Consider the following 144,179-nt stretch of genomic DNA (forward strand, 5'->3'; position numbering starts at 1 on the left):
TCACACACCTCTAAACCACACCACACCCACTTACCCCAACCCCACAAATACATATACCCGACACGCCTGAGGACGGTGTGTACATGCAATTTCTACCCTAAACTCTGCAAGTCACGGTGTGAGTAATGCAACTCTCCATATACGGGTGGAACACCCCGACCATTAACATTTTAAGCTCCAGGACGCTTGTGGGTGGAATGGAATTCTAACGACTCCACTTACACAATAACCACCTACGCAGCAGTATTGTTCACAACTAGTGGGATACTAGATAATAATCTTCCCCCAAGAAGTCCTTTGTTGGAAAGGATTTAGCGCTGCCTGTTGTCCGTTAAAAAACATTGATCATGTTCTTAATGGAAACCGCATTCACTGGAAACAGGACGTGGAGGATGTCAAACAAAAAAGATTAATGTTAGCAAAGTTAGCTCCCCTTTTTAAACAATCGATCTTGTAGAACATTTTCGATGTGAGCTATTCATAGACTGATGTATTTTTCGTGTCTTGGTGTCGGGTCATGGTCAACGGTAATGGAGCGATAGTGCACCACAAGTCGTGAACAACATGCGCACTTGTCAATACCAAACAAAGGACTAGATTACAAACAAATACAGAATAATAAGTGGTTGTTGTTTAACGCCGCATTCAGCAATATCCCAAACTATACACTATATATGGCGACGGTCTGTACATAATTGATTCAGAGATCAGACAATCACAGACCAGCATCTACACAATACAGAGCCTGAGTCTTGAGTCTATATTACATGCATATGTTTGATCTGCATTCTGGAAGTTAGTGTGTAATTGCGCGTATTCATTGATATTAATTTCATGTTTATTGCATACAGCGACGTTTCTACTGGCTCAATCTCGCGATAATTAAGTATAAACACAAAGATAGAGATTTACGTACGGCTCATACACATAAACTAAATTTCAAACATGCATTTACACACATTAACGCTAAAATGAACACATTCACTAATGAACACACTACAAAGCCCGCGTACACACAAACACATGCAAGATAGGAACACACAAGAACACACACACACAGATATATAAAACATATGTAAATTCAGATCAGACAATCCAGTGAATGATGATCTAAGTGGCATGGATAAACACACTCCCCATTATCACAACCAGGAAGTCTATATAGACTATATAGAGGGGGAGAAGAAACTTCTCGAAAAGCCGCTGACCGTAGGCCTGTGTCTCGGGTCGTTACGTAACCAGTCTAGCCAATATGGTGGCAGCGTAGTATTTAAGATTGAGCCCGGTTTGTTATCAACAGCTGATTAAGTTCGCTAAGTGTTATAACAACTGAAATCCTACATGTAGAAGATAGGTTAACTATTTTGTCACTTCAGTCAAGTCAAATAATTGGTATTAGTGTCCGTATTATGACGGCAGATTTGTAGTAAAGTTTCAAATCGGTATGTTATAGCTCACTGGCTTCTATTCTCAATTCACCGCGAAGATAGACTACATTGTGCCGATAAAAACTTCTTCCATACATTCGTTTAATTTTTAGAAGGAAAACATGCCTTTAGTTGAAAGGTATTTGCAAGTAATAGTGACAGTTTTATGACTTCAAAAAATGTTAGGATGTAATTGGGGTGTGTGAAAAATATAACATTTCGCCGATCTGTTCTGATCCGCCATTGAAACGCTACAAGCAGTTTTTTGAGTGTTTCTAGTTATTACTTCAAACACACCTTTCACATACACCTTTAATTGTTTTGAGGGGAATATACTATGAGGTGAAATGTGTTTGCAAGTAATAGTGATAGTTTCATAATCTAAAACAAAATGTTAGGGTGTATTTGAGGTGTGTGAAAAATATGACATATTGCCCATCTGATCTGATTAACCATTGATGCTTGAGGGTTATAGTTCCATAACTTCTTTCTTTCTTGTTGATCTTATTATTTGACAAAACTGGAAAGGTGTTTTATAACGCTTTGTGAGAGTTTTACACTTTAATTTTTTAGGGCAGTGTGACAGTGTCAGTTAACATTTTGTTAATGTCCATTCCATTCCCCACATGCAATAAGATATCTGAATTAATTATTAATGTAAAAAAAATGTCTCAAAGTAGATTTCTTAAAAGCACAGCTGATGTTAACACGTGTTCTCGCGATACTGTTGCGTCCTTAACATGTTTTGTGGGCTGTTTTAGAGGCATTTTAGAAGTTGCTGAGCTGAAAGAGACGGAACAAATTTTATGGAAGATTAACTTCTTTATTTTCACAATAGCGACGTTTCGGTATGGATTCTTATGCTTGAAAACGGTATAACAATCCACACCGAAACATCGCTATTGTGAAAATAAAGAAGTTGATCATCCATAAAATTTGTTCCGTCACCCTTATGTTTTGTGGGGTAGGCCGCGGTGTATCATTTATTCTTTCATTCATTCACATATGTACTTCTTTATTCTTTTTATTTATTTTTCATTCATTCACATAATTCTTGCTCTTAATTTTTACTATAATTCACATTCATTCATTTAATCATTGTAAAATTCCGACTGATACAATAAACTGGGTGAAGTGCTGTTAAACCAGAGATAATCTACAACTTATATACTCTATATAGGCTCCCTGGTTAAAGACAGCTGAAGTTGCGCTGGGAACAAGCCAAGTCAATGTGTGCGTTGGAGCATGACGAGGCATATACCTTGATGGCAGTTTTTATCGTCACAAGCTCCTCTGTACTGTCACACATGCAACCACAGGCATTTGTGCACTTTTCCGTAATTCACAAACTTTAAGCGCCGCGTGTTTTATCTACGCTGGAGGGAGCTTGAACAGCTTTTATTTACTTCCGGTTTCCACACATGAGTAGAAAGGCCTAGAAAGCGGGAGATATTTGGAACGATCTCAAAGCTACAAACAACTCTTTGTGAAATGCACTTTACAGATCAAGAGAGCAGCGATTTGTAAAATAAAGAAGACATTCGATTTGAAAATGTCGAATCCAGGATCTTCTAAGGTAAAAGTTCTAAATTAAAAATGATTCATTTGACAGTCCTAGCATTGACATTTGTGCAAACCGCATTTGCAAACTATTATGGAAGTCTTGTCCAATTTAACTAGAAATAAGCAATTATCACTGGTACATTTTCCAACGATCACGCTTTAAATCTAATTATTTGTATGTTTGTATGCGTGTATGTTTGTTAGTACTGAGCTCTTGGGTTTCACAAACATGACAAAGCCGTGAAAGGCGTTTAAACCTTAACACCTGAAACATGGATCGCTTCGGCTTTCATTCTGCGTTCAAATGACCTGCCGTGAAATAATTTAACATGCGTAAATCAGCATGAATTAAATTTAGCAAGTCCACACCATTTTTAGATCAACGTTTCAGATTTTTAAAACTATTTTTCCAAGGTTTGTTGATACATCAGCATTGCAACAAACTTTACCTGATTAAATTCTGTCCATCCGTTCTTGATCAACAAGGTGATCAAGTCAACTACTGTCAACTCTGCGAAATATCCACATTTCCATTTTTGTGAAAAAAACGTCACACCTATTTATTTCAAGTACCAAACTATTTTAAGTAAATGTTGTTGAACCACAAATATATTAATAGTCTTTTCTATCAGCACAGTGCTTTACAGAGGAAAAATGTTTCATCTGGAATTATATGTCTTCTTTGAACATCCTAGAACTTCGAATCAACATATGTTTCAGGTCTGCAGAAGAAGAAAGAAACGGTTCATTAAACATCATGACTGATGTACAATGTCAATGTTGGCAAAATCAGTATCTTAACACTAAATTATTGAAACAGATTCAAGTTAGAGAGTCAAGATTATGAAGTGCTACCTTTGTTTTGCATCAATTAAGATGAACTTAAGATTGTAACATGTTTTCATATATTCTAATCTTAAACCTGTATCACCAGTGTTGAAGATTCAATTTAGACAGTGCTTTTAAAGACAGTGCTGATGATACCATGTTTCAAACCTGAAGCAAATCTGATGCTGAATTATATCAGTGTATGTTGCGCATATGTTGTGATGCTGTAATGTGCAAAAAATACTTAGTCTCTACTCAAATCTACATCATGTGTTTATGTAAGTGCTATGACATCCACAAATGAATAATGCTGAATTCTGCTTAAATTAAAAGATCAATAAAATATTGTCAGTTTTCAAATATTACTATTATTAGCCACAATTTTGTGTTCTGTGGCTGTCACTTCTGGATACAGACAGAAAATACATGTAAATCTGAAAATAACATACATATTGCACAAGGTATTTGAAACATAAATAATGCTTTCCTACCAGTTTAATAATCAAAGTACACACATTTGAACACTTTAAAACATATTAAGCATGTTAAATAAAATTACTCAATGAATGAGTTAATGACACGATCATTGTTAGCTGGATCCACACATGGAGTTGTCTGCCCCTGGCAATACACCCCTCCCTCACACAAATCTATCTGAAATGTGCATCCCTGGTTACATTAAGTTAAAATTTGTTTTATAATGGAGAGGATTGATGTGTGCTTATGATAAAAATAATCTAAAGTGTGCCATTGATTGATAAAACAAATTTCAATGTTCAGCAATATTTTAAAGGGTTGGAAAACTATGAAAGAACAGAGCAGACCAACCTTTTTCGCCAATGGCGCCAACTCGGGAATATCTTCTGAAGGGACCAGTCGTTGTTTTTCACCCAAATACATCGTGGAAAAAGCCAGAACGTGTAAAACAAGGACCCCCAAAATTGGACCAGGTTTTCATGAGTACTACAGAGTTACGTCCCTTGGCAACTCACTTAGTGTGGACTTGGTAATTAAATGGAATATGCATTGACAGTTCTGAACTTCAGTCGATGCATATTCCATTTAAATCATGCTGATGTTATTCTTCAGACTGAAGCTCTGTTAGTAAACCATGTTCAATTCTGAGTTGATTCACTCACCCAGCCTTGTTGCTTGAGAGTTTCTGCTTCAGGCACCACTGTGTTGGATTATCATATGACCAGACTTTTCTCTCGTGCACTTAATTGAAATATAGACAAAGGAGCCTAGATTGAGCTTATACTGGCGTGTATCCTATTCTCACGGTACTTACGGATATCGGTTGAAAAAATAATACAAACAGTTCTTTTCATATGTATGCTCTTTTTTTGTTAAATGATTCCTCCTCTAACATCTGCATCTATCAACTGCTTGATTCATCAGGTGTATTATCGCACTTGAGCTCGATGAAAAATATGGTCATCCGCCGCTGACTTTTCGAGGCTTCTCCTATTCTCGCGGCATAACGAGAAAGTAACGTTATTTGGTGTAAGGAAGGGAAATCTTATTGGAAAGGGCAGGGAAAAGTTACGATTTTTCTTAGTTGGTTAGAACTCATGAATATTCGTTACATTGCAAAACTATGATAATTCACATACGTGGTCCACTTCCTAGTTACCGGTCAATGATGCAAACAACTGATAAGTATCACGCATCGGCAATCTCGGCAGAAAATGTCTTTCCCGTGAGAATAGGAGATGGCCCCATACATCACTATTTAAGAGCTTTGTTCATAAGAAGAAAATCATGTTGCAGAAAGGTCTTGTTACTGAATAAGGAGAGCAGAGCCAATGGGATGTAACTATTCTTTGCAAACAATGCCACAAAGCAGTTGACACCTTGGGGCTTTAGTGAGTGAGCGAGTTAAGTTTTATGCTACACTCAGTAATATTCCAGCTATATGGCAGCGGTCTGTATGTAATCAAGTCAGTGAGCCCAACCCCTCGATCCAGTTAGCCGCCTCTTAGTAGTGTTATGATAAGCAATTGTCTTTTGTTTCAATAATGGTTTGCTGAAGACCTAATTTACCCCAGATCTCCATGCCTTCCTGCGGCTTTAACCAATGTTGACAAAAAGTTATTTACAGATGATCCTCTTTATTTACCATCATGTTTCTGAATTTGACTTGCATGTTTCAGTGGTTTTTATCAAGATCATGGCTCAGCCATGTATGTCAATGCGTATCTTCATATTTTCTTCAACTGATCAATGGTATTGTAGGAGGTTGTTCCCAAAGCTATGGGACCAGATGTCCGCTCTACCGCCGTGGTCAAGTACACCAGTGTGGCCACATCACCAACATTCTCCAGACTACAACTGAACACCAATCTTAATGTCCCACCCTCAAACTGGCTCAGAAGCAGTTCCGTCCTGGAACAGTTTTTCCGAGACTTTCCAAGAAAACGTGAGCATCCGGAGTTTTCAAGGTAAGTTGAGTATTCATGTTCTTCAGCTCTAAGTTTTGTCTGATCTAATAGTTATATATTATTCTGTGTTGAATTTTGAAGACACTCGATTCTGGCAGGTTAATCATTGGATTGACATGGCTTTTAATGAATAAATTATAGTTTCAAGAAAGAAAGAATTATGGGTATGAAAAAGCCATAAGAGTTGTATACTCCCCAGGGAACTGAGATTGATAATATGGTGTTTCCTTGAGACTGACATCCAATGATTGAGGAAAAAATACAGGCACCTTGAGCAGTGAGTTATAGTTTAGTTTTACGCCTCACTCCGCAATATTCCAGCCATATGGCGGTGCAGCTTGAGCCTGTACTGGTTGCATGAATATGTGCGTTATATAAATATCCTTTAACGGTATAACACGAATACTAGTAAAAGTGGCTGTAGAAATATCCATTAGTGGTATAACACAAATACTAGTGAAAGTGGAATTAAACTCATTTCACTCTCTCAGGCTCATGAATTTGTATGGAAAAAGTACAGGTAGTAATTACTGTTATATTGATATATAGAGGATATGTCATATATTGATATTATAGAGTATGTCAGGAGTTGTCTATGTCAAGACTTGAAACAATTTTCCAGTATGTTTTTCGTATTTTTTAAAGGTCATAATCTCATGTGTATGAATATTTTTGCAGTTTCAACATGGCTAACAACTTCCCTGACCTGACTGGAGAAGTTGATGTTGTCACTGATGCTGAGGTACAGAGTCACGTTTTTATTCTGTTTTTGTTGTCTTTGTTATTCCACTCTTCACTGTTTGATGGCAATCTGACAAAATTCTGAAGCAGCCCATCCAGTCTGAGAAAGACAATTAGTTGAGTCTGACTACCACACTGTAAGTTAGCGATTGCAGAGAGCAGTGTCTGGGACTATTACGTATCGACAATCTTAACTAGGAGGAGACAGTTACTGGTTGTAGAATGGGTATTAAAAGGGTACTGGTTGTAGAATGGGTACCAAGAGGGTACTGGTTGTAAAATGGGTACCAAGAGGGTACTGGTTTTATATAATGGGTACAAAGAGGGTACTGGCTGTATAGTTCCAAGATGGATTTGACTTTGCTCCTGGTAGGACTTTCCTCCTGGTAGTATTTATAGTATTGTACATTACAGTTACTGTGTGAATGTATCTGTTGGAACTTTTTAAAAAATCTTTATTTTAATATGATCACTTGTTTCATAGCGTCGCAGATTTACATCCTATTCATTATGACAAAATGTCTTGAATCATATTTTGGAAGTGAGCCACTGTTCCATCAGCTTAAACAGAGTATGATCCTTGTCCCTCTTTCACTTAAAGAAACATAAAAAATGCTTCTGTTCTTCCTGATGAAATATAGTATGAACCATGTCAGTGTTCTGGTATATGAATTATGTATGAACTGTGTGCTTGATCTTCTCGCTGAATGATTGTATGAACGACATCAAATTTCCGGTGTATGAATCATGTATGTACTGTGTGCTTGATCTCGCTGAATCATAGTATGAACCACACTAAATTCCTGGTGTATGAATCATGTATGAACTGTGTGCTTGATCTTGCTGAATGATAGTATAAACCACACTAAATTCCTGCTGTATGAATCATGTATGAACTGTGTGCTTGATCTCGCTGAATCATAGTATGTACCACATCAGTGTCCTGGTATATGATTATGAATCATGTATGTACAGTGTGCTTGATCATCTCGCTGAATGATAGTATGAACTGCACTAAATTCCTGGTGTATGAATCATGTATGAACTGTGAGCTTGATCTTCTCGCTGAATGATAGTATGAACCACACTAAATTCCTGGTGTATGAATCGTATGAACTGTGTGCTTGGTGATCTCGCTGAATGATAGTATGAACCACATCAAAGTCCTGGTGTATGAATCATGTATGAACTGTGTGCTTGATGATCTCGCTGAATGATAGTATGAACCACACTAAATTCCTCGTGTATGAATCATGTACGTATGAACTGTGAGCTTGATCTTCTCGCTGAATCATAGTATGAACCACATCAAAGTCCTGGTGTATGAATCATGTATGAACTGTGTGCTTGATGATCTCGCTGAATGATAGTATGGACCACACTAAATTCCTGGTGTATGAATCATGTATGAACTGTGTGCTTGATCTTCTCGCTGAATCATAGTATGAACCACATCAAAGTCCTGGTGTATGAATCATAGCATGAAAAGCATGGCTACAATGAATCTTGATATCAACCGTATCCCTGTTTTTCTCCTGGACAGAACATCAAGAAGCTTCTGAAGATCCCATTCTGCAAGTCATCCCACATTAGCATGATGGTACACCGCATCAGCAACACACTGCTCCTGGACGAGTTCGACATCCACAAACACTTGCTCAGGAAAGAACAGGTGAGACCCACTGGGCAGACTATGAAATGTTTTGGGATGTTTCAATCTAATCCAAGAGGGGTAGCCTAATGGTTAAAGTATCAGCTCGTCACACTGAAGACCTAGGTTTGATTCCCAACATAGGAACAATATGTGAAGCCCATTACTGGTGTCCCCTGCTGTAATATTGCTGGAATTTTGCTATAACAGAATAAAATTGCTTGCTCATTCAGTCATTCACTCACTCACTCACTCACTCACTCACTGACTAACAGAGTTTATTCTTAGTGAGATTATTCTTAGTGAGTTACCTTTGTGTCTCACCGGCGATAACCGACAAATTTCACTACCTATTTAAATGTTCATTATTTGACAACATAAGATCCCAATATATTCCTACTTACTAAAGTAAATGGTCGAATCTAGCAAAAATGAAACTACTGTTTACCATAGATGATTATTCACTTGTTAAGAATATTTCAACATTTATAAGAACTATCAATAACACCATAAAAGGGTAACACACTGATATATTCATTGTTACCAAGTGATCATAACAATTTCTCATTTATATGATGACTTTATTTGTACTGTTCCTATACTACGAATGGTGCTTGGTTGGAATAAATATTGAAATGAATTGAATTGCTACTCACAAGTGTTAACAGATGTTATATTCAGTCTCAGCTTGTATCAAAATTTAAGCACTGAGCACTGGGTTTGAATTACAGTCCCCAGGTGCATCTAATCAAAGAAGATTTTGACTTGCCCTAGCACAGTTCAGTAGCCCTGGGCTAGCAGACTAGCATGGATATACACGCCTTGCATAATCTGTGTAATAGTTTTGCTGAAGGGACTGTGGATCAGGATTGTTGTCATGCATGGACTGTGTAAATCTAATTGTAAGATACTGTAGTGTAAGAAAGGATATAGCATAACCAGTCATGGAAGTCAGAACACAGGCAAGTCCACAGCAGTTATCTCAGCCAGACTTACATAGAAAGTTTGACTTAAAAACAGTACCGATTAAGGAATATGATACTGGCTCATTAATAATGGTGAGAATCAATTCAAGAATGTTAGAATAGTGCCGACGTTATCTTGAAAATGTAGTCCAGATACTTTGTAGGGTTAGTACGATCAGACATACATGGATAATATCTTGTGCAAAGATAGTGACAGGAGCATGTTAATTGTTTCTTATGATGTTATTTGTTAATTTGCTTTACAGGAAGAATGGAGTTGGTTGCGCCATTTCTTTTATGAAAGTGTTGCGAAGGACATGGAGGGAAAGGTAAATAAGATTCGCAATTTTTCCATTATTAGTTTGATGGTGGGTGTGTTGATGCCATGGATGAAGTTGTTGGTGGTTTCATGGCGTTTGTATATAATACGTCTGGTTACATCTTCTGATCTATTTATACAGATGAAGTGTGTCCCAAGGAAAAGCAAAAGTCGCAACACTCTCCAAAACAGAAGCATGTATTCCAAGTTCCTGTACCACAGGTGAGGTTCCAGTGCTTGATTTAGTGCTTTGTTGCTTGCACTGGTGCAACCTAATATTACCAAGTGCAACCTACTTATAAGTCTAACTTAGTCACTCAACTTGCACAAATGCAAAACATTTTTGAGTAATAAATCAGCAATAAATCCAACATTATAAGCATAAATATGTCCGCTCATTTTTTTTCTAAACTTTGAATAGCTATGGCACCGAGACATTGCAATTCTTTGACTTACGACACTCTTGTAAACAGGGATCAGCTGCGTCTCTTTGTTGCTATGGTTTCATGGGTACTGCATTACAGAAGTGTGTTTATATGCCCCGAAACCTCTGACATTTTAACACACTGTGTTGCAAGTGGAATTTGGCAGGTGCAGCTAGGTCATTATCGTAGATAGCACCAAGTGCAAGTACGCTAACATCTCTAAATTCAGCTCTGAGTTGTAATATCACACAGAACTGTATAATACCTGTTATAGGTGTTTTCATTCAGATGTCGATCCAATAGTATTTAGCTGAAGGATTGTGGGTCATGGGTTCTTGGATGAAAAACTTGGATAAACGTATGATGTGGTGTCACTGAAGTGTTGAATGTCTGATGTCTGCACCACTGCCAGCTCTTCCCCACTTTAAGTAGTCTTTTCTATTTAATCAAACTGTTTACCTCACACTCAACAGTTTTCCAGCAATACTGTCGGTCTGTAAATAATCAAGTCTGGACCAGACAATCAAGTGATTGTCATCTGTGTACCTGGCATGTTATCAACCAAGTGAGCGAACTTGACCACCTGTTAGTCACAGGTTAATGAAGATCAGTTCTACCCGGATCTTCTTAGTTCAATTAATGCCTAATCCTTTGCTCACATGATTTTAAGGATGCATTATGAAACCCATTTCTGGTATCTTCAGCCATGATACATCCTCAGTATCTCCAGGGAATATGTTCTGATGAATCTCCACTATACCCTGGATGCATCTACGGCTAAGCCTGATAAATTTATTACCTCCCTTGGCTGCTGTTTTATCCAATCAGTTGTATATGCTGGGAAGTTGACTGAACCAGTCACAACTCACTTACACTTTTTTAAATTGTCCAGCTGATTAAACTTGACAACACAAACCATGCACAAGTTCTCAGAAAGAGGCAGAAGGAGTTCTTGCATGTATATGTATTTAGCTTTCGGACCTATCAATTTGTCTGTATGATTTCCCCCAAATCTGAGTGGAACTACAAACAACCTTCGCAGCTGCGACCGCTATCTTTGTTGACAGTGGCAAGTTCAGTTGTAATGATGACCTAACTGATTGGCTACTGTGAGAATGCGGAGCCAGCAAAGGGAGGTAATAAATTTATTGGGCTTAGGCATAGACGCATCCAGAGTATAGTGGAGACTTATTGGAATGTAAACCCAGGAGATATCGAGGATGGCCATGATATAGCTGGAATAATGCTAAAAGCTGCTTAAAGCCATGATCACTCAGTCCATCATATCGGCGAGCTTAAACATGCTGGTACTTTGGTTTCCTGCAACACTTATGTACTGTGAGGCAAAAACGTTCATACTCTTTGTTACCATGGTTACAGTTTGTCAGCCGGTGCCTGTGAAGATGATCCTGTGTCGGGCATGGCAGTCAATGAACTGATTCCACAGAATCAGAGTGTGTCAATACCAAATGCCAGCTCTGTCACCAAACAAACAGCACCCAGTACAGAACAACAGGCTGTCATACCAGATCCACTACCCAAGGTACATGCATAGACGAGTTTCTTTTTTGCCATGTTTTTCTGTATTTTTAGACTTCCACTAAAATAAAACTGTCTCACCAGTGTGATGATATGTGTACTTGTGTGTACATGTGTTCTCAGGTGTACCAAACTTTCTAAAGCACAAGCAAATGACTGCTTGTCACTTTTAAAGCTGCAAGCTGAATGAAATTCCAGTAAACGTATAAATAATGCCTTATTCCTGTTCCCTTATCACTTTTCCTTCTCACTTCCATTTTAAGTACTGTAAACAGCCAAATTTTTGTGACCGTTTAATTTTCGCGAACTTCGTGTCAGACTTCATGACGCAAGAATAAAAACACGTGATAATATAGATATGTCATACACTCTATTCAGGTTAGTGAACAACACAAAAACAATACAGGTGTCATTACTCAATCACGTGTCACTGCTAGGCTAATCTGGATTAACACGGTTCAATCACGTTCTATTTTCATTGTTTATTTTATAACAGCTCAATGGTCAAGCACCTGGGTGTCATGTAAAAACATTCAGAGACGCCCCTGTAACAAGAACACCTTGCGAAAATAAGAGGGAGCGAAAAAGTTTAGTGACCATCACTCGTAAAAATTTAAAGGCGCGGAAACAAGACAGTTTGCAGTACTTTGTTATCCTATTATGTGTAATAATGTTTGATCATAAATGCCAAATTTGAAAATGCATGTGGTTGCTAAGGTCCGCCATCACTGAATTTGAAAATGCTGATGTTATACTATGCATGTGATTTGCTATAAGTTCTGTAGATTTCATGTTCGGAATCCTTCATTAATTGTTGTCAGAAATAAAGAGAAGTAAATCTAACTGAATGTGATGATGTTTTTTATGACCATATTAAATAGTTTTCTGATTTACATTAAAAAAAGCAGTACTCTGAAAAGTCAGCCTTTTTTGTAAAAAATATGAACGCCTTATCAATGTTTAGACACATTTAGACCCTTGGTACTCTGTTTTTCAGCCTGAGGGGAGTGGATATCATCGGGAAGTATACTGGACATTCGAGGATATCCACATGCTAATTGGTACTGACCTGCCAATCTTTGGCGGCGGAACACATCCATGTGTCAGTCTCAAACTGAGGTGAGATCAGGAACGGAGGAAAGATCACATCAACAAAATTCACAATTTAATCATGTTATCTCATGATTTGGATCTAAAAAGTGTTCATTGTACATCTGGACTTCTGTTTATATTTACTTTAATTTATTTTGTTAAAATTGTTCAAAATTTTATAAGCTGTAGACATTTCACCACGACATTGTACTGGCAAATACAGATTTGGCTATTAACAGTTCACCACCAATTGTAAAGAATGATGGTCTTGCTGTTGATCTTTGTTACCACCAGGAGAAGGTTGCTTCTTGTGCCTGTTTGCCAACATGTGAAACTTGTTTTAAACTACCACTGATTAGCTACAAGATAATTTTATTTTTGATTGTTAAGCTACGGGACAACTCGCGGTGGCAAACCAGACAAGACGCTGACACTACGAGTATGCTTGTGTTAAATCATTCACTCGTCACACTGAAGACCCGGGTTTGATTCCCCACAAGGGTACATTGTGTGAAACCCATTTCTGGTGTCCCCTGCTGTGATATTACTGGAATATCGCTGTGAAAAACCATAGTGACTCACCCAACAACTGCATGTTAGAAATGTTACAGCATTCCGACAATAAGGCGTGTTACAGTATCTATCCTTATATTGTCTGTTTGTGACAAAGGTGTTTAGGCTTAACAATACTTTGAGTGTATTGTCGAGCCATATTCCCATAGTTCACCAACCGGGTGTCTCCAACGTTTCTACTTTTCTTTCCATGTTAATGAAGTTGTAATCTATGTCCAGGGACTCTGCCACGCCCATCAATGTGCTGACTGGGCTGGACTGCTGGCTGGACAACCTCATGTGTAATGTGCCGGAGGTTGCCATGTGCTTTCATCTCAATGGAATTGTTCAGGTAATTTGGCATACGAAATTGATCTGATACTGGAAGAAATATCAGTGTCTTTTCTTCAAAATCTGTCGTCTGCTCTGTGGCTTACTTAGAACATTTTCTTAAAACAATTTAATTTGAGGTTAAATGTTTGGGAGCAACATTATAAATTGCTACCCTTAGTCAAGCCAAGACCCTTCATTATGATGATGATGATGATGTATTTTTCTGCATGTAGAAATACGAGCTGATAAAAACAGAGGACATCCCTTTGCTGGAGGACTGCAAGTTTGACCCACTCTTGGTGACTGGTATTGCTAGGAACCTTCTGTCCTTCTTGAAATCTAACGCAACCAAAGAGGGTCACACTTACTGGCTGTATAAAAGTGAGTAGACAAGCATTGACATCCGCAATAATCCAGAGAATCTTATGTCCATTTTGAAAAAAATAATAGTGGAAATAATAAATATGATTTAGATTATTATTATTATTAATCAAGCCTTATATTTAGATTGAGGTTGATGATGGCTTGGAAAGTAATTCCCAAAAAATTGGGCCAAAAATGGAGAGGCTGATGACTAAACCAGATTTACAGTGCGTGTGTGTGGGGCAAGGGTGTGTTTTGTTGTGTAGCACGACACATTGTCGACAACAAAGTACAAAACCTATTCAGTCGAATGAGGCGGGACTGACACTGAGAAGTATGACCATAGGTTTGAAGCTTAATGCAATAGGGTTTGATATGCTACACCGCAATATAAGATTTTCAAGATAAGACTCATGTTGACAAACATTATTGATTGAACAGCATGTTCATCTTCCATCACCACTACCTTTGATGATATTTATGCCGTTTCAGGATGCTATGACTGCTGCTTTGTATGCTCTTCAGCTGTTCTCGGGCTTTTTTTGTTTCCATTTCAAGGAATTAGTTTTTCATTACAGAGCATTTGTTCCAGTTTTACAGGATAGTTTTGCTGTTTTGAAAGTTTGTTTTCCTATTTGGGCAGTTTTTGTTCTGTTTTGGTGTATATGAGTTCAGTTTTGATCATTTGTTCACCGTTTGTATGGTAGGCCTGCTTATCTGTTCGTGGTGAACACAGCTTAGTCCTAGGCCAAATGCTACAAAAGTGCCTATCTTTTAGGATCTCTCAGCAGCAGTAAACGTGTTATTCAGTAATTAGTATGACACCTCCCACCCGCCAAAAATTCTTGTTGATGTGGAACTAGCAACAGGAGGTATCAGGTTACTAAAAACTAACTGGGTTCAGTCCACTGTTGAAACAGTGTCCACATGTTCATAAACAAACTGCTTGAGAATTGATCACATTGTCTAATGTGTGGTGACAAGCACTGGTGTTCAACATGGTCACGATATGCAGTATGGGTGATAAGGCTGGGTGTATCAGATTACCTGATTTTGATGCTATCTCTACATTTGGCCTAGGAGTACACTGTATGTGTTACATTTTGGGAAAGTGACAGATGAGCAGGATAAAATGAGAGTATTGGTTTGACAGATTAGGATGATAGTGATGTTGAGATGATGCAAGATGAGATCTAGCCTGTTTCACTGAGTGTATTGCCTTGACAGATGTGGATGATGACGTAGTTAAGTTGTATGACCTAACCGTGCTGTGTGGAGACGAGATCAAGGAAGACAGCAACCCTTTTGTTGTCCCAGTTGGCATCTTGCTGTACCGAGTTGCCCGCAACCTGCGACAAACTGGCGGAAAGATGAAAACTGCCACCATCCGAACTCTCCTGGAAAACTGTCTGCAGCTACTGAATGAAGAGAAACATTCACAGGTGAGAAAGATCAGATGGACAAAACAGGCATCCTCATTTTGTCACTGGGTGGTGCAGGAGGTCAAAAATCCCATCACCCGAAGCCCAGGACAAGTCGGTTTTCATTTCCAGCTATCAAACAGTGGTATCTTACTTGTCAGTGGACTGCTAGATAATTTCTAGTTATGGTTTCAAACTGCAAATAATCTTGGATTTAATTTCATATCTGCTCATGTTCACAATACTAATAAAGTAGAGCTGGTAGAGAGTGAAATTATCATGCTTCGATAAATAGTCCAGTAAACATTAACATCACATATTGTGTCATAAAATCAGAGCTAGTGGACAATTAGTCAAGACAAGTTACTTTCTTGAAGTCACTTGCCCTGTGGCAAGTGGCTTTTCAAAATATTTTTGAACCCTTGTGGTGTTGCATCCAGACTTAGTTGGCTACCCAAGACAATCAAGGTTAGAACTGGTCTTCAGCAACCCATGCTTGTCGTAAGAGGCGACTAATAGGATCTGATGTGGTTGTCAAATATCCCCATATCCTAAGTGCTTAGATTGATGCTAATAATGTTGATCACTGGATTGTTTGGTCCAGACTCGATTATTAACATAATGCCAATGCATCATTGAAATATTTCTGTTTGGGGTGTTAAACAACAAACAAACAAGAAACACAAAAACGTTGATGCATGCCATGTAAACCTGAAGTGTGCTTCTCGCCGTGTATTAAACATAGCTTCTTTTCCTGGAATAACCACATTTGAGGTTTTTGTTTGCTCCCAGGTTTTACTTTTTGTAAGTAAGACCTCTTCCCAGGTTTTAGTTTATCCTAACTGTATATCAACATCAACATTCAAATTCAGATGATCTCTGGGTGTTTGAAGTCAGTGGAAAAATATTGTCAAAGGTAAAGTTTAAGCGCAAATATTTTCCCTAGCAGAAATTGAACTGCATCTGTCAGGTTAATAAACGGACGTTCTATCTCACAGCCACAGAGCTGAGTTGAATTATCTATTTATAGTTAGGCCTATTGATTTTTCTAGTGGTTCAGTTACTGTTATGTAGCTTCATTGCATAATTATGGAATTATCCTTCACTGACAGTTTATAAACAAACACAGTTAGTGTTTCCTCCAGAGCGTTTTAGAAGGGCGCTGCGCCCTTCCCTTTTCTTCTGGTGCCTTGCCCCTTTTTACTGTGCCCTGCCCAGTACTTGCTAGTTGTGACGGAGCACAGGAACAGACTGAAAGTCAGCAACTGTAACAAGCATCTTATGATCAGCCTAAATACTGACAGCCACAATGACACCTACTTGGAAACTGTTGTGAAAAACTTCCTGAGAAAAAAGCAAAGGGGACTGTAGGTAAATAATACATGCAGCTCAATCTGATCATTTTGTTTTGGTTTTATTGTGGTTTGTGCCCTTTTCAAACTAGGGTGCCCTTTTCTGTAGAAACTTCACCCTGCCCTTTTTGTGGTCTGGAGGAAACACTAACAGTTTTACAAACACAAAAATGTTAATGTTTGCAGTGTTCATTACATCACTGGGCTTAGACACAATTATTTACAGACTAATATCTTAAATATTTATAAGTAAGGCATTCATGAATTACACAGTTAGGTATGTGTGCATAGAATTTGACAATATCATTTGATTTCTAGACATTTTGGAAAAGGTGTTAAAAGGTTAATGAATTTTTGGACTGCATTAAGGAATACCAAACCAAAAAGCAGGTGGGCGTGGAGGGCAAGCTGGTTAAAGCACCAGGGTAGTGATCCAGCGAGATTGAGGAGATGGGATCGAGCCCACCTGTGACTGGGTGTAAAAACCTTAGAGTCAACATTGTGTGCAGACTCTTTCATTGTTGTCACAACCCCTAGTGTACAGTACACAACCCTGTGCACTTGAAAGATCCCACGAATCCGTTGGTATATGGCGAAATGGTGGCCACATGAATATGTGCAAACACCTAGTTGCGGGTACGGCAAAGTGCAGTAAACTTGGACAAAGTACTGTTACTGTGTGTCCCAGTTCACCCATCTGTGAATTGGGTACCTCATTAGGATGAGAGTGCCACAGCAAAACTTGGTGCACCTAGTGGCAGCAAGAGTTGTATACTCTCCAGGGAGTTGAGACTGATAATACGATGTGACGTTGAGACTGACATCCGATGATGTCAATGAGCAAGCACTAGATCCATGGATATGTGTGCTATGTAAATATTCTCTAATAATAAATAATAAAATTACAGCAGTTCTACTATCACTGCTGTATAACATTTCACCCTTACAAATAAATATCAGACACATGTACCACAAAATCTTGTGTCAATGATAAGTTTGTTTAACAGGCGTCTTGGTGTTTTGGTTTTTACTCAGAGAATGATTGTTTTTTTATGTGATGATCAAATGTTCTGGTGATTCAATCAAATATTGGAATATCCATGTTTGACACAGGTCTGTACATCAGCCAACTACCTGCTGTCCGACCTGTTTGTCCCGGACAGCTCTATTGGCGATGTGTGGTGTCACGAGGAGAGCAATGATTCCGACGAGGACACCGAGGAGTCCACACTGGTAAGTGAACAGTCCTTGTTAAAATCCACAGATGTTCAGGACAGATTTAGACCTAATCCTAGTCTGATATTTAGTGGGTATTTTCATCGTTAAAGTCCCAGACAATTGGGGATGGATTTGGACGTCATCAAAATCTGATATTTAGTGTATATTTTCATTGTTAAAATCTTTGGACAATTGGGGATGGATTTGGACGTCATCAAAGTCTGATATTTAGTGAATATTTTCATTGTTAAAATCTCTGGACAATCGGGGATGGATCTGGACGCCATCAAAATCTGATATTTAGTGAATATTTTCATTGTTAAAATCTCTGGACAATCGGGGATGGATTTTAAGTCTGATATTCAGTGGATATTTTCATTGTTTTGATCAACATAAGGATTAGTCAGAATGATCAGAGAATGATATTGATTTAATAGTTATATTTTTAAAATCACCTAAAATCTCTGGATTGATTAGGATGTTGTTCAGCTCCTAATCAACAGCAATACTCACAAAATATTCTTAACCTGGGACTAAATACTTCCAAATTCATCCCAAGAGGGTCCCGAGTCACGAAATGGCTTTGGAGATTTTTGTAGATGGTCTCATAGGACTATGACAAGGAAAAGGCCTTAATACTCATTTGAATCCAATAATCATCCTATCAATAATCAATAATCTGCCTATCAATGGCACAAAGTTTGGGATTGTAGATAAATCCCTCAAGTCATATTTATTAACATTATAATATATGTGATCGTCGTGGAAGTAAAGTCATCATGTTTCATATTTTGAATTTAATATTGATGATAAAAAAGGGAACTTTTCAGAATGGTTCAATTGGATCAGTGTTCTTCTGATTAAAAAACAAGTGTTGAATGTCAGATATTTGGTAACATGGAAGCAAAACACTAGTCACCATGGTCTGATTCTTTTGTGTATTGTGTTCAAGATGGTCCAGTAAATCAAAGGGAAGTAACTCTTAATGTGGAATCATTTTTAGTTTTCTTATAAGCATTTTTCATTTTTATTTTTGTAAGGAAAATTACTAGCTATTCCATTGAAATCAACAAACATACTGCCAGGTTGAAATATGGTAGATGAATCTGGTTCAAGTTGAACCTGGCCTTGAAATAGGTTGAAAATCTGTGATATTTTATGAGAGCTTCGTTAGCTATGATTTTATTATATAATTCCAATTCAATGTTTCACTCTACCATTTTCTCACATCTATCCTCCTGGCATGTATCCTGTGTTCCAAATCTATTTTTGAAGGATTGATAATAAGATTTCTTAAAATATTTCATTTAATGCCAGGACATTTGATATTTGTTTTAATTACTCTTTTTGAAGATTTTGGTTAAAACGTGATTTTCAAGTGAATTAGAATCATACATGTGTAAGTAGTGTTTCACAAGTTTTCTAAATATCTTTCTAAGAAGTTAGGTAAAAGTGTCAAAGTCTCACGAATTATTTGTTAGAAAAAGGTCAGTCTTCAAACAGGTAATTGTGAGGTGTTTTACATGTAGATCCCACATAGTTCTGGTCAGAAGGGTAATATGCCTTACGTAACAAGGTAAACTGGGTGGCATATCTCATGCAAGCACATGAAGTCCCATTCATCATATGTAATGAACTACGAAGGATCAAAGATTCCATGTGGTTTCTCTCTATGTTGTTAATTCCTGCTTAGACTCATTGACACTATGTCTCGTTTGCATGTTTGCATTATTTCTATCAAATTAATTATATCTGTGACCATTTAACTACCACTCTTTTTCATAATCTGTAATAAAGTGTAAAGATATTTGTGGTTTAATTCTGAATTTGTTTCCTTAGATATTTTATTAATTTTTTTTTTAAAGTCATGATGAGCCTTTCTAGGTCAGACTGACCCACATTTTTTACCTCATTATTTTTTATTGAATCAATATTTGTTTGCTCCAATTATGGATTTGTTAGAGATTAGTAGAGCACTTTTCTTCTCACTGGCTTTTATTGTGAAAAGTCCTGATTTGCTGTTGGAGAAATTAGTAAAAAACATATTTATATTTATGCCATATTGTTTTCTGTGCAGACTTCAGATGAGGAAAATGAGGTGAAGACGGAAATATCCCTAGGTCTGAAAGACCTATGTCGGATGGACCGCACCATGCGCCGTGCCTGGCAGGTTCCTCGTAGACATGCTATAGCAGGCACAGTAGAGGAGAGGTGTCGTGATGCACTCAGCTACATAAGAAGGGTGAGTGAGTGAGTTTAGGTTTAGCACTTTTATGCCTCACTCAGCAATATTACAGCTACATGGCTGTGGTCTGTAAATTGTCAAGCCTGGACCAGTGAGTCTAGTGATCAACGATATGAGCATCAACCTGTGCTCTTGGGATACAACGACATGTGTCAACCAAGTCAGAGAGCCTGACCTCCCCATCCTGTTAGTTGTCCCTTTTGACAAACACGGGCTGCTGAATATAATTCTAACCTGAATCTTCACAAGTGACATGAGATTAAATATGATATGTACTGATGGAAAATAATAATGAACACAGCATGACTAGTGTAAGTTTATCCTAATCAAATTCTCAAAACACGTTTGCTGATTAGTATATAATACCTGTATATTGGGTTTTTTTTAGCAAACAATTTGAAATAAGTCAATATTTTTCAGTAAGCCTTCAATGTGTACTGTCAACTTTTTTAATACATACCTAAGTTTCCCATGGCAAGTCAAGATTGTTTCTGTGTGAAATTAAATACTGTCCTGTGGTTGTTAAAGTTTTTATTGTATTTCATGGTCATTCATTTTCCAATAGGTTCAGTAGGACTAAAGGTGGTCTCAACCATATAGTAGCTTGTTATAGCTAGGCTCTATTTAGGCATTTTTTATCTCCACGGCATGTAATGCGGGGTCATATAGTCGACGCCTCATCTGTCCGTCTGTCCGTCCCCCGTCCGTCCGTAATCATTTTGTTTCCGGAGCTTAACTCAGAAACCATTCAGTATTTTTAGACCAAACTTGATAGATATAGTAATCTCAGCCTATGGTTGTGCCTTTTGCTATTTACAGATTTTTGGCATTTATATTTTTTTTTGTTTTTCCATGGAACATTTTGGTGTTAGTCTTATGGTGGGGTGGGCTTCATTTCCGGAGCAGAACTCAAAAACCGTTCAATATTTTTCTGTAAAACTTGGTAGATATATCATTCTGAACCTATAGTGGTCCCTTTTAGTATTTATAGGTTTTTGTGATTTATTATTTTCTTGGTTTCCATAGAAATGTTTCAGACATAGTCTCAAAAGTGAGAGGTGTGTTTCGTTTCCAGAGCAGAACTCAAATTTTCACTATTTTTCTGCAAAACTTGGTAGATATTTCAGTCAGAACCTGAAGTGGTGCCTTTTGCTATGTACAGGATCTTGTGATGTATTATTTTCTCGGTTTCCATGGAAGCGTTTCGTACTTAGTCTCAAAAGTGAGAGGTGTGTTTGGTTTCCGGAGCTAAACTTAAAAACTTCTTAATATCTGTCAGTGTTACTTTGTAGATATGTGTGGCAGGCCCCAAAGTGGTGCCTTTTGCTATTTACAGGTTTTTATGATGTATTATTTTCTCGGTTTCCATGAACACATTGCTGATTTCGTTTCCAGAGCACAACTCGAAAACCATTCCATATCTTTCAAAAGATCTTGGCAGATATACGAGACAGATCTTGAAATGGTGACTTTTTCTGATTACAGATATATGGCTTTTGTATTTTTCATGAATTCCACTGAAACAATTCTGACTTGGTCTAAAAACACAATAAGTAACTGTCGGATGATTTGTTCTTTCAGATATGTGGGGGCCGGGGGGATATGCCATCTTCTGATGACTCTTGTTTGCTGTATTTGGCAACGTTATAGTCATACAGAAATATTCAACTTAGCATTGAATGAATAGCAGATTCTTGTCTTGTGAAATCATTATACAAATTATGATAAATGTTCTAAGATTATTTTTAGGACATGTTTTAGTTTATGATTACACAATGCCATTTAGAAAGTGGTCAGAAGTAACATGTCATATTTTGGATTACACTTTCTTTGTTAAGTAAAGAGGGTGTGGGTTCGAATCCCGGATGGGACTCAACTAAAAAATAAGTACTAGAATTTGTACTTTACCAAAAAAGTATGATCCCAAATATGTCCTGTGACTTACTTTAGGACATGACTTTGACGTTAAAGGGACAGTGTCATGTTTTTTCGCCAATTTTTTGGTCTATTATATATAGAGTGGTGCACTTGCACTCACTTGGCTTCCTTTTGATACAATAAATGACTTACTATCCCGTACAACTTGTGTGAAATCGATAATTGAAACTTCATGGTGAACATCTTCCTAGCAGATAACACTCTCCATGTATGGAAAGCATCTAATTGCTTTGTACATTGAAACCCGGTGGCGTTTTTTGTCAAACTAGCCTCAATCACAAGTTGTATTACAGGATATTCGTAAAGAGCTTTCCAAGGGTCATAACTCTTTGGGGTTTGCTTGTAAAAAGTTTGGGCAGAAGAGGGAGTGAGGTTTGATTTAATACATCACAGCATTAATTCATTCAAACCTTTTTATTTCATATTGTAATCTTAATGTGTATTTGTTTCGGGTAAATTATTGGTTGCTTCATTGGGGGTAGATAATTTGTATGAATGAGAAAAATGCAATGTATATTTTTAGAGAAGTGTTGCATGAAAGTGAGCCTGTAAGGAGCATATTCAGCTCAAGTCCCGCACAAAATCTGTGGTCCACCCAATGGGCATGTATTCAGATACTGGAGGGTCATTTTATAAAGAAAACACAAAAATTGTTTATTCATATTTTTTATCAAGTGCATTCAAATAGCAGCATATGACTACCAGTGATCATAATCAGTTACGACATATGAGGACTGATCAAAAAGTTCTGAGCCTACATAATTTCTAGACTGGTGATTTGAGCTCAGATCTGCTGTTCATGTATGTATACCCCAGTATGCTTCAAGGATCTGTTGCTTTCGAACTAGTTGATCTATTTGAGTAAAATACCTGGAAATACTGATGAAGAGCACTGTCCAACAACATTCAAAAGATTCGATGGTGTCACCAGTCTAGAAATTATGGAGGCTTAGAACTTTTTGACCAGCCCTCATACATATGACTCTCTGTTGCAGGACAATCAAACTGTTAATCATTGCCTTTAGTTTGAAGTAATTTGAGGGCCTCTGTTCAATAGTCATTTTCTTCCCACAGAGGTTACTTGTCATATCTTACTACAAACCTCTCTTCTAATACGACCCTATTTGCTGGTTCTCATAAAATCCCTAGCGGCAAATAATCTCAACTTGAATTATCTCCCTTATGTCTATCCAATCAGATACCAGCTTGACTAACCTAAGCAAGTTGGCCACTTGTGTTGATGTGACACACAAGTTTAATGGCTAGCTTGTCTGTTGTCAACGAGGACGACCGAGACGCCATTGAATCGCCATTTCACAGATGTTCTGTGTCTAGAAGAAACATTTGCGCCTCGTGTTGGGGAAGAGGTTCTAGTTTTCCTAGTGCATACGGAAATTATCGAGGCCTTACAAAAGATTACTTTTGAAAGAATGTTGCTGATTGCACAACTAAATCAGATGACAACCAATCACGAATCTTGAACACTCGCACCATGAAAGAGCCGTATTAGAACAGATGTTTTCAGGAAGATATGACAAGTAACCTGTGTGGGAAGAGAATGTTCAATAGTCAGAATATCAAAGGATTTCTAAATGAATGTGTGTGACCAATCTTTTTTCTGACATGTTTTGAGGCTGGGATGTTCCTGACTGCATTTTTTTCCCTTTTTCGCTTATCCAGGGCCTGGACTGCCTCAGCAGGGACCTGTCCAATCTCAAAACCAAGGAACCACACAAGAGTTGCAGCATCGTGGAGGAACAGGCCACGTGTAATCAGAGTGAGGCCATTCCTCTCCATTACGAACCTCTAAGCAAAGGGGAAAACAGACAAGACAGTCTTCAGGTGACCATCGCCATGCCGACAGACATCAAGGCATCTTGGCACCAGCTTTCCAAATCTTTGCTGCTGAGGAAGGGTGCCATGGCCAATTATGCTCTAGCTAAAGAGCACTTGTCGGTCCAGAAGTACGGACATGCACTCAAGCATGTGAGATTTGCATTACACTGCCTGGGTAAGTTCTCATATTCTATTGTGGAAATTCCAGAATTTGCCCTGCTGCCTCTTGCTTGTTGCTGCCGAGAAAGATTTCTTGGATCTCCATGCTGTTGTTTGTGCTATTGACCACTTGTTTGGTTTTTTTGATACAATATAGATATTGATGATATTCACCCTCTCTGGGGATTCCTTTAACACTTCTCAAACATCTCTGAAAATACCACATGAGTTGTGCTGTGTAAAGGTTATCAACTTTTAAGTGGAAAACCTAGTTGTTGTTTTTTTAAGATACACTCATATATTGCCGTTTTGTCCCATACAGAATAGAATCAAGTTTAAAAATTATATTGACTTACCCACTCATTCTGCCTTTGTCATACAAAAATGTGTTCCATGTTAGATATCGCTTGTGTGAGATCAGATGATATCTCTTAGGAGATATCACTTTGACAGTAGGTTTTGCACAATGCCCTGACAGTGCTGTGATGTCATGAACTTGATGACATCACAATGCTATGACATCGTTGCACTGCAAATCTAATGCCAGTGCTGTGTTCAGAGATGTATATTTTTCATTGAAAACTAATGAAAAATGATTTTGGATGATAAATAGAATCTCACCCTCGTGTCTGTTGATATCAATCATATCAACACTCACTGATAAAGTAAAAGTATCCTTGGCCAACCTCGGATATTTGTAACTTATCAACCCATGTTGATATATTTCATATCAGTAGACACTTGGGGAAGATTCTCTATCTATCTCACTCAGTCAACCATTAAATCACTCACTCACCAAGCGACTCATTCATTCACTCTTATCTCTCTCACCACCCTTATTCCACACTCACTCATCCACTCACCCTCCCACTCGCTCACCCTACCTCCCTCCCACCCAACAACTTAACCTTTCACTCACCCACTCACTGACCCTCCCACTCACTCACTCACTCACCGTCCCACTCACTCACCCAGCCACCATCCCACTCACTCACCCTACCACCCTCCCACCAAACAGCTCAACCTTTCACTTACCCACTCACTCACTCACTCATTCACCCACTCACTGTCCCTCCCGCTCACTCACTCATTCACCCACTCACTGTCCCTCCCACTCACTCACTCATTCACCCACTCACTGTCCCTCCCACTCACTCACTCACTCATATTCCCACTCACTGTCCCTCCTACTCACTCACTCAATCACTCAATCACTCACTCAGTCACTCACTCACTCAGTCACTCACTCACTCACTCACTCTGTGTGTGCTACAGATGCTATGAGGAAGCTGGTGCCCAGCAAGGAAGGGGAGAACCTTGAGCTGCTGATGCTGATCCTAGAGCTGGCTGGGGACATCCACCTCCTCATCAGTCACATCAGTCGCGGCTTTGAGGAACACAAGAGAGACTATGGTGACATGTCGGAGGAGGAGGCGGTGGTGTTGGATGCTGCCCAGAGCGTTGTCCCTAATCCAGGTAGAGTCATATGGAGCAGAACCTTAGCTGATGATCCCATGTTTATATCCATCAACATGTCGCATCATGACATGACTGTGTGGGATTTATCATAATATCAGTCACTTATTTGTCTGGTCCAGATTTCATTATGCACACCTGACCACCATAGGGATCACTGATATCACAGATTATAGCTATAATGGATAGAATTATCATTCAAACACCTTCATGTTATTAGAAATGAGTGGGCCACTGTAACATGATAATGTCCAGAAAATGCTCGACGATGGGACATTTTGTTAGGTGATGTCATAAGTAGCTCAGCTGTTGAAGTTCAATCACCTACGGCTCGTTTGAACTTGGGTTTATTATTGAATATATATCTGGCTCACGTTCGTCAAATGTACCTCTGTCATCATGCACTTTCTTGCCTGTGCCAACCATAGCGATTGAACCATAAATTACCACATAGAGCAATGAAAATATCAACTTGGAAGTTTATCATGGTAGAGCACTGAAAACAATGGCGGCTGGTAGTATGGGCAAAGGTCAAGGTCGAATGTCGTCACTCTCAATAGTGACATCATCTGTGTTGTTCTATGACGTGTCTATATTTGTAAAAAGTGTGTCAGTGACCTCCATCATTTGTTGTTAGCAGTAAAGGTTTCTAAACTGATGTCGTTTTTATTCTTATTTTATTAAAAATTCTGTTCATTTTAGCTATAATAATGGTAACACTATTTTTCAGGGCATTATCATTTGCAGGAGCCCTCGTTCTTCTCAACTGCCCTCCTTCGCTGGACAGTTAATGAAAGACCTCAGGCTTCTGCGAATGATGATGTCCTGAAAAATATCATTACCGCTATGGTGAACAACACCTGGTCATTCTCATACCTTGTTTTGTCAATTTCTTTCTATTCAGTTTCTGTGGGTCCGAAAAGCCTTAGCTTAATTTCTTGTCAGTTTAGTGGTATAGCCATAGTGGGACCATCTCCAGTTACCCAATGTATTACGACTGTATTGTAATGTGATAAATACTGTGGACCTACTTGTCACCATAGTGATCTGTAGCCGCAGAAGTGACTGAAATCTCTAGAAACAGTAACTGAAGTAATCATGCAATGCTGATCATTTTTAAAGCATAATCTAGTATACCAATACACTGGCAAAACTCTACATCCTGACCATTAACTACATGCATTGCTTGCCATTATCTGTGATACAGAGTACTCGTGGGTGTACACATGGACGTTGAGCATGGAGCAGAACCTGGTACACAGTAGTCGGTGCTACGAGCTGGCCTACCAGATTGGGACCAAGATCAAGTGTAGCAAGGATACACGGGTCAGTCTGTCCAAACGTCACGGCAACTCCCTCAATGAGCTCGGTGTGTGGTACATGAACCAAGCCCAGGTGTTCTTGCAGTCAGGTAGGTGAATCAACGCCCCAAGTAGACAGGTTGACCAGCAGAGAGGCTTGATCACCAGACAGGCTTGACAAACATATAGGCTTGACTTTGAAATAGGCTTGACCAGTAAACACACTTGACAGACTTGACCAGTAGACAGGCTTGAACAGCAGACAGGCTTGACCAGTAGACTTACTTGGCTGGCTTGACCAGTAGACAGGCTTCACAAGCTGACCGGCTTGACCAGCACACAAGCTTGACCAGCAGATAAGCTTGACCAGCAGACATACTTGACAGGATTGCTCAGCAGACAGGCTTGACAAGCAGATGGACATGACTAGCAGATGCTCTTGACTAGGAGAAAGGCTTGACCAGCAGGCATACTCGACCAGCAGACATGCTTGCCAAACAGATAGGCTTGACCAGTTGACCAGACATACTTGACAGGCTTGACCAGTAAACAGGCTTGACAAGCGGACAGGCTTGGCCAACAGACAGACGTTACAAGCAGATTGGCTGGACAAGCACATAGACTTGACCAGTAGACATATTTAACAGGCTTGACAAGCAGACAGGTTTGACCAGCAGATAGGCTTGACTAGCAGATAGGCTAGACTAGCAGATAGGCTAGAAAAGCAGAAGTCTTGTGCGGCAGCTATATGCTGGACAACCAGACCTAGGTGATAAGCTTCACCTAGGGAAAGGCTTGAGTACCAGACAAGCTTGACCAGCAGACAGGTTTGACTAGCAGATTGGCTTGACAAGCAGATAAACTTGACCGGTAGTCATACTTGACGGGCTTGACCAATAGACATACTTGACAGGCTTGACCAGTAGACATGCTTGACAAGTAGACAGGCTTGACCAGCAGATAGGCTTGATCAATAGACATACCAGTAGACAGGCTTGACAAGCATACCTCTACCTGCAGACATGCTTGACTAGCACATAGGCTTGACTAGGAGACATGCTTGACAAGCAGTCTGCACCCTCAGACTGGCTTGACTAGCAGACAGGCTTTACCAATAGACAGGATTGAATAATAAACAGGCTTGACAAGTTAGTTAAAAATAGTCACATTTGTATCAAACATTGTTTTGGGGAACATGCTCAAGCCATGATTACTGTAATGAAGTGTGTTGTCATAACTACACAGGACTAGAGGTGCTACTTTTGGTCCACAGGTGCCATTGAACCATCCAGCAAGATGAAAGACTTGTGGGAGAAGAGTCAGCAGTGTTTCACGTCAGGGATCACAGCCTTCGCCAACATCCACGACAAGGCCAACCAAGCACTGCTGATGTCCAACAGCGGCCGACTGATGCGTCTGTGTGCCCAGTGCTACACCCAGCAGACGATGCAGCAGTCTCGCCCCGAGTTCAGTCTCCAGGAGAAACAATACTATTCCAAGGTAGCATTACTGAGACAGATCTTAGTAATCAGGAACCATGAAGATGTAGTTTAGGTGGTCTTAAGCAACAACTGCTTGCTTTGAGAAATGACTCAGACGGTCAGCTTCTTTCTTGATGCATGTCCTAATGTCCCAAGTGTGTATATGAATGCTCATGACATCAATCACGGGATTGTCTTGTCCAGATTCAATTATTTCGAGACTGCCATTGAAATAAAGATGGTTTGGTTTGTGGGAACAAGAGATATGTTTCAATGTGGCTTTTCAGCATTGAGCTTGTGAGTGTCTACATCTTGTACATGTGTATATTGCTGAGTACGGCATAAAAATAATCAGTAAAAAAACTGACAAAAAATTCTATGTTACATGTAGCTGACAAGTTGTTGACTAGGAAATAGCATAATCAGTTTCACACCAGATCAGATGGTGAAGTCTAAATGAATTACAGGTACAATCTGAGTGAGATGTAGATAACAGATGTTTTGGCAATTCAAAACAGTGTGTTCACAATTTTTTTTATTTCCAGGCCGTAGACTGCTATCAGAATGCTCTAACTGTCCTTGGCCCAGGGGAGAAAACTCCCAATGACCTGAGAGAAATCCGAGAAGCAGTGAAGTGGGACCTGTCCACCACCTACTTCAACATGGCAATGCTGCTACAAGACTACCCCCCTCACACTAGTCAGACTCAGGAGGAGGTAGGGGACCAGAACAATATTTTATATTTTAAATGTGACGAAACTCATGTATGTTAAAATAATGTTGGCAGTTCCATATAATGTCAGTCAGAAATACTGAAAAATACTTTCCTGTCTGTATTGTGTATTTGTATCTTCTAGGTTGAGAAGAGTGTAACAGAGCTAATGAACAAATCTCTCAAGTACTGTGTTCCTAATAACAAGTCGGACTCGAATCAGCTGGTGCAACAGTTCCGAGCTGCAACCATCAACCACCGACTGGCCTCACTGTACCATCACTCTTATATGTCCCAGGTACATCCAGCAATCTCATAACAGTCAGGGCACCATCCCACAAGTCATAGTGCTGCGATTGTTGTTTGTCAGGTTTAAAGGATGGGAGTTATGACCGTCATTGTCTTGTGGAACAGTGCACTGGTCTGATTCAATGCTTACAATTTGATAACCCCTGAAAGAAGGGCATTTTTCTATTTTGGAATGTGTTCTTGAACCAAACAGATGTAAGTTTTCTGATATCATTTAGATCATGATATCATCTTTTCCTGAATGTTAAAATTTCAACAAAAGACAACGCATACATGTGCCAAATATTCCTTTGTTCTCAAAATGACAGGGCATGCAAGATATTCAGTCAAACTGATGCTGCTGCTTTTAGCATGTACGTTCTGAGCTGTCTTTTTAAGTTCTTTTTTGATGTTCAGAAATCAATATTGTGTGATCTACAGGCAAAGAGGAATCATGGCGGAGGAGATTGATAGATTGATAATAATTCCATATTTCTACTCTTTTCTTGTTTTTGTTCTTACAGTAATTTTAGTTTCTACGTTTTAATTCTTGTGATTCCTGTACAGATAATCCTCTCAATCCTTGTTTTAAGAGTATGTTATGACCAGAGATATTTCTTTAATACACAGGGCACACATAAACATTTCATCCCAGAACATATTTCTTGGTATGAAACATGTAAATTAACACAAGACAGTGTTTAATACAGTACTGTGTAACACGATGTGTTCCCTGTACATCCAGTTGGATTACCAGTATTGACCTTCAACGCTCACCTTTTATTCTTCAGACAAATGACCAGAAGAAGCGCCACCTACGGCAGTTGGCAGACAACCACTACGACCGAGCATTCCGACTGTTCCATCAGGCAGAGTCACACACAGAACTGCTCCGCGTTCAGCTGGAGAGGGTCGCCATGTTGGAGACAGCACTGCAAGGTATTCATTGACCAAAATCTTTGGTCGATTCATGTTTTCCTGTTTGCTGAGTCAGGTGATCAGAGCCAGGCTCATCAGGTCAGATACATGCCAACAAGAGATGAAGAGAGATGGATCTACTATGGTAGTGGTTATCCACGGAAATCGGGCTAGCTGTGTCTGAAGGTTACTAGCCCACAAATTAATTCACTAGCTCAAAATATGAATGTTGATACTAAGCTAAAGATTACGCAAAGGTAGGATACTGTTATTTATCAGGCCATAATCTTGCGTGATTTAAAAGTGTATTATTACTTAACAAGTTGGAGAGTGATATAATTAAACACTGACCACAAAAATTCACTACAGTCAGCCAATGGAGATATACTGGCCTGACTGGATTTTCACTAGCCATGGGCAAACGAGCATTTGGCTATCACATTGGTCCTTGGCACTTCAGCATACATGGCCAGTGGTCTCCTATTACTTTGACCATGTGAAGAGCCATTGCTTGTAAGAGGCAACTAGCAGGATCGGGTGACCAGGCTTGCTGCCATGTCATTGTATCCTAGTTGCATGTTGATCACTGGACTGTCTTGTGCATACTTGATTATTTACAGACTGCCACCATAGAGCTGTAATATTGATAAATGTGGTTTTAAACAACAAACAAACAAATCCTATTACTCTGCTGTTTGATGTTAAATGTACAGTGTGCGTGCTACAATCCTGTTTGTTACAAGTCTGTGTCAGCCCTGTTTTTACTGATACAGAATATCCTTGTCTGACAAAGGGATGTAACTAGAAGGCACTAAAGATATTGTCATTCAATGTGCCTTAGGGAAGACAGTAATCTGTTAAGAGTTGCAGCCCTTAGTTGTGTCAAGATCTGTTGACCTTCAGAATACAGAATTCCCATAAGCCATGAGTCATGAATGTTGATAACTTACTCACTGCCAGGCACTAAGTGAGTGTTACTGTGCTGAATGTTTGCATGTTAAAACTGACTGTAGTTTATCTGTCCAAGTGAGCCACACTTTTGTGACAGAATAAAAGAAATCTGTAAATACTGTAAATCATTGAATTTTTGTGAGCATGATATTTTTGCGAAAATTGCGAATGACTTGAGCTCGCAAAAATATCATGACGCAATTTGCTGGTAGAATACAATGAATAATCAGCAAACAACCTGTCCTATCCTCGCTTTATTCTTCACCAGTTCATATAAATTAACATTAGATCTAGACAATACATATATTAAGCAATGACAACAATGCGAAGAATGGCTAATTACTAGCATTACTCGTACTCACATGTCACATGTCAAACAATGGATACCTGAACAAAAGTCACTCAATCAGTACATCTGATAGTCTAGACAGACGCCAACCATGCAACACACATTTCTTAGAGAATTTTTGAAAGGCCGAGACCATCCAGCGGGCGTGGATAGGTTTCATGACACTTATCTGGAGATCAACAGCTTCACTGACACTGACTAAACTGGTCCTTCATCAGTGCCAATTTATTAGAGTCATTCCATTTAATTTAATCCCTTTGAACTGTTTTAATCTTTTCTGGCCTATGCAGCAAGTGTTGTTTTTAGGAAAACATCACTGATTACATACATGCAGAAGTACTCCACTGAATGGTGTTCAAGATTAGTGGAAAACTTTAATATGTGATTGGATTTACTTCGGATAAAGCTTTCAGATGCAAGTAAGCTTTGAAACTGTCAAACTAAACTATGTTTTGAGAATTAGGCAAGTCGCAAAAATATTGTGACGTAAAAACGTTTGTTGGTCTCCACTCGCAAAAATGTCATGACACAAAAATTTCGTGATTTACAGTAATCGAGTCTTGCACAGACAATCCAGACAAACAGCATGAGCATTGATATATTTATATATACAATTCAGTCTAAGTAAACTTAGTCTCAGTGTTATTCGTTACACTCCACGGCCGAGTCTAACAAACCCTTGTAGAAGGTTGCGTCAGGTAACCTTTGAGTGACCTATGACTGCCTAATCAATAGCGAGATGGTTAAATATATTTAACCAATCAAACAACGGCTACTACTTAGGGATCGGACGCACATACAAAATATTCAGGCCACTGACACACAACTCTCCACAAACAAAATCTGCATATAATGCAGTTATTTGACCTGCAGTATATACGCTTTAGGGTTTCTGATGACATAGAGATGACATCCTTGAATATTGCCAAAACCACTATTTTCAGCGACTGGTTAATCCCTGTTGTCGTGGTTGTAACGTGTGCCACGTGCATCACCTGGAATCAATCGTACGCTAAATAGCATTCGGAATCGTTTGTTTACGAACCTTTTTGAGATAAAAAGTTCAAAAGGTATGGTTGAAGTGTGTTGAAGACCAATTCCCATCCAGATTTTTAAAATTGTTTTGGAGTAAACACTCAATGTAAGAAATTGCAACCAGTAGTTCTTGTCATCAGTATCTTGGCACTATCTGAAGGAAGATGTTCTCTTCTGATCTTTTACAAACATCTGGAATTCTTTGTATATGTGTGGGATTTACAAAGTTGTTTTTATGTTTCAGGTCTGTCAGTGGCCAAGACTAGGCTCCGCTCTCTCAATGCAATCACCGGTCTTCTGGTGTCATGTGCCCCCTCGGTCAGTGTGCTGGTCAGTCCCACCGAAGACACTCCAGACCAGGTTGAAAAGTCTGAGGAGGATAGTCTAAGCTTCATCTTGGAATCTCGCATACAGTTTGTTTTCCTACAGCTTGTCAAATGCTACAGCTCAGGTTTCAAGAGGTGAGGCTGTTTGAAGTAGTAAACGTACCAGGGTGCTGCTTCTCAAGGCAGTCTTTGTAAGTGAGCAAGTTTAGTTTTATGCCACATTCAATATTCCATCTGTGTTGCGGCGGTCTGTGAATAATCATGTCTGGACCAGACAATTCAGTGATCAACAGCATGAACATTGTGCTATGCAGTTCGGATACGATGACATTGTCAACACAGTCAGCGAGCCTAACCACCCGATCCCATAAGTCGCCTCTTACGATAGGCATATGTTATTGATGATCAGTATCAGCACAGAGGTTGTGTTTTCTCCAGAGCTTGACGTAGGCAAATGATTATCACTGTGTTAATCATTTGTGAAGGGTTCGCTGGACTCTGGAGCATTTGTTGTTCTTTACACTCTGTTATAATGATACATCACCACTGAGAAGGTGAAGTCACGAGATTTAGAGGGTGTTGGAGCTGTCTCAATTTTCTTGCATATTCCAATATAAGTTACCCATTTTCTTGTTCTGGTTTACCAGCTTTTTTCAAATTTATATTTGGACTTGGTCCCAACTTTGTCTGTATTGCAGAATTTTGTACCAAACTCTTATGTAACTTTACCCACACTTGCTGTAATTAACACCAGATGTTCAACCTACCTCCTGATCTGTTTATACCATGGCCCCCAGTATGGTGATCTACCTTCAGTTGTTGGTGATCAATAGCCCATTTTTACATGGTATTGTCTAACATAGTTTCTTGCTTTTAAATATACATTCTAGCTAGTTTTAACTCTTTTTGTGATACAGTCCATCAATGACAGTCTGTCGATGACTGAACTGTATTTATTATGTATTCACAACATTTCTTGTCACTATATGGCTGCAATGCTGCTGCTGTGACGTTAAATTTTAACTCCCTCACTCACTGATCTGTTTATACAAAGGAAAAGGTAATCTTACTGACAAATGTACTGCTGAGTAAACATGTACTAGGGAAATTCAAACAAAGCTGCAACATGCTACTTACTTTATCCCAAGCTGTGAATTAAGAAGCTTGTGGCAAGATTGGAGCTTGATAGTTGATTGCTCTATTCTATGGCTGGCTCACAAATTAAATACACAAGCTCTAATATGAGCTGGGATAATGTTAAATGTGATTTTACGTCCCAGTGACACCTGATTTGTTGATTTGTAGTTAAATGTCACTCTCATTAATGTTCCTCCAATGGCAGTGTTTTTTAAATAATCGAGTCTGGACCAGATAATCCAGCGACCATTCAAGACCAATTCAAGTACTTGCCCTTGGTATGAAAGCTAAATACATAATATTTGTTGCAGTAATGGGAAACATTAAATCTGTTTGTTCCACTTGATCTTATTGTCAGTGAAATAATCAACACAGCCTTGACATTATTTATTCCAGTAAACATAATTAGGAGGGTTCACAGCACTTATGCTTAGTCTCTGAATGACATATGTTTGACAAAAACAAACAATTGCTTACAAACTGAAAAGGAGCCCCATTGTGAGTGGAGACTGAATTTTCGACTTGATTCATTTACTGATTCAGCATTTGGGGCTGAGTATTGTGACACATTAGTCACAGTTTGTGATAAACCCTAGAAGTCTGTCTGATTTGTCCATTATTTGTTTTCAGCAAAGTAGACATGGTGAGCAGACTGAAGGCTGCCTATGCAAGGAGCCTTCAGAAAACAGACAAGCCAAAATGTCTTCGATCTCGGTGGGCCTGGATTAGAACTCTTCTGTCTGATCTGCAGAATCTTCATGATGGCATCACCAAAGATGCGACATGATCTACAACAGAGTACAACTTTTGCGTATTATTCAGTGTTGTGTGCAATCATCCTGATAGCCTTTTTACATTGTCAAAGTACAAAATGGCATTCAACAGAATAAAACTGGTTTGCAAACTTCTGTGTAGTCTGCTCTTTGTGATAGAATTGATACACTGCCAAAATACAAAGTCAAGATACAATATGCCATACAACATGATTACAACTAGATTATAAGCTTGAGTGATCAGTTGTCGTCATGATAGAACTGATACATTGTCAAAATACAAAGTCAAGCTACAATATGTATCCATATGTCTGTCTGTATGAAACAGGGAATGTACTCCACTTCACCTCAAAAAGGCTGTTTGGAATTCAATGAACTTTTACATGGGCTTGTTGGGGACTCTAATTGTGTGCATCTCATATTTTGTTTTTGTATTTTATTGTTTTTCTTGTAAGTTTAGAGACATCTGAACACAGGTACATTTCTGAATTTCTCTGTGATGATAGTGTAATAGGGGATGTACGTTATCCACTTCTCCTCAAAAACTGCTGTATGGAATTCATTTATAGATTACACAAGTGCTGTATTGGGACACTTAAGCCATGCATCTCATTTTTTGATGTTATAATTTGTTTATTTTTCCAATTTTAATGCCGTTTGAAGTAATCTTTTTCAATTTCTCTCTGAACATAATGTCATAGGGGATGAATTCTATCCGCTTCTCCACAAAAGCTGCTCAACAGATTTGATTGAGCTTCTATGAGTGTTTCATTGGGACTCTAAAGGTGTGCATCTTATACCTTGTTCATCCAGTATCTTGATTTTGTCACTTTTACAGATGTTAGTTAAATTTTGTATTTTTCATCCTGTTTGTTCCATACTGCTATTACAAGTTTAATATCCCCAGTTGTGCGGTTAGCACGAAACCGGGGCTATAGTATTAGGGTCCGTCCGGTTGTACGTATGTACAAATTGGAATATCTTAAGAACCATTCACTAGATTCTTTTCATATTTGGTACCTAGGTTCATCATAGTAAACTCAGGTGTCAGTCAGGTTTAGTGACCTTTAGCTTCATTTCATGGTCATAAGGGGACTTTATCCTTTTACCCTTGTCAGTGAGATATCTCAAGAACAATGTCCAGAATTTTCTTCATACTCAGCACCAAGCTTATTCTAGGGAAGGTGCAGGGCTCAGGAGATTTTGGTGACCATCACTTAATTTTCAAGGTCATGTCGACCCTTTGTAGATTTCAGTATGTTAAGCAGCATGTTAAGCTTGTCAGAGAGAAATCTCGAGAACCATTCACTGGATTTTCTTTAGATTCAACTCCAAGCCTGAGGTGCAGGGCTCAATAGATTTTGGTGATCTTCACGTAATTTTCAAGGTTATGGCAATACTTCGAAGATTTCAGCATGTTATGATGCATGTTAAGCTTGTCCATTCTCTGGATATTCTTCGAATTCAACTTCAAGCTTCATCTAGGGAAGATGCAGGGCCCAGTAGATTTTGGTGACCTTCACTTAATGTTCAAGGTCACAAAGACACTTTGATGATTTCAGCATGTTCACCTGCATGTTAAGCTTGTCATCATAATATCTCAAGAACTGGTCACTGGATTTTCTGATTCATAACCAAGCCTCATCTAGGGAAGGCACTTTTTACTTCATTTTAAAGTACTACCTTCATTTTCATTACTTTTTAAGTTTGATTTGACAATTTGCGGTGGTGGATTATGTCACCTTAGTGACAATGCTAGTTTACCCTTGTACTATGAACCTTCATGATGTAGGTTTAGTTGTACTGTGGTAGGTAAGTTCTTTGTGACATACATTTCCAAAGAAGTATTAGCCTTGGAAACTTCAAATATGTTTATTTTTTTATCAACCATGATATTTGTTTCATAAAAATTAATCACCAGAGCACACTCAGAGTAGAGAAATCTTCCTACAGCAGCAGGGGATCCGTGTCCCAGGACACAATTTTATCTCGTTCTTTTTACTTATTGATGTTGTATTGTTTTCTTTGTAAGGTCAAGGTTCCTTGTTTATTGTAAGGTCAAGGTGTCATGTTTCGTTCATGAGGTCAAGGTTTCATATTTTGTTATTTATATATAGTTTAAGTTATTTTATAGTTTTTTTTTTCAGATGTAAACTGTAGACATTCAACAAAACTGACCACGAGAATTCTTTTATGTTGACAGTTATAATGAAAACATAGGTTATCAAGTCCTTTCCTAGAAAGGTGTCGGATTCAGTGTCAAAATATCATTGACAGAGCTCTGAGTCATGAACCTGTTGTGTCAGTCTCCATAACAACAGACCACATACTAGTAGACTGAAATATTTGTGTGGTTCCTTTTTGCCATGAAAGTAACTGTAGGAATGGTCTAAATGGGGGAGTGTTGTATTAGTGAACAGAATATAAAGATTTGTATGCATCTCTCATTTTCAATTGTGTCAAGATTTGATGCCATGGTTTGGCTACGTACTGCTAAATATCTCATTTGTATTTTTGTACATTGGTGCAGATGTGCCATTTGTCATGTTTATCTTCATAATTATGATGATGATTTGGCACGGAGTGGAAATTTACTATTGGATTGATATGTTTATGTGGAAAAATGCTCAAAAGGTTCTACATTGTGGCTGTGATTGTGTTAATGTTTGTGATTTTGTTAATAAACATTTACAAAGCTGTTGCTGAATTTGTTATCTCTGTGCCAGTGAAGTGAAATCCTACACAGTGCTGACTCTCAAATGTGTTATTCACACAACCAGTGATGTGTAACCACCTCACACACAGCCAGTGATGTGTAACAATCATCCATGCAACCAGTGATGTGTAGCAATCATGCACACAACCAGTGATGACTAACGGTTGCCCACACAACCAGTGATGTGTAACCACCTTGCACACACAGCCAGTGATGTGTAGCTATCATCCATGCAACCAGTGATGTGTAACAATTACCCACACAGTGATGTGGAACCATCTCGCACATGACCAGTGATGTGTAACTATCATCCACATAAACAATGATGTGCAACAATTACCCACACATTCAATGAGGTGTAATAATTACCCACATTCAATGATGTGTAACAATTACCCACACAACCAGTGATGAGGAACAATTGCCTACACAACTAGCAATGTTTAACCATCTCACAACCAGTGATGTGTAACAATTACCCACACAACCAGTGATGAGGACCAATTACCTACACAACCAGCAATGTGTAACCATCTCGCACACAACCAGTGATGTGTAACCATCTCGAATACAACGTGTAAGAATTACCCACAAAACCAATGAGGTGTAACCATCTCGCAAACAACCAGTGATGTGTAACAATTACCCACACAACCAGTGATGTGTAACAATTACCCACACAACCAGTGATGTGTAACAATTACCCACACAACCAGTCATGAGGAACAATTACCTACACAACTAGCAATGTGTAACCATCTTGCAAACAACCAGTGATGTGTAACCATATCTCGAAAACAACCATGCAGTGATGTGTAACAATTACCCACACAACCAGTCATGAGGAACAATTACCTACACAACTAGCAATGTGTAACCATCTTACAAACAAACAGTGATGTGTAGCCATCTCGCAAACAAACAGCAATGTGTAACAATTACCCACACAACCAGTGATGTGTAACCTTCTCGCAAACAACCAGTGATGTGTAACCATCTCGCAAACAACCAGTGATGTGTAACAATTACCCACACAACCAGTGATGTGTAACTATCTCGCAAACAACCAGTGATGTGTAGCCATCTCGCAAACAAACAGCAATGTGTAACAATTACCCACACAACCAGTGATGTGTAACCTTCTCGCAAACAACCAGTGATATGTAACCATCTCGCAAACAACCAGTGATGTGTAACAATTACCCACACAACCAGTGATGAGGAACAATTGCCTACACAACTAGCAATGTGTAACCATCTCGCAAACAACCAGTGATGTCTAACCATCTCGCAAACAACCAGTGATGTCTAACAATTACCCACACAATCAGTGATGTGTAACCATCTCGCATACAAACAGTGATGTGTAACAATCTCGCAAACAATCAGTGATGTGTAACCATATCTCGAACACAACCAGTGATGTGTAACAATTACCCACAAAACCAGTGATGTGTAGCAATATCGCATACAACCAGTGATGTGTAACAATTACCCACAAAACCAGTGATGTGTAGCAATATCGCATACAACCAGTGATGTGTAACAATTACCCACACAACCAGTGATGTGTAGCAATATCGCATACAACCAGTGATGTGTAACAATTACCCACAAAACCAGTGATGTGTAGCAATATCGCATACAACCAGTGATGTGTAACAATTACCCACACAACCAGTGAAGTGTAGCAATATCGCATACAACCAGTGATGTGTAACAATTACCCACACAACCAGTGATGTGTAGCAATATCGCACACAACCAATGATGTGTAACAATTACTCACACAACCAGTGATGGGGTCGCGTACCGATCTGTCGAATATCAGATTTCAGAGTCTTCGACGGACTTAAGACCTGTCGGGGTTTAAGGGCTCTACAACGGATGAAGACTGTGATCTTAGCCATTAATTAGTTCTCAAACCACGGTATCATACAGGAAAGAGACGCAAGAGATGCCGTGTGGTTTTCTATGTATTTTTGAATCTGCATTCAATAAATTGAAACAGTTATTTCATTGACACACATTTTCAGTTTGTAGGACTGGTACACACGATCACCATATTCTGTGCAAGTGTTCATGCGCCTTCTGTCCACTGTGTCTTGGTTTCATTTAGTTTAGACCCGTGAAGGTCCGGGAAAGAATAGGCCTTCAGCAAGCCATGTTTGCCATAGAAGGCGACTTTGCTTGTCATAAGAGGCAACTAACGGGATCGGGTGGTCAGGCTCGCTGACTTGGTTGACACATGTCATCGGTTCCCAAATGCGCAGATCGACGCTCATGTTCTTGATCATTGGATTGTCTGGTCTAGACTCGATTATTTACAGACCGCTGCCATATAGCTGGAATATTGCTGAGTGCGGCGTGAAACTAAACTCACTCACTCAATTGATTTACTCTGTTTATTACAAAGGTCAACGAACAACATGAAAAATACATGTTTGGAGACTCATCTACATCTAGATGAAAAGAGGAATGTCTAGATGTCACATGTTCAGATATTTAGATGAAATTGTGTCTTTGTAATTTGTGCTGTTTGTTTGTATTATAGTGTTACAAATATAACATACATATTCTCAATTAGGTTATTTTAACGCTCCGAGTTGCGTTTATAATCTGTTATGTGGTCTCTGCTTGTATTTTATATAATATTTGGTTTCGTTGGGCAGAGTAGTTTGCTTGAAGTGCAGTATCAGCATTGTTTTGGCCTTATTTTCATTTGGAGTCGCAAACTGACGTTGGATGTATACAATAGTAACAGGATGTTGTTGTTTTTTTATTATTTTATTTTAATTTTTTTTCCAGAACATGTACGTATTGGTAATTTTGAAAACCATTTTGGCGTACCTGTTACCATGCAGTTCTTACTGTGCTCCGACAAGTAAAAAAAAACAGGATCAGTTAGATGATTGTGAGCAAGTATGGCGTATTATCGACGGTTGTGGACGAAGATTAATAATGCCAGATATTCCCATATCCCATAAAATTTTGAAAATTTGACAGGAATTTCGAAAACGGGAAGGAATGACGGACGTAGTTATCTTTCCTGCTGTGGGACACTGTTTCCGCAAGGTGTCGCAGGACATAAACAACGCCCTCTTGCGGCTTACTTGAAAATGTGGGGAAAACAAAAATGGCGGAAGACCAGGTGAGAGGATTGTCGTGTAGTAAAGCTTGTTTAACTCATCATCGGTCTGGAGTTGACTGTCAGAATTGGCCCACAAACAAACTGCTAATATGTTTCAAATACAGAGTAAACTGCCAAAGTGTTTGCATCGGAAATTATCTCGATAGCTACCCGTGACAGTTGGGCAATGTTGAAATTAGCGGGCATGTGACATCATTTTACACATTCTGCATTAACAAATAGGGCATAAGCATGGTCGTGTGCGTATTGACAGTTGAATTAGTGTGATTGTTTATTACATACTTGTGGGGCACGTTGTGCATATACATTTTATTAAGTGTTTTTGTGTAAATAAACTTCAAAAATCGCATAAGATTTGGAGAACTTCCAGGGGAAATAGCTGATGTCACCCATGCTTGTCATAAGCTTCTTTATCCCTTCTTGTGTCTTAAAGAAACCAGGAACTTGCTGCTTGCATTAGCTTATTTGAAACCATAGGTGTTTATCATGGAATTTTATGACTTTAGTTCCATTCCCATTCTGTGCGGTCAGTTTGAATCCTTAAGATCTTGACTACCTCAAATTGTCCTTCCTCAGAATACATTTTGCTTAATGAAAACGGTCCAAGAGACCCACTAATTGTTATCTTATCCACAGCTGTGCACATTTTACATTTTTATGGCAATGAATAGGTGGATAGGTTTTTTTAAACTATTTTTGGCATTGTGTGTCAATTTTATTTGTACCAACACCTTTCTTAACAATTGTCAGATCTATTTAAGGCATAGGGTCAGCATGATATATACTGAAGTTTCAGTTTAAATGAATGGTAAGATCATCTGAGATTATGATGTTTTCTTGAGGCGTACCAGCATCTGTGTTCCTTTTTGACAGGATTTTATCTTGAAATGTTGAAGTTTCTCAATTGCATCATCATTATTTTTATCAACCAATGCAGCCAGGAGATAATTTTCATAATAAATGTATAACAGATCCCTACTTCCAAATGGACTTGTAGCTTTAGTTTACAGCTGTTTACCCTATTAGTCAGAGTTAGAATTTAAGTTGAACAACAATAACTGCTCAGCGAAATGTTCAGGCTCCATGGCAGAATACCACATGGCATACAGGAAGCTCCCTTAATTTTAAACTCTGAATTGTGTGGACATGATTGTAAATTTCCATGGTGAGTTGACAAGATGGTATGAAGTTATGCTTGTACATACATAAATTGAGATGGATAATATCACTGTATTGTCAAAAGTAACAGGAAACCAATAATATTTTATTAATATTCAACAGTATTCATTTGCCTTAAAAAGATGTTGAATGTAATTGTTAGAGTCTTTTGAATATTACCATATTTACTGTAATGAATAGGCATTGCTTGGATTATGGAAGAAAGGGTGTGTACAGTGGCATGATATGAACCATTTTGTAAACCATACTCATGTGTGTATTCAGAGATCAAGCAGTTAACAACCAACTCAGTTCTAGCATCAAGGAAGCTACAAAAATTGCAATGCTAAAAACAGTAATATATCTTCTCTATGAAGACATTCAGAAATATTTACAAGAGTTTAGTTTGTAAAGTTGGCAAGGGTTATAAGAATTACAAAGTGGTCTAGAATTTGGTTGTTTGCTGATTTAAGTTGGGGCACATGTGAAGGTGAATGTGGCCGTGCATTTTCCAAGTAGTGAAAGTATTGTGATAATGTACACTGGTCCAGTATGTGTTTTGATGGAATATTGCAGAAGGCTGCCTGAACTTAAGTGATCACTATAATGCTATCCATATTTCTATGTTTCTCATGCCCAACCTCAACCAACAAGCAGTCGAGAAAAAGTATATTTAATTAAATGCTTTCACTAATCACTCTAATTTTGTAACATATTTTTATGAAATTGACAATGCAGGATCTCTTGGTACAAAGATTTAAATTTATCATGATGTAGGTTGAATAAATTTCATTTGGAAACAGTTTTTGTTGTTAAAAAATAATTGCAAAGAAAGATCAAACTGACCTTTTTTGCATGGATATGTAAATGAAGGAGTTTTATTTTATAATGAAGAGCACAACAGCAAGCAAAATTGAGGTAACAAAACTTAAATATATTTCACATCCCAGAGAAATTTAGCACAGGCTGTGGATGGAAAACAAAATTTCTTACTCACCTTACCATTAGTCTATGTATATAACCTCAAGCGTTGCTTAAAAGAGATCAACAAGCAAATATGATCAATTTTATGTGTTTTACATTGACCATTGTTTCAGGAATTAATACAGCTTGAAGAGCTATGCAAGCAGCTGTATGAGACTGCGGATGGCAATATTCGGTCTGAAGCAGAGAAGGCACTGGTTGCATTTGCCAACTCTCCAGATTGTCTCAACAAATGTCAGCTTCTGTTGGAAAGAGGAAATGTAAGTCATATTGGGATGCTCTGAAAATAGAGTACATGTTATTCTGAGCAGTCATTAACGTTTCTCTGTATTTTTGGCTTACTGGGACTGAAAGCCTTTTTTGTTTTTCGACCATTTTGTAAAGAATTTGGATTCAGCTGAAAATTGTTAGGGTGATTTTTACCATGTAGGTTCACAAGTATATTCATGGCATATAAAGTTAAATTCATGTATGACTTCAAAAGAGTCATCTTTGATTAAAACAAGATTTTGATAGACAAACAGTTTAAGACTATTCCTTTCATATCACATTTGTCCTATTGTCAAACTGCTTCACCTAAACATTAACTTGTATGTTTTTTTTGTTAGTTTCAAAAGTGTGTGTGCGTCCCATGGATCCGCAAGCGCACAACTTTTTTATTAGCACTCAGATACCGCTACCAATAACCATATTGCAAAAAGCAAAAGATCAGGAGTGGGTTATCTCAGTTTGACTCCTGAATCTTTACCCTTCATACAAACCACTGTTTAAAATGATCCTGGTTTTATGCAAGTGGCAAATAAATGTCTGGTTTGCAGGCCCAATTTTATGTTGAACTTCATTGCCTGCAGTGAATTTACATGTCAATTCATGCTGCATTTTTTAATAAATGTGGACCTGAAGCTTCAGGAGTACTAGTAGCAGCATGGCAGTTTGTTTTGTTTTAACGTCGTCTTTATTACATGTTTCTTTTCTTATTTTCCAGTCTGCCTATGCACAACTGCTTGCAGCAACAACCTTGACAAAACTGGTGACCAGACCCAACCTCACACTACCGTTAGAACAGCGCGTTGACATACGTAAGTCCTCCTGCTTCTTATGAGTGTAGTTGGTGGTCTGTAGTGGTGTCAAAATATGGCAGTTCTGTATTGTACCATACAAGGCTGTTGATACAGTAAATGAAAATAAGTAATTCTATGAATAATTTAGTAACAGAGGGGTTTGCAGTGTAGCCTAATGGTTGAAGTGTTCGCTGGTCACTACAAAGACCAGCATTCAGTTCCCCTCATGGGTACAGTGTGGGAAGCCCATTTTTGGTGTCCCCAGTGATAGTGCTTGAATACACATAACTTAATACACAAGTTAATCATGACCCACAGAAATGCCAGGTGTTATTTATTTGCAAAATGTGATTATTCAAAGTGTGATGTTAACTTTTCACTTTTCATGGTCTTTCTTTGTGTCATATGTACCAGACTGTGGTTTATTCTCTGTATATAGATTGGTTATTTCCTTGATGTTATCAACGTGTGATATATTTTCTGTATCTACATGCATGGTTTGTTTATGTCATAGGTACAAATACAGTTCTGATTGAATCTAAATAGTTAATTTCTTCATTTCATATGCACAAATATAGATGTACATGGCAAAATGATTATCTAACATGTACATACATTTTTGTAGAGTCAAGGAGAAAGTTTTGTGAGCTGCTGATCCTTGTCACATTACATATCAATATCAGTCATTTCCATGTCCCAAAGTGGGAAGCGGGGATACACGTTTACACTTCTTACTTCTTATATTTATGTAATAACATGATTACAAACAGGGGTGTCAGCAGGGCAACCTAGTGGCTGAAGTGTTCGCTTGTCATGCCGAAGACCATACTCATTCATTAATTAATAACATGGACTGTTTTCGAGAACCAGTTACGCATGTTCTCTACCATTTTCATGCTCTGCTTAATGTAGCCAAGTAGTTTAAACATTCTCTTGTCACACCGATGGTATGGGATTGAGTCCCAACAAAGGTACAGTGCGTGAAGCCTATTTCTGGGGTTGCCTGCTGTGATATTGCTGGAATGTTGCTAAAAGTGGTGTAAAGCTAAACTCACACACTCTCTTGGGTAGCCTTGAGGTTAATTTGTTCGCTGATTTACGCTGGCAACCCATATGGAGCTTTGAGGTAGCCTAATGGTGAAGGCCTCCGCTTGTCATCATGTCATGTGATGCTTATTTCTGGTGTCCCCACATTGATATGGCATAATCTTTACACTCATTCACTCACTAAAAGACCCATGTTCATTTTCCAAAAAGGGTACATCATGTAAAGCTTGTTTCTGGTGTTCCTGACCTGTGAAGATCCGTGGTAGAATAGGCTTTCAGCAATCCATGCTGGCCACAAAAGGCAACTGTGAATGAGGTGGCTAATGGCATCTGATGGTCAGGCTCACTGATTTTGTTGACACATGTCATTGGTTCGCAGTCATGCAGATTGATGCACATGCTGTTGATCACTGTATAGTCTGGTCCATTATATGCGGACCGCCGCCAAATCGCTGGAATATTGCAGAGTGTGGCATAAAACTAAACTGACTCACTCACTTTGGTGTCCCGCTTCATTCACTCATTCTTGGCACTTGGCATGGTATGTTTGTTGTTACGGTTAAAGATTTGCCATGACAAAATGTGTAAGAAATCCCCTCAGAACCGGCAAAATATAACACTGAGAAGTTTGAAATTTTCAATATTGTAATGAGCAAAACAAAGGCAAAAATATACAGATTCACAAGAAAGGTTTCATATACAATGCAAATGAGTCAGTTCTAAAATAATGCTTAGTGGGTCACAAAATATAATGTCAACTTGCCGAAGTCTTGAGAAACAGATATGCAGAATGTAACATGGCGAGTGGTCAGGCAGCAGTTATGTAGATCAGGCGTTGACAGATATTGGCAGATATACTCCAGTTATCTGTGTGTATTTCCATATATTTCCGTGTCCGACAACAGCAACTAGCCTTTATGTATACATTCAGTCATTTCCTGAAAGTTTGAGCACATACGACTATTGCCACTAACGTGGAATGATCTAGAAGTTTCCTGGAAGTATGCAAGTAATCAAACAAAGGTAAAGTGGAGGTAACTCTAAAACACTTCCTGAAAGCCTTCTGCCAAAATACTACTAATTACTGACCATTTATGATAAGGAATGTGACCCATAATAATTATTATTCAAAACAATAAACGTTATGACCCAATTATAATTAATATTTCATTAATAATACAATTTACAGAAAATACGTTCTCGTGACATTGTGGACTATAAAACTGGCATAGATCCAGACTAGTGCCGGCAGCCCCACATATGCACCACATCACTTTTAGAACTGTAATGCAAGGTTTACTTTATCTGACCATTTCTCATGTCCTGCATATTCACGGTAACAATATATTCATATTATATAATGGTAAATAATGTAACTGAAAAGGTACTGGTGAAATCTGCTTTTGTGATGTCTTACTTTAATTGCAGGAAACTACATATTGAACTACCTTGCTACTCGGCCGAAACTTGTTCATTATGTGTCACAAGCACTTGTTCAGGTAAGAAAGTGGCCATTTTGTCATCATGTTTCTTTCATTGTCACGATTGTCTGACAGTTCCAGTCAATAGTCAGTGTATTGGGTAAGCCAAGTGTTTAAAGTATGTGCTCATCATGCTGATGACCCAAGTTTGATTTAAAACATGGGCACAATGTGTGAAGCCCAGTTCCGGTGTCCACTGTCGTGATATTGCTGAAATATTGGTAACGGCAATATAAACCTAAACTCACGCATTGATTTTATGGAGTACAGCTTGCAAGAGTTCATGCGATGATATATTTTTTGTCTGTATTATTACAAGCCCGGGTACTTGTTCTTAAGTACTCATTTCATGACCCCTGTGTTATATCAGTTAAATATGACAAATTGAATTCTTATTAACCATTCAAGTTTACTGCAAGAAATATTTATTCGCAAATTTGATTGTGTCTACAGCTAACTTTTCCTTTAGGCCTTGCTCTGAAAAGTGAAATGTATCTCGGCAAGAGGTTTCCACTATTTGACTTGATTTTACGTATCTTGGTACATATTGTATCATGACTTAAGTATCATGGTATTGTGACTTTACTTAATAGTTTCATCTCTAATTTTAAGAATATTTTCAGTTATACACAAGATTCTTCATTGATTTGAATGTACCAGTAAACTACAAATAATTTTGAAAGAAAAACGTCTGCCTGTGTAGTAAAGATTAGCTCTTTATTTCCAGCACATAATTGAGAAAGAGTTGAGAATTGTATCCAATAGCTTAAATTGTTCCTCATAATCTTAATCACTGGATTGTGTGATCGAAATTTGACATTCGCAGTTTTATTTTGTTACTCTGTCATATAGTTTTAGTACTGCTGACTCGGTTAATGCTAATAGAGTTGAGGATTTTTCTCAGTGCAGTGTGAAGTTATTTGAAATGTGGAAGAAGAAAATCTCTTGAAAGGTGTTTTGCCAATATGAATTATTCAAAGAATGAAGGTTACTTTGTCTTTTTCAGCTGTTTGCTCGAATCACCAAACTTGGGTGGTTTGACATCAACAAGGATGACTATGTGTTCAGAGATGTGGTCACGGATGTTGGCAAGTTCATACAGGTAAAGTCCACATTGTGTAGCCTAAGTCCCTAAGCACTGTTTGTGTACAAAGTTGTGTCCCTTTGGCAGTCCAGAAACCTTTGATGATTGGTTTGTGACCTGATTATGGTTAGAGGTTTTTGTGCATCATGCCTCATGTGTTTTACCTCTTCAGATTATTATTGTTCCTTACATGCAGACTTGCTGTGGTATAACTGGGATAATAGCAGCATTAAACAGTGTTAAGTATGCTTCAGTTTGAAATTTTGGTAGACCTTCGGTTGCTTGATGTTTGATGCTGAGTGCTTGAATGTAGGGACATGACCCCTACAAACATTCAACACAGCAAACTGCCATGCCTCTGGATATAATGAAGAGAAACCCAGGTGTTATATCAAGGATACTAAATGACCTTCCGTGTAATACCATTTTTATTAAACAAGTTAATGAGTTACTTAATCTTCAACAAGTTTAATAAAAATGGTATTTCATGGAAGCGAGTTTGGTATTTTGTTTATTAGTATTACTCGCCAACATAAATTGACAGAAACTGCGGTGAAATTGCGACAATGACAGTAGCATTGTGATGTCATAACTTCAGTCTAAGTAAACTTATCCTCAGTACATTTCGTTACACTCCACTACTGAATCTAACAAAACTGTATGGGAGGTCGCATCAGGTAACCTTTGAGATTGACCAATCAGAACACAGCTTACCAAATCGCGAAAGTGCACATTCGCACATATCTTTTGAACTTTTTATTTCGAAAAGGTTCGTACTCGAATGATTCTGAATGCTATTTAGCGTATGCTCACTTCCGGGTGATGCACACAGCGTATATATAGCCATGACAACGGTGAGTAAACAATCGCTGAAAATAGTGTTTTTGGCAATATTCAAGGATGTTATCTTGCGGAAATATTTGCCAATGGTAACTATGTCAACAGTAACCCCAAAGCGTATATACTGCAGGTCAAATAACTGTGATATATGCAGATTTTTGTTTGTTGAGAGATCTGCGTCAGTGACCTGAATATTTTGAAAGTCCCTCCGATCCCTAAATAGTAACCGTTGTCTGATTGGTTAAATCTATTTAACCGTTTCACGTTTGATTGAACGGTTATTGGTCGCTCAAAGGTTACCTGACGCGACCTCCTACTAGGTTTTGTTAAGACTCAGTGGTGGAGTGTAACGAGTGTAACACTAAGTGTACTTAGAGTGGTCATGACTTTGAACCATTTTGACATTATACGTCAAGCGGTATTAGTATTACGCTTGTGTAATATTGCCGTGAAAATATTACACTGCAGTGTTTTCAACAGGCGAGTAATATGTGTGGTATATCTGCTCTGTTGCATTTTGTATTGCCTGAATTATTTATGAATTTCATCTTGTTCATAATTCCCCTGTGAAGGTCAGGGCAGAAAAGCAAGTGTTCAGCAACCCTTGTTTAGCACTAAAGGCAACCATGCTTGTCATAAGAGGCAACTATTTAGATCGGTTGGTGGAGCTCGCTGATTTGGTTGACATGTCATTGGTTCCCAATTGCACAAAAAAACAGTTTGTGCTGTGCGATTATTTACAGACCATGGCCATATTGCTGGAATATTGCTGCTTGTGGTGTAAAACTACACTCACTTGTTCAAAATTTTGATTGGACTTATGATTCCTGTAAATTTTGCATAATTGTAAAAAGCATGTTTACGACATATTATAATTCATGTTCTTTAGTACTTCTGATTGTGGTATACTTGTAACACCGTGCACCTCCACTACTTGTGTTGTTGCAGAGTGGGTCCACCCAGCATGTGATGATCGGTGTGCAGCTACTGTCTCAGCTGGTGTGTGAAATGAACCAGGTCAGTGAGGTAAGGGAAATGTACAACCTCGTCCATTACATGACTGCCATGTATTGCATACGACCTGTACATCTCCACCATTGCTGTTGTCTTTGTTCTGTGATGATCGCGCCTTGGTCTTTCTGGAGTTGCACAGCTTTGTCTTGTGTCCAGCTTGGGTAATGAAACTGTTGTAGTTTGGGATGGTCAGTGTTGATAGTTCTTTGCAGGTCTCTCTACTCTCTCACAATTCCTTCTTGTGCCTAGATGGGTGTTTAGGTTATTGCATTGTGGATTGGTCAGCGTTGATATGCTTTTACATGTCTTTCTGCTCTCTCAATTCCTTCTTGTGTCTGGCTAGAGTATTTAGATTGTTGCAATGTGGATTGCAACATTCCTTCTCTCAATTCCTTCTTGTGTCCAGCTAGGGTATTTGGATTGTTGCAGTGTGGATTGCAACATTCCTTCTCTCAATTCCTTCTTGTGTCCAGCTAGGGTATTTGGATTGTTGCAGTGTGGATTGCAACATTCCTTCTCTCAATTCCTTCTTGTGTCCAGCTAGGGTATTTGGATTGTTGCAGTGTGGATTGCAACATTCCTTCTCTCAATTCCTTCTTGTGTCCAGCTAGGGTATTTGGATTGTTGCAGTGTGGATTGGTCTGAGTTAGTCATGCCTTTACAGGTCTTTTTGCTCTCTCATTTCCTTCTTGTGGTGTTTAGTTTGTTTCTGTATGGATTGGTCTCTGTTGATATGTCTGTCTGCTCTCTGATGTGCCTTTAGATATCTTCAAAATTCTTTCTTATGGTAAATTTTACAATGTGGATAAGTTTGAATGGTTATAGGTGAAATAAATTGTCAATACTCACAATTCATGCTGCTTTGAACTGATGACAAGTTTTCCTCGAAGGACTTGTTCTTGAAATGGAGTGTTAAACACCACATCTCTAATGTTCAGTATTCAACATGGCCCAGTGTTAATGTCAGTTTGTGATGTTCAGTTGCCATGCAGTGTGATGTTGAATGATGGTTGTGGGCAACTGCTTAGTCTCTAGAAAAAATCATGGTAGTGGCTCATTGTGGTTTCCCAGTTTGTTTACAAGAAAAATGTTCATTCAAATGGTAACAGTGTCTGCTCCTCACATGGGTACGATGTGTGTAGCTCATTTTTGGTGTCCTCCACCATGATATCAGTGTTTGCGGTAGGTTTTGTACGAGTGCATGCAGAAACAACGTTCTAAATATGTAGTCCAAATCTTTTGTGTGTGGAATTGTCATTACAATCCTGAATGATTTCTAAATTTATTGGTTTATTTATGCTGTTTTAAGATACCTTTTTAGAATCAGGAACTTCAGAATCTATGTGTCCAAAATACAAATGCAAAATATAGTTTGCATATTTGTTGGGGTTTTTTTTTCACGAAAAATGCAGGTTTTGGCGTTAACACGAACATTGGATATTGCTGGAATATTGCTAGAAGCAACATAAAACCATACTCACTCACTCACTCACTCACTCACTCACTCACTCACTCACTCACTCACTCACTCAGAAGTCAGAGCCTAGTAAAAATGTGTTCATGTGTACATGGATACTAACAGTTTAATAATGATATGAAAATATATGAAGAAGTTTGCTCAAAGCCATGTTTGGGCTAGTAGGTATTTGGACCGAAGTGTACACGGAAACCCTTTCCTGCTGTTCAGGTTATGATATTGGTCAAAGCTTCTATATTCATTGTATTCATATTAATATATTCATATTTCAGTTTAATTTTTACAGTGTATCAGAGTTTTCGCTTGGTTTCAGTCTGAGGCCAGCAGATCTCTAACGAAACATCGGAAGATCGCATCTTCATTCCGAGACACCCAGCTGTTTGAGATCTTCCAGCTGGCGTGTTCACTTCTTCGATCTGCAGCTGGAAATCTGAAAAATCTGGACTTCAATGATGACAACCAGGTGAGATTATGACTGGCTGTCACAGTCCTTTGAATCAAACCATATCGCAAGTAAATACTATAGGCCTTGCAAACTAGTGGTTGTTATAATGAGTGGAAGTAAATGCCATAGGGGATTGATGACAATAAGCAAGGTCACCATTAGTGTTCAACATCTCCCTATTGTTGTCCTAGCCTTGTGGCTAAAGTGTCAGTCACTCACCCAGATCCACTCACTCACTCACTCACTCACTCACCCACCTACTCACTCACCGAAACCCACCCACTCACTCACCCAGATCCACTCACTCACTCACTCACTCACCCACCCACCCAGACCCACCCACTCACTCACCCAGACCCACCCACTCACTCACTCACCCAGACCTCGCTCACTCATCCAGACCTCACTCACCCAGACCCGCCCACTCACTCACTCATTCACCAAGACCCGCTCACTCACCCAGAAACACCCACCCACTCACTCACTCACTCACTCACTCACCCACTCACCCACCCAGACCCACTCACTTGCTCACCCAGATCCACATTCACTCGCCCAGATCCACTCACTCACTCATTCACCAAGACCCACTCACTCACTCACCCAGAACCACCCACCCACTCACTCACTCACTCACTCACTCACTCACTCACTCACTCACCCAGACCCACTCACTTGCTCACCCAGATCCACTCTCACCCAGACCCACTCACTCACTCACCCAGTCCCAGTCACTCACTCACTCACTCACTCACTCACTCACTCACCCACCCACTTGATCACTGGAAGTTAGGTAGGGGGCAAATTACCATGCATGACAGTTCACACACTGTTGTTTTTATGAGGGGTGATTTCATCATTATTCGCGCCAATCGTGCAATCGCGCATCCTAGAATAGACACTGCTTCCTCTGTACTTGGTTGATGTTTGTCAGTGAACCCAGTAGTGCAGATCGGTGTCACCTGTTTGTCTGTTCCCCAACCTTTGCACATAGTGTTCCTATTTGGCCCAGTAATTTTCTCGTGGATTTGTTTAAGGATATAATGATTTTATGAGCAAGTTTAAGACTGTTTCATGATGGGTGAATTTAGATAATGTGTAAACATTGTCTATTGATTCTGTTTCAGCGTGGCCTGTTATCCCATGCACTACGACTGGCACACAATTGTTTGACATTTGACTTCATCGGCACATCAACAGATGAGTCATCGGACGACCTGTGTACAGTACAGATTCCAACCAGCTGGAGAACAGGTAGGTGTTGTGAGGTTTGTGTATAACAGGAGACATCGTCAATCAGGAGTTGGTGTACTGTCGGCTGTCTTGGTTTCCAGTTTTCCTCTGCACTATGCTTACCCAAGAAGATTTGATCTTTAAAAACTCATGCTTGTTCTAAGAGCAACAAGCACGATCGGGTGGTCAGGTTTGCTTACTTGGTTGACACATGACATGGCGTCTCAGTTGCTTAGATTGATGTTCATGCTGTCGATCACTGGATTGTCCTGTCATGGCTTGATGATTTACAGACCTCTACCATAAATCGCTGAATTCTTTTTCAGAAGAAGTCCTCCTTGGGGTACATATATAGCATTAAAATGTCCATTTAAAAATGCCTACGACAGTTGTAACAATATTGAATAAATATTTTACAAAACAAAAAACTCGTTTTTGTCTTGTGAGACCACCCCTACAGGGCCCCCACTCGGGCCCCTTAACAGCCAAGAGCAGGTAACTCTCGCTGCGTACCTCATACCTCACTTTTCATGCTGTCGTCATTGAGGACAGTCGTCCATCAGCAAGCTCTCATACTTAGAGAACCTACGAATTGAAGAGAATGAGTGAGAAAGCTACGAAAACCGTATGTATGGTTCCTTTTTAACGCACGGGCGGTATTAGGAATGCATATTTCACTCTTTTTCATTCATGAAATGTTGTAACTTTCCGTGGCTACCGTGGTCTTCAGCCATGTGGCTGACAAGATGGCGGGCGGCACGTACCTGGTGGTTATTTCTTCTGCCTATTCTTTTAGGTGGTTTTAAATACAAACCGGATATTTGTATGGTTTTTTACCTTTCTTTTCCATGGTAAAAAAAAAAAAAAAAAAAAAATCCTTATATGCTATTGTATGTTTTCATAAATAGCTTTCTTATTATTTAACGGTTAAATATCGCCAGTGCGTATTATTGTTTCTGTTAAATACTCATGTGTTTGTTGGATTAACGGGCCTTGCTATTAATCATAGCACGGTTCGGTTTTTTCCAGTTCAAGGGGTGTGCTACTTGTAACGCAAGACTCCCCCCGAGGGATAAGCATATTCTGTGCCTGCGTTGCTTGGCGGAGGAAGCTCACGACGAGCAAGGATGCGCCGTATGTCAGGACTTTTCCCCCAGGGCTCAAAAATCCCGTCATGCAGACTTGATCTTTTATAGATCTTTGATCCAGGCGGGGGGGGATATTTGGGCTCAGGAGCCGCCTTCAAAAAAAGCTAAAAAAGATATTAAGAAGGCGTCTTCGGCTTCAGTCTCGGGGGGGGATACGGCAAAACCAGCGAAGGGTACTTCGGTTCCACCTCCAGCGGTGGCTTCTACCTCCGCAGCACCTCCCACTGAACCCTCGCAACCGTTAACATTTGATTTACTGTCGTCTTTGTTGCAGCAGCAAATGGCGTCGGTGCATACCCTGATTTCGGATGCGATGTCCGGTCTCCGTCAGGAGATCGGCGTTCGTCCGGAGTCGGGTGTGTATCCGGCTTCGGCTTCCGTGGGACTCCCCAGCCACGCCTCTGGCGCCGGTGTGGGGACTTCCATTAGGGGTGCGCAGGAACCGACTTTAGAGTCGGTTGCCAGCCACTCCGAGGTTGCCAGTGTTGGTCATGGGACCATGCCTATGTTGGGAGCGTTGCCGGCGATCCGCCACCCAGACTCAGTCTCGGGCGTCGGGTCTATGGCGTCGGGCCGCTCGGCTCTGCTCGGGCCTTTCTCTCTTTCGGATGTTCCCTCGACCGATCCCCCGGAGCTATCCTTAGATGACAGATCTGAGGTGTCACTCATGGGGGATCGCGCCGAGGAGATAATGGAGGAGGGGGAGGACCGGGGTGGGCCGAGTGAGTTTTCGTTTTCGCTCGGCGCCTCGCTGAGGCAGGTACGGGAGCGTATTGCTTCGGCGACACCTGACCCCGAGGAATTCCGACTGCCGGGTGAGGCTTTTGCCCCAGCCAAGGTGGTGGATTCTCGGTTGCGCATCCTCCCTTCTATATTGTCAGAAGTGATTAACCCTCTTTTAACGGGAGCGCGGTCACGCTTCGATTTGCCGGAGCTAGACCGACGTTACCTTATGGGTGATCTTGACTTGTATAACCCTCCAGTGGTCGACGACTGTATCTATGCGTCGGTCGCCCTGGGGGGTTCCTCTGGCAGCTCCTTAGCTTCGGCTAAGCAAGGACGCCGCCTGCCTCCGTTCACCTCTAACGTTACTGCCCTCAAATCGGCTTATAGGTCGTTTGAGGAGCAGTACCGAAATGCAGCTCAGTGCCTGAAAGTCACAATACACGCCGCATATACTTCGGTATTGCAGCGTCGGCTTGTTGACGGCGGCGGTGTTGAGGAGGAGTGTGTTTCCCCTACGCTCGCTCAACAGCTTACGGAGGTGCAGTCACATCTGGCGCGGGACTCGATCAGGTCCTCGGCGTGTCAGATGATGTCTGCAGTTATGGGCCTCCGTAGACTGTGGCTGTCCGTGGCACGGTATTCGCCGGCCACTCAGCAAGCGCTACTTTCACTGCCATTCCGGATGGGATCTACTCTCTTCCCGGGAGCGGCATCAGTAGTCCGGGAGGCCGCGGAGGCTGTGTCTACATTCAAGGAGTCTAAACCCTTGTTAGAACAGCCTCACACTTCTCGTGCGCGTCCCCCGGTGCTTTCCTCCGCTTATCCTTCGGCTCCGGCCAAGGACTCTGCTAAGTGGGCACAGCCCTTGCAGGCGCGGAAGGGTAAGGGTAAGGGTAGGGGCAAGGGCAAGGCTGCGGCGCCCCAGCATCCTTTTCCGAGGAAAGGGAAGTCGGCCCCGGCTTCCCAGTAAGTCATCCTCCGGAGCCCTTGCAAGTGAACCCGAATCAAGCAGTCGGAGCACTGCCGACGTCGGGCATTCATTGCCTTCTGCCAAACCTTCCTGTGGGTGGCCGCCTTTCCCACTTCCTGTCGGATTGGGAAAAGGTAACCTCCAACCCCTGGGTCCTATCCACACTCAGGGAAGGCCACTTACCACTATGGAAGAGAGACCCGCCTCCCTTTTCCGGAATTCGGCGCACTCCTGTGCCGGTAGTTCCGGAGAAAGCCGAGGTTCTCCGCGCCGAGGTTCAGTCTTTACTGGACAAGGCGGCCATCGAGGTGGTTCCAGGGGGCCAGGAACAAGAGGGATTTTACTCCACTTATTTCCTGGTCACCAAAAAGGACGGAGGGTTCAGACCGATTCTCAATCTCAAACGGCTGAACACTATGCTGCAGGTACCGTCATTCAAGATGGAGACACTACGGTCAGTGATCTCATCTGTAGAAAGAGGCGACTGGCTTACGTCCATCGACCTCAAGGATGCGTACCTGCATGTTCCGATGCATCCCGAGTTCAGGAAGTACCTGCGGTTCTCCTTCGACGGGGTATGCTATCAGTTTCGGGTGCTTCCCTTCGGCATCGCTACGGCTCCGAGGGTATTCACCAAGCTTATGTTAATCCCAGCGCAAGTGGCCAGGTCACAGGGCAGGTGTTGTCACCCGTACCTGGACGATTGGCTTATACGAGCACTTGCCGCTCACTTGAGTCGAGACGCAACATTCGCCATAATGTGTATTCTCACCAGGTTGGGCTGGATTATCAATCTCAAGAAGTCAGACCTAGTTCCTACACAGGATCTGATCTTCTTAGGCGCTCGGTTCGACACAGCGAGAGGCGTAGTCTCCCTCTCGCCGGATCGGATCTCCAAAGTTCAGAGAGTTGTTATGCAATTCCTCGAGTCCCCCTCGGCTTCGGCTCGGGTTTGGCTCCAGTTGCTAGGCAACATGGCAGCGACGGTGGACGTTGTTTGGAGGGCGCGGTTGAGGATGCGACCTATTCAGTACGCCTTGGCGCGAATGTGGTCCCACGGCAGGAGTTACGAGATGATTCTCCTCACTCCGGAGTGGCTCCTTCCTCATTTACGGTGGTGGACAGTGGTAGGGAATCTATCCAGGGGGTTACACCTGGACGCTCCCTCACCAACCCTTTCAATTCAGACGGACGCTTCCCTCACAGGGTGGGGTGGCGTGCTGGGCGCCCATTCAGTTTCGGGCCTATGGTTACGGCACGAAACGCGCCTGCACATCAATGTGCTCGAATTGAGAGCTGTCCGGCTAGTGTTCCAACACTTTCGGGAGACGGTTCGAGGCTGTGTGGTACGTCTAGAGATGGACAACCAGACGGCAATGACCTATATCCTGAAACAGGGCGGTACGGTTTCTCCGTCCCTCCTAGAGGAGGCGTGGCACTTTCTACAGTGGTGCGACCGGTTCAATGTTCGGGTGTGTCCCGTGTATCTCCCCGGGGTGGACAATGTTCGAGCAGACGCGCTCTCTCGACGTGTCCTAGCTCCTCACGAGTGGATGTTGCATCGGGAGATATTCGGGATTATCTCCCGGTTGTTCGGATCGTTCCAGGTGGATCTGTTTGCCTCTGGGGGGACGAACCAGATTCCGGTGTTTTGTTCTCGGATACCGGATCCGAGAGCCATCGCTCAGGACGCTTTCCAGCTCGATTGGACGGACAGGGTATTGTGGGCGTTCCCACCTCTGCCGCTGATTCCCAGGGTCCTCTCGCAGCTTGCCACCCAACCAGCTCGACTGTTAGTGCTTCTTGCTCCTCTTTGGTCGTCTCAAAGCTGGTTTCCGGTAATGATGAGGTTTCTGGCATTGCCTCCTGTCCTTTTACCCTTTCGACCGGACTTACTATCCCAGAACGGAGCGCCGCACCCGAATCCCAGGATTCAGTGGGTGGCCTGGCCACTGTCAGGAATCGCCTCCAAGCGAGCGGAATTTCTGCACCAGTTGCAGACACAATTCTGGCTTCGCGGAGGGATTCGACAAACGTTCAATATGAGGATAGATGGGCCTGTTATGCGCGCTGGTGTGTCAACAGGGGGATTCTTGATCCCTTTTCTTCAACTCTAGTTGAAGTACTGGAATTTTTGCAGTCCCGGTTAGAGTCAGGCCTAGCCGCCTCTACTATTCGGGGCTATTCCACGGCCATTTCGGCATTCCATATTCCTGTTGACGGTGCTCTCTTGGGGCAGCACCCTCTTGTTCAGCGTTTTTTAGCGGGTGTGGATAGGATCCGTCCGACTGTCCGGCGGATTAGTCCCCCGTGGGACTTGTCAGTCGTTCTTGACTGGTTGTCCGGTCCTCTTTTTCACGAGCTATCGTCTCTTTCTCTCCAGCTGTTAACGTGGAGGGCTGCCTTTCTTGTGGCGGTAACGTCTGGCAGGCGGGTAGGTGACATTCATGCAATGTCAGCGGATCCTGCTTTGACCGTCTTTCACAAAGACAGGGTCAGTATTAGACTGCCGGATTCTTACCGTCCTAAGATCGCAGGCGCTTTTCATGTTACAGCGCCTATCGAGCTCCCTAAGCTCATGCAGCCTCCCTCGCCCGGTACCTCTCTTCGACGTGCTCACGTCTTAGATGTCCGTAAGACCCTTAGGGCTTATATCAAACGAACTGCTGATATCCGAAAAGATAACCAGTTGTTTTGTTGTTATGGCGGGGGAAGAGCTGGTCTGCCGGCGAACAAGCAAACCATATCTAGGTGGCTTGTCTCTGCCATTTGTATGGCATATACTCATAAAGGGTTACCTATCCCTAATGGGTTAAAGGCTCATTCTGTTAGGGCAGTGGCTACGTCACAGGCTTATGCCGCGGCTCTGCCCATTGAGGAGATCTGCTCTGCGGCTATTTGGAGCCGACCGAGCACGTTTATCCGTCACTACCAACTGGACAAACATTCACGGGAACGTGCTCGGTTTGGCCATACAGTTCTCACCAGTGGGCAGAGTCGTGATTCCCCTAGCTGAATGAGCGTCGGAGATCTCGACTTTGTTTATCATGAGGTGGTGGGGTTTTCACGAAACATTTCTTGTTATATTGGTGACGGATATCCCCTGGTGGTGGTGTTTTTATATATATATATATATATATAAAAAAAAAAAAAACACACAAAGAGAAACTACCTATAGACGGTTTTTTCACTATTAGCGTCGACATACGCTCATATTTACTCTTGCACTGTTATTCCCGGCACTACTTCGCTGGTTTGGGGGAATAATTACAGTGAATGGCATGAGGTGTGGTCATATGTCAATCACCTTTGCTGGGTTATTATCGATTGGCTCTTTCGGCCTTATGTTGCCCCGCCCCCGCCTGATTGACATCAGCGGCTTGGTGATTGGGTAAGTGTATTTCTCTATCTCTCGCAGCTTCGGCAGTGTATGAGAGTGTGTGTAGGGTACACATCAGCAGACAGAATGCCGCTCCCGACTCACGTTCGTTGGGAGTCTGTCTTATGCTATATATGTACCCCAAGGAGGACTTCTTCTGAAAAAGAATTATACAAACCTGTAGAGGTTATGAATTCTTTGAAGAATGTCCTCCTTGGGGTACGGCCACCCGCCTCCCCACATTCTGTCTGACAATCTCAGCATGAAAAGTGAGGTATGAGGTACGCAGCGAGAGTTACCTGCTCTTGGCTGTTAAGGGGCCCGAGTGGGGGCCCTGTAGGGGTGGTCTCACAAGACAAAAACGAGTTTTTTGTTTTGTAAAATATTTATTCAATATTGTTACAACTGTCGTAGGCATTTTTAAATGGACATTTTAATGCTATATATGTACCCCAAGGAGGACATTCTTCAAAGAATTCATAACCTCTACAGGTTTGTATAAATATTGCTGATTGGGCCAAATGTGGATTCACTGATTTTTGTCTAAATCCTTGGAGAAAATATTTAGGTGGTTGAGGTCCTGCTTCAAGTACACACATCTGTCTGTTGGGCCATCATATTTCAGATTCTTTTTCATAGAGATCCTCCCTGGGGTACTTCCAAGCATTTAAATGTTCTTTAAATTCTTGCGACAGTTGTAACTATATTTTTTCAATAAAATATATACAAAACAAAAAAACATTGTTTTTGTCTTGTGAGACAACCCCTACAGGGCCCCTGGCCCTGTGACAGCCAAGAGCAGGTAACTCTTCAGACTATAGCCTCCAGCAAAACACTTCCTTTTCTGTCACCCGCCTATGCAGACGTGCTTCAGCGTTCAAAGAGATTCTTGCTTATCAAAGACAAAGACAAGTGCTAAGATGAGTACCACAGAGGCTCAAACTGTATGTATGGTTTCTTTATTAGACCCATGGGCACTTTAGGAATCATTTTTTACAGTTTACTTGTCAAAATGTTGTAACTTTTTGCTGTCCCTGTTAGTAGCCATGTGGCTAGCGTAATGGTGGAAGGCAACCCTTTTTTCCCGCCAAAACTTTAAGTTTTGAGGGATTTCTTTTTTAAAAAAAAAAAGAAGTAAGCTTTAGTTAGCTATACTTCTTATGTATTCATATTATTTCCATATTTACTACAAGTTGTATAAATTTGTTGTAAATTTTGGTGTAGTGGCACTTAAGTTTTACCTTGACTACGTGCGTAGTTTCAGTTACTTAGCTTTGCGCCCATGCGTGTTTTGTTTCATTTATTGTTTCATTACACAACACTAGGGGTTATTTGTTGTTTTACAGTTTAAATCCTGTTCAACATGCAAATCCTCTATTCCGGCCAAGAACCTTCACGACATTTGTCTAAGGTGCCTAGTTGAATGTCACCATGATGACCAGTCATGTGAGGTGTGTGCGGGTTTTACCCCCCAAACAAGAAAGTCAAGGCACGCCGACTTTTTGTTTTATTCCAACCTACTTAAGGCTTGGGGGGGATATTTGGGCTCAGGACCCTCCATCTAAGCGTTCCCACAAAAAGAAAGGCACAGCTTCCTCTTCGGAGGGGTCGGCTAAGAAGGCCAGGGTGTCTAGGGACGCTTCCCCTTCTCCTGCCACTGTATCCTCGGCACCTACCCCCACTTCGGGGAGGTGGTGAATCCTCTCCTTTCGGGTACCCGGTCGCGCTTTGATCTCCCCCGGAGATTAGCCGCCGGTATCAGTTGGATGAGGATTCGCTATTCGAACCGCTGGTGGTGGACGAGTGCGTATACGCCTCGGACACCCTGGGGGGTCCTCCTCCTCTTCCTTGGCCTCGGCCAGGCAGGGCCGGCGGCTGCCACCCTTCTCCACGGCCGCTCCAGCACTGAGGTCCGCCTATCGTTCCTTTGAGGAATTGTATAGGTGTGCGGCCCAGCAGCTGAGAGTATTCAGCTTATCTTTCTGCTTTGCAGGGGCAGCTGTTGGACCATGGGAGCGCTGCCGACGACTCTCTGTCGGCAGTGTTGGGCCGGCAGCTTACTGACGTGCACTCTTATCTGGCGCGGGACAGCATTAGGTGCTGTGCCAGCCAGATGATGGGGTTGCATCGGCTATGGTTGTCCGTAGCCAGGTACTCCCCCGCTACCCAGCAGGCACTTCTCGCTCTGCCCTACAGGTTGGGATCTTCCCTCTTCCCTGGGGCACTGCAGGTTGTGCGGGAGGCCGCGGAGGCTGTTAGCACTTTCAAGGACTCTAAGCCCTTGTTAGAGTAACCCTCCTCGTCTCGCCAACGGCCTCCCACTCTTGCTTCGGCTTACCCTTCGGCGCCGGCGAAGGAGGGTGCTAAGTGGACTGCTCCGCTGCAGCACAAACGAAGCAAGAGGGCGAAAGGCAAAGGCAAGGGGCCTGCGTTGCAGCAGACGCAGCAACAGCAGCCTTTTTGGGGCAAAGGGAAGCCTGCCCCGGCTTCCCGTTAAACTTTTGCCCAGAGCCTTTGGTGTCCCTCGCACAAGCAGGCGGAGAACTGCCGAATGTGGGGGTACATTGCCTTGCGCCAGAAGTCCCTGTAGGCGGCAGACTGTCACTATTCCTTTCGGAATGGGACCCATGAAGGTCCCAGGGTAGAATAGACCTTCAGCAACCCATGCTTGCCATAAAAGGCGACTCAGTTTGTCGTAAGAGGCGACTTACGGGATCGGGTGGTCAGGCTCGCTGACTTGGTTGACGCATGTCATCGGTTCCCAATTGCGCAGATCGATGCTCATGTTGTTGATCACTGGATTGTGTGGTCCAGACTCGATTATTTACAGACCGCTGCCATATAGCTGGAATATTGCTGAGTGCGGCGTAAAACTAAACTCACTCACTCACTTTCGGAATGGCAGGCAGCCACTTCAAATCCCTGGGTCCTGTCCACAGTCAGGGATGGCCATATGCCACAGTGGAAGCGAGACCCTCCATGCTTCTCAGGGATTCGGCACACACTGGTGCCGTTCTCCCGGGAAAAAGCAGAGGTCCTCCGTGCCGAGGTCCAGTCGTTACTGGACAAGGCTGCCATCGAGGTGGTTCCAGAAGGTCAACAAGAAGACGGGTTTTATTCCACGTACTTCCTTGTGACCAAGAAGGCTGGAGGGTTCAGACCTATCTTGAATCTCAAGGGGCTGAACAAGCTCATAGAGGTTCCGTCCTTCAGGATGGAGACACTGCGGTCAGTGATCTCTTCCGTGGAGACAGGGGATTGGGTCACGTCAATCGATCTCAAGGACGCTTACCTCCATCTTCCAATACACTCCGAGTTCAAGAAATACCTTCGGTTTTCGTTCGACAGGAAGTGTTATCAGTTTCGGGTTCTAACCTTCGGCATCTCCACAGCACCGAGTAGGGGTGTCACAATTCACTCACTCTTCGATTCGATTCGATTATCGATTATTAGAACTCGATTCGATTCTTTTCGATTCGATTCACATAAAGTTGATAAACAAGTAAAAAATGTTTTAGTTTGACTAGTTTCACTTTAATTTGAAAACTGTTAGTCAGTTGCAGAAAGTAAAATATAAATAACAGCAATGTAAACCAAGGAATGACTAGAGTCCAAAGTACAAAGTGTTTAACATACATGTAGTCAGTCCTAGTCACAGTCCTTCACTGACCTTCAGTAATATCACAATATGAGGATATTCAGCATAAGGCTTTCGCCATCAGCCTAGCCTACCAATGTCAAACAGTCAAGTTGAGTCAACAGTAACTCAAAATAAACAAATAAGAGATTCACTGTTACAGATTCACTGGTAAAGTACAAACCATCTGAGACGATCATGGTCTTTGCCACTGACCAGGAAGACTAAAAGTCAAAATACACCTATTCAGGATAAAATCAAAAGGTTTTGTCTACCAGCCTAGTATGAGCCTACCTGGCTGCTAATGTTAGCATTAACTCAAAACAACAAATATGTTAACATCCCACAAAGTCACTGTTACAGATTCACTGCAAATCATCTGGAATGATCATGTTTTTGGCCAGGAAGACTAGCTGGTCAACATTGTTACTGCTCAGACATGCCCTCTGAGCAGTAACAATATCCCCTGCTGTGGAAAACACCCTTTCACTTGCCACACTTGTTGCTGGTACACTTAAACAACACTTGGCATACTTGGCTAAGATGGGATACTTTCCCTCCCTCCCCCTCCACCACAGCAGTGGGTCCCCTTCAAGGACAAGGAACTCATCATTCCTGTAGGATTTCACTTCTGCATCCAGTCTGTCATATACACTCAGACCCTCCTCTACTTTGACAACAAACACATCACCAAAGAGGTCACTAAGAGTAGAATGAGCTTCTTCTCTGTTTTCTGTTTTCAGCACTGGTTCTGTTGCCTCGGCTTGTAACTCTTCATTTTCAAGATCTGTTGTAGGCATACTAGGCAGAGTGGGAATTGCTGGGCCAGACTGCTCTCCTGGTTCTGTCTTGATTCTTACAGCCTGCAAATTAGGATTTTCATTACTTCATTTTTCATTTGCAAATATATATGGTTACATTTCCCATTATTTTACAAACTAACATGATGAAAATTAAACCAATGAAGTTTGAAAACTATGATATTTCCTCTGCCATCCTCCCATGAACCTAAAAATATTTTTGATATGGTCATACTAGATTTTGAATAAACTATATAAAAAATTATGACACATTGGTTTTGTTGTAATTTCAAATTGGAATTCATAATGCCAAGTTATTTACCTCAACTTGGGACTGGTGGAACCGAATGGCTGCGTCTTGAAGTGCCTGGTAAACCTTGTGTCTTCCTGCTTCATCTAGATAAGGCATGCTTTTGAACCTTGTGTCCACAGCTGAGGCTGTTAGAAGGTAATCTAGTACAGTACCTGTATACCTGAAAATAAATTTTCACCAATTATTGTTTGTTGAAATTGTTGTTGTCTAATGTATTGTTGATAAATTTATTTTCCAACCAATCTTACAATGATGTATATAATGATGTTTGAATTATTGTAAACTTGTTGGCATATTATTTTTGTGAAATTAGTTGATTTATTATATGTTTTCATGATAACTTGATAACATGTTTATTGTTTATATACACTTGTTACAATTTTAGGAATAGTTAACATTTACAAGTGTTATGTATTTTATATTTATTTATTTTGCCATTCTTTTGTCATCAAATTAAAATTGAAAGTAAAATAAACTTGCCTGGATTCCAAGTCAGATCGAATGACCTTCTTCACATCAGCAACCAGGGTGTTGTCCTCAAAAGATTGCTTCAAGTGTTTCAGGAGCATCTCTTTGAATGGATGAATCATTGATACAGTTGGATGTGTTTGGCTGCACATCTTTGTAGTTACTGTTTTAATTGGCCTCAGAACTTGGAGAATGGTTTCAATGTTATGAATGTCATTATCAGACAAAGTGACCAGGTCTTTGATCTTTTTTTTTCAGTTCCAGCAGTATTGCAGCAAACACTGCAGCTTGCTGTTGCACATACCTCTCCAACATGTCATATGTTGAGTTCCAACGGGTTGAAACATCCATCACAAGTCTGTTTTTTGGCAGACCAAGTTTAGCATGCATGAGTGTAAGCGCACTTGTAGCCGAGGTACTTTTGTGAAAGAAACTCACCACTCGCCTCACCCTACCAAGTAATCTTTCCATCTGTGGCACTTTTAATCCACGCTGTGTAGCCAAGTTTAGAGTGTGAGCAAAGCAAGTTATGTGTGGCTCAAACCCAGTCTCTTTCACTGCCTTGACTATGTTGGCTGCATTGTCTGTTGTGACGGATGGCCCCTTCCCATTTCTCTCTAATTTCCATGTCTCAACAGTTTCCTTCAAACACTTGGCCAGATTTTCTGCTGTATGGGATTCAGGGAATTTGTGTGTTTCAAGAACAAAATTTTCAACTCTCCACTCTTCATTTACATAATGCGCTGTCACGGCTATGTAATTTTCTGTTGCCCTTGACGTCCATGAATCTGTTGTGATAGATACATTTTCTGCTTTTTCAATGGCCTTCATAACTCTATCCTTCACTTTGGTAAATAATCCAGGAATGACCGTTTGGCTAAAATGTGTTCGGCAAGGCAAGGAATATTTTGGTTCCAAAACCTGAATCATATTTTGAAACCCAAGTTTATCAATGGTTGAGTAGGGTCTCATATCATGAGCCAAATATCCACCTATTGCCTTTGTTATCGCAGTTTTGCGGTCATCCCCAATCTTTGACTTAGCCACTGATTGGAATAAGGTTTGCTGTCCACTGGTACCACTAGTAATTGAACGCTGTTTGGCATCCCCAGACGCTGATTTCCCACCTAAACCATTCACATCGACATTTTGTTTTCGCTTGAGATGATTGAATAAGTTCGTTGTGGAGCCAGTTTTGCATGTAATATCAGTGTAACATGATTTGCGAGTGGCAGTTTCCTTTGACTCACCCCTAAACCCAAAGTATTCCCAAACTTTAGATTTTAAATTCGCCGGGGCATTTCGTAGCGTAGCTTCGTCAGCCATTTTGTTGTCAGGGGACATGCAGTTGAAATCACGTTTTCGTACGGTATTAAAATTGTGTATTGGCTTATGTTTGAAGTGAATCGATTAACAGCGTGTCAAATAGTTGCATATAATTCCTTTTCTTTGTGGTGAGAGAATTATCGCCAACACTGCAAATATTTGGAAATGTCCAAATACAAAATCAGTAATTGTATGTACCTTTACACGAGTAAAGTAAAATCAACAGTGATTGGTTAATAGGGCAACGAGCTATCCAATCAGCTTACAAGTAACAGAACGTGAAGGAAAGCTGTCTGTTTTCTCGGAGGATGCTTGTAGAATGATGACTTGTTAGATAATTTGAATTAGATAAATTAGAAAAGCTGTAAAGTAAACTCTTCATGAATCGAATCGAAATTGAAAGATAACGAATCGAAATCGAATTGTAGTGCTACGAATCGAATCGAATCCTGACACCCCTAGCACCGAGGGTGTTCACCAAACTTATGTTGATTCCGGCTCAGCTAGCCAGGTCACAGGGCAGGTGTTGTCATCCGTACCTGGACGATTGGCTTTTGAGGGCCCTTGGGCTCCTGTTATCACACAATGCCACACAGCAAGTGATGGACATCCTGTTGAAGCTCGGCTGGATCATCAATCTCAAGAAATCAGACCTGACCCCCACGCAGGATCTGGTGTTCTTGGGGGCACGGTTCAATACGGCTCAGGGGATTGTTTCCCTAGCCCCAGACCGCATCGTCAAAGTTCAGAGAACTGTTTTTCAGTTTCTCGAGTTCCCCAGGGCCACAGCAAGAACTTGGCTTCATTTGCTGGGCACTATGGCGGCTACAGTAGACGTGGTCTGGCGTGCGAGGTTGAGGATGCGACCCATTCAACAGGCGTTAGCCCAGTTGTGGTCCCATTCGGAGAGCTAAGAGACTGTGCTCGAGACTCACGCTTGGTTGATTCCTCACCTGCGGTGGTGGACGGAAGTCGGAAATCTGTCCAGGGGGATCCCCTTAGAGACACCGACACCTTCCCTCTCGATTCAGACGGACGCATCCCTCACAGGCTGGGTTGGCGTCCTGGGTGAACTATCAGTCTCGGGCCGTTGGGCCGAGGACGAAGTTACCCTACACATCAATGTGTTGGAATTGAGAGCAGTCCGCCGGGTGTTCGAGAGCTTTGTGGAGTCAGTGCGGGGTCAAGTGGTTCGCCTAGAGATGGACAACCAGACCGCTATGACGTATATCCTTCAGGAGGCGTGGCAGTTACTGCTGTGGTGCGACCAGTTCGACATTCGGGTACTTCCCGTTTATCTCCCGGGCGTAGACAACGTCCGCGCGGATGCGCTATCGAGACGTATACTAGCCTCACACGAGTGGATGCTGCATCGGGGGATATTCGGGATTATTTCCCAGTTGTTCGGGTCGTTCCATGTAGATCTGTTTGCCTCTGGGGCGACGAATCAGATTCCTGTGTTTTGCTCAAGGATACCGGATCCGAGAGCGATAGCCAACGGCGCCTTTCTTCTTGATTGGACTACTTGTGCTTCTGGCACCGCTTTGGTCGGCTCAAAGCTGGTTTCCGGTAATTCTCAGGTTTCTGGCTCAGCCTCCTGTTCTATTACCCTTTCGACCGGACTTACTATCCCAGAACGGAGCGCCACACCCCAATCCCAGGATTCAGTGGGTGGCTTGGCCGCTGTCCGGAATCGCCTCCATGCGAGAGGAATTCCTCCACCAGTTGCAGACACAATTCTGGTTTCGCGGAGGGATTCGACGAACGTTCAATATGAGGATAGATGGGCCTGTTATGCGCGCTGGTGTGTCGACAGGGGGATTCTCGATCCCTTTTCTGCAGGTCTAGTATCTGTGTTGGAGTTTTTACAATCTAAACTGGAAGCCGGTCTGGCCGCTTCTACAGTTAGAGGTTACTCCATGGCAATCTCTGCCTTCCACATTCCTGTCAATGGTGCATTATTGGGGCAGCACCCTCTAGTTCAGCGCTTCCTTACAGGCGTGGACAGAATCCGTCCGTCTGTCCGGCGGATTAGTCCCCCGTGGGACTTGCCAGTCGTTCTTGATTGGCTGTCCGGTCCTCTTTTTCACAATCTGTCGGCTCTGTCCCTCCAGCTGTTGACATGGAAGACTGCTTTTCTTGTGGCGGTAACTTCTGGCAGGCGGGTAGGCGACATACATGCTATGTCTGCCAACCCTGAATTAACGGTGTTTCACAAAGAGTGAGCATTCGATTGCCAGATACTTACCGGCCTAAGAGAGATAGCACCTTTCATTTAACGGCGCCTATTGAGCTCCCTGCTTTCACGCAGCCTTCGCCGCTTGGTACCTCTCTTCGACGTGCTCACGTCTTAGATGTCCGTAAGACCCTTAAGGCTTATATCAAACGAACAAAAGACATTAGGAAGAATGATCAATTGTTCTGCTGTTATGGTGGCGTCTGCCTTGCCCATTGAGGAGATCTGCTCCGCGGCCATTTTGAGCCGACCGAGCACGTTCATCCGTCATTACCAGTTAGACAGACTGTCAAGCGAGTGTGCTCGGTTTGGCCAGTCAGTTCTCACCAGTGGGCAGGGCACGAGTGCCCTAGCCAATTGAGCTACCCTTGCATTTGACGAACGATCATTTGACATTGTAGCTGCAACAAGTAGACTGGTGGTGGTGTCTTACTGTATACTTTCCATCTTTTATCCGGGTTGTGGGCTCTATTATGGTGGTGGTATTTTTTGCTTTACCGGTCTAGACTGTCAGAGTCCTTCCCTAGCACCCTGACTGGTGTATGAGAATATGGACCTTGATATATCGGTCGCCTGTCTCGGCTCCCGTTTTTTGAGAAGAAAAAAAAAGGGGGGGGGGGGCAATTTTTTAGGCACCCTACGGCTTTCTCGTAGAATGGTAGGGTTAGACCGTGTAATAGCCTGGCCCTGGTCCTCACCCCCGCCGCAAGGCACAGAAGGTCACGTGACCAGGTAAGTTTGATTCCTTGTTACTTTCAGTTCGTAATAAAGGTTATCATCTTATGTCAGGTTTATGAGCAGACAGAATGCCTCTCCCTAAGATCAGTCTTTAGGAGTCTGTCTTATGCTTATAAGTACCCCAAGGAGGATCTCTATTAAAAAGAATCGAACAAACCTGTAGAGGTTGCAGATTCTTTGAATAGAGTCCTCCTTGGGGTACGGCCACCCACCTCCCCACATTCTGTCTGTATTGCTTACAGAACGGAAGTGTTTTGCTGGAGGCTATAGTCTGAAGAGTTACCTGCTCTTGGCCGTCACGGGGCCAGGGGCCCTGTAGGGGTGGTCTCACAAGACAAAAATGATGTTTTTTGTTTTGTATATATTTTATTGAAAAAATATAGTTACAACTGTCGCAAGAATTTAAAGAACATTTAAATGCTTATAAGTACCCCAAGGAGGACTCTATTCAAAGAATCTGCAACCTCTACAGGTTTGTTCGAATTTTACTGTAACTTCTTAGATTGTTTCGACCTCAGACCTGCAGCTGATTTTCACCTGAACTCACTTTTAACTGTTGCTGACCCTGCCTACTTGTTATCACAGTGAGCCAGTTATGATTTCACAGTCACAAATTTGCTGCTTGTAATTTTGGTTTACGCTGTATAACAGATCAAGTCAGGCCATTATTCATTTGTTCTGATGCTGGTATGTATTTTTGTGTCAGCCTTCCTCGACTTCAGCACACTCCAGCTGTTCTTCGACTTGTACTCCGGGCTACCGACATCCCTGTCACCAATGGTATGTTTCAAGGAAAAATTGGGGCTGGGGTGGTCTGGTGGTTAAAGCAGTTAAAGCATTCGCTTGTCACACTGATAACATCCGGAGTTTGATTCCCTGTATGGGATAAAGACTATAGTTAATAGCACTGAGTTGTTATGTGAATAATTTTATAATTTGAAGTTTACCCACATATATAACTGTCCTGTAGGATGAGTGGCAAACTTTGTTGTAATTGAACATGAAACTGACAGCTTTTTATGCTTTCCAAGGGCAAATAAATACCTGAATGTCATTTCTGATAATTTAGGTGTTTTTCTAGTCAGCTATTTTTGCCATAGCTTGGCAAAATTCCAGGTTTAAAACACTGCGGTTTACATTTTGGCCTTCAACCTGTGAATATGACATTATAAGTGTAAGTCAGTCTTTAAATTTTTTTTTTTTTTTTTGGCTAAAAGTGGTATATGTAGCAAATTTATTTTCTTTTTACAGGCCCTGTCCTGCCTTGTGCAGATTGCCTCTGTTAGGAGGTCATTGTTCAACAACACAGAAAGAGCCAAGTTTCTCAACAGCCTTGTCCGAGGTGTCAGGGGAATTCTAGATAATCCACAGGTAGCTGTTTTAGTAACTTTTGCAGCTGAATATCAACAAGAAGTTCTGTAATGGGAAACGAACCTGTAAGCTCCTGAAATATTTTTTGATGTGCAGCAAAAATTGTGGTTGACACCCTTAACTCTTGTAAGTTTGTTCATTAAATTGTCATCATATGAGAACATGGTGCAATATATTCTTTACTGTTTATTATGAAAAAAACAACTGACAGTGGAAAGATTACATCGTTAAAACATTATTTGGAACTGATTTGGAGCTCAGTAATCTAAAATTGTGTCATGTGAATTCTGTTCTGCCTTAGTGTTTTAAGGAATACTGGTTGTCAAAAATGCTGTGCCCTGTGCAGAGTTGCTTCCCCTTGTGAAAAGCAGAAACTTAAAGGCATAGGTTGATCTTATTGTGCCATTGGTCAGCACCCAACATGTTTATGTTGTAGGAGGCGACTGATTGGATTGAAAATGTTATCAATCACGGGGTGCGGTGGGCGACCTGGCTAAGGCGCCAGGCTAGTGATCCAGCGATGTTGAGGTGTCGGGATCGAGACCACCTGTGACCGGGTGTAAAAAGCTTTTGGTCAACATTGTGTGCAGACTCTTTCAAGTGTTGTCACAACCCCTAGTGTATAGTTCACAACCCTGTGCACTTGAACCCACGAATCAGTTGGTAGATGACCAGATGGTGGCCATATGAATACATGTAAACACCTAGTTGCGGGTACAGCAATGCACAGTAAACTTGGACAAAGTACTGTGACTATATGTCCCAGTCCACCCAGTTGTGAATGGGTACCTTGTTAGGATGAGAGAGCCTCAATAAACTCGGTACGCCAGGTGGCAGCAAGAGTTGTATGATCCCCAGGGAGTTGAGATTGAAATACGATGTGCTGTGGAAGTTGACATCCAGTGATCGAGGGAAAAATACCAGGGCCTTGAGCATGCAATAGTGCATGGATATGTGTGCTATATAAATATCATCATATATCATATCATATTATCATATCATTATCAGATCTCAGTTGCGTAGATCAATACTTTTGATGTTGATCACTGGATTGTCTGGTCCAGTTATTTGCAGAACAGTGCCATGCAGCATTAAACAACAAACATGTGTTTGTTCCACTAGGTTGGTAATCTGATGCGACATCACTTTTGACTTTTCTTCCATGTTCTGCTGACCTGAACATAATAACCAGTTGACATTTAACATGTCATCAGTGGTTGATGAGTTTGTTCCAGGTGTATCGATAGATTGTGTTAGTGTGAAAAAGTGTTAGAGAAAGAGCTGAGGTTTTATTAGGAAAACTCCATGAAATGTATGGAATTGGCTTTTGTTGTTTCCAGGGTTTGTCGGACCCCAGCAATTACCACGAGTTTTGCCGTCTCCTTGCCCGTCTGAAATCCAACTACCAGCTGGGTGAACTAGTCAAAGTTGATAACTACTCTGAAATCATCAAGCTTGTAGCGGAATTCACTGTGACCAGTTTGCAGGTGAGTCGCACTCCAACCAAAGGTACCCCAAAACTCACGTACCCAGGTGAGAGGTGTCTAGGGCCCATTTACTCTTGTGAGAGGTATTCAGTGTCTAGGTACCTTATAGAATGATGTCCAAAACCTCTGTAGCCAGATGAGGTCTGTCCAAAACCCAGGTGATAGGTATCTAAAACCCAGGTACCCAGGTGATACGTATCCAAAACTCGGGTACCTGGGTGAGAGGTATCCCAAACCCAGGTACCCAAGTGAGAGGTATCATTTAACCAGATACCTAGGTTAGAGATATCCAAAATCCAGGTAACCAGGTGTGAGGTATCCAAAACACAGGTGACATATCAAAAACCTAGGTGCCCAGGTCCAAGATATCCAAAACCCAGCTATGAGACCCCAAACCCTGGTACCTGAGCGAGAGGTATCCAAAACCCAGTTATCTGGGTGTTAGGTATCAAGTTACCAGGTATCCACGTGAGAAATATCCGAAACCCAGGTGCCAAGTGAGAGGTGTTTCCAGAACCAAGGTACCTATGTTAGAGGTAGCCAAAATTCAGGTACCCCAGTGCCCATGTGATGGGTATTTAAAACCCAGGTACATATGTGAGAATTATCCATTTTGTCCTTTGGCAATAACAAATCAACACCAGTTAACTTTGGACTTGCATTGTTTAGCCTGCAGCATTTTTGTCTTATATCTTTAAGTGTTCTACAGTGTACATATTTGTCATCTTGGCCTCATACATTCACTCACACGATGAAGGAGTAAGGATATACTCTGAAACGTTGTGGTCTTCAAATGAAGAAGTTGGCATCCATAAAAACTCTCTTCCTCATGTTATCAATGTTTTTTTGCTCAGATTTGCACTAGAAATGTTCAAACATGATTGGTCTTTAGATCATGGCAGCTGTTAAGATCGTTGGCTGATTGTATTTTATGATCTGGCAGATTGTGTCATTCTTGACAGATATATCCTTGAAGCCGTAATTATGGCTATATTATCACACACTCTTAGCTACAGCATTTCACTCAAGCTCTGCTTACTGGTTTTAGCCTATGCGATGATATTGGTTCAACATTCCTTAAAGTGACTTAAAACACACATAAAAATCCCAATGAAGATGCATTCCAAGTGCTGTGCCTTTTGTTTTATTAAACATTTCTCTGTCAGTTTTCAAATGAGATAGATCTTTTGTCTGAGTGTTGCTTTGTCTTGTACAGATGTGGCAGTTTGCTCCGAACAGTGTCCACTACCTGCTGAGTCTGTGGCAGAGGATGGTTGCGTCAGTCCCCTATGTCAAGGCTTCCGAGCCTCACCTACTGGAGACCTACACACCAGAGGTGACCAAGGCATACATCAGTTCGCGCCTCGAGTCTGTACATGTTGTCATAAGGTGAGAGTCTGTACTAGTGTTGTATTCTAAGTCCTTTGGTGTCGTCGTCAGAGAATGGGCTGTTCATGGAAATATGGCATCATGGACAGTCACTTACAGTGATTTGTTGCCTGAAATATTGTATTGAGATCTGTATGCAAATGTGGGGATCTTGGGGTGATGTCCTTTTTGAAAGTGAGTAAAATGTGGATTTGTTTGTTGCAGTTCATGTTGTCATGACATAGACCACAGTTGACCACTGTGGGATATTTCAGCTGTGAAGTTGCTGATCACATACTTCAATAAGATACGATATTCAAATGAATAGTTGTTACAGTTAAGATGCTGTAGACATTAATTGAAGGTTCATTAGGTACTAAAGTGAAATATTTGTTGCAGAGAGGGTTTAGAAGATCCGTTGGATGACCATGGGATGATTAGTCAGCAGTTAGAACAGGTGAGTAGTAAACCCTGGTTCAGTTCCACATGAGAATATAGTCACTTGGACTTAAACCCACTAACATTTGATGCAGATTATTTACAATGGGTGTATTTTGTCCCAAGTGTGTACAGTTTAAGTATATATTTACAACTGCTCTATGACTGTGTGTTTCAGTTGTCGACGATAGGTCGTTGCGAGTATGAGAAGACATGTGCGTTGCTGGTTCAGATGTTTGATGACTCAGCACAGAGATACCAGGACCTGGTAGCTGCTGGGAACACTGGCATGGAGTTAGCTGTGCAAGAGGGTCAGTAGCTCAGTAGCCTTGTGAAAGGCATAGTAGTCATGCAAGAGGGTCAGTAGGTCAAAAGCTCGGTAGCCATGCAAGAGGGTCAGACTCAGCCTTGCGAAAGTCAGTAGCTCAGTAGCTGTGCAAGAGGGTCAGTAGCTCGGTAGCCTTGCAAAAGGCATAGCCATGCCAGAGGGTCAGTAGCTGTGAAAGGGGGTCAGTAGCTCAGTAACCGTGCAAGAGGATCATTAGCCGTGCAAGAGAGTCAGTTTCTCTGTAACCATGCAAGAGGGTGAGTGGCTCAGTAACAGTGCAAGAATGTCAGTAGTGTTAGTGTTACCCTGGCTGCCATCATTACACAAACAAAACAAGAACTGGTCAGTGTCCGTAACGAGGAATTTGTGTTTGAACCTTTTGCTGCAGGATAGTGCCATGAAAATTCGAACAGTGCCACATGCATTCACTTCAATATTATTAATGGGGGCAGTGAGGCAACCTAGTGGTTTAACTGTTCACTTGTCATGCCGAAGACCCGGTTTCGATTCCCCAGTGTGTGAAGCCCCTTTTTGGTGTCCGTGCTAGAGACAGCGTAAAACCACCTCAGTCACTCACTTTACGTTAATGCAATAATTTTGAATACTGCATTTTGAAGTCTTTTAGCAGCATTTACAGAAGGTTCTGATACATGCATTTTTTGTTCCACAGGCCGCTTGACATGGCTGGTGTATATAATTGGCTCTGTGATAGGGGGGCGGGTATCGTTTGCAAGTACAGATGAACACGATGCGATGGATGGAGAGCTTGTGTGTAGGTGAGTAGTGTAGGTCAAAATATATGACAGTATATGGCAGTGCAGTTATCTGTATTGTGATATACTAGGAGCTGAGTCCAACACTGACTTACACTGATAGATAGTGCAGATCCTGTAACATGGATGCTGAAGTAAATGGCCATTTTGTTGTCATGGAGAAGGGGAGATAACAAGGTAGGAAAAATATGTTTCCTGGATTTTGACAATCATTTTAAAACAGAAACGTTGTTGTAAATGAATTTGTGTAGAGTTTTGATCAATGATACAAATAAAATCCATGATAACAAACCCTGATATGTTTTGTCCTTCGTGTATTGGAACCTGCGGTATTATTTGTAGAGCTTATTGCCATATACTTGTGATACTGTCAAGTCATATTCTGCTGTTTGCCACTCATCTGATAAAGGTGTTTCCTACCCTATTTTCTGACTACTAATATCTCATGTTTTAACAGTCATGAAGTAAAACTACAATAAACAATAGAGGAAAATGACTTTTGCTTGCCTCTGCTGTCTGTTAACACCATTTACACATAATATAACAGAGGTTTGCAGTTAGCTGTGCAGAGTTCTGTCCCTTAGATGGGAACGGATCCTGTCATTGTTTGAATTCCAGTGCACCTGATTTTTTAAGTTTGGCAGCCAATTTGATATTGGTCGGATGGAAGTCTGTAACCTGTCGACCCTAATGTCAGACTCTATATTTCACAGTGACTTTGACTGAAGTTGTCATATGTGACATGCCACACTTGTTTGCTGTTAATAAATTTTATGTATATTAGTAATTTCAAGACCAATCATGAGAAATGTTAAATCTGAAATGTGCGTTTGATTTTTTTTCTACGGGTTCCATGAATTTTCACTGGGTGAAATGGAAATCTAAAACTTACAGGACCCATGTCCTGTTAATTTGAAACGTCATTCATGAACACTGACACACTGGTGCTTAGTGGCTTTAAATGGACTTGCATCACTTCAGATGTTCCTCAAAGTTGACACGCTGTGATGAAACTGAAATACTGTTCAAAGTGTTATGAATGTTATATCCTTGTTAGTTGCTATTGTGTACTCATGGCTAGTACATGGCTATTTGTTTCAGGGTGCTTCAACTTATGAACCTGACAGACTCCAGGTTAACCCAGGGGGGCTGTGAGAAGTTGGACATAGCAATACTTAGTTTCTTTGAACAATTCAGGAAAATCTATGTCGGAGACCAAGTCCAGAAAACATCCAAGGTAGGTCAAGGTTGACATTAGGCTGTCAGTGTGTTTGGCACCATTGAAAGACATTGAACATGTATCTGCCTCAGATTTGAAAATTTGCTTTGAAAATGTCTTGGAAGACCAAGAATCTGCCTTGAAAAGGCCTTAATTTGAGTGAAAAACAGTTACAATTACAATTTCCCAGTTTTAGCTGAACTTTAGTTTTTTCTTTGTTCATAAATGATGCCTTGATATGTGTGATTTTTTTCTCCCAGTCAAGCATTATTCTTACATTTGGGGACCCGTGAAGGTCCGGGATAGAATAGGCCTTCAGCAACCCATGCTTGCCATAAAAGGCAGCTGTGCTTGTTGTAAGAGGCGACTGACGGGATTGGGTGGTCAGGCTTGCTGACTTGGTTGACACATGTCATTTGTTCCCAACTGCGCAGAACAGTGCTCATGTAATTGATCACTGGATTGTGTGGTTCAGATTCGATTATTTACAGACCACTGTCATATAGCTGGAATATTGCTGACAGCAGCATAAAACTAAACACTTTCACATTTTGGTTTCTTTTTCAGGTGTATCGAAGATTGTCGGAAGTTCTTGGTCTCAGTGATGAACCAATGGTGCTTAGTGTATTTATTGGCAAAATGTAAGTCAGGTAACATTTTATATAACTGCAAGTGCATTGTAGACTTTGAGTAATAGTATGTCAGTGTTTTGAGACCTGTGAAGGTCCTGGGGTAGAATAGGCCTTCAGCAACCCATGCTTGCCATAAAAGGCGACTAAGCTTGTCGTAAGAGGCGACTAACGGGATCGGGTGGTCAGGCTCGCTGACTTGGTTGACGCATGTCATCGGTTCCCAATTGTGCAGATCGATGCTCATGTTGTTGATCACTGGATTGTGTGGTCCAGACTCGATTATTTACAGACCGCCGCCATATAGCTGGAATATTGCTGAGTGCGGCGTAAAACTAACCTCACTCACTCACTCACTCAGAATTTTTAATTTGATTACCAAATTCTCCTGGGTTAGAACTGGATTGTGTGGCCCACCTTTAAGCGGCCTTCAAATGTCAAACTAAAGTTTGACAACACATGAAAATTTAAAACTTGTCAAAGTCACACGTCAAGCACGTTGTCAAACTTTCGTCATTTGAGCGCCATATCACATCATGTCACAGTTTCATTGACCTGATTGTTTTTTTAACACTTCACACATCAAAATCGAGTTTTGATAGAAAGGTTGGTGAGGATAGAGATCAATCCTATTTGTAGGCAACAGTTTGACAACTCTGAAATTGGAATTATCAAACATGAGTTAGCCGTTTGAAGGCCACTTTGCAGAGTATACAGAGCTGGACTATTGCTAAATGTTAATCATTTAAGGAACAATGTTCCAAAGTTGTGTGTGTTTGTTTCAGAATAACTAATTTGAAGTATTGGGGTCGAAGCGAGCAGATCATCTCCAAGACGCTGACGCTGCTGAGTGACCTGTCAGTGGGCTACAGCAGTGTGCGGAAGCTGGTGAAGCTGGAGGCGGTACAGTTCATGCTGAACAACCACACGGTCAGTGGCTTGTTTTATTGTTTGCTGATGTTTTAAAGTCACACTATGTGGCGGCAGTCGAGACGAGTCTGAACCAGACAATCTGGCTCCCTGACTTGGTTGACATGTCATTGAATCCCAATGAATCCCATTAAATTGATGTCCACACTTGATTATATACAGACCACCACGATATTGCATTAAATCAACCTTCATGCCCTCCACCAGAAAAACATTATTTGAAACAAACCCCATTGAGGTATGTCCCTAGGAGAGGAGAGGTGCTCTTTACGAATAATTTGTCATTGAAACCAGTTCAGCAATCAGCCACATCACCTCGTGCAAGTTTTCAATATAGTGAGCAAATTGTATGTTCTATATATGGCAAGTCTTCTCTGTTTGGAAGCTGTTCACATCAAAGTTTCACTTACTGATTCCAGGCAAGTCATAGGGGTAAATAAGTCTTTTATCACATCAATGGGAAGCTAAAGTGAACGTGTATGCCCTGATATGTATAGTACAGGGAAATATGTGACATTGTTCCTTTAAACAACAAAGAAGAACCCCCATAATGACAGTGTAAATTACTTGACTGATTTGTTCTGGCAGAGCGAGCACTTCCCGTTTCTGGGCATAACAGCTGGAAGTAGTCCAGTGGCAGACATGCGATGTCGGACAACATTCTACACTGCACTGGGACGTCTGTTGCTGGTGGACTTGGGAGAAGATGAGGAGAAGTTTGACCAATTCATGATGCCACTTACAGGTAATAGAGAACTGTCTGTCGTCTTGTATTTCCTTGCATGTCTTGTTCATATTTCACTGGCATGATTAGCAAAACCTTGCTTAAATTGGATTGGATGGGTAATGAGGGTCCAGACAACTTATGGTTGACTTCTGCCTAACTGGGCATTCAGTGGGATGCGTAAGATGATATCCAGAAATGCATGTTTAATTGTGAAAAATAGGAAAAATACAACTAGTTGCTGAAAACAATAGATCAGACTATAAATGGCAATTAGGTTGCTCATCCAGGTAGGACGACGAACCGTCAATTCACCTGGCATGAAATGCATGCGCTGCTTATGGGCACAAGGGGTCATCTCTAAGACATTTTGTGCTTTTTAATATGTGTGGAATATGTTTCATCTGTTGATTAACATCTTACATGTCTTTCTTTCATGAAGTTTATGTGAAGATATGTGAATGTCTCAAAAACATATAGGTGACAGGACCACCTGATGATTGGACATTGTTTTATATGAGTCGGACATGTCATGTACCTCCCTTCTTTAATTCCCCTATGGGATTATCATATCTGTATCCCCAGCCTGACCCCAACCATTGTCTGCTTCACGCGTCCATTTTTAGCTTTTGAGATGACCACTCCTACCTGTTTCTTCTTATAGTGATAGTGAGACTCCCTGATATTTACATCTTGAATAGTTTCAGCATGAAAGTTATTATTTTTAACAAATAAGACAGCTATGGTGTGTAATGAAATTAAGTCTCATTTCAAAATGGGCATTTAGGAAGTGCCGTTTGTAATACAATATTGTTGCACATTAATTTTCATAAAGCCATGATCTGTTCCAAATACGTCATTTTGGACTTTGAAAAATTCCACGTGCTCATTTCTGCTCTAATCTCTCCTCAGTAAAGTTCTTTTTTCATGTTTCCTATCTCCCTACCACTGGAACTGTAAACATGAAAAATCACTTCATTTTGGTTTCAGCTGCTTTTGATGCCGTGGGGAATCTGCTTTCTAATGGAACCTCAGCAATGGATGTGGAAGGTGCAAAGGTATGAGTTGTTTGAAACAGATGAGCATGAGTCAAAGGTTTTTAGATTAACGTCTTTTTTTGTAAACATGACACCTGAGGAAAGAAGTAACTCAAGAGACCATTAACAAAAGAATGGTGTTATAGATAATGTTGGAACCGAAATTAATGGGTATTTGTCTTTGTTTCTTGTTTGTGTCGATGGTCACTGCAAACATTTGCAGTTCAAATAGTGTTTCCATACTTCCACCTGAGAAACGTTTTGGGTTTGAGATTAACCCTAACTCCCATTCAAGGTTACCTTGGTGAATTTTTTATCACTTTGGTGCTTTTGAATGGAGGCACAGCGCACTAAAATGAAACTGGTGGTTATCTCTATCATCAAAGACCACCTTGTTTTCTGCATATATTTTAAATATGTTCAGTGGAATGAAATCTTTTACCTTTAATGACTAATATTAAGGGTGTGTGAATTTGTGTCTGCATTTTAGAATATTTTGAATTGTTTCTCTTTGCAGAGGTCTTTGATAGGTCTGGCAAGGGATTTGAGAGGAATAGCATTTGCATTCAACACAAAGACTAGCTACATGATGTTGTTTGATTGGATGTATCCTTGTTTCTCTGACCTTCATTAGTGATGCTGATGCCAGAACCCTGTGGGGACTCAACTGAGGGGGCCACCACCCAATTGGGTTAACCCTGTGGGGACTGCGCTGAGGAGGCACTAAGGGGGCCACCACCCCATTGGATGAACCGCATGGGGACTCAGCTGAGGGGGCACGTAAGGGGCCACCACCCCATTGTGTGAACCCTGTGAGAGGGCACTTAGGGGGCCACCACCCGATTGGGTGAACCCCCTGTCGCCGCAGCTGAGGTGGCACATACACACACAACCCCAGAAGATCCAAGTTAGAATTGATCATCAGCAACCAATGGTTGTAAGAGGCAACAAACAGGATTGAGTGATCAGGCTTGCAGACTTGGTAGACATACGTCATCCTATCCCAAATGAATAGACCAATGCATATGATGTTGACCACTGGCCCGTACTTGATTATTTATAATCTGCTCCCAAACAGGTGGAATATTGTGGCACATGGCATTTAACATCAACCCAGCCAGCCACACACATACCACCCAGTACAAAAGTAGTTTGAGTTATTGTTTGAAGCATGATGATGATTCAGTCACAGTTTAGTGTTGAAATGTATTGTGGTAGAGGAATAATCATTACTATAAATACATTCCTTAGCTGATTGTAGCTATCCAACATACACTCCAGTTTTGCAGCGAGCAGTTGAACTGTGGTTCCATGACCCTACAGTCACAACACCTGTGCTGAAACTAATGGCCGAACTAGCTCAAAACAGGTAATGCACCTTTGTAACAACTTGAAAAGTGTATGAACAGAATAAATCACCTTCTTACAAAGAAACATGACATACTAGCAAAGGACTATGTGTTATTACCCACTGTTGCTTTTACTAATTGATATCAGGCATCTGACATTGATGAAATTTATGTGTATTGAGCTCAATAGTTTCCTGGCTTATATATCTGATTGTGTCATGTTTTCAGATCTCAGAGGCTTCAGTTTGATGTGTCGTCACCCAATGGTATTCTGCTCGTCAGGGAAGTCAGTAAAATGATAGTTACTTATGGTAGGTGTACAGGTGGACGAACACAACAGCGTGTACAGCTGCTCCTTGCTAATGGCAAAACTGCATTCTCGGTCAAGCATCCATAGGAGATGGTGTAAGGTTTAAGATCGTATGCCCTGTAACTCTCTCTTGTGGTTGATGCCTTCCTTAATCATATGGAGACACTGTTGACTTGGCGAGTAGAAGGACACTGGCTTTGACCCTGTCCTTTTTATCAGAAAGAAATCATACATAGTGCCTCCATACTTGGAACAAACCCAGGACTAGTTGATCTGGAGCACGTGTCTTGTGTTTTGAGTAGAATATCCATGTTATGGTGGCATGACATCCATTTGTTCATTAAATAACAAAGATAAATGCAAACAGGAACACTTGCAATGAGTTGGCTAGAGAGACACAGACTTCACAATTTATGACAGTGTGATGAATTGTCAATAGTGTGTGATTCCCACAACTCCCTGGCACAAGTGTGCCGACATTTTATCTTGTCAGCTGTAGTAGTTAAGTTCAAAGACTAAGATATGCTGAAAACTCTCAATAATGTTACCATACATTATAATAAAATTGATGTAAATGAAACGGTTATTTGACTTCTTGTCTTTTTTCAGGGTCAAGAATACTCACAATAGGAGAAATAGCCAAAGATCAAATCTACCCATTAAAATATCCTTTGTGATTTTATCATTCTGACTTGATGCTTCATTTGTAAGTCATTCATGTGAGTGAGCACTATGAACTTTCTTAATGCTACATTTTCGGTGTGAAGATCTGACAACACATCATAGTCTCAGATCATCTCTCAAATGAGTCAGTAAACATTACGGATCTAAATTCACAATCTGTCTTGAAAAAGGATAGGTGTGAGGGTGTCAGATATATACAGCACAGATATTTTCTCACCCCAAATGGAAGTACCATTGATTTCTGCTTGTTTTCTAATTTGAAGATATGTTTTAATGATATTGATGAAAGTGATATTACTCACAGTTGGTATTTGTAGTGATTCATGTTGACTATTTGGCTTTATCTTAGACTCATTAACAGGATTTTGATGATGGCAATGTTTCTTGATGTTTCCTTAACCAGCTGCACACTGAAAGGTATCTCCATCTGTTTCTCAATGCTGAAGGCAGCACTCTGCGGGAATTATGTCAATTTTGGTGTCTTCCGTCTCTATGGCGACGATGCCCTTGACAACGCCTTAGGCATGTTTGTCAAGTTACTGTTGTCAATATCACAGAATGACTTGCTCGTAAGTATTCAGCTTTCATATCAGAGAACATGCTTTGTTTTTTTACAAATATTCAGTCGAATTCAATTGCAGCTTAAATTAATGATGAACATACTAGTCAAATGGTCATTTAGAAATATTTCGGGGTGCCGCAGTTTCAGGTTTCATTGTCAGTACTGCAGACCAGATTGGTTGATATGATGTTTCGTTACATGTGGGAATATTTATGTTGTCCCCTGTGTGATATCGTTGGAATATTGCTAGGAGTGGTGTAAAACCCAACTCACTCACTGTGTTTAGGATTACACTTTCTAGTACTTTTGTTAGGATTCGAACCCATAACCGGAAACTAGGCACCAAATCACCAGTCAATCATCTAACCCACTCGGCCACATCTGCAGTCACTAGTTCCTCAGCAACTTGTGCATCTTGTTGGAGGATATAAAGTGTATCGGGTGGTTAAAATGGGTTACAATGAGAGTGCATGTAGTGCTTTGAATCATGGAGGCAAATATTGGGAGTGCGACTTAATGTGAATTTACTGGTGTATTAATGTGATTATTTACAAGACGTGGACTGTTCAGTTAGATATCAATCCTGGTTTAATTAGCCAAGAGTGAACTTAAGTCTTTTTAATAATGCTGTGATATTGATAATTGTGGGGACAATTTAATGATTTCAAATCCCAGTTTGTTTTTGAATTTTTCATAATGGCTTATAATATTAATAATTTAACACTGAAACATGACTTCATAATTTTTGCTTGTAAATGTCATGTCTGGAGGATGTGTAAGTTCGGGTTGGCTATTGGTTGAGTTGTTGGCATGTCATGAAGACCATGGTTTTGTTACCTTTATTAGTACAGTATGAAGCTCTATTCCCCATTCCTGATGTCACAGAGTTGTTTGTGGAAGTAACTTACATCTGTCCACAAGTGTTTCGAAGGAGACAGGGTAAGACCGATGAGCCTAATGATATTTGCTTGTGTTGTAGGACTTCCCAAAGTTGAGTCAGAATTACTATGGTCTTCTAGAATGTCTTGCCCAGGATCACATGTCATTCATTAGCAACTTAGAACCTCAAGTCTTTCTCTACATTCTGTCCACAATCTCAGAGGGCCTCACTGCACTAGGTGAGTATAATAAATATTGTCCATGTGCCTTGTGCATGGTGTTTTGCCCCCATGTTGAATTCAGGTGAGAAGTGTGCAGGAATGGAGGTCATAAGGAGTGACCGAATGGGTCAAGTGTTCAAGCTCAATAACTTGCACCATTCTGTGTCTTAATGCCTTGGTAGTGTGAGTTCTTGATCATAATACTGATCATTTGATTTGCCTGGTCCAGACTTGAATATGTACAGTTGCTGTCAGCTGAGTGAAGTGTTACTATCAATCACTTGATTACTAAGCTAAGTCCTGTTGGTGTACAGCCATGTTGTACCAGAAATTCTGCTTTTGGAAAATATTTCAGTTTGAGTGGTCATCTTATCACATGTTTGTCATTAGATTGATGCTCATGCTGTTGATCACTAATGATCTGATCTAGACATGTATTCGCAGACCGCAGCCATACAGCTGGAATATTAAAGTGAGTAGTGCTAAACAACAAGCAAAGAGTTGACTGTTTATTCCTTTGTCCTGTCGTGATATGAGTGCATCTTCTTGCAGATACAATGGTGTGCACTGGCTGCTGTGCAACGCTCGACAACATCATCACCTATCTGTTTCGTCGTCTCACCATCAAGAAGAAAAAGACCAGAGCTGGCAGCGTTCCTGATAGCGAGTCATTCCTCCGAATACTTGAGCTTCATCCAGAAATATTACAACAGGTATGCGTTTTTTTAACATGTTGATGATATTACAACAAGGACAAAGTGATCTTGGGACTTTTGTTAAACATGTGGGAGTATGAGCTTAGTGTTAAGACAACTTTGTGCGACAGGTCCAGGTCATTGATTCAGAATAGTGGACTTGTCTCAAGACATGCAAACAGTAAAACCTCAGATCTATTTGTCCAGATAATTGACCTAAATGGTGTTTCATCACAAAATACAAGTTTTGAATGATTTGCATTAAAAGTGGTCATTGCATCTTTAATCAGCTTAAATTGGCATGTTCAGCTTGTATATGTACAGAATTATTTCCCGGTTCCTGTGAGTCCAGTTGACAGATAATTGTTGTGTAAATGCTGTTTCAGATGTTGTCAACGGTGTTAAACATCATCATGTTCGAAGACTGTCGCAACCAGTGGTCCATGTCACGACCTCTCCTTGGTCTCATTCTGCTCAATGAAGAGGTCAGTGGCATGTCATTGTCATGTCTGCAGGACATGAATCTTCAAAGGTTATGGATTCTGAGTCAGACTGGCACTGCTTGGATACCAAAACAGTTCAACCAGTTTAACTTTCAAATTGTGATGCATAGGAGAAAACACGCCTCCGTGGTTTTGGTAGAGAATGTAAAACGGGAGGGGGATGGAAAGCCCTGAGGGATTTCCCGACCCCGATGGTTTTACATTGTCTACCAAAACCGAGGAGAAGTGTTTTGTTTAACATATATACCATCAATGATGGGTGATTACAATGTAGGTGATCATTTAATGAAGCTACATAACAATAATTAAAGCGTGCGTAAAATCAATTTAAGGACAGTAACTATAAGTAGATAATTTATCCCCACCACCTTAGTCGGCCCGGTGGCCATGAGGAATAGCTTCTGCTTACGATTCTGAAGTCTGCGGTTCTAATCCTGCTTTGGAAAACATTTGCACTGTGAGTTTAATCTTGAATGATATTTTTCAGTTGATTTCAAACACTCAATATCATTTGAATGTTGATGTTCATATGAAGTTAGGAAAAGTAAAACCTGGGAAGCGGTCATACTGACGAAAAGTAAAACCTGGTAAGAAGTCTTTCTAGCGAAAAGCTGAACCTGTCCCTCCTAAACAAAAACCTCAAAAGCGGTTATTCTGAGAAAACAAGAGATGGACTGACATATAGTGAGAAGCACACTTTAGGTTTATATGTCTGAATGAAAATCTCTGTAAATCCATGGTAGACTTATAGGGCAGGGCCTGTATTTTCGAAGCTGTCTTACCACAAAGATAGCCGTAAATGTCATACATTAACATTGACTATCCTAATACTAAGAGAGCTCTGATCAATAAATGTTCATAAAGTAGCAATCAATTTTACAAGGCAGATTGCAGATTTGTATGCATTTTGCAAGGCAGCCAGGAGATTCGTATAAATTTTGCGAGGCAGCCAGGACATTTGTGTTGTTTTTGCTAGACATGCAGCAGAATTGTATGTAAGAATGAAGATTTTTATGGATATCAACTTCTTTATGAGAGAACACAACGTTTCAGAGTTAATGCTTACTCCTTCATCAGGTGATTGAGAAAGGGATACAGAGGTGTATTTATATGTACAGGTAAAACAATAACAAAGTAACAAGTGGAATGAGTTAACGAAAGCTAGTATAAACAAGCACTGATAGGAAGCCGATAGTTAAGATAACAATGATGGAAGCCAATGGTAATGCATTACAGTTGATTGGATATGTTTACATAACACAGATACGGGGTAAGGACGATGTACATGATTGGGGATGAGGATGGAAGCCAATGGTGATACATTACGCATGATAGGATGATGTACATAACACACGATAGGGGGTGAGCATGTTTACATGAGGGTTGATGATGTACAAACACAAGTAGGTAAGGATGTACTGGGGTAGATTGGCTATACATGAATAACATAGATAGAATGTACACAGGTAGATGAGATTAATTTATCAATAAGTCCCAGGCACTTGGTAGGTACACTCCTTGGTCGCGGTTGATGGCTGGTTTCTGTCTCCGGATCTCGATGGCCTCTTGCAGTTTCCTTTGGCGCCAGTTGTTGTTGTTGGTAGATAGTATCCTAGTGTCCTCCCATTGAATTGAGTGTTCAGGGTTCTTGAGAATGTGTTCAGAGATGGCCGATTTCTGGTCGAGTTTCCTGACTGAGGTCTGATGTTCCTTCATTCTGGTGTTGATTGGTCTCAGCGTTTCTCCAATGTATAGGTCACCACAGTTGCAAGGGATCTGGTAGATGCATCCTCTCGGGTTAGGGTGTTCACAGCTGGGTCCTTTACCGTTGGCTTTTAGGTAGGTCTTGATGGTCTTGCCACTGGAGAAGGTGACATCGATGCTGGCTTTGGTCTTGATGAGGCGTGATATTTGATGACTGATGGGGCCAAGGTAGGGTATGGTTACTCTGATGGGTGATGGAGAAGGTTTGGGGCGGGGTTCTCGGTCCTTAAGGGTCTTGTTGATGGTGGCTGTGACGAGCTGGGGAGGGTAACCGTTGAGTGTGGTGAATGTCTTTCTGAGGTGGTCCAGTTCATTGTTTAGGGCATCGGGGTGGCAGAGGGCTTTGGCATGTCTGGTAAGGGTGGCGATGATAGCTTGCTTGATCTGAGGATGGTGGCAGGAGTTGTAGTGGATGTACTGGTCGGTGTGCGTCGGCTTGCGGTAAACTGAGGTTCTAAGTCCATCGTCTGTGGTGTGGAGGGATACATCGAGGAAGGGCAGGTGTTGGTTGGTCTCAGTCTCCATGGTGAACTTGATTCAGCATCGATGTCACCTTCTCCAGTGGCAAGACCATCAAGACCTACCTAAAAGCCAACGGTAAAGGACCCAGCTGTGAACACCCTAACCCGAGAGGATGCATCTACCAGATCCCTTGCAACTGTGGTGACCTATACATTGGAGAAACGCTGAGACCAATCAACACCAGAATGAAGGAACATCAGACCTCAGTCAGGAAACTCGACCAGAAATCGGCCATCTCTGAACACATTCTCAAGAACCCTGAACACTCAATTCAATGGGAGGACACTAGGATACTATCTACCAACAACAACAACTGGCGCCAAAGGAAACTGCAAGAGGCCATCGAGATCCGGTGACAGAAACCAGCCATCAACCGCGACCAAGGAGTGTACCTACCAAGTGCCTGGGACTTATTGATAAATTAATCTCATCTACCTGTGTACATTCTATCTATGTTATTCATGTATAGCCAATCTACCCCAGTACATCCTTACCTACTTGTGTTTGTACATCATCAACCCTCATGTAAACATGCTCACCCCCTATCGTGTGTTATGTACATCATCCTATCATGCGTAATGTATCACCATTGGCTTCCATCCTCATCCCCAATCATGTACATCGTCCTTACCCTGTATCTGTGTTATGTAAACATATCCAATCAACTGTAATGCATTACCATTGGCTTCCATCATTGTTATCTTAACTATCGGCTTCCTATCAGTGCTTGTTTATACTAGCTTTCGTTAACTCATTCCACTTGTTACTTTGTTATTGTTTTACCTGTACATATAAATACACCTCTGTATCCCTTTCTCAATCACCTGATGAAGGAGTAAGCATTAACTCTGAAACGTTGTGTTCTCTCATAAAGAAGTTGATATCCATAAAAATCTTCATTCTTATGTATTTTTCACTTCTAAATGGCATTCAAAGACTAGAATTGTATGTGTTTTACAAGGCAGCCAACATACTTGTGTAGGTTATGATAGACAGCCAGCAGGCATGTAAATAGGTTTGCTTGGCAGTCAGCTGGTTTTAATATGTTTTGCGAGGCAGTCAGCAGTTTGTATATGTTTTGCGAGGCAGTAAGCAAAATTGAATGTTTTGTAGGGCCGTCAGCAGACTTGCATATGTTTGTTTGGCAGTCATCAGGACTGTATATGTTTTGCAAGGCAGCCAGCAGGATTACATATGTTTTGCAAGGACCTGTGAAGGTCTGAGGTAGAATAGGCCTTCAGCAACCCATGCTTGGCATAACAGGCAGCTATGCTTGTCATAAAAGGCAACTAATGGGATCTGTGGTCAGACTCACTGACTTGGTTGACACGTCATCAATTCACAGTTGAGCAGATCGATGCTGCTGCTGTTGATCACAAGATTGTCTGGTCCAGACATAATTATTTAGAGACCACCACCATATACCTGGAATGTTGCTGAGAGCGGCGTAAAACTAAACTCACTCACACTGTGGTTACAACTGTTGATTGTGACTGAAAGTTGTGAGATCTTTCGTTGACAGTATTTCAACAAGCTACGAGAGAGCATCATCTCTAGTCAGCCGGCAGAGAAACAAGCAACTATGGTGCAGTGCTTTGAGAATCTCATGGACGGCATTGAGAGGTCCCTCCTCACGAAAAACAGAGACAGGTATGTACAAACACAGCACGTACAAACACAGCACGTGCTGCATCTGTGCACTTTCAGGGGTGGAGCTTCAAGGCTGTAATAATTAAGATTCAGGATTTGATGAGTGCATCTATCAAACATGACATAAAATATGTGTAATGTGTGGCTAAAATTGCATGGCCCTCAGCTTGTTTTGATGAGTGGATTATAGATCAACTGTTAAGCCAAGGTTATATTGTTTATTTGACTTGATTGATTTCGTAAATTTCAACATTTCGTTATTTAGCCATCCCATAGTGAGTCCATGGGTATTTTTTAACCTGCAGGTTCACGCAGAATTTATCTGTTTTCCGACGAGATGTCAACGACTCATTGAAAGCTCTGAGCAACAGCCCTTCATCCTCCTCAACATCTCTCGACATGATGAACTATGGATAACAGCGAGCAAATGTGTGCATGTGCGTGTGTATGTGTGGATGGGATTTAGACAAAATTGTATATACAGATTGTGTGATCCTCGCGTGGCTGTGCTGTGTGCTTGGATGAATAAGGCTTGGTAATGCTTACAGTACAACTGACAATAACTACAGCTTGGACTGGAATACTGAATGGAATTGGTGCTTGAGGCTGCTGGTATTTCCAATCTGACTGGCACTGGAGGTATGAAAGGGTTTTGATATCTGTGAAAGTGCTAACTGTCACTAGACATGTCTGAACTGTTTGTATTTTAGCTTTGTGACGTGTATTACTGATGCAACCAATTGACATATTTTCTGCAATATCAAGTTGATATATGAAAACCACTAAAGATGTTACTGTCGTGCTAGCTGCTTTAAAAACATCGTCCTAGATGAGCAGTGCTTGCAATGTTGCCCTAAACTATGTGTGATGGTGTTGATGGACAGGGAATGGGAAGGGTTACATGGTTGGCATGTCCAGCAAAAGACCTGGGGCTCCTGTCACGGAGCACTATGGTGATTGTAAGTCACTAAGGTAACCTTAGTGCAGTGTTAAAGAATGGGAGTTAAGGTTAATCATAGTAACGGATGCTTCATGAAAGGAGCCCCTGATATGATTCCTTGGAGCCATGCGATTCCCCACAGAACTGGTAGAATAATGATGAAAATAATACAAAGTTACCCTTTCTTGGATCGACTTCATTGAGATCTCAGCAGTAACTGCAGCATCTGATTAACAAGTGTCTTATTGTTACGAGATCTCTCATGTTGTGCTGGCACTTTTGAATTAGTTATCTTTATTCAGTCTACAGACGAAATAACAGGAGATAATTAATTTTCCTCTGGGAGCCAAGTTACAGGCGCCATATGTGTGTTTGGTGGTTTCATCAAAATGGCAAATGTCAGAGAGACCTCTCTTTAGGTTTTCATCCCACATCAAACTGAGATACTGTAACATGACTGAAGCATTAATCAAGGTGGAATTCAACCCAACTCTGTCACTTTCTGTTTTATGTTGAGCTTGTGCTGAGTGTCTGCAGCTCACATTCTCAGCCCGAACCAACTTCAATACAAGAACAGTCAGTCATCTGTACACTGATTTCATTGGCTTCAAGACTTCATTGAAACCCCATCTATGAAGGTTCAGTGTCCTGAAGACTTCATTGAAGCCCTATCTGTGAAGGTTCAATGTCATGAGGATTTCATTGAATCCCATTTAAGAAGGTACAATAATTTACTTCAGTAAAGGTAGAATGTTCAGAAAACTTGTGTGATGCTCAATTGTTTTTGTTTTTGTCCTGTACACCAGCATGTGAACCCCCATCAGTAAATGTTAATTATCCAGAAGACTTTACGGTTCAGCAGTGTTAATCAGCAAGAGAGATTAACCACCTCTAGCCAATACACCAATTAAAGTTGTAAGGGTCCATATTTGTATTCTTTTTATATCTAGGTAGTCATGTTGACATGACTTTTTAAAGGGGTCAGGCTGGACAAGCTGCTGAAAGCAGTCATTTTTCAAGGCCTTCAAGCTCTTGTTTAATGTGGTGTAACAAGCTTCCGCAGAATTTTGAATGCAACTGGCGTTGATAAAAAAGAAGTGTCTTCTGCGAAGTATGTGTTTATCTCAACTCATCCTGTTTCATTAAGGTATGGGTCTCCTTTCATGAAGCGACCTTTATAAAGGTTTACCTTAGTAACATGATCACCTTAGTGCTTTGTGAAAGGAGGTTCATTGGGCCTTTGTACAAAACAGCATTAAGACTGTGTTAGGTCTATGTTAAGGTATGAGAGTTACTATCGCCTTAGCGCTAAGATTGTTTTGTACAATGGCACCCTTATCTTGTACTTTCAGTAACAGAGTATGGTTTCCTGATGACATCTTACCAGAAGGTCATAACACGTGAACACAAAACAGACTTTGGCAAATCTGATCGAATAAAAACTGTTGAAATGAATTTGCTTAATTTCTTTACCAACTCATAAAAAAGATTTGATATTTGTCTGTGCAAACCTTCCTGGAAATGGATGTTCAGTGTTACTTCATATTTGACATCAGTGCTGTGATGCCCAGAAACATGACGTGTAGGATATCCACACCAGATTTGTTCAGGTCTTGTTATTCACATCTGGAAGTTGCTGGTTGAGATCATTTTTAAGGTACAGATGAACTTGTTTGAATGCAATGCTCGCTTGTGCCAATTGTTAGTCCTTGTGATGCAAACTGCAGCTCATCATCCAGAGGTTCATTCTGCTGGAATAACGGATATGATATTCAGATTAGTGACATGATGAAACAGTACTTATATTTATCTACAGTGGGCTTAATTTTGGAGCCATTGATTGCAGTTGTGGTGTTTTGTCTTGTATTTGACTAGAGTGTCCCCTGCAAATCCCTAGGCAGTACAGATGTTGAATGAAATGTTATGTGAGGTTTTTGTGTGTAAGAGGATATATATTTGTGATGATTGTCATGGAGGAAATGTTGGGAGGATGTGTATTTGTGGTGACTGGCATGGAAGGAATTGTAGTTGAGAGAACTCTGATTTATTCTGATTAAGAGCTAATTCCATTCCTTCACTGTTATCTCTTCAGCAATGTAACTAAGGTTCAAATCACACTTTGGAATCACAGAAACTTTTTATTGGTGAAGTGGTTTTGTCAACAGCATCTTGCACATACACTGCTCATAAAGAGTTCAGGATTGCCCATTTCTTTCACATCACAAATAAAGCATCTGTCAAGTCAGGACGTTATGCTAGTAATGTAAGAAAAAGTTAATCGTGGCTTACTTTGAGAAGTGCTCACAAGTATCTCTCAGCACAGATTCTTTTCTAATTATAGCTAATATATTTGAAACCGTTAAAAAGTATGTTTGGCTGTGGGTATATTCTAGTTATTTCTAAATACATGAACATGTTTGTGGCCTTATAGACTGTGACCCAGCAACGTTCCTCATGTTTAATGTTGGTCATTTTCATGGATCATTCCCAAGTACTGGTCAGATAGGTTTATTATAGAAGCTTGTAAAGTATTCAGACCTCATATAATGAGTTTCAAGATTTGCTTATGTTACCATGCATTCCTGAAAACCAATTTCTTAAGTTACGAAGACAACAAATGTGTCCGCTCCTAGGAGTGCCTGGAGACACAAATGTGCCCTCTCTTTTGTGTGCTGGCAATGGCTGGAGACACATGTGCCCTCTCCTTTGTGTGCTAGCAATGGCTAGAGACACATGTGCCCCCTCCTTGGTGTGCTAGCAATGGCTGGAGACAAATGTGCCCTCTCCTTTGTGTGCTAGCAATAGCTGTTTTTTTGTTGGTAAATTGCATTTGACAAAAGCTACAGAAGTTCATCATACCAAAGACTTGGGTTCTATTTCTCACATGGCTACATTGTGTAAAGGCCATTTCTTATGCCACCCAAAGTTATATTGCTGGAATATTGCTAAAAGCAGCATAAAACGAAAGTCGTTGACTCCTTTAAGATGCACGGACAGGATTAGATTAGTTCATTCTCGCAGATGAAGCACTGCTGGTATATTTGCAAAACATGCCATTTAGCTTAATACCCCTGTCAACAGAATGGACCGGTCCAAAAGGTAACTGAAACCACGTTTCATTTTTTAAAAATTTTCTTTTCTTTCACGCATTTTTTTAATCATCACATTTCTAGGATAATGGTTTCAAGAGATCAGTATTTTGTGTACATACGTGACAACTGTACAGCTGAAGCGAGGTTTGTGGGATGTGAGACTGTTCATCAAGATGTGGACCGACCAGCAGGTGATGGTCAGCCATCTGTTTGCAGTGCTATCTCTATACAGAGGGTGCCTGAATGGAGTCTTTTGTAATCTGGGATCTGTCATTGATAAGATAGTGCCAGAGTCAGGGCAAGGATTTTGAAAAATGAAGATTGAAGGAACAGATAGTTTGCTAAGAATCTAGCTAACGGGTGATGTCCGAGAAATGAGCGTATGTACCCATACATCCTCTTCTGGGTCTTCCATTGACTTATGCCTCAGAGGAGATATGAAAATGGTCATATTACTCACTTTAGACTTTAATTCCTGTTTTATGGTTAAATCATAAAAGTTATGTGTACCACGTGAAAGTGTTGCTTTGTAAATTATGATTAAGCAGCTTAAGTGCATTTGAAAAACAACTTAGGTTTCAAATGTTTGGAGTGTCATCTTATGACACACTAAGGATGGAAATGTTCCCTCCTGAAACTATTATTGATGACATGTCCCAGACACCATTGGGAGTGAAAGGACGGAGACGTATACGAGGGCTTGCTAGGATATTTTTGTATATGATAAGTGCTATGTGCTGTCACTGTGACGTAGCGAGGCAGGTGTATATGATGCTGCAAGATACTTGTCCTAACTACAACCACAGTTCATCAAGTACTGCCGGTGTGTGTGTGACTACAAAAATTGGGGAAAAATAAATAGTTGAAAGATATGCTTTGCCTCTGTTTTGTCTTGTCAGTAGTGTTCGACCCCAGGCCGCGTCATACAAAGAGGCATAAAAACATGGTCCGTGCCTGGCGTTAATGGGAAGGACTGGTCGGCTCGGAGTCCCTATTATTTATCTGAGTGGTGCACTCGTGCGTGAGTGCGGCATGGTATGTTGTGACCAGCTCAAGTCAGGAATACTACAAGCAGTCACACATTCACACGCATTCAAGTCGTCTTAAGAGGAAAATATTGTTAAGTGCGACGGTATACCCCATTTTCAGCCCGTGAAACCCACATTTAAGAAAAATGAGAAGAAAAAAAATCGAACAATGGTGTGGCTCAATACAACGTGAAAACCCTATTCACCTCCCTTCTACTGTCAGTATTTTTGTTTCTAAAGTTATTGAAACCATCAGGAGTGCATTCCGTTAAACAAGAAAAAGGGGCTTTGTGTAGTAAGTTTAATTCTGAGCTCATCAGTATTCCAGATTTTGCGGCAGTCTGTAATTAATTTAGTCTGGACTGGACAATCCAGTGATCAATAACATGGCCATCGATCTGAGCAAATCCGATGACATGTATCAACCAAGCGAGCCTGCACACCCGATCCCGTTATTCGCCACTGTGACGAGCATGGCTTGCAGACGACCAATTCTAACTCGGATCTTCACGGACCAGAGGTACATTGAACAACAACCATTAGTCAATGTGTCTCTCAGCGACATAGATCGCTGTTCTTGTGACAACCGTTGATCCGTGTGAATACAACTTGAACATTAGCAAGTATATTACTGAACGCTGAATTCAGCTGCAGGCGCTGTAAGACAGTGATGCCCAAAGGATGACCAAGTCAAATTACACATAATTCCAACATTTTTTCGCCTCGACGTTGACTATCTTTCTTCCTGGAGTTGAAGGTCATCTGACCTCACGGATTGACTCAGACCTGACGCTAATTTCTCTCTCTTCCTGCATTTTGATGAGGCAGTTTAGTACTTCCTGTCTCTGATGAGGCCATTTAGATACTGTTATGATCTCTGTTATTAGTATCAGAGTGAATTTGCTATTGTCTTGTTAAATGTTCGCTTAGCCGATGTGGAAACCGCGATGGCTGAGTGGGTTAGATCGCTGACGCGTGCTGACGGTTGGGTGTCTGACTGAGTGCATAGGTCCGTATTTAACCTAATAAAAGTACAAGAATCTGTGCTTTGCTGAGAGAGTCTTATCCCAAGCATAACATACAGTTTAACTGATTACCTGTTACATTTCAACCTCATGAGGATTCCGGATTTGAACAGGGTGTTCAAGATCTTAACAGTAAGGTGATCGTAACTCCCATACCTTAAAATTGACGTATGACAGCCACAGCTTTGAGGTGATCGTAACATCCTCACCTTATCATAGACTCGGGGGTAAAAACGTAGCACCAATGCTGTTTTGTACCCTAGCAACCAAAGCTAAATGAATGGTCAGATCGCGAGATTAAATTTCGTATGTTTGTACACTACTACTGCCGGTTTTAAGACTAGCCAGTTAAAATACCATCTTGCAGTGTTGCCATAAATACCCACACAGTCTGACTCCGGGCCGACCCAGCCGACTAGCGAGCCGTTGTACAAAACGCACTCACCACTGAGGTGTCTCCCGTACCTTTACATAGACTCCGGTAGCCTCAGCACCATGGCTGCTTTGTAGAACAGCACCCAGGAATGGAATCCTCGGGTAGCCTTCTAACCACAATCTCATGGCAGTCCGTCAGTAATGAAACCCGATTCGGTTTCAACTCAAATAATGGCAAAGTACCCATGGCTCGTTTATGTTGCATAAATAATTTATTGTTAGTCCCGGAACTCGGTTCCCTGACTTCCTACAGTAACAAAGTCCTGGTAAATATGCTCGCAGGGTTATTACGTGATTCTTATCAAGAAATCAATTTCAGATGTCTGAATCTGTAATTTATTGTCGGTATCAGTCAATATTAAGCAAGGTCCTGTGCAGCTTGGCTAGGTGTATGGCTGCCATTACGTGGAGACTGGTTTGGTTGTGTCGGCTTCTTTTGCATGTTTGTTTTGTTTGTTTGCTTGTGTTTGCTTGTTTGTTTGTTGTGGGTTTTTTTTTTTTTTTGTTTTTTGTGTGTGTGTGTGTGTGTGTGTGTGTGTGTGCGTGTGTGTCACTGCACCAAGCAGTATACTCTGATAGTAGACTATAAAAAACCGAAACACACCAGACAATCCAGTGATTATCATAATGAGTGAGTGAGTTTAGTTTTACTCCACAGTCCAGCTATATGGCTACGGTATATGTAAATAATCATCTCTTGACCAGGCGATCCAGTGATTGACACCATTAGTATCTATCTACGCATTTGGGACGCGATGACATGTGCGAACATACCAGAACAAGCGGGTGTGACCACCCGATCCCGTTAGACGTCTCATGCGACAAGCATGGGTTTCTGAAGAAACCTGGGTCTTCACGAGCCATAATGAGCATCAGCCTTTGTAGTTGAAATGAGACAAGATCAACAAAGTTTCGTAACTTAACCACCCGATACCGTTGGTCGTCTCTGGCCTCAATTATGATTTGCCGAAGAATGTGTATCCACTCCGAGCCGTAAGAAAAGATGCTTGCCATAAGAGGAAACTATGCTTGTTCTAAGAGGCGACTTACGGGATCGGGTGGTCAGACTCGCTGACTTGGTTGACACAAGTCATCGGTTCCCAATTGCGCAGATCGATGCTCATGTTGTTGATCACTGGATTGTGTGGTCCAGACTCGACTATATACAGACCGCCGCCATATAGCTGGAATATTGCTGAGTGTGGCGTAAAACTAAACTCACTCACTCACTCACCGTAAGAAAAGACCAAATTTGAACACGTGTCTTCGTCCTGGCCCCATTCCATAACATCCTAGAAGATCGCTATTTGTCTTGTTTTGGAACAAGAAGAGTTTGTCACAACTGGAACTGAAAATTCCCCATTTGTTACGGCCATTGGCTTGGAGGATGGTCGTGTGGGCTGGAGAGCCAGAGAAGATGGTGTCGAAGCCTGCTTGGTGTTTTAGGAGTCTGCTGATTTGATGGTAATTCACATTTTGCTTGAAAACGATGTAAGAATCTACATCGAAACGTCGTTTAACGTAATGAACAAGAAGTTGTAATCCATGAAGCTGTATGTTTCATTTTGGACTCACCAACTTCTAGAATGCCCACTAGACAAGTACAGATTGAACTTTTCGTGATTCCCCAAAGTGTTACGAAGGTCCAAAGTTATGCAAACATCAAACGTTTATCACCGTAAGCGCTGGCAAAGACAACATGGGAATGAACCCACGATCGTAGCACCCGTGAAGGTCCCGGGGTAGAATAGGCTTTCAGCAACCCATGCTGGCCATAAAAGGCGACTGTGCTTGTCGTAAGAGACGACTAATGGGATCGGGTGGTCAGACTAGCTGACTTGGTTGACACATGTCATCGATTTCCAGTTGAGCAGATGGATGCTCATGTTGTTGATCACTGGATTGTGTGTACCAGACTCGATTATTTACAGACCGCCGCCATATAGCTGGAATTTTGCTGAGTGCACCGTAAACCTAAACTCAACCACTCACCCACAGTCTGTCGGTTTCACTTGCTAGGGCACTTTCTAAGGGCTAACTCTGAACCAACTGCCTCATGACTGGTATGTACATGATGGACAATCTGCTATTGTAAAGTTTTGTCGACAGGCTTCAGTTAGGGACAGGTGTCACTTCGGTGCCGTTCTAGGACTGGCTTGACTCACAACTTAGTTTCATCTGAGGGTGTTACTGAATGCCTTCAACATAAGGTGTTATCAACTGGGGTGTGTTCCACATGTCGTCGGATGGTTTGACTTGGCGGTGTCCACTTACTGGCGTAAACGACAGGTGTGATTCACTTACGGCCTTAGCGATAGGTATCATCCACTTACTGGCGTAAACGACAGGTGTGATTCACTTACGGCCTTAGCGATAGGTATCATCCACTTACTGACGTAAACGACAGGTGTGATTCACTTACGGCCTTAGCGATAGGTATCATCCACTTACTGGCGTAAACAACAGGTATCATCCACTTACTGCCGTAAACGGCAGGTATAATCCACCTACTGCCATAAACGACAGGCATCATCCACTTACTGTCGTAAACGACAGGTGTCATCCACTTACTGCCGTAAACGACAAGTATCATCCACTTACTGTCGTAAACGACAGGTGTCATCCACTTACTGCCGTAAACGACAGGTATCATCCACTTACTGCCATAAACGACAGGTGTCATCCACTTACTGTCGTAAACGACAGGTGTCATCTACTTACTGCCGTAAACGACAGGTATCATCCACCTACTGCCATAAACGACAGGTATCATCCACTTACTGCCGTAAACGACAGGTGTCATCCACTTACTGCCGTGACACGACAGGTATCATCCACTTACTGTCGTAAACAACAGGTGTCATCCACTTACTGCCGTAAACGACAGGTGTCATCCACTTACTGTCGTAAACGACAGGTGTCATCCACTTACTGTCGTGACACGACAGGTGTCATCCACTTACTGCCGTGACACGACAGGTGTCATCCACTTACTGCCGTGACACGACAGGTGTCATCCACTTACTGCCGTGACACGACAGGTGTCATCCACTTACTGCCGTAAACGACAGGTGTCATCCACTTACTGCCGTGACACGACAGGTGTCATCCACTTACTGCCGTAAACGGCAGGTGTCATCCACTTACTGCCGTGACACGACAGGTGTCATCCACTTACTGCCGTAAACGACAGGTATCATCCACTTACTGCCGTAAACGACAGGTGTCATCCACTTACTGCCGTAAACGACAGGTGTCATCCACTTCCTGCCGTGACACGACAGGTGTCATCCACTTACTGCCGTAAATGATGGGTGCCATTCACTAGTTGTTCATGGACTCAGCCACATGTCATCTATGAGGCTTGGTGAACATGGATAAGATGAAACTTGTAGTTTATGAAAATGGTGGCAAAATATCGGGCAAAGGAGAACTTTTAGAAATAACACCGTTCTATAGATATTTAGATGTTTATTTCACCAAAACCCTGTCATGTAATAGGCGTACTGAACAGGCAGCCACACAAACGCAGAAGGTTTTTATTTCTCTCTATAAGCAGTTACATGGTCTAGGAAATGTTGCATTTGAGCCGCATTTTAAAATATTTGATGTTAAAATAAGCCCAACACTACCGTATGGATCTGAGGTCTGGGGCTTACAATATTTCGATGTAAAAGAAAAATGTTCATTTAAATGTCAGTAAAAGATTCCTCAACGTCAAGACAAGTACATCTAGTGTTGTGGTGTACTGTGAATGTGGTAGATTCCCACTGTTCATATTTTCTCAAGTTATGGGTATCAAATACTGGTTACAACTGTTACACATGCCTGCACATAGATTCCCCCAAACGTGTTACAATGTGATGATACTTTATCACAATAATGGAAAAACTAATTGGGTAACGAATATCAAAACATGGCTGTTTAAAGCGGTGTTTGGTAACGCATTGTATGACCAAAACGTTAACTGCTACCCTTATTTTATGTAGTCACTGACTCAGAGACTTAAAGATATTTATGTACAAACATGGTTTGAGTCAATGACTCTATCAAAGAATTGTTTCTATTACAAGTTATTTAAAGCAGAAATTAGTTTGGAGTGGTACCTCTCTAAGATAACAGTAAAGAAGTTCCCAGATGCATTATCACGTTTTCGATGCTCGGCTCATGATTTATTTATAGAAACTGGATGCTATACTAATATCAATCGACAAGAGAGACTATGTCAACTATAAGATTTAAATAATGTCGAGGATGAGTAACACTTCCTTCTTGTTTGTCCGCTGTACTCCGATATCAGAGGGAAATATTTACCAAATCATTTTTACAGATATCCAAACGCCATTAAATTTATTTTGTTACTGACATGAGCAAACAGTTTAATGCTTATTTATATTCCATGCAACATTGCAAAGAAAGAAACGGAATAATATCTGAAAATGTAAACATTATCACTCGGGAGAACATATATGTATGAATGTTTTATTTACTATAGGCCTGTGGCGTCTTCAGTACGGAATACAGTTTGCATTGGTTTGACTCGTGCATGATATCCCGTATACCACACGGACTGGTTGGTAGCCTGGTTAACACGTTCGCTCGTCACGCCAAAGACCCGGGTTCGATTCCCAATTTTGTTGAATGTGTTAAGTCCACCTATATGGTCCCTCGCCATGATATTGATGGAATATTACTGAAACACACCATTACCATGCCATTGTGGTTTAAATTTTGTTTTCTATAGAGTTTTCTATTGTCTTGATTCCACCTTTCACAATCCTATAGGATCACCTTATCAAGAGACTATTATGTTATTAATAAAGTAAATGAATAATTTTATTTGTTAGGTTTTCAATGCTATCTTCATCTCAGAAACCAATATAGCCAGAGAAAAATCATCTGCATCTGGTTCGATAAAAAATCATATCCTCATCTAGAACACACAAACACTAACATTTGAAAAATATTACATCCGAAAGAAGGACTTTGGGGATTACCGAAGACACTATACCCGTCAATCCGCAAACCGTTCGCTGCTTTGTTTATTGTCCACATTTCTATGTTTGCTTTTTTAAAAATCTAAGCGATAAGTTTTGTTTTGTATTTAGATGTTTGGCGTTTGATATTAAGCGACATCAAGAAAATATTTTTCATTTGTGTTACTAAACGAGATCAATTGTAGCACTGGCACCAAATGTCGCATGCAGATATCAACAGTTATCCCTTGGGTTATCGGGTTATCCTATCACAACTGTTTCACGTGCCAACCCGAATCAATTTCGGTCGGATCTCTCTGTCAATTTCTCTTAATAATCATGATAATGTCCACTCAAATCTATAACAGAGTCGCCTACAAATGTTTGCAGCAAATAACCATCAGATTGCAATGCTCTGCCAGGATTATATTAGTAGTCGTTGGCATGGGATCGTGCACAGTAGCCTCCCCTTATCATTGAAACCGTTATAACGCTTATTTATGTAATACGTATTAATGGAAGTTATTTTTTCTAATATGAAAGATAAATCAATGAAGGTTGGTGATAATTACTAACACAATGTGATGTTTTAAATAATTTGGATATTTCTCCTACGAAACGGAATTCGCTCAATAACGAGAATGATCTCGTTCGTCGCAGAACTGTCAATATTTGTTCGCTTGTAATGGAGCACAGTGTTTAGTGGAAGCTATAGTATCGTCTATCACCAGTAGGACATTTGTGGCTTTTCCTAACGTGATTTCAAAATAACCAACGCGGAATTATATGGGCAAATTCAGTGCACTTTAATATGTCAAACATTCAAGGTAGGTAACTTTGAATATTTTCTGAAGAAATATCACTTAAATCGTCGACGAGTACACTACTTGAATGTTTCGCTTGATTTATATTATTTCTACAGCAAGATTAACTTTGTTTCGTAATCAAATCACAGTCAGTACATTACACAGGAATGTCTTAACAGCTTTTAGCAGCAAATTTAAGGAGAATCAGTAGGTTTCAACAATTTATGCCGTTTCTGCGACAAATGTACTTACAATACAATCAGTGCCACTTGAGACCTGTCGATATATTGATATGGTAGGACTATTCAATCATAAAGCGGATTGCCTCTCAAATATCTCGGCTTTTGCGAAGGAACTTGACTTAGACGTGTGTTTGTTACCATTTTGTACTATTTTGCACTTGCTGTCATGATAGGTTATATTCCCTTTGAAATGTTTACGTGTATTTTTTCGTCATCATTATTACTATTTATCATCATCATCACCACCACCACCACCACCACCACCATCATCATCATCATCATCATCATCATCATCAACATCGCCGTCGTCATCATCATTATTTAAAACTTGAAAATTGTCATGATAGAAAAAAATATGGCGACGGGTTTTGAAAATCGAAGCCATGGCCCGCCAACAACTTTTACATCCTGTTTCTGACACCTCGTTCACTCGTCATGAGAGGGTCGAATGCAATCCATGCACAGTGTTCTCTTGTTGGAATATTCAACAATGCTGAAAACAGTACAAAAGCAGTACAAAAAGGTTCACCCATGAAAGAATGTACACCAGAATAATGACATTGTGTGCTATTTGCATATCATTCGTCAGTATTTTTGTAGGGGCGTGAGCTGCAACATTTTTGTGATAATTGTTGGACAGCCATGGTAATAGGAACGCTAATCACCTTATGGAAAGGTTAAAGTTGAAAACCTTTGCAACTACAATCATACATTTACCAGAACTTCAGATTTCATCGCCATTTTATAGTCTTGCCAGTCGGTAATCGGTAATCGTCCCGTGATGACGAAAAACATGAAATAAAACTTGATATTGAATATACTAGATTTAACATGAGAATGTACAGTGATGCTAAGCATAGAATTATAACTCAACAACCTAAAACAGTCCTTCAGAAATCACAATCAAGTAAGCAAGCTAGCAAACATCGCAGAATTTGTTCGAATTGTCTCTAATCTCGTTTTTTTTTATTTCCTAAATATTCCCTGATGTTGGAAACAAAGCGAATCAAACAGAACGCGTCGATCCGGATTCATTCGCCTTATTTCCCTTGTCTGACATGGAGTAAAAATCTCGATGACTGTTTTTTCCAATAATGTTCGTGTATTAGCAAATATTACTCCAATAAATAGCAACATGTGGACACATAACTTGTACTTGTTATAGCACACTGCAGCAAATGTGGACTTAATCACTTATTACCATATTTCGACCTTTCTTACAATGCGTGTTCGGGCCAACATGTCAGTATTTAGCCTGTAATTGCACAACGCTTTCTCGTAAATACAACCGTACCAACCGTAACATCATGCTTATTTACTGTGCTATCTTTTATATTAGCCCCTGATGCGGCTGGGATTGTGCCGAGGGCTCAATTACTTAAAATAAGACGAAAAATAATATTTTGATGTTTTGATGTGAACGTCTTTAACGTAAGGAGCACAACGTCTCGGAGTATATTCTTACTTCTTCATAACGTGACTGAATCAGGACATTCTCCTAGACGTCGTGTTACTCATGGCAAAGAAGCTAACATCCATACATTCCTACCTTTATCAACACTCTTCTAATGCAATTCAAAGCGACTGATCGCACAGGGGGATCCAGGGGTGGAGTTGTTCAGGGGTTTCAAACTCACCCTCTTTTGAAAATTCCTGGATCCGCCCATGAATAGGATGGGATGCTCAAGCTCGCTGACATGGTTGACCCATGTCATCTTATCACAGTTGTGTAGATGATCATGTTATTCATCACTCGATTGTCTGGTTCAGACTCAATTATTTACAGACCGTCGCCATATAGCTGGAAGAGTTCGGCGTTAAACAACAAACCAATCAGCTAAACTGAGTGTTATTCAAAGACTTTCTGAACAAAATCCCAAAAACAGTATACCTATTTTTTTCAAATAATGTATTAGTATTGATGATTTGAAACACATTTTAATCAGATATTTTGTTTATACTAAAGGTCGCCTTGTAGCCATGATAATGAGAAGGATACCGAAGCAGGCCTAATTCCATAACATGAGGCGCCTTATCTCCAATGTCACACTGACATGGCGCAACAATCTTGATGACTAAATGCGTCCATATTGTTCCCGGATAAGCAAATATTACATTAACAGATTGCACCATGTGGACGCATAACTTGTAGTTGTGATATTATCGCGTGATAACTTTTATCATCAATGTTGTTTCTACGTTATAGGAAACAGACGCTGTATAACACAACTTACACAGAATCTCTAATCCGCGATGTTAATAAAACCGTGATATTGATGCCTATTAGTGGTTATATTTCATGCGTAAATTTTAAATGCGGTACTGTATTGACCAGCACAGTAATGCTTAACGATACTGGGCAATGCCTGAATAGTGACTTGTGCAGTATAATGTAACATATTTGCAATAATAGCCGCTGTCGTTTTTGTTGACGCTATGATGTAAGCCAGCTTGTAGGTCACTAGTCCCAGATCGCCATCTGTGCACGGTGTCGTTACACCCGATAGGCAGTCGTATTCCTGGGAAATGACCCAGATGGCTGGGTGTTGGTGTGCATTCACCTGTTCCAGGTCATCAACGTGAGCGTACACTGTAAATAAATGAACTATATTTTGACGCGGGCAGCATGTGGTCAGGTACAGCACGACGTCCTGTAATTAAGTGTGAACCATGCAAACCTTTGGACAGACTTGTATGCCGCGGTCCAGACAATTTGGGCACGAACAAACAGTCAGTCAGGTTACCGAACCTCGGTTAAGATTTTCGAAGCTCTCTTACCACTAAGATATCCGTACTTGCCATGCATTAACGTTAACTTACGACTATCTTAGCGCTAAGGCCCTTATTCTCGAAACGTTCGTAGCCGTAAGAAGTAACCTCGATCGTAGTCAGTGTATTGGGAATGGGCTTAAGACGTTCGTAGGGCTACGAACGTTTGGAGAATAGCTAGACAGGTCTTCTCTGACGACCAGCTACAAGTATAGTATGACCAGAAATTATCGGATTTCTAGTATAAACTACCTTGACCTTCAAGTGCTTGGTTTCATTCATGAGAGACAACTCCGTTAATCCTTTTTCATGAGTTTATGAAGAGTTATCTCCCTTCGTTCACTTGCTAGCAGAACACTGAACACATTTTCACGGATCCTCAGTATGGATGATTTAGAGAAGAAGTTGATTTTAGAGTATTACAACAAGGACATCAGATCAGTTAAAGTGATTTCAAGTAGAACAGGCATCCCTGTGTCCACTGTTTATTTTGTTTTGAAGAATATTTCAAGTGGATATGACACTGAGCACCGGCTTGTCGTGTGCCTGGCCTGGTTTCTGACCCAAAATATGACATTATTAGATTGGGCAAGCTATAGCCCTGACGTAAATCCAACAGGAAATGTTTTCGGACTTAAGAAGAAGAGTGTGAATAAGACAAATTTGACAAATATTGCTGAAATGAATAAAGAGGTGGTCCGACCATATGGACCACGACTTTTCTAACTTCTTTGATCAGAAGTATGCCGGCATTGCTGCCCATGGTGACTTGACAAAATACTAACTGTTCACCTGTATTTGAATCTGGAGTTTTGTTCTGCTAATATTTACATTTAATTTTTAAAAAAATACAATCTATAAATTCTCAATAATTCTGGTCATACTATACGTCTACTGGTTTCCCAACATAGCATTTAAACTTACACTTGTAGCAGCAGAGGTGTGACCGACCGGTTTAGTATTAGTTCCACCCACAAGGTCGCAACACTCCGAAACAACTTGTGTTGCTTATGCCTCCAGTGAGAATTAATGAACAGAAAAAAGTTTTAGTTTTCAAATATTGGTCCCAAGAAGGCAATTGAACCCCGTTCTTGAAAGGAAGAGCAAATGCTTCATTCAGTGGACTTCCAAGCCTCCCCGAGATTCATACATACCTGGAATGTTTGTGTGTTTAAATGTTTGACACCACGTCCAACAGACGTGCGTGTGGCTGCTTGTGCGATTTCGGAGGTATGACGGTTGCTCTTCGCTAGTACCCTGGGATACCGCGATACTCCACTAAAAACATTTTACTGACCCCAACGAGGTCAGGCAAGGCAATAAAAAGTACCTTTCATGTGTTTGACGACATCAGGCAGTCAAACCACCGACCCCCCACCAGTATATACCACCGACCCCCCACCATTATATACCATCAAGGGAGAGAAGGATCTGAGAGTGCGAGGATAGTTGTATGCCGCTTTTAGACATATTCCAGCAATATCATGAAGGGGGGCACCAGAATGGGCATAGGCTTCTTACGTTGTACCCATTCGGGGAATGGAACAGAAAGTTCTGATAGTATCCTGATGTCGAACGCATACAATTCTGACGGCTTACCAGCAACAAAGATCTATGCATTGATGCGTAGGCACACGATACATAGCTGTTTTCATACTTTTGTTTGAAAAGGCATATTGATATTTCGGAATCGAATGTAGTTATACAGCAAATTATAATATTATTTTGACCAATCACAGTTAAGCATTCTTCTGTGTCATGGTAGAATTCACCGCGAAGACAGTAAACAGTATGCATTTGTAGACTGTATTTGTGAAGCCTCAGTGTATGTGAAGGTCCCGGGGTAGAACAGACCTTCAGCAACCCATGCTTGCCATAAAAGGCGACTATGCTTGTCGTAAGAGGTGACTAACGGGATCGGGTGGTCAGACTCGCTGACTTGGTTGACACATGTCATCGGTTCCCAATTGTGCAGAACGATGCTCGTGTTGTTGGTCACTGGATTGTCTGGTCCAGACTCGATTATTTACAGACCGTCTCCATATAGCTGGAATATTGCTGAGTGCGGCGTACAACTAAACTCACGCACTCACCCCTCAGTGTATGCTGCATGGAAAACGGGTGAGTAAACGCACTGGTGGTATGCATGGTTCGAGGATGCGAATGTAGTTTTCCCTGTTTCCATATCCATATCGATTTCTGAAAGCTTAATATAACCAATGATGTGTTTAAGGTAGATATAGTTTATCGCAAATGCAAAATGAAATAAAAACAGGCAACAAAGATTACTCAAGAGGGGCAAACAATATGTTTAGTGAGATGTGTTTCACATCCAGTCAAACAACGCGATGAGACAATGTGATATGTACACTTACAATGGAAACAGATTGCCAAGTGTGCACTTCGGAATTGGAATTTGGAAGAAAAAACATCACAGACATCATGTCATTTATACTCTTAACGTAGTCACAGAACACTTCAAAGAATAAACCATAACCACGATACCTATAACAACTACATAATCTTTCTAAAGAGCAAGTCGTCCTCTGTCATCATTAGGCCTGTGTGCGTGTTTTCGTTTATCTGACTTTGTACCTTTCTTAAATCCAAAACGCTCCCCAACTCACTCATGATCATGGCGCCAATAGTTGCAATATTGCTGGTGTGGCGCTAAACGATATTCACTCACTCATTCATGATCGGTAATGAGCACCCCCACTCTAAACCCCAACCCCTTCTTTCTCCGCTATCTGAAATTATACTCCAGTATTTACTGTTTTTCTGCACGTTAGTTGCCTCTGGGCGCTGCATCATCAGACAGGTAATCCATACCTGGTTATATTTATATTTTCAAAAATCAATTTGATCAAAGACACCACGTATGGTATTATTAAACCTGAAATTCTGCCCGCCTTTAATGTTACTTAGTCTTTTGTTGCCAAGCGACGAGTTTTATCAATATTGAATGACGTCACTGTCAGTTACATGGAAATATCCATGACGCAAAACTGGCTTTGTCCTACCTCAGAGTTTGATGTGTTTTAATATAACCATGCGATCGAAACGAGCGAATATCGATATTACAATTAGTTTTCGCCTCTGAATCCACATCTGAGGAGGCACTTTCTTTTGATACAAACCAAACACCGAAATACCAAATACAATAAATACAGCAGGAGGATTGAACTATTAAATGAACATTTATCGTATGATATTTTGCAGCTGAAGTTTTGCACGAACTGAAAACAAAATGCCAACTAAAGCAGTGGAAACAAGAAAGCATTGATTACAATTGGAGCATGAAGCATTTTTGTAACATGATAGCAGATATTCGTAGATATGGTCACAAACATATTGGACAACATTCATATCCCATAGGACTTGCTGAATGAAAATGCTTAATTCACACCTATTATTGGATCAGCAAGAGGCATTCAACTGCACGTGATATATCGATTAACCAATCAAACTCACAACAGAATGTTGATTTACTGACTGATGTCTCTTTGCATTGTTTTGTCAATATCATACAAGTCACCCATGAGATATACATTTATATACCTTCTTGGTCGTAAAAAGTCGTATTGACAGTATGACAAGGTTATGGGGAAGTGTTATTTGTGGGATAGTTGGGATATCACCTTTGATTGAGATGGGCGTTATTGTAATGTGGTATGATTTCGTGGTCCAGGGATATTGACACTCTGTTGACACTTGACGATGTATGGCAATCAAAGTGGAGTGGTCTGGCATGTAAACATGACTTGTGAAATGAGTCGTAATCAGCTGATCGGTAAAATATGGTCAGTTGGAACTATAGCTTTAGTAAAAGCTTTCTCAAATGATTGTGCTTTCACGCCGCAAGTTTCAGCAAGCACATTTTTGTACTTTTGCAGCATATAAGAATGGAACATCGGCCAAAATATTTCGTACTTTTAACTTAAATGTATACAAAATGAGCAAAACACAATAGGTTAAAACTATACAAAAAGTCCATGGATCGGTACCGATATAAATGGAGAGAAATGCAGAGTATCTATTTATTACCATGGCGATCCTAACCTTCACTGATTAAAACCGACACGATTGTATAATAAGTTTTAAGTTGAAGAAGTAGAAATGCTTCAAGCTTTAGAAATACCACATGACTCACATGTATGCATTGTGGTCAGTTAGCTTCCATGGCATGATGGATAAAGCACATTGCATCGAAGATGGTAAGTGGGGACCTTGTGGGAACCCATTCCACTCGACCTCCCGTGCCTCTTCACTTACCGACAAAAGACATACAAGCAGCATAACGCAATTTCTAAACTTTTTAAACAATTTTATTTCAGCGCCCATGGCTGACGAGGAAGACATCCTTTTCATAGATTCCGAGGAAGAAGCATATCATATCACAGGCAATGTCCCGGCTCAATCGGCAGATTATGTTGTGAAGATCGGTAGCGCCCACTGTTGGCCGGCTCTAACGGTCTCTCCCAAAGACAAACATCAAAACGATCCACGGAGACTACCTCGACCAAAAGCCACGAAAGAGCACAGACAGTTAGCACACCTACAGGAACCCAGTGGTACAGAATCAACCGACAACCTGCTCGCAGAATTCAGAGAGTCTACTGAGCGACCACAATGTTGCGACAAAAAGGGAGACATCCCAAGGGGAGATAACTCCGTGAAATTCGATCATTCATCACCACCGGAAGACGTTCAAGAAACGTGCTTCTCTTGTGGTCCAAGTGGAGAAGGGGCTTCTGTGCTCGCGTCTGCTAGACAGGGCAATAAAGGAGATGATAATGCATCTCCAGGGAAGTACAGTGTCCTAAGAGAGGAGGGGACAGGACGGGAGGAGGAGCACAACTCCAGCACTGAGCTGTATGTTCCAGAGCGACGAATGACCCCTGCCAAATACCGGAGGGAATATCTATGCGGATTATTTCTCAAGTATTCTATATTTATCTTCAATTTTCTTTTCTGGGTGAGTTTGTGAATTGTACCAATGTGAGCATTGTAAAATATTTAATTTTGAGCATACTGATCATCTGATAATGTTTTATTAATTTTATTTCATCTGCAAAAGACATCCTTTGCTTTTATAAGCTGGAAGGAAATTTAATCCATTTTGTATATGATAAGTAGATGTAGATTCCTTTAGTTAGTTCTTGTGTAAGTCTTGAAGTTTTAATATGAGCTTTGCGTATGAGACAAGCTGATTAAAACCGACAAGACTGTATTTTAAGGTTTGCTCTGGATATGTAGAAATACTTGGAGTTTCAAAAATGTTCTTGTGAGCTTTTAAGAATATTCCAGCAATGTCGCTCCGCGCAAAATGATATATGAAAATGACTTGCAAGACCTTTCAGCTAACCTAAACCAAATTCCTTTCCCTGGCCCCAACGACGGCATGTAAAGTGCCTGCAGTTCAACATTTATCTTAATGATGTGTTTATGGTACCAATAAGGGCATTTGTAATGCGCTGAATTCCACACCAAGGAGGTTCAAACTCAAAGCGCTACAATCTCAGCATTATTACCCCGGATAACCCAAGCTGTCTGTGAGGCACAAGACGGTTAATAGTCACATGACATCCCACCGGGTACCCATTCACTGCTGGGTGAACAGAGGAAATTCTGAACAAACGTACTTGCCAAAGGTGAGACCACATGTTGTGGGACAGGACTGAAGTCCTACAGACATACAGGGTCAAGTTGCCAAACGTGGTCAGCCATCCGAGTACTGTCCGCGCCCTACATTGTTTAACTTCACCGGCCTGTGACCTGAGCACTATGCACAAGGCCACTCACTACCAAGTATTCAAATGATCCTATACTGATATGACTTAGTGTTTGCATCCGCACATAGATCCAATAGTGAGATCTGTGATAGAGGGATAGCTGTCATTTCAAACAGAGGCATCATTCTCAACATATCGGATTCTCATCATAACTAATAAATTTTAGCAATCTGTCTCCTAGTGTTATTGTTAATTCACATGAATACTGAGAGGTGGCATTTATAATGTGTTGTCTAATGCCTCTGCTTTGCTCTGTTGATGTAGATTAGAAATCAATACTAGACGTTAATATCCCGCACACTCTCTCTAACGAGAACCTCATAGTTATTTCATGAGGACTGCCAGTAATTAATACAGCGACAGGAGGTCTGATAATAGATGAGTTATCATCTGATTGACCTTGCTGTTCAATTAGTTGAACTAGATTCAGAGAACACATTCACGTATTTCAGTTCTATGCATTTTCATTACGACAATTTCATTTGTTGTGATAATGGCGTATATCGAAATTGTCAAACTGAAATAGACCCAAAATTCAACTGTAAATCTTCAACGTCTATAAGACGAACGTCATTTTTTATTTATCTTAGAAACTGTGATGATTTAGGGCAAAATGTATTGCGACAGAAACCCTTTCCGTTATTTTTAGAAACATTTGCCAAAAGTGCAGTCCATTGTACGAAATCAGCGTCTATGCAGTCTGATAATGACCACTTGTTAAGGCGAGATGAATTGTCTTGTTTCTTTTCTTTTTTTGTAACTCTCTAATATAAATACACCTGTATAATGGGAGCTAAAAATAGAACAGGCAGGTTGATGGATAGGGATTTAATACCATAGTTGTGCTTTTGACTTCATGGTTTCAGGTTTGCTGCTGCTATTTTCACCTTAACAGTGTTTTCATAAGTTATATATTTGATGGTCAGATTCAATTTTCATGTCTCTTCTGTCGAATACCAAATATTCCCCTGACATATGACATCGAAACCAAATTACGTCTAGATAGATGCTCATGATGTCAATCACTGGATTGTCGGGACTCGATTATATACAGACTGCCGTCATATAGGTGGAATATTGTATTCCCTTGTCTTATTATACCACTAGCAGTTTTACTACACACATACGCACACACGCGCACACACACACACACACACACACACACACACACACACACACACGGCACACATACAAAAGCATATCTCATTGTTACAACTGATCACTGGATTGTCTGTCTTGTGAATACGTTTGTTTCCTTACTATTTATATGACCTTCTTTGTGTCAAGACATTGAGTTACCACGTTGTACAGGTGGCCGGGGTGGTGTTGTTCGGGTTCGGATACTGGATCCTGTCGTCCAAGGGCCAGATATTCGCCGGGGGCGGCTACTTCTTTCTCGACCCCGCCATCATGCTATGCATCGTGGGCTGCACTATCTTCATCGTCGCTTTCTTCGGCTTTCTGGGCGCCCTCAGGGAAAACGTACGCCTGCTGAAAATTGTAAGTGTACAGTAGATGGGTTCGTACAGAAAACCGGGTTCGAATCCCTACATAATTACTTTTCATTGTTACAAACCGGTCAGTACAAATTCTTGCAACTAATTCAATTTGTATCCATTCCCTCACGCGTCATATATAGTACAATGAATAAAGTATAAGAACATCTAAATTCTTACCGTCATATGTAGTACGATGAATAAAGTATAAGAACACCTAAATTCTTACCGTCATATGTAGTACGATGAATAAAGTATAAGAACACCTAAATTCTTACCGTCATATGTAGTAGGATGAATAAAGTATAAGAACACCTAAATTCTTACCGTCATATGTAGTACGATGAATAAAGTATAAGAACACCTAAATTCTTACCGCCATATGTAGTACGATGAATAAAGTATAAGAACACTTAAATTCTTACCGCCATATGTAGTACGATGAATAAAGTATAAGAACACCTAAATTCTTACCGCCATATATAGTAGGATGAATAAAGTATAAGAACACCTAAATTCTTACCGCCATATATAGTAGGATGAATAAAGTATAAGAACACCTAAATTCTTACCGTCATATGTAGTACGATGAATAAAGTATAAGAACACCTAAATTCTTACCGTCATATGTAGTACGATGAATAAAGTATAAGAACACCTAAATTCTTACCGTCATATATAGTACGATGAATAAAGTATAAGAACACCTAAGTTCTTACCGTCATATGTAGTACGATGAATAAAGTATAAGAACACCTAAATTCTTACCGTCATATGTAGTACGATGAATAAAGTATAAGAACACCTAAATTCTTACCGTCATATATAGTACGATGAATAAAGTATAAGAACACCTAAATTCTTACCGTCATATGTAGTAGGATGAATAAAGTATAAGAACACCTAAATTCTTACCGTCATATGTAGTACGATGAATAAAGTATAAGAACACCTAAATTCTTACCGTCATATGTAGTACGATGAATAAAGTATAAGAACACCTAAATTCTTACCGCCATATATAGTAGGATGAATAAAGTATAAGAACACCTAAATTCTTACCGCCATATATAGTAGGATGAATAAAGTATAAGAACACCTAAATTCTTACCGCCATATATAGTAGGATGAATAAAGTATAAGAACACCTAAATTCTTACCGTCATATATAGTACGATGAATAAAGTATAAGAACACCTAAATTCTTACCGTCATATGTAGTACGATGAATAAAGTATAAGAACACCTAAATTCTTACCGCCATATATAGTAGGATGAATAAAGTATAAGAACACCTAAATTCTTACCGCCATATATAGTAGGATGAATAAAGTATAAGAACACCTAAATTCTTACCGCCATATATAGTAGGATGAATAAAGTATAAGAACACCTAAATTCTTACCGTCATATGTAGTACGATGAATAAAGTATAAGAACACCTAAATTCTTACCGCCATATATAGTAGGATGAATAAAGTATAAGAACACCTAAATTCTTACCGCCATATATAGTAGGATGAATAAAGTATAAGAACACCTAAATTCTTACCGCCATATATAGTACGATGAATAAAGTATAAGAACACCTAAATTCTTACCGTCATATATAGTACGATGAATAAAGTATAAGAACACCTAAATTCTTACCGTCAAATACAAACTTCCTGGCGAGGTCATTTATGCACTAAGATAAATGCAACTTTTGTCGGTTTAATGGTCCCTTTAAACGACATGTTGAAACATGCAGTGAAGCAACTGATTCAATAGTTGTTGCGTTTGAGTGAAATGAAACGATGTCACGAAAACAACGAAAAACAAGGAATGCTGAAACACCGTGTTTCATGTTTCACTCAAACGTCCAAACACAACAGCCTAGTGCATGTGTCAGACCTTCCATGCAGGTCGCAGCAACTGGGCACTGGCAGTTGTGAGTCGGTTCCGAAGGGCTCGGGGTACATCTGTCCTTGTTTTGTTTTTTTCTGGGTCTCCCAGAGCTCAGTCTGTACTTTGCTCTACCAGTGGCCTGGAACCCATTCCTTAGTCTGTAAAGGACAGGGGGAGACACCTGAAGACGGCGAGCAACACATCAAATGGATTCACCATCCGATAACCATGCAATGACCCTGCTTCTGTCGTGAGAGCTTATTGGTCTTCGCTGTGGCATCGTGAAGAACCTGTGAAGCTTGAATATTGTCTGAAGCTTCTTCTAAAAGAAACGTTGCCACAAGCTGCATTAGAAGTCTGAAGAAATGAAGATTATCCGACTTTCTCATTTTCTTACCCACCATTGCATGTACGTCTGTGGTGAAGCACGTGAATATGCGTAATATGTTATTCGAAACATTTTATGTTTTTGTGTAAAGTTGCAAGCACACTATTACACTCATCATAGTTTCATCCCACGCGTATTAAATTCGTAGAGTGGAGACCTTTTATAGTCTGGATCGGTTGTTGTAGATCCTTGTTTTTTTCCTGTTTGTCCACAACATGCCCATAGGCTTCAAACTGGACATACTTAGATATCCAACATCCTTGCACATTGCGATGGCAGGTTGTGTCTGCAAGAAGCGAGGTAAAACTACTCCCTCACTCATTGTTCCAGTTCCGTGTGTGTCTGGTGGTCGTGCTGTTGATCCAGGTAGGTATCGGTATCGTGGTGTTCGTGTTCTACACCATGCCAGAAGCCAGAGAGTCCATCCTGTCTGGACCAGAGATGATTCTGAGGGACGCCATCAAGCGTTACCATGACGACGAAGAGAAACGGAAATGGATCGATCTGATACAGAAAGAGGTACATTTTATTCCAACTGTTTTGTAAAATCCGCAGTCATCGATCAGAGCATCTGAACGATGCATAAAATAATGAATTAACAAGTGTTTTGATATCAAACATGTGATTTGTATTGTGAAATTACTCATTTCCCTGAATAGTGCGAGAATAAATATTTGCGCCTTTGAAAACCATGCGTTGACCTTTCAGCAATGTATATTTCTATCAGAAGAACAATTTTCATTGCGTTTTGAAAATCTGCGAAGTATTTCTTGGGTTTCTATTAGTTTGCCACGTAGGCTGTCAATCCAGCACGTGCACGATTGTCTGGTTGTCCCAGTGTTCAGCTACTTGGGTTGGGGAGGTCCTGGGGGTCGTTTCACAAAGCGATGGTAGAGCTACAGCTGTCGTAAATCCATGTAGGGGAGTTACGATCATTTTAGTCCTACGACCGGTGTGTAAAATGTGGCCAAGGGCCTAAATTATCGAAGGTCATTTAGTGCTAAGATAGTCGTAAGTTATTGTTGATGTATGGCACCTATTAGGACTATCTAAGCGAAAAGAGAGCTCCGAAAATCTGGGAACAGGATAGAAATTCATTTGCACAGCCACCTGACAGAATAATCATACTCTAGGTTCTAATCCAAGATTCAACCTAAAGATGTTTCTTGTCATGTTTGCGCTTTCCATGGCCATTGGTTACACAACAATAGGAACGACCTGGGCCCACTAGCGCAAAGGGAGCTAAGTGCTACAATGATTGTAACTCCCATTTTCTAACTTAGTCATAGCGCTAAGATTTGCAAAGCTTTATAGAGGTCGTCTCACGACGCCGACCTTTTGGGTTTGCACCTGATTCAGGATGTCGACTTTTCGAGTTTCTACTTGTCTCAGGTCACCGACCTGCGGTTTGTTTTGAAGTTTATGTTCTGATTAGGTCTTAGTAAGGTTGCTGATAATCTACTGTGAACCGCTGTATATTTAGATAGTAATGAGAGCTTGTGTAAACCCGGGTTCTTTTTGGGGTAGCTACGCCCGTGAACGCCATCTTAAATGAGCCTACTCACTCAGTTCCAGTGCTGCGGCATGAGCCACAACAACATCGGCTACATGGACTGGCAGCTCAACCGCTACTTCAACTGCTCCGCAAGCAACCCCAGTGCAGAGAGATGTGCCGTGCCCGTGTCATGCTGCATATTTGAACCCGTTAGTACCTTACATATTCTGTTCATAAGGCATCCTGCTGCATATGGTAACCCGTGGGTACCTTACATGTATTTGTTATAAGGCGCCATTCTCCCTAATCGAGCAGTGCGTACCTTGAATTTTCTTGTCATAAGGCATTCGGCATATTCAAATTAATAACCCACTTACATAACCACCACATACTAGATACAAGTGTTACCTTCATAATCCTTTCATGTCATTGTTATTTTTGCATTATCATTAACAAAAAATAACGAAATAGAATCTGAAGGGATACGGCTGGTAAAGTAAGTAGCGTGACGCCATCGTTTTCCACGGCGTCATAATATTATGTCCATCATGCAGCCTTGAAGCAAATATGCTGAACACCAATAACAAGGGAACTCTACTTTTTGTCAAGTGTTTGAATAAAAGACACAAAAAACATGAACGCCTACTTTCGTGAGATTTTATTTTTTTCGAACTTGCGTTTGCTTTGCTGTTCAGTATACATTCAACAAAGCCCACGCTAGGCTAGGAAATGTGGCAAGTCCAGATTTCCACAGCTTGAAGAAAGTCATTGAGTTCCTCTTTATTGTATTTAATTATTTTAATTTAAAAACTTTTATTTTTGTAAAATATGTTCATTTCAGAGACTAGTAAATATCCATCTCAGCGCAGTCTTATGCGAACTAAACAACTCCTCAGTGGAGTTAAAACTCCTCAGTGCCAGGTTAAAATTGATGTCAAATTGATATTTGTACAATCTCGTAACCAGAGATCAAAGCATTCAGAACATTACATGCTATTTCTGTTTATTAATAGGAATTTAAACGAGCGGTTCCGAATGTTAACAAAGACGGCTGCATAATGTATACAGTGTATACAACATGTTGTTCCTGATTGTCACGGCATCAACACATCGACTTGTATGTGTCTGAAATAGACATTCCCTAATTAGTTTGTTTGAAGAAATCAAACCGAATCGATTGGAAAACTTAGTTTTCTACAAATCACGCATTCTTCAGTTAGAATGGCACCCAGTGTTCGTCTGTAGTTCCTCTGAAAGGGGGTGTCAGATCTTCAGATCTTCAGGCGGAGAGACATCTTTGATAACATATGATAAACTGTTCTTTTCAGGGAGACTATATCAATGTCATGTGCGGATTCGATGCCACAAATAAACCGGTAAATATTTCAAAATATTTGGTCCATGAAGCAATAAGTATTAAGTATAAAATCAGCATGTAAACTTTTCCACAACCAATAAGATACATGTCAGATTAAATCATTTGATATTATTATCTCATGAAAACGTTTTTTAAATTCGGATTTAATATAACTGAAAGTATTCCATCGGCTTGCTAAATCGCCAAAAAAGAGTTTATACGTAATGTTGTAAAGCCAAATGTTGAATTCCAAGTCACAGAATCGCTATAACTGGCTTTTCCAAATATAACATATGTTATATTTGACCACTTTCTAAATGTATTAATAAAACCTACTTGGTATTAAAATAGAATGGTCGTGTGTCAAATTGCTATGTGATATCCCTATACCGATGTCCAGTGTTGAACAGTATCCCCGGAGACAATTGTCCTCAACACAATCTGATGTTAGCGCTCTTCATTAGCATTGTTTGCCTACTCTGATGCTTGTGTTGATATTCAGAGGAGCAAAGTGCTCCACAGAATCAACACTAAGGGCTGCATGCGAGGCTTGGCAGACTGGATGCGGGGCAATGAATCATACATTGGTGGTCTCCTGTTGGCCTTTGTCACACCTCAAGTGAGTCACAGTCTGTGTAATGATGCTTGTGGACAATTCATAACATTTCATTTATATGCACGGCTAGTCAACTAAATACAAAAACTGTCAATGTTGGCTCTTTGATTTGGTTGAATTCTGTTTTGCCATGGTTAAATCCGTCTGTCTGTCATAGAAAGTAGAAAAAATGTGGAAACAGGATAACGGCCCCAGTGGAAATTATATACAACATAAAATGTCAGTTAACAATACTATCATATTCTACTTTGTAGAATTATGTTTAAGTGAGAGCAAAGGACCTGGAAAGGTAGTCGGAAATAAGCATGCTCGTTATTGCTACTGTACAGGATTTGAACTCACGCCCAGGCCCTAGAAATGCTAGTTGTCCTACGAATTTCTTAACCCATTCTTAACCCACTGGCCACGATCAAAGTTAAAAATTCTTAGGGCCATGAACGTTTCGAAAGTCCTGGGCCTGAAATCCGATATTAATCCACCTGATCTTTGTTTGATGCAGGGACATAAAGTGATTTATGACATTTTAGACTACTGTTAAACGCTTTTCTCTTACACTGTAGTAGTAGCTGTAATTGCAGTAGTAGTGGTAGTATCAGCAGCAGCAGCAGCAGTAGTAGTAGTAGCAGCAGCAGTAGCAGCAGCAGCAGTAGTAGGAGGAGGAGGAGTTGTAGTAGTAAATGAATGTCATATATTACATTTGCCAGGTCATTTGTCTTATCTACAGGTGCTTGGTGTAATATTTGCAACACTATTCATCCGACACATTCTCAGAAGCCGGGCAAGGTGGCGACTCTTAAGAAGAACATGAGCCGTAGCTGTTTCTTGGAGTGTCTCTAGCAAACTTCCGGTCTTGCGCAGTGACAACCAGGTATTACCATCAGGGCCAGTCTGGCAGACAGCTGTAATGTCACGCGACTGATGTCTTGCAAACATAACTGTTTTCTAACAAATACCATTGCAAGAATATATTTGTGATCTAGATCAGACGCATTCTTACAACGCTGGAAATTACATTTGCAGGTGCGATGACTCCTTCTTGACGTTCATCACCTGAAACTACCCGGAACAGGTGCACGGACATGTTCTTTTATGAGAACATTCGCCTCCTGACTGAACCAACCCTTCTCTGCCATTTCAGCCATGGGCTCTGTGGACGGTTTACTAAAACGTGTTAAGAAGAATGATAAAACACTCAAGCGACATTTTACCCTATTTGTACGATCAAGTAAAAGGTGAAAAATCGCTGATTGATTTCCACATGGATTATATACGATAGCCATTACGTCCTGCGAAGGACATAAGACATTACAGGCCACAGACACAAGGAACGCATCCAAAAATCCACCATGTCCTTCAACTTAAACCCAAAACAGTAACGTTTACATGTTCACGTAAACAGCATCAGCGAATGCCGGATGTGAACCCAGAACGTGAGATATCCTGTAGACTTTCATGTGAACCCAGAACGTGAGATATCCTGTAGACTTTCATGTGAACCCAGAACGTGAGATATCCTGTAGACTTTCATGTGAACCCAGAAAGTGACATACCCTATAGACTTTCATGTGAACCCAGTCAGTGAAAGTGACATACCCTATAGACATTCATGTGAACCCAGTCAGTGTAAGTGACATACCCTATAGACTTTCATGTGAACCCAATCAGTGAACGTGAGGCGTACCAGACGTTCGTGGGAATCCAGTCAATAAAGGTGCAAGTGTGTATGAAGTCAAGGTGCCCAAAACACTTTCATGTGAGCATCGTGTTTGATACAGCCTTACTGTAGGACTGGTAACTGCTCTATTTATTGTACATTCAAGACGCGCCATGTAGCCTCACACCTATGTGAGAGACAGATCTCCAGATTGCAATGCTTGTCTTTACGCCCGATTGCCAGATCTGGTGATGAGCTTCAAGGAGCTTGGTCGATAACAAACTTTGATCAAAGGCATTTGTTCCTTCATGGATTGTGAAGGATATTTAGAAATAAATAAATTGTATATTTCACCCTGAATTCGATCCTTGTGTGCATTTAGTCAAAATTATTTCAGTTTGCCCATTTCTATTTTTTCCATATTGAAATCAGTGAAAATACCAGTTTAATTACATGCTTATCTTTTAGTGGCTGTATTCCGTTATGTACATCCATATTCTTAACTGTTGGTTTTAAAATAAAATGAAAACGAAATAAGTGTACGTTTTTATTTTTTTTCAAACATTTTCATTGTTTGGGTAAGCTGTGAAATACATATCTAAAGTGGCATTTCTTCAGGTCATGACTAGTGTCTGTTTAACTTGAAGAGATAGTCAATACAAAATGCCATTCGTATATAAGTATTATCACTGACACTCCATTAAACGCGAGCCAACACATGAGATAATTAGCGTTGTAGAGAGGCTGTTATACAAATGCTCTGTGACCTCAATGATATGCCCAACATGTATTCTCATTCCTCTTTTATAGTCTCATATCTGGCACATAATGGATCAACGGTCATGCTTTTTATAACAGTAGTGCCGATGTAAAGCTTTTGGCCTTATGGTATCCAGCTGTTTGTCTTTGGTGCGACCTCCTCTGGGTAAAGATGATGTGAATAACGCCAGCGTTATTGATACTTCACTTGTCTGATGACAAACATGTTCCGAGACCCTGAATAAACCAATACCCAAGCTTTTAGACTCCGTTGACAGTTAAAATGTTATTTCAGTCACAGAAATATGAATCGAAATGTTATAACTCGGTTATATTTTGTTTCCTACACAGGGAACAGTAAAAAATAAAATGTAAAAGTAATTATTACGTTTGTGAAATGCGTTCCTCGCATGGAGTTTAAACATTGCCCGTAGTTTTTGTCAGAAAGACCAATCTTTAGTATGGATCAACTGGGAAGTAACGATTCTTTGTGCTACCAATGGATCGTAATTTTTCATTGTCCGATGAGGGTAAATGTGATAAGTGAGTGAGATAAAATTTTACATCGCATCGACAATATTACATCCATGTAGCGATTAAAACAAGGTAATCAATCTAAAATATCCGTCGACAAAGGACAGTAAAACCAACTAGATTATCACAGATACATTGATGTTAAAACTAGTCATGAAATCTAAAATATAATAACTAGACAGGACGATACAGTGTATGAAAACAGGCTTTAGTTCGCCAACAACTGAGGGTAGATCAATATACTAGGGACCATGGAGACTTACAGTACTTTTGCTACCTGCATGGACCCTAGCTGGATTTATATCATTCCTTCAGCTGCAGGCGATGAAGTAGAATGTGATGACTATATAATATTTGAAGTAATAATTGATCGCCTTGCTCATTATTTTGCTTCATAAAATGATAAAAGCAAATTTCATACAATGACTTGATACCAAGATGACAGGAAACGGTCTTAAATTTATACCGAAGAATAATTGTTTCTCAATGCCTTGTTTTGTGTTTTAGGTTGTGTCTTCAGTTTAACTCAATATGATTATTCAAAAGGAATTTACATTGTTGGAGTATATTAAGCAACTGAGAAGAGTATTTCGGTTATCTCGGAGGTATGCTCTAAAGAAGGTGATTCTTATTTGTTAACACTTTGGACTTATGAAGGGTTTGAACTGATCTTCAGCCAGTAAGTAAGCAATGCTTGTCTTAAGAGACGAGTAACGTTATTGGGCGGTCAGACTCGCAGACTTGCTCAACACATGCCACTGTGTCCCAGTTGCGTAGGTCGATTTTCAAATCGTTGTTAATGGTTTGTATTACAAGGGGGTAAGCGCAGTAGTTGGAACAGTGAAACAAATGCACGTGCGGCACGTGATGAGCGTTAACTTAAACCAACACGACATGTTCCGGATGTTTCATGCAATGTGCATACACCCTTGTAATTTATCATTATAGGATATCTATATTAGTGTTTGTTCAAGTCGCTGGTATTTGTTTCCCCGATTATTGGATGTCAATCTGAACGTCACATCGTATTATCAATATAAACTCCCAGGGAAGTATACAACATTTGCTGGCAGTTGACGCACTGGGTTAATAATACAAACACATAAGGCAATTTAAAGCTATGATCGTGGAACCATGATCGTTTGTTAAACATATTTTATCCTAAGTTGAATACAGTTCCGAGATTTAAACGTTCAATTGGCAAAATAAACATTGGCAATTATCTCAATTTCACTTTATTTAGGTTACATTTTTGTTGAAAGTGAAATTCATCGGTACGTTTTCACTGCAACTATAACTTGGGGAATAAAAATAATCTCTCCTTGCATACCTTTCTGCGTTGTCGTGTACTTTGTTACGCCTAGATTTTATGTTCTCTTCAATAACTGTTTCAAAGCTACTTATATTATTCTCATAAAAGACTTAAGAGGCATGACAAAGGGAATTAGCTGCGTGCCTGATTTATCGAAGTGTCATTCATGTAAGGCAGACATAATGAAGGAATCATTAGGCAATATTGTAAATGAAACAAAAACAATCCAATCAAAACATACACGTATTTATATGCATATAATTACTTGTATCAATCAGTAATTCCAAGGACTTCCACCTCGGTGGTCGAGCGGACAGAGCGTCTGTCGGAGTGGGAAGTTGTGGTTCGATCCCCGACCCTGTTATACTAAAATACAAATTGAAATAATGTTAAAGGCGACTCCGAAACCCATGCACCTCACCTGAGGCTTTGATTATATGGATATCTGGTGGGCTTTAATAAGTCAGGAAATTAAGGCATATTGTGGATGCATTATCGTTTGATTGAATGTATCACATAGCTTAGTCTAACAATTTGTAATAAAGCTGCTCAGTTTAACTGCGTGGGCCACGTTTAGGACCTTTTCTTCTGCAGTTATTAACTTCATAAACCTCTTTGAACTCTTGAAAGGATACTTTACGACTCGTGTTCAAGAGTGTATGAACAACATGGAAGGCCTCAGTAAAGATTTCGAAGTACATGTGTATTTCATAGTGAACGTATAGAGATCTGTCCCCTCAGTGACATTGATGTAATTGACCGTATTAGAATTGACCTTCAATTCCAACGGGACCGGTGGTCAGGCACATTTAGTTGGTTGGCTCATGCTGTTGATCACTGAATCGTCTGGTTCAGACTCAATTATTTACAGAGACCATGGACGTAAAGCTGGAATATTGCTGTGTGTGGCGTAAAACTAAACCCACTCATTCACTGTGATGTGATTCCCTACTTTTAAGGCATTTTCCCGTTTATGTGCTCAAGTGAACAATTTACTTGCCGTTGCATGTGTTTGTGATGTTTTATGTCGGTGTGGCGGGATACATTTCCTTTTTTCCCAAACACCAGATTTGATGACTGTGACTGTACCTCTTATTTTCAAACAGTAGAAATATTAATGATTTAACGAATTTATTGAAATCTAATTATAATTTCATGTTAGGAAAACACTTATACAATGTGTTTCATATACGAGGAGAATTCCTTTGAATCACATGTGTGTATTTACATGTATATATTAATGTACTGCATCATAAATCAGATTGTCTTTAAAACAATAATTAATTCAATAGATTAATTTTGTAATGTTCGGTTTTGTTCCCGCGAAATCCGATTTGAAAGTGATCCCGAAACAAATGCTTCTCGTACGAATCGACTTACCGGATCAGTCGTCGTTCACGACTGGACCCGTGAAGGTCGGGGATAGAATAGGCCTTCAGCAACCCGTGCTTGCCATAAAAGGCGATTCTGCTTGCCGTCAGAGGCGACTAACGGGATCGAATGGTCAGGCTCTCTGACTTGGTTGGCACATGTCATCGGTTCCCAGTTGCGCAGATCGATGCTTCTGTGGTTGATCACTGGATTGTCTGGTCCAGACTCGATTATTTACAATATGCCGCCATATGTCTGGAATATTACTGAGTGCGGCGTAAAACTAAACTCACTCACTCGTTCACGACTGAACAAACTAACAGACAAACAATGGTAAATGTTCAGAAGGCACAAAGGGACGTTCAACCATGCACACATAAAATCATCTTGGCGAATGTTTTGTTGTGTGCAAAGTGTTCTGAATAACTGTCCAGATGTAGATTATTTTCGGATTTGCTTATGAGTGAGTTTACTTCTACGCCGTTTATACGGTCCCACTATTTTCTATGTGGATCGCGTGGTAGTAATATATTTACAGCTTTGTAAAGAGTGAGTGTGTTTCACACAGCTTTTGGCACTATTCTAGCGGTATCACGACAGGGGACACCAGAAACGAGCTTCACACAACGTACTCATGTGGGCTATTGAACCCGGGTCTTCGTTACGACGAGCGAACGCTTTAACCATTAGCTATAGACTACCCCTTTTACACCCTGTTACCCCTATAGACTGCTCCTGTTTTATGAAAATGGGTTCTCCGTCGTTACTTTAAGAGCATATCCCTTAACACACCCATCACTGCTATTTTCTTAGATTTGTCGTCAGAGACATTTGATTCACTTCTACCATAATCGTAACCTACGATTTATGGTGAGTACGGTTGTACGCCACTTTTATTAATATCCCAGCAATATCATAAACGGGGACACCAGTAAGGGGCTTCACACATTGTACCCACGTAGGGAATCGCACACGGGTCTTCTTGACGAGAGGATGTTTTAACCACTAGGTTACCCACCGCCCGACGATTTAACAGTATCGTTTCAGTTCGACATGACCATAATGCCTATGATATTTGTGAATATATAGAATTATAATGAATTGCAATAAGTTTCATTGCCAATATATATAAATTATCCAAAGGAGTTGCAAAAAGTTGAAAAATAATATAAGAACACGATACGTTTTAAAGGTAACTTATTGACTGAAACGATGTTTACACCTACTTCATTGTTGCCACTAGTGCTATTCTCTGATTTTGATATTGACTAATTTTAACTGATATACAATTTGATTAACCGCAGCAACGGTGGGTATCGGATGTATCAACAATCTCATTCTGAATGAAATCTCCGATAATAGCATTTATTACCTTAGAAAAAGATTGAACATGTAATTAATGTTGCAGCCCGCTTCGGCCATGAGGTAGCCTATAGCTTGGCATGAAATGCATGTGGACGTAATAACTCTCCATCCAATAATCCAATCCATCTCAAACCTCAAAGTGGATGTTCTGTCACCGGTTTTATGCATTTGTATGAAAGAATCTCTCAACGTAACTGTCAACAAAACAAAGAACAGAAAGCAGACTGCTTACAGAGGGAGGGAGCTAATGACTTGTAACAATGAAATGCATTTCATGCCAAACTATGGTGGTTAAAGCGTTCGCTCGTCGCGCCGAAGACCCGGTATCGACTCCCATTGGTACAAAGAGTGAACCCCGCCGTGATATTGCTGGAATATTGGTAACAGCGGCATAAAACTATACTCACTCATTCCATTATCCAACCTTGAGTAGTTCGCAGTGCCTGCAGCTAGTTCGTATGCAGATCAGCACGAAAAAGGATTTAATCGCTTTTATTAAACCCGGATTAGGATTATCGCCTGGTATGACCAAGTTAGAGAGCCCTAGCAACGAAACGTCATTGTGGATCACACAGCACAAGCGACAGGTAATGGTTAGACGTCAACACCATTTCATTCTATAATAAATGCATGTATGATATACAAATTTTGATACTGCTCTGTCAAGGTAAGGTTTAGGCCAAGTAATTGTAATGATATGTCGTCATGTAAATAGTGCGCGCATTAAATTTAATCATTGTTTGCCTTCGAAATGACAACGTATGTTACAGGCCATTTTGGTTTCAGATTTAGACATATTTGAATAAAAAAAGCTTCAAAATCGTCATGAAAGTCTAACACTTGTTATGAATGAGAATGTACTAACTTTAAATTTCCTCGTGCATATTTTGATAACAACCTTAAGTGAACGTAATAACTTTACGACTTACTTATTTTGAAAACAAATCTGACTGAATGTACAGGGTGAATGAAACGAGTCGGAGAGGATAATGTTAGAGTTTTGAATTTTTGTTCTTTAACACCTGGTGTCGATACATATTATACTTATCACTTTTTTATCTTAACACTTAATGGAATATCTTTCGTCAGAATCGAGACTATTTATTCTGTGCTGTTTTGAAAATATTACGTATGATTTTTTATGTATTTTAAAGAAACTATTTGACTCAGAGTCATTTTATGGATGTGGATTTATAAGCACAGAATATGTCCAAATATTATTATTAAGGATTTGCTGATTGTGAGATTTAACTCATTTTGACGTGCTTGTGTATGTTAGAATTCCAAACAACCCGGGTGTAAGAAACAATGACAAGCTGTCAACCTTTAATTTCGAATATGAATGGGCGCAGTAGGGGTAGCCTAGTAGTTAAAGCGTCCGCTCGTTACGCCGAAGACCCGGGTTCGATTTCCCCCATGGGTACAATATGTGATGAATATTTCATGTTTCCCCCCGACATGATGTTGCTAGGATATTGCTAAACCTAAATTCACTCACTTGAATATGCTTTCATCTGTGTTGTTCATCAAATTTTAATTTTTAAAAAAAATTTTCTTTAGCAGATTACGTATAAGGAACGCCTATATTTATTATTTCCCAAATTTATATTATATGAGGACAAGCTCTTTGTGGATTAACAACTTCTTTATTTATTGACAACGGTGCAAGAATCTGTATCGAAACGTCGCATCATCTGAATAAAAATGTTGATAATCCATAAAGCTTGTCTTTATGTTACCCTCCATCTTCTACATAATGCCACTCAAAGAAGTCAAATTTATATTGATTCAAATATTAAGTTTGCTTTGATTTGGATGGCATTGTTTTACTGTTGCTTTTCGACAGACTGCAGTGATACTCAAGTAGATCAATTAACAAAATGATTGCGAGGTTAATTTGAAACACTCAAACTCTTTATTCATTAATATATACCATAGCCTAGTCATGTAAAACGCCAGAATTAGTTCATTCGTCACTAGCCCGTGTTATTCCGGAACAAGCCTAATATAGTCTTCCGGGAGGTTACGGAAAGGGACGAGTGAGGACGAATTGAATGAGTTGTGCAGGGTTACCTCCCATGGGCATGCCGGACATGCACGATCGTGGATTCAGATCCCGACTGGCCCCGATTATGTTTCTGGGTTTGTCAACAGAATATCCCGGCTCATGTGGATTGCCTAGGCGTTTGAAACAGAAACGTTGATAGCATCAAGCTTTCCTCACACAAGCTGCCTCGTCCTGACATAAATGAAATACAAGTTAAGGCGATTTCAAACCTCGTCAACGCATTTACCTTAAAGTATAGTCTAGCATACAGCCCTGAAACAAATGTATCCCAGAAAGCTCATGCAGTATATGTGGCAAGTCTAGATTTCCACAGTGTCCGTAAATGAAGAGCGTCTCTGGGCTCTGAGGACTGTTACATCAAGTGGGTAGTGCTTATGTTTGTATATTTGTGATTCGAACCATGTTCACTGAACCATATCTTGCTCCCAGAACGCTTAAAACATATTTTCATGTAACTGGCCAATTCGTGCTTTCTGTCAGGTGAATCAGTGAGTGAGTGAGTTTAGGTTTATGCATCTTCTAGCACTATAAGACAGGTAACACAAAACATGCATTCTATCAAGTATATTGGGAAGTTGGACGAAAAAGGACAAACTGAAAATAATACGAGCTTTCTTTGAAAATTTGTCTAATGACCATAGCTTGCTTTATGAAAAGATGTTATGTCAGTTTTGTTGAAGGTGCTTAAAGGTCACATGCAACCAAAAAATCAAACATAATTAAAACACATTTATCACTTATTCATGACATATAATATACATTGCTGCTTTTAAAAAAACAAATAAACACAATTATAAGCGTACAATCGCGATTCAAAAGTGCAATATTTTGTACTTCGGCTTACTTCCCCCGAAACGAAGCCCTCGGGAGACCGAACCCAGTCATAGCGGGTGGATATGCACTCAAGTGTAACGACGGCTTCCGATTGGCTGTTTCGTTTGCTGATATGCTGAGGGTTCATTGTGTGTGCAGAAAGATGATCTGTTTGATGGACATTTTAGAAGTATAGCCAGTCACAAGAAAGTAAGATTCTTTAGGATAACAACTTCTTTTTGTGTACTTGATGCGTTGTTTCAGTATGGGTTCATATACTGTCGTCAAACAAAATAATATACACGAAAAGAAGCCGTTATCCATGAAGAATGTATATAGAGATGTTGGGTTTGGAAAATAATTGTTCTCTGAATTTGAGCTCGAACCAATCAAAAGTCATGTCAGTAGAGATGGTAAACTACTGCGTCGCTGGAATCTGTCATTCGTCCAAGTACAAAGCAGGACTTGAAACTGACAAGAGTTTGCACAAGTTTCCGTCAGATCCAGTCATCCGAAAAAAAATGAATGTAGTTTGTTTGCAACCCACAGACATAAAACATGTCATGTGTATCACACGTGCCTAATTACATAATGTGGCAGACACGGGACTCGTGTGCACGAGTCACAAATCAACTTATTTTCTTTATGTCGTATAGTCTGATAGGTGTTAAGGTCAAATTGCACATGGTAAATGACTGAAGCTGTGTATTGCATGTTGTCTTTAGCAGACAGGCAGACAAACATATAGGTGTGAATAAACCAGACACTGAGCTTACTCTGTGACAGAGACTGCTTTTGGCACTATTCTAGCGGTATCACTGCCCTCAGACGCTGGGCATGCATACTGTTTCAAGCTCCTCGAACCTTTTCACTGCGCATGCGTTATGGACGCAGCGCAGCACAGCTGTTGAAACCAGTTTTCCTCCCAGCGCTGGGGGGGAATTCAGTGAAACGTTTGAACTCCAATTTCGCGGGCTTTTTTTTCATCGCGTTTTTTTCAACTTTATAGGTTGAATTGGCATTTTTTATGATTTGTTTCGGTAAGTGCATACCGAAAGGTACCAGAATCTGCAAAGTTGTGTTTTACGTTGCATGTGACCTTTAATACATACATTGTTCCACAGTGACAGAGTACCGATCGTGAATCTATCGAAGATGGGGATGATACAGCTGTACCTGATTGTGATCACCATAGCAACAGGTAATAAGCCATCTAAGCGTTACGTCAGTCATATGGCTTTTGGGCGTGTTAGTGTCAAGATAGCTGCAGGGCCAAGATCGCTGGGATCAAACAGCTGGAATGTTAAGGTGCTTGACTAAAGTTTTTATCTCACAAAACTGAAAATCAGTCAGTTGGCGGTAGAAAGTGGCTACATCTATATTAGATAGTCTAAACTTTTGATTGTAAGTAAAGATTAAAACTTTGTTATCATATGCTTGAAATACGTGCAACTGTGTCTGTTTGGTTCAGTGCAGCTAAAAATCACATTTGAAACATCCCGGTGATCATCCATTTGCATATTCAATTTCGAGTGATTGAATATACAGATAACTTGCTATGCAACACCACAGGTTTATCTCCTAATTAATATGTCCTAACGTCTTAGATGAGAACATTAAAAGACCGATTCATATTCCGAATAGCCCGAGTAACTTGTAGATTTTGTGCTAGTCTTAGTTTCGTTCTCTTGAAGCGCACGCCGCCTGTACATTTCCTGTCGACCTTCAAGGAACGTGGAAGACCGGAAATGACGCAATCACTGTCAACTCGACCCACTTGAACGGCTTCTCTGTTGATATTTACAAACATCTGGATTTCACCTGCTACTTAACCAATGGAACAAACTTTGCAATGAAGTAGGTGACATCCTTTTCTTTGATTCGCAGTTAGTTATCATTTAGTTAACTGACAGTAATATACTGAAAGGCAAAGGTATTGGAAATGAAATTTAAGTATCAATGGAGTATTTTGAATCTATTTTATCAAAATATACACCGGAATATACATCAATCGTTCAGTTGTTTTCTGAACACAACAGCTATGGGTAGTTTAAGGAGAGATCAACAAGAACCCATTTGACATCTTTACAATCCCTAGCAACCTTTCTTTTGTCTTTCAGTGGATACAGTAATATAAATAATAGCCTATTTGTCTTTAGTTAGATATTGTTATGACTACAGAGGGGCGTGCAACCCCTAATTCCTGAGACACAGTCATTTTTCAAAAGTGTTTTTGTGGCAGGGCGTGGAGTCATCCCGCAGATGACATACTTACCTTGTCAGCTTCCAGACGGAGTTAACCTCTTTGGTCATGTAGACAAGGCGTCCGACTTTGGATCAGGAGGTCCATCGTTCGAATCCCAGCACGGAGCTCGGAAATGTTGTGGTCGCCACATTTGCAAATGTTTGCTTCCAGATCTTAGTTGTTGGGGAACCAGAAATGGGCTCAGAAATGAGTCTCACTACATGAAGTAACTTAAACTACATTTTCCTTTTAGGTCCAGTCACATGAAAACACTGTTCGGACAGGAGGTGTACATCTTCATCTGCTGGGAGCTAGTAGCAGAGACCTCGGATGTGTGTAGATTCTATGAACTTGCGAGTAAGTAACACACGCAATGTAATGAAAACATCGTTGGAAACTTTATTAGTGAGTATCTCATAAATGCTATTTGAATACAGAGAACCTTTATGAAAGTAGCCAGATGTGACATGTGTCACACATAGCTGACAAGTGTCACACACAATTGATATGCGTCACACACAACTCACATGTGTAACACAATACTTAGACGTGTCACACACTATTGACATGTGTTACACACTATTGACATGTGTCACGCACTGCTGATATGTATAACACACTACTGACATGTGTCACGTACAACTTACATGTGCCACACACGATTGCCATGTCACATATAACTGACATGTGTGACGCACACCTTACATGTGTAACACACTACTGACATGTGTCACGCAGTATTGACATGTGTCACGCACAACTGACGTGCCACACACAATTGAAATGTCACACATAACTGACATGTCTCACACACAGTTGATATGTGTCACATATAACTACCATGTGTGACATATAACCGACATGTGTCACACATAACTGACATGTCTCACACATAACTGACATCTCACACACAGTTGATATGTGTCACATATGACTGACATTTGCTATCCAACAAATGGTGCATCTAGCTACACTATAGGATGGATAACCTAAATCAATTATTTTGATTCTATTTCCAAAACAACATAAGAACCGGGTTAGAACTGGACTTTAGCAGCACATGTTTATCGTAAGAAACGAGTAATAGGATCACCGCCGTATAATTGGAATACTACTGAGTGTGGCGTTAAACAACAAACGAACCAACACATGAGAGTAGTATGAAAACTTAAAAAATTGCTTCTGCTGCAGGGTCATTGGTTGATCGAAATATTTCCACCAATAGGGTGAAACTCCACTCGCACGCTTCCTCACTCCCTTACTCATTTGTTCTCCCTTGCAGGACACGTCAGCGCGAACTCCCCGGATAAGGCTAGGGCGTTTTTCCCAGGAATCTCCCCACTCATCAGTTCCATCTGCCAGCAACCCGACCATGGCTCCCCTAGATACCTGCGGAAGGTGACATAGGGGGCGTGGACCGGAAGTAGATTTCACTGATGACATAGTAACGTATGCTGTACAATAAATGGTGTGATATATTCGTTAGAAAAAAAACCAAAAACGTCTAGTGATGACATTTTGTCTACAAATATTAAAGCAATATTATTATCTACGCTCAGTGTTTCTTGTTATTCATCAGAAACATGGTCGGTGGAAGTCGGATGACAGACTGAAGGACGCTTTTTTGACAGAATAAATGTTCCGATATCTTTCAGGTTTGCATATTGACACTTTGAAAACTGTTCGTGGTACAAGTCATTGGTAAATATTACACATTTATCTCTAGAAGGAAGACATACACTCCAATTACCCCAAAATTGTGTTTCACCAGGATGTCTCAGCAATTCCATTTTAATTCTCTGATAATAACTATTAAAAAGATTGAACTTGTCATCAATGTGACAACCCGTTTAGGGCAGTAGGGTAGCCTAGCGGTTACGGTGTTCGCTCGTCACGCCGAAGACCCAGGTTCGACTCCTCCCATGGGTGCAAGGCGTGAAGCACATTGATGACTACCCGTGCGTGATGGCTTAGATAGTGCAAAAAGTGGCATAAAACCATCCTGACTCACTCACTGCATCCCGTTTCTTTGATATGTTAACCTGTGGAAAAATCAACCAAACAGAGTAAACTGTGCTCACCGACCGTTGGAAGAATGCACATCGTATGTTTTTCCTTCTGAGATGTTGGTCAGTAGTCTTTGATCTATATTCTGACACATCTGTTGGCTCAACCTTGGCTTCAAAGACTTAAAGGCTGATGCATTTAGTCTGCACTTGCGGGTATCCCGTTTATGATTTTGTCAAAAATACAATATCCGAAAGACTGTATTTTCACATTAACGGGTATGGCATAAAATCAGTATTACATGACAATAGCTCAGTTCCTGGTTTTGAGTGAGTGAGTGAGTTTAGTTTTACGCCTCACTCAGCAATATTCCAGCTATATGGCGGCGGTCTGTGAATAATCGAGTCTGGACCAGACAATATAGTGACCAACAACATGAGCATCGATCTGCGCAATTGGGAACCGATGACGTGTGTCAACCATGCCAGCGAGCCTGACCACCCGATCCCGTTAGTCGCCTCTTACGACAAGCAGAGTCGCCTTTTATGGCAAGCATGGGTTGCTGAAGGCCTATTCTACCCCGGAACCTTCACGGGTCTGGTTTTGCAAACGCATACCTCCATTACTTACTTCGAGTTGGTGAGCATGGTTTTAAGCCATGTTTAGCAATGTTACACCAACATCACAACGGACGACACCAGAAATGGGCTTCACATATTGTACCCATGTGGGGATGATGACCCGGACCTTTACCGAGCGAACACTTTATCCATTATGCTACCCAAACGCCCTCACTCACTTCGAGACTTTTCGAGACATTTGCTTTTTCACGTAATGATCAAAATTTCTTAACAAATGGACATTCTAAAAAAAAATCATGTATGTATGTATGTATGTATGTATGTATGTATGTATGTATGTATGTATGTATGTATGTATGTATGTATGTATGTATGTATGTATGCATGCATGCATGCACGCACGGACGGACGGACGCACGTACGTACGTATGTATGTATGTATATGTATAGATGCTGAGTTTTTTTTTTAATTTAAAACTTGGAATCGGTCCTTTAATACTGCCGGATACAGATATAGTCCAAACTACACATGTCCAATTTACAGCAGGGTTATTACATTTTAATCTAAGGAAATGTTTCGAAATAAGGTCACCGCTGAGAGTATGTTTATTATGTAAAATTGGCACAGGAAATGAATTGCATTACTTTTTTATGCTCAACTTAGGAAATTAGACTGAACATTTGTGAACATTTACATAGTAAAATCGTTTGTTTTGGTCAAAATGATACCGATGAATCACAGTCTAACTTCAAATTGGTTCATGGTCCAGCATCCAATTCCGGGCAGAATGCAATGAAGAAATCAGACCAACTCTGGAAAAATGTTTCTAAACGCTTGTCTAATAAAACAAGACGGTGCCCACGTGAAAATAAAAATATTCTATTTATAATAGACCTCAGTGTTTGAAAATGACTAAATAGTATATTATATAACTATCCTTTGTCTGTTTCGCACTTGTCTGTATATTAGCCCAGGGGAATCATTACAGAAATAAAGAGCCTTGATTGACAGCGGTAAATGCATACATTAGCTGAGGTCAGCCAGAATGAACAAAACGTCTGTTAGATAACAAAGGGTTTCAACTTTGACATGTCTTGCCACCTCCATTGTTCGATCAGCGTCTGTGCGTGACTGCACGCCTAATTCTCAACAACATGTGACACATCAGGATGAACCGTTAATTAGTCAGTTGATTGACTGTTTGGTGACAGCAGAGCTATCATAGCAGAAGTTAGGGTTTGTTGCTAGCCTCTTTCTAACAGGTGGAAAGCACGGGTGGATTATGTTCTCAGATCTCGAAGGAAAACAGAGGTAAGAATATGGTGTATACTCTTCAAAATGCATGAGAACTTGCTGATTTACGATTGACAAAACTGGGAGATATATCAGAGTTAACCAACGTTGATACCATAATACTGAATGTTTTGAGAGTGCATCACCATTTGCACCTCATTCGGACCATATTTGTTTGTACAGTAATTACCCTTGACTAATGCTTAGTCTCTCTATATATGTAATTTTGATAGTCGCAAACAAACCCATATAAATTGAAAAGGAGCCCCAGGGAGATCCGAATATAGACTTGCTTTGTTTAGGGGTGTAGTATAGCAGAGAGAACTTGGCAGTAGGGAAAACAATGAGGGTTAGGGACTGTGAAACAGACTATAAACGCTCTTGAAAGATGGTTGGCGTATGACGTGAAATTTGCATGTGTACGATTTTCATTTCAAACAATAACAACAACAATAACAACGACAGCAGCAACAACAAACGGCGAGAAACAACGCTAACATCTGTGTGACGCAGGGTTATTGTCAAAATTAAAGGTCTACAGTGATTTATCTACCTTTTTTATTGACCTAGAAAACCGTCAAAAAAAGCCTCTCCATGAACGCTTATTGGGCTGCTGTGTTGTACAGTTGCATCCAATGCATTGTCTCGGGATGGTGAGAAAGAGAAATGGTGGCGCGTTTGTAAAACTTTGTATGTATCTTCCCCCTAAAAGTATCGCATCTCCCGCTCAATGTGGATTTACGTACGCTTCATAACACCGGGTGTCTTGGAACTAAGGAACTCAAAGCGGTTGCTTACATGTTTTAGCAGGATGATGTTAAGGCAAATGTGTTCAGACATAATCTAGAATCCGTGCGTTTTCAAAATGTGTTAGATAATTCATCAACAATTGCTTTTACAAATATTGGCGAGAGTAAAGCATGTACGCCCCCAGACTCATGTAAGGCAACTTAGTGTGCGCGGAGACGTGTTTGTGTTCATCCTACAGATAGTAAACCTGGTTTGGGTGAGTGAGTTGAGTTTTACGCCGCACTCAGCAATATTCCAGCTTTATGACGGCGGTCTGTCAAACATTCGATCTGGACCAGACAACCCAGTGATCAGCATCATGAACATCGATTTACGATGGGATACGATGACACGTATCAACGAAGCAACCATGCCTGATCACCCGATACAGTTAGGCGCCTTTCATAACAGGCATAGGTCGCTGAAGACCGATTCTAACCCAGATTTTCACGAATCTGAGTATGATGACAAAACATCCGCAAGATTAACATGACGGACTTTGGGTATAAAATTGCCACTATTCTCCTTGTGTTGAGACGTATTGCAGCATCGGCTTTCTTTTAATGTCACATGTTTAAATCTTTTGAGGTGCAGTCGAGCGTGCTTTTTCGATGAACATTTCACATGTTTAAACATGTGACATTAAAAGAAATGAGTTAGGTTTCACCCAGCGCTCAGCAACATTCCAGCGATGTTTTGAAACCGCTTTCCGTAATATTCTAATACTTTCATGGCCGGTTACACCAGATATGGGCTTCATACATTATACACATTTGGAGAATCGAACCCGGGTCTTCGGTGAGTGAACACTTTAACCACTACCCTACCCTACCCTACAGTGTCAGATATATCTCTTAAAGTCAAGGTCTGGGTTAGAACATTGGCCTTCAGTTACCCATGCTTGACGTAAGAGGCAACTAAAGGGATCGGATGGTCAAGCTCTTTAACATTGTTGACACATGGCATCGGTTCCCTGTTGCGCAGATCGGTGATCATGCTGTTGATCACTGGATTGGGTGGTCCAGACTCGATTATTTTCAGACCGCCGCCATATCGCTAGAATGTTGCTGAGCGCTGGGTGAAACCTAACTCACTCGCTCTTTAAATGTGTTTCATAAACACAAGTCTAGGATGCGATCGGAATCGTACAGTGAAGATTTAGTGACGATTTTGTCGCGTTTATTCATTGACATTACAGCCTCTGATAAAGTACAGATCGATATCTCAATTCAGTCTCCCCCGAGTCATCATCTGGTCCGGATTCGATTACTTACAAGCAGAGGAGGTATAGTATTCCCAGAAATTATTGAGAATCATGTTGCGTCATGCAACTCATTACTTTTATTAACTTCTGGCGTTTTACTTACATAAACATGTTAAAACATCATCCTTTTACAGTCTCAGTCTTGTTTTAGTACTTTGTTAGACCTCCTCGCTCAGCAGTGCATGCCTGAATACGCCTAGGCACACTACCCATCAAAGTTTGTAGGTAATCGTGTGACAGGGTATCCCAATATTGGACCACCTCGGCCTTCATATCTTCAATATTTCTCAGTCCCTTTTGGTTTATTCTGTCCTTCATGACTCCCCACACATTCTCAATTGGGTTTAGGTCTGGGCTGTAACTGGGCCAGTCTAAAACTTGAACATTTTCGCCCGACAACCACTGTTTTGTGTAGCGCGCAGTGTGTTTTGGATCATTATCATGCCGGAAAATCCAATCATCTCCATATAATGTTTGTGCTGTCGGAAGAAGGTGACCATTTAGAATGTCAACGTATCTTTCTTTTGTCAAGTTTCCCGTGAAAACACACAATGGCGTCACTCCGCGAGCCGATATGACACCCCACATGTGAAACTTAGGGCTATGTTTTGGTCGCCGGTAGATAGGTTTGACAGTACCTTTGGTCCAAATTTTCACACAATTAGGGAAAAGCCAAACAGAACTTTCATCCGAAAAGAAAACATTATCCCAATCTTGATTTTCATGAGCCCGACACCAGTTTAAACGTTTTTCCTTTTGTGCATCTTTCATCAACGGCGAGGGAATTCCACGTTTTTTACCCAATTAAGTCTCTGTAATTCCTGCCTAACTGTTTCATTGCATACCTGAGGACTTCCTCTGCTAATCATTTCATTTCTGATGTTCTCAACACTTTTCAATTTGCCCCTACTCACAATCTGCCCAAGTCTTCGGCGATCCACAAGACTGAATTTCCTAGGCCGACCTGCCCCTGCTTTGTGCTCTATCCCGGTTCCTGTTTGAATATTCTTCAAAGTTCTGTATACTGTAGACAGAGGAATACCATGTCTACAAGCTAACACTTTACCATCAGCCTCACCCCTTTCAAAATCATCTAGAATGAGCTTTCTTTTCTCTCTTGCTGTAAATTCTGCCATGTCAACACAGGAAGCCGTCTGCTCAGACAAGGGAGATAACTCTTGACGTAATGAGCTGCCTTCTAAGCCTTCAAGAGTTGTCTCCCTTATTTAGTATGCTTAGTGCATAGTGAAAGCCCTTGTTCATCATTAGAAAAAAAACAAAGATTTTCTCAATAATTTCTGGGAACACTGTATGTTTCACGACGAGCATGAACAATCAACAAACTGGCGACATATTCAGACCTACCATACAAACGGTGAACAAATCATCAAAACTGAACTCATATACGCCAAACCAGAACAAAAATTGATATTGTTATCCTTAAGCCTCTGTAAACAGCAGAAGGTGCTTTGTTAGTCGGCAGTATTTGACTGACAGCGGCGGCATGTCGTGCCTTAGGAGACACGTGGCGCCTTGTCCATTTGTGCTCTTGTACTCTTGTACTACCGCTGGGTGGTTATACAAAGTTGAAAGTTCAAAGGGCAGGGGAAATACTCATTACCTTCCCTTGTTTCCGCGTTAGAGACACATGACCATCAATGCATCCATGACTAAAATGGTTTCGTAGCTAAGAGTTGATTTCAATCACTTTACGTCTGTGGAACCGGTGAATATCCGAGTGAGAAGAATCGGATGGTCGGGGTCGGTGACCTCTCTGATACATGTCATCTTATTGAATTTGCGTAGAGCAATGCTCATGATATTAGTCACTGGATTGTCTGACCCAGACTTGATTAATTACAGACTGCCAGGTCGTCGTTACACAACAAAGAAACGTCTGTGAAGGCAAAAATGTCAATGACGATGTATACGGCATGCATACATCTACCTAATGTACGGATTACTGTTTAGAACTGGGGAGACGAAATTGTTTGTTTGCAAACACAATAATACCATCTCACAATATATTACATTTCACAAATATTGTTCTTCTGTTGCGCGTTAATGATATTTTCAGCTGGTTTAACATTATCACTTAGCCTCGACTTCTGTTGCGGCAGATGTTCATTTTAATGAAGGGATGGACTTTATCGAATGATATATTATCTGACTTAAGTCTCTATCGGCGTGTTCAGCCGTTGAGTGGCGAAGAAAACAGGCTATCGACACCGTTACAGGCACGGTGCAGGTGCGTGCTTCATCCTAGTATTTAGATCTCTTTGATCACCTCCCGACTGTCTGAATTTCTGTTTGACCCGTGGAAGTCCGGGGTAGAATAGGCCTTCAGCAACTCATGCTTGCCATAAAGGGCGACTATTCTTGTCGTAAGAGGCTACTAACGGGATCGGGTGGTCAGACTCGCTGACTTGATCACATATAGATTTTATGACTATTACCAAGTGGTCGAAATCTTAATAGAATCTAAATTAGTGGAAATTTTTTTTAAAAATACTGTGAATTTTTCTTTTCTTTCCCTTCTCTTGCTGGTTGAAATTGGTGAAGTGAGTGAGTGTAGTGTTACTCCGCACGCAGCAATTTTCCAGCCATATGGCCGCTGTTTGTAAATACATGTAATCGAGTCTAAACCAGACAATCTAGTGGTTGTTGGCGAAGAGGGTCAAAGGAATAAATTGCAGAATAATGTAGGATGAACGCAGAGAAATGCGGTGATAACTCTCCTTTTGAAATGATGTAAGCGACGGCCAATTTCTCGCTTGGTTCCCGACTCAATGTGCGCTGCGACAACTTTCAGCATACAAAGACAGAGCCGCACCGAAACAGTCTGGAAGAATGACAACTTACTGCACATTTCTATTTATAAACACCCACATATATGACGTGGTTTATAAACAACGCGAACATCGTAGAAGAAAGTCTGCTGAATCAGTCACCCCCGGAAGTGTGATAACTCCACGGCTAAAATCACTACGCAAGGGACAGAGTCCTGCAAACTAGTGATTCAGGAGAATCAGTGCACCTAGCAGATTAGTGAGGATAAGATAGCTTAAAGTATAAAAGGATCACCATTACGATTTAAAGATCCACACAGCTATGAATCTACAGTTAACGGATTAACGAACGCTACATATATTCATGATAGTAAATCGTCAGGAAACAGATGTCGTCGATTCCGAGCAATTCCGGTGCCATCTGTCACAACACAAGATCAATGAACAAATTGTTTTCATGTATTCTTTTAAAACAATGTTTGCTATATAAATATTCTATTTGACAACCGGATTTTCCAACATCGAAATAATTGCACTGACAAAGCTGATGAATTATAACGTGATTTCGACAATCGATAATTATTATTAATAACAATAACGCAGTTCTATCTGATAACAAGGATACGTGTGGCAATACTATGGCGTCGATATTTGTGGCTGGCGTAATAGATCTGTGTCGGCTACATTTCACCTAATTTGTTGTAAGTATATTGTGGATGTCGGTAAATATGTGTCAAGTACACACCCATACAAAATATTCTGACACTTGACGTAATTTCCATAAACTTACAGGTTAATTTAGTGTAGCATAGATAATGATCATGAATTTTATTTTTGTAAGACCCAAGTCAAATTTTGCACATTTGTGGGGAATCATCTTACCTACAACCAAATAATTTCTGTTTAATTTTCCGTCGCTTATTTATGGAATGGTGACAATTCAGTCGTACCGTGTACTTCTTTAACATGGCGGCCTGTATGATTGTGCATTGTGGAACTATTGTAAGTTGATAAATATGATGTCATTAGTTAAATAGTGGTCGGAAAATTGAACTGAAAATATGTGCTCAGAGCAGAGATGATTTCCAATTTGCCAGTCAAATTTTACAAAGATCCACCCTGAACTCACTTCATAAAATTACTGGGACACAGATCTCGGCACCTGAAGTTCGCTTGACCACTAACCTTGTGCCTTAGGCTCGCCCACCACGCTCCCTTTTGGTTTTCATAAATGCGAATGTGGTTTTGGATTTGGATTCGTGTGGCATAACCTAGATCAGGGATTTCAAACAGAAATATATGTATACACATGTATACACATGTATACACTTGTGATTGTGCCAAAAAGAAACGCATGGGCGATTTGTATTTTGTTAAAATCTATTAATTACCCACTATGTTCAAGCAATCGTCAAAATATGTATTAAAAGTGTTGATATCATGATTGTACATAACTGCACACGTAAAAAATCGATTTTACCTGAAAATGTTGATTTTGATGATATTTCTTACAAGGATTAGAAAAGCACTGCGACAAGGCAAATGCAACCACCTTCCAGTTGAAATTGCGCAGCAAAGAGCATTCATTGTTTGGTGATAAAAGTCCAGATTACTTTCAGAAATTGGCATTCATTTTGAAGGAGTTCCAAGGTCAAATCACTACGTCACGTCTTGACACGGAACATATCTCCATTGACAATGCATACTAGAGATTACCAGTCTTCTGTTGCTAGGCGTCTGTATGTTAGTCGAGCAAGATATCATGGCTTGCAGCTCGTTGCAACCAAACAGTCATAACACATGAGTGTCGAGTTGAGTTACAACTACAGACCTCGAGTTACAGGCAGACCCCGAGTTACCACTGCAGCCCAAGATCGGTACATCCAGGTACTACAGTTGCGTGATCGTACTGCCACGGGTGCGAGCACAGCAGCCAGGGTGCCTGGACTTCAGAGAATATCCGGTCAAACTGTACAGAACAGGTTGAAAGAGATTGGTATGAGAGCCAGGAAACCCGACGTTGGGGACGTGCTACGTCGTCCTCGTCGTGCTCAGCATCTCCGTTGTCTAAAAATAGACAACGATAAATGACAGTCAACCACTTGGTTGTATAGACATCACCCTCTTCGAAACTGATGGAAAATTTCATGCACTAAAGTCTATTTGTGGACAACATTTTCGCAACAAATTTCTCGCCTATGTGTTTTTTTCTGATAGTATATGTGAAAGAATGAAGATTTTTATGGATATCAACTTCTTTATGAGAGAACACAACGTTTCGGAGTTAATGCTTACTCCTTCATCAGGTGATTGAGAAAGGGATACAGAGGTGTATTTATATGTACAGGTAAAACAATAACAAAGTAACAAGTGGAATGAGTTAACGAAAGCTAGTATAAACAAGCACTGATAGGAAGCCGATAGTTAAGATAACAATGATGGAAGCCAATGGTAATGCATTACAGTTGATTGGATATGTTTACATAACATGATTGGGGATAAGGATGGAAGCCAATGGTGATACATTACGCATGATAGGATGATGTACATAACACACGATAGGGGGTGAGCATGTTTACATGAGGGTTGGTGATGTACAAACACAAGTATGTACTCGGGTAGATAGGCTATACATGAATTACATAGATAGAATGTACACAGGTAGATGAGATTAATTTATCAATAAGTCCCAGGCACTTGGTAGGTACACTCCTTGGTCGCGGTTGATGGCTGGTTTCTGTCTCCGGATCTCGATGGCCTCTTGCAGTTTCCTTTGGCGCCAGTTGTTGTTGTTGGTAGATAGTATCCTAGTGTCCTCCCATCGAATTGAGTGTTCAGGGTTCTTGAGAATGTGTTCAGAGATGGCCGATTTCTGGTCGAGTTTCCTGACTGAGGTCTGATGTTCCTTCACTCTGGTGTTGCTTGGTCTCAGCGTTTCTCCAATGTATAGGTCGCTACAGTTGCAAGGGATCTGGTAGATGCATCCTCTCGGGTTAGGGTGTTCACAGCTGGGTCCTTTACCGTTGGCTTTTAGGTAGGTCTTGATGGTCTTGCCACTGGAGAAGGTGACATCGATGCTGGCTTTGGTCTTGATGAGGCGTGATATTTGGTGACTGATGGGGCCAAGGTAGGGTATAGTTACTCTGATGGGTGATGGAGAAGGTTTGGGGCGGGGTTCTCGGTCCTTAAGGGTCTTGTTGATGGTGGCTGTGACGAGCTGGGGAGGGTAACCGTTTAGTGTGGTGAATGTCTTTCTGAGGTGGTCCAGTTCATTGTTTAGGGCATCGGGGTGGCAGAGGGCTTTGGCACGTCTGGTAAGGGTGGCGATGATAGCTTGCTTGATCTGAGGGTGGTGGCAGGAGTTGTAGTGGATGTACTGGTCGGTGTGCGTCGGCTTGCGGTAAACTGAGGTTCTAAGTCCATCGTCTGTGGTGTGGAGGGATACATCAAGGAAGGGCAGGTGTAAACATATCCAATCAACTGTAATGCATTACCATTGGCTTCCATCATTGTTATCTTAACTATCGGCTTCCTATCAGTGCTTGTTTATACTAGCTTTCGTTAACTCATTCCACTTGTTACTTTGTTATTGTTTTACCTGTACATATAAATACACCTCTGTATCCCTTTCTCAATCACCTGATGAAGGAGTAAGCATTAACTCCGAAACGTTGTGTTCTCTCATAAAGAAGTTGATATCCATAAAAATCTTCATTCTTATGTATTTTCACTTCTAAATGACATTCAAAGACTATATGTGAAAGGTTCTAATCATAGTAAAATGCAAGTTACCAAAAAACGTCTGCATTGTTCAGAGTATCCATTTGTCACATATCCTGTATTTTTGTATTAACTTGTACAGAGTACAGAGACGACCTATCAAACACTGAGTACAACATTACCCCCAGACATAGATAACAATGAGTGAGTTGAGTTTTACGCCGCACTCAGCAATATTCCAGCTATATGGTGGCGGTCTGTAAATAATCGAGTCTGGACCGGACAATCCAGTGATCAACAGCATGAGCGTAACTGATGACATGTGTCAACTAAGTCAGCGAGCTTGACCACCCAGATCCCGTTAGCTACCTCTCACGACAAAAGCATAGTCGCCATTTATGGCAAACGTGGGTCTCCGAAGGCCTGTTGTACCCGAACATTCACGGGTCCATGGATGAAAGGAATAATGATCATTATTTCAAATCACGTGGAACAGTTGTCAACGTGTCTTCTTACGGTTTAGACACGTCATACTGGGATTTGTCTTTCGCTAATCCGTGACCATAATCCACAGCTTCAAGAGAATTAACCGCTGCTACGTCAAGCGACTTCTGTAAGGGCACTAATGAGCACGCCCAGTACCTGCTAGGTATTTAACAGCTACAAGCTGTCAAGGCGTCCAGATGTTACCTCATGCCTAGACTGTGACCGATTCCAGAAGTCAATAAATCGTTTCGGACGAATATACATACCGCCGCTGAAACACCACCAGAGGTCGCCATTAGGCGCCCTTGACCTTTCTGGAGTGATGTAAAATCCTAGACTAAATTGTCCAGCCTGATGTCCACTATGATACGCGTGTCCAGTATTTCAGCAACGTGACATTCGCCCCCAGTATTTTGGATTCACTAAATGGAATATAGTTCCTTGAAGCACGTAAGGTGAGTTAAATTACATTCCACAATATTATCATCTTTACTCACTAAAAGGGATATTGTGTCTAATTGTTGGAATCTCAAACTCTATGCTGCTTCTCTGACGCCTCCAAGCCACTTTTTACAGGATGGGTGGTATTTTGACTTCCTGTTTTCACAGTCAAAAGCAATTCAGCGTTCTTTTTATCCTGAGTGTTTTCGGAAAGGATCATCCCATAAACCCCGTTTCCCTAAAAATCCATTAGTATTGCTATATGGACATAACACGGTGGGAGGGGTTGTTTGGAAGCTAAAAAAGGCCACGTGAAACAATACCCTTTCATACAGCATGGCTACGGATGAAACTATTAATCGGAACATAAGTTGAAATAATACTGTTTCATAATGTCCACTACCGCTTACAGAGGCCGATATGTGTTTTATTACGGCTAAGCACTGTGGATTACGGGTCGTAATCCCCTATAATTGTCGTAAGTAGCAACGAGACTTGACACGATGGTTGTATTCCATTGTGCCTCATGTCACTGTACAGCTGCCAACAACTGGCTCTGTTTCTGTCCCACGTGGCTGGAGATAGACGTGATGGATCAATGATACGGCTGTGACATATCATGGTTTCTTATTACTTGGTGTAAACACGAGAAAATGGTTGAACATTGATTGACGCTTTATATTGTTAATAATAGTAACCGTGCAAGAGACGAGCCCAGTCAAAACTTCTGTTGATCAGCCCAAGTAACCACGCAAGTGACGAAATCAGTCAAAACTCATATTGATAGGCCAAGTAACCACGCAAGTGACGATAGCAGTCAAAACTCCCACTGACCAGCCTCGCAAGGGACGAAATCAGTCAAAACTCCTATTGATCATCCCAAGTAACCTCGCAAGTGATGATAGCAGTCAAAACTCCTATTGATAGGCCAAGTAACCACGCAAGTGATGAGCCCAGTCAAAACTGCTACTGACTCAGTACATGCAGTTGTATTCACGTGTACAATCGCGAACACAAGTGATGAGCCCAGTCAAAACTTCTATTGACTCAGTACATGCAGTTGTATTCACGTGTACAATCGCGAACACAATACCAGAGTACTTCATGCACACACACGGACAGTATTGATAATCCATACACCATACATTCAGTGGAGGGTTGCTGATGTCTGAGGCTCACATCTGCTGCACAGTGAGTTCTGCGCGGAATCAATCTCGCTGGTGGACAAGGTAGACAACATAATTTTGTGTACAATTGTATTCGTGTTCGTTTCCAAAAATTTAGTAGATACGCTTTTGATTTTGAATTTGTAGACTTTGAAAGTGTGTTTAGAATGTTTGCATTGTCAGTGGTGCAAACTGACCAGCTGTGTGAATTTGGGCGTTAATGGGTTCGAACCAGTGACAGGTTGTTGCAGATGAATAGGTTAGGCAAATACTTGGATTCGTTTGTGTAAAAACGAATCGGTTGCATTGAAAACTGAAATTAGGTGAAATGTTGTTCCTATGATGAAGTCACCGTTTAAATAGGGCTATGTTTGCATGCATTAAACTGTTATTAATATCCAGATTACTCGACATGCGTTGTCCCATGTATTTTGATGACTGTCATTTATCGTTGTCTGGTAGACATTGTACCGCTATATGTACGTTGTGTGCCGGTCAGTTCGTAACCGTTGTGTAACATTCAACATCTCCTAGCCTGACTAGAGTGGTTTCTCCCAAAATTGCGCGTTTTCATTTATGCGTTTATTCATATTATAATCAATTGATGTAACACGAATATGTGCGCATAACTGAAGCTTAAACCTGTGATGGTAAAGTGATTGTTGAGACTATGTCGATTTATCTTTACGACTTGTTGGTATCAGGTGTAACAGATTTGACTGCAAGTGAGGCAGCGGGCACTCTTTATCATGGATTCGATTTCCTTCACGTGTAGGGTACAATGTGTGACGCCCATTTCTGGTGACCCTAGCTTGTCCCTTCTCGACATACGTGGAACATGAGATTGGTTGAATATTGACCTCACGGTCAGTAATGCATGCTAATCGTAAAATAACAGGAAATAACAGGGTTTGGGTACTATACAGAACAGCAAAAGAAACGAAAGTTACGAAAAAATGAAATCTTATAAAAGTAAGCGTTCATTTTTAAAAAATCTTCTTTTAAAAACAATGACAAAAAGATAGAGTTGCAAGTAAGTACACTTGTGAAATAAGCCCTGTACTCGATATCTAGACGTGTACAATCAAAACAATACTTACCATGATCACATAATCATAAATATGTTTTTAAGACATTTCTA

General features: G+C 40.7%; 5 protein-coding genes and 1 non-coding gene across 9 annotated transcripts in view; 5 read left to right on the forward strand and 1 right to left on the reverse strand.

Annotated features, from left to right (window-relative positions):
• The first annotated feature begins 2,831 nt into the window (after nucleotides 1-2,831).
• LOC137265911 (erythroid differentiation-related factor 1-like) lies at nucleotides 2,832-37,855 on the forward strand. Its single transcript, XM_067801388.1, has 22 exons — nucleotides 2,832-3,003; nucleotides 6,057-6,262; nucleotides 6,941-7,004; nucleotides 8,547-8,675; nucleotides 9,886-9,948; nucleotides 10,081-10,160; nucleotides 11,744-11,906; nucleotides 12,900-13,021; nucleotides 13,787-13,898; nucleotides 14,113-14,260; nucleotides 15,470-15,684; nucleotides 18,129-18,248; nucleotides 20,311-20,475; nucleotides 24,097-24,427; nucleotides 25,687-25,887; nucleotides 27,095-27,298; nucleotides 28,462-28,688; nucleotides 29,215-29,385; nucleotides 29,527-29,679; nucleotides 30,461-30,608; nucleotides 33,167-33,383; nucleotides 35,016-37,855. Exons 1-22 carry the CDS (start codon nucleotides 2,980-2,982, stop codon nucleotides 35,170-35,172), a joined length of 3,420 nt encoding a protein of 1,139 aa, XP_067657489.1. The 5' UTR covers nucleotides 2,832-2,979; the 3' UTR covers nucleotides 35,173-37,855.
• Nucleotides 19,778-19,880, reverse strand: LOC137266495 (small nucleolar RNA U13). Its single transcript, XR_010954998.1, has one exon. It is a non-coding gene; the product is annotated as a small nucleolar RNA U13 (small nucleolar RNA).
• Nucleotides 37,856-40,939: 3,084 nt separating the features above from the next.
• On the forward strand, nucleotides 40,940-92,937 carry LOC137265235 (exportin-7-like). Of its 3 annotated transcripts, XR_010954926.1 has the most exons (31): nucleotides 40,940-41,025; nucleotides 43,281-43,427; nucleotides 44,153-44,246; nucleotides 46,704-46,774; nucleotides 47,763-47,858; nucleotides 49,629-49,706; nucleotides 51,485-51,634; nucleotides 52,744-52,870; nucleotides 69,297-69,370; nucleotides 69,842-69,961; nucleotides 71,302-71,448; nucleotides 72,665-72,837; nucleotides 73,216-73,273; nucleotides 73,433-73,565; nucleotides 74,253-74,358; nucleotides 75,457-75,592; nucleotides 76,142-76,215; nucleotides 76,989-77,133; nucleotides 77,722-77,878; nucleotides 78,848-78,915; nucleotides 79,412-79,500; nucleotides 80,156-80,263; nucleotides 80,472-80,554; nucleotides 81,163-81,217; nucleotides 81,647-81,806; nucleotides 82,779-82,917; nucleotides 83,452-83,612; nucleotides 83,981-84,079; nucleotides 87,906-88,033; nucleotides 88,339-88,672; nucleotides 90,326-90,428. XR_010954926.1 is itself a non-coding variant. In XM_067800589.1 (30 exons), the coding sequence occupies exons 1-30, from the start codon at nucleotides 41,011-41,013 to the stop codon at nucleotides 88,448-88,450; spliced, it is 3,303 nt and encodes a 1,100-aa protein (XP_067656690.1). In that variant the 5' UTR covers nucleotides 40,940-41,010; the 3' UTR covers nucleotides 88,451-92,937. The 3 variants fall into 3 exon arrangements, 2 of the variants coding, with proteins under 2 accessions (XP_067656690.1, XP_067656691.1); XM_067800589.1 differs by having other exon boundaries at nucleotides 88,339-92,937; XM_067800590.1 differs by having other exon boundaries at nucleotides 49,629-49,697; nucleotides 88,339-92,937.
• A 14,751-nt stretch (nucleotides 92,938-107,688) lies between these two features.
• LOC137265894 (tetraspanin-33-like) lies at nucleotides 107,689-118,572 on the forward strand. The gene is made up of 8 exons (XM_067801357.1): nucleotides 107,689-108,324; nucleotides 110,453-110,641; nucleotides 113,243-113,431; nucleotides 114,482-114,616; nucleotides 115,736-115,783; nucleotides 116,267-116,383; nucleotides 117,105-117,248; nucleotides 117,401-118,572. Exons 1-7 carry the CDS (start codon nucleotides 107,689-107,691, stop codon nucleotides 117,186-117,188), a joined length of 1,398 nt encoding a protein of 465 aa, XP_067657458.1. The 3' UTR covers nucleotides 117,189-117,248; nucleotides 117,401-118,572.
• Nucleotides 118,573-127,411: 8,839 nt separating this feature from the next.
• On the forward strand, nucleotides 127,412-129,908 carry LOC137265138 (uncharacterized). Its single transcript, XM_067800452.1, has 4 exons — nucleotides 127,412-127,457; nucleotides 127,951-128,113; nucleotides 128,755-128,858; nucleotides 129,784-129,908. Exons 1-4 carry the CDS (start codon nucleotides 127,412-127,414, stop codon nucleotides 129,906-129,908), a joined length of 438 nt encoding a protein of 145 aa, XP_067656553.1.
• An 11,755-nt stretch (nucleotides 129,909-141,663) lies between these two features.
• Nucleotides 141,664-144,179, forward strand: part of LOC137265790 (carbohydrate sulfotransferase 11-like) — an 11,116-nt gene continuing 8,600 nt past the window's right edge. Inside the window, exon 1 of one of the 2 annotated variants that reach the window (XM_067801247.1) lies at nucleotides 141,664-141,886. In XM_067801247.1, the coding sequence (XP_067657348.1) occupies nucleotides 141,858-141,886 (29 nt within the window). In that variant the 5' untranslated portion in view covers nucleotides 141,664-141,857. Of the gene's footprint in view, nucleotides 141,887-143,012; nucleotides 143,102-144,179 lie in introns of those variants that run through there. The other variant, XM_067801246.1, reaches the window with a different exon arrangement.

This window comes from Haliotis asinina, chromosome 15 (assembly GCF_037392515.1).
Source record: "Haliotis asinina isolate JCU_RB_2024 chromosome 15, JCU_Hal_asi_v2, whole genome shotgun sequence".
NCBI classification, from domain to species: Eukaryota; Metazoa; Mollusca; class Gastropoda; order Lepetellida; family Haliotidae; genus Haliotis; species Haliotis asinina.

Bases quoted from the DNA above. Each gene is read 5' to 3' on its own strand.
- LOC137265911 (XM_067801388.1), top strand. From the start codon at position 2,980: ATGTCGAATCCAGGATCTTCTAAG. The intron at 7,005-8,546 runs GTACAGAGTCAC...TCTCCTGGACAG, and splicing joins ATGTTGTCACTGATGCTGAG to AACATCAAGAAGCTTCTGAA. The intron at 24,428-25,686 runs GTAAGTTCTCAT...TGTGTGCTACAG, and splicing joins ATTTGCATTACACTGCCTGG to ATGCTATGAGGAAGCTGGTG.
- LOC137265235 (XM_067800589.1), top strand. The intron at 71,449-72,664 runs GTGAGTCGCACT...TGTCTTGTACAG, and splicing joins TCACTGTGACCAGTTTGCAG to ATGTGGCAGTTTGCTCCGAA. The intron at 74,359-75,456 runs GTGAGTAGTGTA...TATTTGTTTCAG, and splicing joins GATGGAGAGCTTGTGTGTAG to GGTGCTTCAACTTATGAACC.
- LOC137265894 (XM_067801357.1), top strand. From the start codon at position 107,689: ATGGCTGACGAGGAAGACATCCTTTTCATAGATTCCGAGGAAGAAGCA. The intron at 108,325-110,452 runs GTGAGTTTGTGA...CACGTTGTACAG, and splicing joins TCTTCAATTTTCTTTTCTGG to GTGGCCGGGGTGGTGTTGTT. The intron at 113,432-114,481 runs GTACATTTTATT...CTACTCACTCAG, and splicing joins TCGATCTGATACAGAAAGAG to TTCCAGTGCTGCGGCATGAG.
- LOC137265138 (XM_067800452.1), top strand. From the start codon at position 127,412: ATGGGGATGATACAGCTGTACCTGATTGTGATCACCATAGCAACAG. The intron at 128,114-128,754 runs GTAGGTGACATC...TTTTCCTTTTAG, and splicing joins GGAACAAACTTTGCAATGAA to GTCCAGTCACATGAAAACAC. The intron at 128,859-129,783 runs GTAAGTAACACA...TCTCCCTTGCAG, and splicing joins TAGATTCTATGAACTTGCGA to GACACGTCAGCGCGAACTCC.